The following is a 144,179-nucleotide window of genomic DNA, read 5'->3' as shown; positions in this document are numbered from 1 at the left end:
CTTTTCAAATATTGTAGAGCTAACACATTTGCTGAACATTACTTTGGTCATGCTCAGATTCATGGAGGCCCCCTTCTTACTTGCTTTGGTAAATGCTCTGATTTGTTGCTGGAGGTATTCTGCACAAGTAGTAAAAATAACCATGTCATCTGAAAATTGGTGGGGATTCAATTATTCAATGTTGATTTTGATTCATTTTTCTTCCCAATTCAATGTCATCCACAATTCTTCAAGTGTTGCTGTGAAAAGCTTTGGCGATATAGTGTTTCCCTGCCGCACTCCCTTGCTGATCCTTACCTTGCTTGTATCTTCATTTAATCTAGTGCTTGATGTGGCATTCTTGTAAATGTTCCTTATATTATCAATGCATACTTCTTCCACAGTTTGTTTTTTAATGCTTTTAAAACAGCTAAGGTGTACACAGAATCAAATGTTTTTCTTAATTTAATACTAATATTAAGATAACTGGTAGATTGTATTCAATACATGGAGAAATCACTTCTTGTACAACTTGGATGTAGTCTATAATGTTGTATCCACTAAAAACCTCACTTGTGCTCTGGGCTTGGAAAAGTCAAGCATCTGTTACAGCTCACTAGTCGGCATCTTCGTAAATATCTTGTAAGTGATCGGAAGTAGACTGATTGGTCTAAAGATCTTGAAGTCTTCTGGGTCCCCTTTCTCATGGATGAGGATAACTATGGCATTGCTCCGTTGAATTCACCTTTTCTTCAAGCAGCATAAAAACAGTTTTGGATAGATTTTCTCTACTTCTTCTCCAGCCTCTTCTTACATTGCAGCTGTAATTCCATCTTCTGGTGTCTTTCCTTTCTTCATGAATTGTATTGCCTTTACCAGTTCTTCTGGAATGATGCATGGTACATTATTGGTGGTTTGTCAACTGATGATTATTCTGGCTGATTTTTTTTAGAAATGAAAGGTATACAAGGATATACCAAATACATAAACATGCAAAGGATGTTGATCCAGGGATTAATCTGATTGCTGATATTTGGAATCAGGAAGGAATTTATTTTTCCCTTATGAGATATCATTGGGGATGATATTTCATTTGGGTTTTTTGTTTGCCTTCCTCTGGATCAATATACTGTAAGTACAAATATAGGATAAGTATATGTAATCTAAATTTAGCATAGATTGAACTTGACGGACATACATGTACATGTACAATTGCAGTGGAGTAGCACTCATGTGAATTGGTTAACTGGCCTGAGTGCACCAGTTGAGTATATATGTGTGTGTGATCAGAGAGATATCACCATTTGCTCTCAACAAGTACATCAGATAAATAGTTCCAATTTGGTTAACATGCTTAGGTTACCTGCTGGGTATTATAGGTGAGTTTAAAACCAGAGACATAACATAAAACACAGACAAAGCTCAGTGCACATCCAGAAAACTTATATACGGTACAGTGCCTAAATATACATGTATAAATAACTAATAAATAAAATGGTCTTTTAGTTTAACATTTTGGCCAAATTGTTGTAAGCCCTTGAGCTAACTGCACGGCAGACCATGTTTCAAGGGTCCCTACACTAATATAGATTCTTAATAACCTGTGCATTGCCAGGAAGAATGATTTATAATAAATCTGTCAATATTACTTGCAAATGTTCTAAGTCTTATTAAGCTTTTATTAACCTGTACATTACCAGGAAAAGCACTCTGTAATAGATTTGTCACAATCACACTGTAAGCAGGCAAGTTCCCCTGAGAGTGGGAGATGCCATGGAGTGAGATTTTAACCATTTAAATGTGGGAGGGAGTGAGCTTCAATTAGGTAGGAGGTTGCCACCCTTCAATCAGCTAACACTAGCTGAACAAGAATTATAAAACATACAGAACACTTACAAGCTCATATTGAACCCCCAAAATACCCACAACATATATATAAGCATATAAGTTTCACAGAGGAGTGCTACTGAGCATGGCAATATATATATTTAAAACCAGAGACATAACATAAAACACAGACAAAGATCAGTGCACATCCAGAAAAACTTATATACGGTACAGTGCCTAAATATACATGTATAAATAACTAATAAATAAAATGGTCTTTTAGTTTAACATTTTGGCCAAATTGTTGTAAGCCCTTGAGCCAACTGCACAGCAGACCACGTTTCAAGGGTCCCTACACTAATATAGATTCTTAATAACCTGTGCATTGCCAGGAAGAATGATTTATAATACAGTAAATCTGTCAATATTAGTTGCAAAAGTTCTAAGTCTGATTGAAGCTTTTATTAACTTGTACATTACCAGGAAAAGCACTCTGTAATAGATTTGTCACAATCATATTGTAAGCAGGCAAGTTCCCCTGAGAGTGGGAGATGCCATGGATTGAGCTTTTAACCATTTACATGTGGGAGGGAGTGAGCTTCAATTAGGTAGGAGGTTGCCACCCTCCAATCAGCTAAGACTAGCTGAACAAGAATTATAAAACATACAGAACACCTACAAGCTCATATTGAACCCCCAAAATACCCACAACATATATATAAGTATATAAGTTTCACAGAGGAGTGCTACTGAGCATGGCAATATATATATTTAAAACCAGAGACATAACATAAAACATAGACAAAGCTCAGTGCACATCCAGAAAAACTTATATACGGTACAGTGCCTAAATATACATGTATAAATAACTAATAAATAAAATAGTCTTTTGGTTTAACATTTTGGCCAAATTGTTGTAAGCCCTTGAGCCAACTGTACGGCAGACCATGTTTCAAGGGTCCCTACACTAATATAGATTCTTAATAACCTGTGTATTGCCAGGAAGAATGATTTATAATAAATCTGTCAATATTAGTTGCAAAAGTTCTAAGTCTGATTGAAGCTTTTATTAACCTGTACATTACCAGGAAAAGCACTCTGTAATAGATTTGGGGTTTCAATATGAGCTTGTAGGTGTTCTGTATGTTTTATTATAGTTGAGCAAAGAAATACTACCATGTCATCTGTCTCTGTTCTCTTTAGTAGTATACAGTTTATGTACTTGGAGGAAAAGAGGACTCTCTGGAGCCTTTATACAAATTAGTTATGGTTTAAGTCAGCTGTAGACCCTCCAGTGTCTACTCTGAAAGAATATTTAGTACGGATTAGCAAGACCGGGTGTGTGAGTTCACCAGTACCTTTCACTTTTAAACCAAATACAAACCACAAAACAAAGCTCACATTTTTAAAACCAAAACTACAAAATGATGTATAACCAAAACCGCAACTTAAGGCCAAGGGCTCATCTCTAGTGTAGAGTTACAAGTGTAGTTGAAAAGTTGGTGTGCTTCGTAACATTTTTTAAAATTATTTTTCTAGTTATATTTCAGATTCCTAATTGTTTTTATGATGTCACACTCAATTAAATCTTTGTTTTCGTGCTTTATTTTTCTATTTTAGCATTTTTCTGCTTACTTTGATTTTTGTCCATAATTTGGTTGAAAATGTAAAACAAAAAAATATATTTTTTTTTATCAAAACCAGGATCAAAACCAGCACTTGAAACATTTTTACAACCACAACCACGTCAAAAACAAAGACACAATTTTTTTTAGAACCAAAACACATCAATGTGCCCACTCTTAATATTTAGTAAGGGAGGTACTTTAACTTGTGGTTTGGTTTTGATTCTATAAAAGTTTGCTGACTTCCAGCTGATCTCTCTCCTAGTGAGCGCACATCCCAATCTGGCATTGGGAACCAGTACCATGGCAAAAGGTTTTATTATTAGGGCATATCCTCCCCTCCCTTCCTGTCTGGCCACTGTTTATCCTGATTTCGAGGTTTAGCTACCACTCAGAGCTGCAGTCACTATCAAGCGTGCATAACTCTCCTGCAGGCTGTAATTGCTTCCTCCCAGCAGCTTTTCTGCCTCTCTAGGTCAAGAGTCTTAGCTTATACGTACAGATCCTACGTAGACCTCTATGTATTACCATGTTCATTAATTTCATTGCAGTAGTATTAGTAGCCTCCATACCTATACTCTGTGCCCTTTTCTACTGCATACAGCACTGTAAGTCAGATTAGCATCATGCACTGTGGGGCTTTGTTACTTAACACAGGGGCTTACATTCTGTGTGCACCATCATTTACATGTATGCCATCAATGTTGTCCCTGAGTCCCTTTATTTTAGTTTGAGTCCATTGGAATTCATTAAATTGTTTTTAAATTGACTCTGCCAGAACCTGATTTGGTTTTGAAGTTGCAAGATATGGGGGGGGGGGGCGGAAGGGCAAGTGGGGGGAGTGGGGGGGAAGGGCGAGTGGGGGGGGGATCACAAAAGTGTGCAGTTTTTTTCCTTACAGTGTGATCAATTTATATATCTATTAAAAAAAATGTAAAGCAACAACAACAGCAAAATCTGAGTATGAACCTTTATTGGTTTTGGTTAAAATAAAGCTCAGATTCAATGTTTGGTCCATAGTTCAGCTCAAGCTCAGAACGAGCTTCAAAGTTAGGATTTAAGTAACATGAATCCTTAATAATTATCAATACTTAAGAAGAAAATATGTGCGCGCGGTCCCAAAAATCCTTGTAATGTCCCAAAAGTGTGAATGTAATTCCCTCTGCAGCTCCTCACTCTCCCGTGATCAGCGGGGCAAATAACTGAAGCAATAGAAACATATAGCAGGGCGCAAAATAGAAAGAAACACACTATTAGTATAAACTTAAAAAATCATTAGTATTTATAATATGCATGAGATAAAAATAACGCTTACATAATAAAACGGGATCACAATAAATCCAACCATCTGTAGGTAGGCTCGGGATGAGGAGTGTAGTCAGGCATATACCGAAACAGTGGCAAGATCAAAAACGCCTAAATGTCCAGTGTAATCAGATCTTCCAGCTCAGAAAACAACCCTTTCACCTAGCGCTTTAAACAACCCACAAGAAGGAACATCAGCAGCTGCCCGGAGAAACGCAGTAACGCTTACTCTCTGCTGCGTGTGACGTCACCTCTACGCGTTTCGCGTCATAAGACACGCGTAGAGGTGACATCACACGCAGCAGAGAGTAAGCGTTACTGCGTTGTTTTCTGAGCTGGAAGATCTGATTACACTGGACATTTAGGCGTTTTTGATCTTGCCACTGTTTCGGTATATGCCTGACTACACTCCTCATCCCGAGCCTACCTACAGATGGTTGGATTTATTGTGATCCCGTTTTATTATGTAAGTGTTATTTTTATCTCATGCATATTATAAATACTAATAATTATCAGTACTGGCTGTAATTTTCTATTGGAGGGGGTTACAGGCAAAAATATTGTAATGTTCCGGTATTAATTAACATGAACTACAGAATGTTTGATGAATTCCATCAAATTGAAAGGAACATTTTGCAGTTGATTCTTGTGGATTTAATTTTTATTAGTTCACGTCAGTGCTTAGAGGACCAATCCAAGCAATATCCTACATGTGTGTTTAAAAAAAAAAAAAAAAAAACAGTCATGTAGTAGATAATACTTACTACATTTTTTTATTTTTAAATTGAGCTCTTAATGCCATTTTTAATGAGTTTTAATACACTTAGCATCCTTGATTTCCTTAGCAGGTTTTAGCACACCTCCCCAGAAATGCAAGATGTTTGTAACACTTTCCTGTTTGTGATAATTTGTTGCCTATAATCCCAGCAGTTTGAGTTGAAAACTCTGTCAATAGATAATGTTACCTTAGTAATATAAGAATACATTGTAGCTGCTGAGTTACACTGACTGAAGTATTGATTGAAACAGAAACGTAGCCATTTAGTGAACCCTGGGAAGCAGGATTTTGCTGATCGATCATGGGAGTACCAATCAATCGGCAGTTTAGGTAATTAGTTTTCAATAAAGGTAATCAAAGGCTGCATATATTAAAATAAAAAAGTATTTTTTTAAACTGCTTGAATTGCCTCTTTAAAGTAATGATGGTTAAGGCGACAAAGATGGACCATAATACATAAAACAGGATTGTGCACCTTGTTGCTGATTGGCACTAATTAAAACTCACTGTATTCACTTTTTATTTGTATTATTATTGTTATTCTAATCAGCCAGTTTATTTGTATTCTCATTGTTACCAAATAGATTGTAAATGAAAAATACTTAAATAGGAAGCATAAAACAGTTACAGGTTATTTGACTTAATAATCTTATTAATCATATTCACATTCTCCCCATAATCCAATATCAGAAACAAAATCAAAACCAAGGGGTGTAAAACAAGTAAATATCTCTAGTTAAAATCACGATCTCCTAGAACCATTCAGGGACACTTTGTAATTATGGGACATTCGGTTTTGGTGCTCATATCCCAGTGGATAGTAAAAGTGCATATTATGTTCTTATTTAAGGGTCAGCTACACCTTTTATAAAAGGAGTTAATAAAACATTGTGATATGTACTGTACTGCATAACAGGAGTTTTGCACAGTGAAAAAAGGGTTGTCGGGAAAAGGCATTTTGCTGCGACTCTATGGCAGGTAAAAACTGGGTGCAGCAGCAGCAGCAGCAGCAGCTCAATGTACTGTAGGCGAACCTAGCTTCCAGCCGCTCTTCTCCCCGATTGCAGCATTCCAAGCAGCAGGGAATGTTAATCTGGCTACATCTGTATATAGGTTTATTCCTACAAGCATCCAGCTCAGAAGAAATGCGCTAGTTTGAAAGGCACATTTTAAGCACATTATAAGTTCAAAGGGCAAAACAAAAATTCAGCTTTTTTCTGAAATAGCACAAACCATGTGCTTACATTGCTGCTGCATTATAAAGCTTCCTGCCTTTAAAGACCAGATGAAGAAGAAGATGGGGAAAGGACCAGTTTGTGCTTAAATAAGAGAAGCAGAAGCAATGGGTATTATGAATACATTTCAATGCATTTTAGCCTCCAAGTACCAAAAATGATCCCACAAGTCAAATGACTGAATTTTGATCAGCAGGAACCAATTAGGTATGTGTCAACCATTGCTTTTTAGATGTTCTTTTTGCATATTTCTACTAGTTTAGAAGTACAAGTTTAACATTTCAAGGATACAGATTTAAAAAAAAGAACCTGCCTTTAAATCTAGAATTTAGGACAAGGATGTTAAAAATCCCAGAAGACAGGGAAATGTTAATATATGTTTGTGTATCAATGCGATTTATTTTTTTAAATGGCTGTAAAAACGCTGCAGTGAAAAAAAAGATAATCTCCAATAATCATGTGAAATAGAATTATAATGAAGGAAAAAAGCATACAGAACAGTGCTAAAACTATTCAGTGAAAACGTGATTATACTGGATAATAATCAGTAACAGTATTGGCTAATAATCAGTGGTAATGTGATCAAAGTGAAAACAAGTGAATAAACAGTGAATACAAATAGTTCTCAAAAACGTCTCCAGTGAAAAAAATACTGCTTACGGCCTAAAAAACATACGTTCTCTCAAGGCCCCATTGGTTCTTTTGGGCGTAAAGCTCCAATCCAGGGAATATGCAGAGAAATGAAAGAGAAAAGAAAAACAAAAATAGTGTAGTAGGTTCACAAAAAAATTATGGATTCCCAAATCCATTTTGATTCTCTTGAGTCTTAGGCCTGGGTCCCGCTGCTTCCGACGGCCCGTGCAGCCGCGCGGCAGCAGACCACCAGCCCCTTTCCTGTAGTGTGGAGGTCCCCGCTGACTCCTTACTACTTGGCTGACTGCGTGCTGTGACGCGTCAGCCGGCCGATGCTGCAAGCTCCTAGTGATTTGCAGCTCTGATGCGTCACATGGTGCGGCAGTCAGCCAATGAGGGAAGGAGGGGAGGGAAGGAGCTAGATGGGAGGCGCCTTGGGAGGGTAGCAGGGAAGAAGCTGCGGGGGAAAAGTGTGTGAGTGTATATGTATGTGTGTATGTATGTGTGTGTGTATGTGTGTGTGTATGTGTTGTGTGTATGTGTTGTGTGTATGTGTTGTGTGTGGGGGTGGTGGTGGGGGGGTGGACGGCACCACGGCACCACGATCTTTACGATGTTTTACCACGCCCCCCCACTCCCGCCCCCTCCCGCTCCGGCTCCCGGCAGACCGTATATCGCGGTCAATTACCTGTCAGCGCGCTGCCTGTCTGCAGTGCGGGCGCGCTGGCTGAGGGAGCGGGGCCTTAGCCTTATACTTCTCTCAATTCAATAGACCGTCGTGTTACAGGCTTAGATGAGAGGTCTGTCTGGCTGCGACTTAATCAACGTCTCTCCTCGTGCGACTGCAATCCTTGCTGGTCTCGCTACGATGACATCACACACTCCATCTCATTAGCCATATCCTACTACTGCCCTACTGCTTCTCAACGTCCACCCTACACGTTTCACAACTGATGTGGAAGCAACTCGCATGAGTTGTGAAACGCATAGAGTGGATTTGTGAGACACAGTAAGGCAGTAGTGTGATCTGGCTTGTGAGACTGAGATGGAGCATGTGACAGCATCGTAGCGAGACCGGCGAGGATCGCTGTTGCACAAGGAGAGGAGAGATGCGGGTTCAGTCCCTGCCAGACAGACCCCCCACCTAAGCCTGTAACACTGTGGTCTATTGCATTGGAACATTAGTGAAGCAAAGTGGGCTATCCCTGGTGTTGTTATGCATTTTATTCTTGTTTGAATTAAATAGTTTTTTTTACAATCAGTTTATCCATATCATTTTACCACTCTTCATCTAGCATTTGGGGAACACTCTTATGGACCCATTGAACAATACCCACATTGGGGGGAGTTTAAAGGTCTGCACCAAGAACTCCTTTCTCTTCATCCAGATGCTTCATACCAAAAGACACTGTCCAGGATGTGAGTGTACATTGTTAACAAGGCAAAGAAATACATTAAGAAACAGACAGACTGAGTGATGTGTTTCTTTTGTTGCTTTTCTTCCAAAACATAAAACACACAGAACACCTACAAGCTCATATTGAACCCCCAAAATACCCACAACATATATATAAGCATATAAGTTTCACAGAGGAGTGCTACTGAGCATGGCAATATATATATATATATATATATATATGCAAATATAGCTGTATGCTCATCTGCATGTCTTAGGCAGGTCTGCAACCCCGCCTTTCCCCATTATCACCCAGCATACAGCACTTCCACTGCAGCAAGGGATTCTGGGAAATGACATGCAAATGAGCACACAGTGTCACTTTTTGCCTCAATAACCATTTTTAACATGGTTCCCTATAGGCTTAAGCTTGCTGCATGGTCACAGCTTTGAGCACAGCCAGGGTTAAGGTGCATACCCAGAAAACCACCCACAGACAGCTGTTTCAACCTTGATGGGTCTCATCAGTGTGGGGTTGATTTTACTGGGATGCAAGAGAGGCTTATGGGATAGGCCAAACCATAATACTGAGTTAAGTTATGGTGAGTAAAAAAAGTGACAAAAACCCTCCACAGGAAAGCAAATATGCAAATATAGCTGTATGCTCATCTGCATGTCTTAGGCAGGTCTGCAACCCCGCCTTTCCCCATTATCACCCAGCATACAGCACTTCATATATATATATATATATATATATTTAAAACCAGAGACATTACATAAAACACAGACAAAGCTCAGTGCACATCCAGAAAAACTTATATACGGTACAGTGCCTAAATATACATGTATAAATAACTAATAAATAAAATGGTCTTTTAGTTTAACATTTTGGCCAAATTGTTGTAAACCCCTGAGCCACTACACGGCAGACCACGTTTCAAGGGTCCCTACACTAATATAGATTCTTAATAACCTGTGCATTGCCAGGAAGAATGATTTATAATAAATCTGTCAATATTACTTGCAAAAGTTCTAAGTCTGATTGAAGCTTTAATTAACCTGTACATTACCAGGAAAAGCACTCTGTAATAGATTTGTCACAATCACACTGTAAGCAGGCAAGTGTAGGGACCCTTGAAACATGGTCTGCCGTGCAGTTGGCTTAAGGGCTTACAACAATTTGGCCAAAATGTTAAACTAAAAGACCATTTTATTTATTAGTTATTTATACATGTATATTTAGGCACTGTACCGTATATAAGTCTTCCTAAACATAACTCAGATACTGGGTGAGGAAAGGACCTGTGGAGCAGACATTGGGGATCACACATTATATGTGAGAGATGCATAAAACTCAAGAGAGTCTAATTGTGAGTGCAATCTCTAAAGATCAATTTTGGAAGGCATTCATTATTTGTGAATCTATTACACTATTTTTTTTCCTTTCTTTTCTCTTTCGTTTCTCTGCATATTCACTGGATAGGAGCATTGCAATGAAAAGAACCAACATAGAGTAAAGAAATTGAATTATAATCGCATTAGTTCTTAAAATGTAAATATAAGAAAAATAAAGTCATACCAACATTCATAGCTTCACATCATCTTATAAATTAGAATGGCCTATCCAAAGCAGATATTTTCATTGCGCTGTAATAAAGACTAAATGCTTTTATACTACCATGATCCTTTGTAGAATAGTAGTCATTATTTTAAAGCACTGCCTAAACCTGTAAAGTTTTCTTTTGAGCGGCTGCAAGTTGATTAGATCTATTTCAGCCTAGTCGTGGTAATAGGCTCCACTCTGTGAAACTGCTTAGCCTCTGCTCCCCTGGCAGCTGGAAAAACTGGAATTAATCAGGTCTGCTGGGGACTTCTTCAGCATCTCCGCAGGCCAGAGACTCTGGTATCATTTACTACAGAATCTTACTGTCAACTCTTTGTCACTTAGGCTTTTGATTATGTCTTCTCTCTTCAGTGAAATGGAAATGGTTGAAAGATAATCTTAATGCAGAATTTTACTAGTTACTTTCATGGACAACCATTATTATCCATCGTGCATTTTTCTTTTTTTAGAAGGAACATGAGTGAACATTTTTCCAGGTTTGGGGGTGTGTGATAGGATGGGCAAGGCACAGAATATTGAATACTTAGCAAAACAAATATTTTGGGGTAAGGTACTGTACAGTACTGTATGGGGAAATTAAACAGGACCATAGGTAGGAATACTAGTGATAGAACAATAGACCTAATACTGTATGCTGACAATAAACACGAATGTTGCATATTAAAAGACATTCTAAAGCAATATTTATTATTGTGTTTTTATTAACAGAACAACTGTATCTTACAAAATATTTCCATATTAGAATGTGCTGACCTTCATACAGAAGTAATAAACATTTTGTAGACCAGTTGCCAATGTCCCCCAGTAGAAAAAATGAAGCAAAACAGCACCTGATTTTTCCTTAAAAAAACAAACAAACAAAATGCCATTGCTTTGAATTAGAATTTGTTTCTGTAATACATCTGGTCATGTTTTGCACCAGTTCTGCGCCTCGAGATAAATAATCCCTTATGAATGAACTTCTGAGTTCACTTATATATTTAATAGAGTTTACAGAACTTGTTCCAGATAATTGAATATTGCTGAACGTAACATAGTAGACAACAATGGAAACAAAGGAGTTTGGGCATAGGAATTCAAATGTGCACATTAAACAGTTACTATTGGCTTCTTGATCCTTTCCTAAGGATTCCCTTAAGACTTCAACCTGCTGTATTTCATAACTTTCTGAGACGTACAAAAGACCAGATGCTCTGACTGCGGTACGGTTTATATTTTAGCAATGTTTTCACCTACCACTGTATTCACTTACTGTACCATTCTGGTCACAGATAAGATCCGCAAAATTCTTATATTTAATGACTTGTACAGTAGTTCACAAATAGCATTGTTTTGATTGCATTCTATTCACTGTTCATTCATTGGATTCATACAAGATTACAGAGGTAGGGACAGAAGAGTGAGAACACACATTTTCACAGTTTCTTGTTTGCCATTATTTTCTCTCAAAATGTTCTAGCTATTTCATTGACATGCTACGGGCAGCTGAAAGTCGTGAAATATGTGTTGCTTATTAGCATTTAAAATATTTGACACTATTTCTTGTAGAGTATTATTAAGATAGTGTTTGTAGCGGGTGTACCCCTTGGGTACGGCATTACTGGTACTGCATTCACCTGTGAGGCTAACCTGAGCCCTGAGCCTCCACCACTGGGAGCCTGGGGTGTACTTACACTCGGTGCAGCGCCTCCACTGATAAGGGAGCACTCCCACCACATTGGGATCCCTCATCAGAACCCACATATACAATACCACACGGGATTGGATAAACAGCATTTTCTGATCAGCATAATAATTATTCTCAACACATAACCAACATAGCATTTCTCTGCAAACACAGCATTTATATCATATCACATATAGAGCTGAATATGTGCTTAGAATCAGTCCTGTAACACTTAAGTCTCTGCTGTACCCCGGTGCCAGGGCACTTAAACTCTTAGTGTCCACCAGCTATAGATTAGAGTGTGTGTGAGGGACAGCGCTTTCCTGTGTTGGGGCCCGTTGGTGCACTTTAATATAATACCTTCCTGGTTATGGTCCTAACCATGAGTATCCTTGATGAGTCTGCAATACCGCAACGTGATCCCACGCAGAACTGCACTGCTCTCTGCAGAAATGAATGCACATGCTGACTCCACAGGGGAGGGATTCCCAGCCGGAGTATCCCTTTGCAAACAGTCTCTGTTATGAAGTCAGAGTCTCTTCAAGCTACACACTGTACTGACAGTCAGGCACTGTACTGCAACATCTTTCTCACTAGGAGTACAGTGAAGGAGTCCCTGTCTTAAGGCAGTTCCCTACACCAGGGGAGCGCAAACTTTTTGTGCTGCGCCCCCCTGTCTCTCTGCCCCCGGCTCTCGCGCCCCCCTGCCATCCTTCAGCCGCGTCGGATGACGCTGCGTGGGCGTGTGACGTCAGGTCACATGGTGCCGCGGCGTCTATTGACGCCGTGTTGCCATGGCGACGCAACACAGGCGGCTGAATCCCGGTAAGTAAATAGTTGCAGGGGCCTCACGCGATCCCCTGGCATTTAATTTAAATGCCTGGGGGAAGAGCGCGGGGCCTCTGCAACTGCCCGCGCCCCCCCAGCACAATCTCCCGCCCCCCCTGGGGGTCGCGCCCCCCACTTTGCGCACCGCTGCCCTACACAATACAGTTTCTTCTCTACAGTGACTCAGGGAACTAACTGGGCCCTGGGGATTTACTTCTGGCCTAATCCCTGGAGCACTGCTCCTTGGATCTAACCTGCAGCTTCAGGCTCCTGGTCTTTACTGACTGCTTCCTGTTCCAGCATGCAGTAGTCTTTCCTGTTATTCCTGCAGAATCCTGCAGCCCTACTGGCTCTCTGGTGTCAGGTGGTGTCACTGCCCCTGAGCATCATGGGGCTTGTAGTTCTGTCTGCAGCCTTTTACATAGGGAGCCTCGTGCTTCCCTCTAATGGCTGCCGCTCTGCAGCTTGCACTCGTGCGCCCCCTGAAATGGCCGCCGCGGAGTTGCCCCGCTCATGCGCAACCTCTCAGCACTCGGGTAGCTCCTCGCCACTTCTGCACATGTGCATCTCTCGCCGCGCGTGCGTGCGCATACACCAACATGGCGGCGCCCTGCGGAGGGAACCGCCAGTGACTCCGTCACCCTGCCGCACATCTCTGATGGTAAGGAGAGGGGGGGGGGGGGGAAACCGGGAGCAAGGAGAGACTGGAGGGTACCTGGCTACATCCTCCCCCTGGTGAAAACATCAACGTTCCTGCTTGAACTAACACATGAACAATATTATAATAAAAATACAGTGTTAAAATACAACTTAACGATTACTCTAAACGAGATTGTACATTTCAACAACCATATTTATTACTGAGGCTAGCTTGGCTTTAGCTTGCTGCTGAGACTCATAGGGAGGTGCCCCTAATGAATCATAAGCCACTCTAGTGGGAGGGCGTCTCACTCGCTGGCTCCTGCGAGTCTCAGTCTCCATTTCTTCATCTTGAGAGAGACCATCGTAGGCTTGAGGCCTAGACTTTCTGGCAGAGGGTGAACCAGTTTGGGAAAAGTCTCTTTGCAACTGAACATTGTCTCTTTGAGGCACAAAACTCGGAGTGGTAGGATCTAACGGTTGGTTACTTGGTGAATTTCCTGATGATGGTGCTTGAATAGCAGGCCCATTACCCGTTGCTCTTTCGGGAGGTGCCCACCAATCTCTGTTGGATGTTCCCTCCAAAGGATCTTGAATCGTTTCATCTGTGGACCCTGAATTCTCGGTAGACTCTTCAGGCTCGCTGTCGTTTACTACTCTTTCTGTTTCGGGTTCACTTTCTCCTAGTTGTGGGATAGGTAACAAGTGGTTTCGGTGCTAGACCTTTACCCTGCCATTCACATCACGTATGTGATAGACAGGGAGGCCTGGCATTTGGGACTCTACTTGGAAAGGTCCCTCTCTCCAGCGATCAGCTAATTTGTGCTTGCCGGGAATCCCTAAGTTGCGTAGGAAAACTGCATCTCCCGGTTGGAGCTCTCGATAGCGTACTTTGTGGTCGTACCTCCTTTTGTTATTGGCATTCAGTCTAGCGGTGGCGCTTTCGGCTAACTGATAGGCACGGTGCAGACTGTCCTGGAGTCTCTGCACATATCGATAATGAGCCATATTGGGTACCCCGTCGGTAGATACCCGTAGGCAGATGTCGATCGGCAGTCTGCCTTCTCTCCCGAACATCACGAAGTATGGGGTGTACCCTGTGGACTCGTGCCTAGTGCAATTGTAGGCATGCACCAAGGCCTCCACATGTTTACTCCATTCTCCTTTTTGGAAATCTTTCAGAGTGCCTAGCATGTCCAGCAATGTCCGATTAAATCTTTCAGGGAGCGCATCTCCCTCTGGATGGTAGGGAGTAGTCCTTGACTTCTGAATATTCAACAGTGTTAACAACTCTTTGATCAGCTTGCTCTCGAAATCTCATCCCTGGTCTTAGTGCATCCTGCTAGGTAGACCATAATGCACAAAATTCTTCTCCCACAGCACTTTAGCCACTGTGGTAGCCTTCTGGTCTTTCATGGGAAAGGCTTGAGCGTATAGAGTGTAGTGATCTGTCACTACTAGCACATTTCCTATACCTTTTGAATCCGGCTCTATGTACAAAAAGTCCATACATACTAAATCCATAGGCCCGGAGCTTTTGAGATGGCCCATTGGGGCAGCACGGGTGGGAAGTGTCTTCCTATGAATGCACCGTAGACAATTCCTGCAGTGTTGTTTAATTGAGTCCCGCATTCTAGGTCAGAAGAACCGTCTCGCACTAAACCCAAGGTCTTATCCACCCCCAAATGTCCATGATCATCATGTAGTGATCTTAAAACGAGACCTTGCATACGCCGGGGTAGAAATAGTTGTCGACGGTCAGGATGATTGTGGAATTGAACAATCCTATAGAGTAGGCCGTTATCCATCTCAAACTTATCCCATTCTCTAATGAGGAGGCTCACATCATCGGGAGGAGCCCGTTTCACCAGTGAAGAGTCATTTTTGTGTAGAGCCTCTAGGACAGCCGTAGCCGCAGGATCATGTGTCTGTGCTAGTACCAGTTCTTTCCAAGTGAAGATAACATTTTGGGTTAGACCCATGCCATCGGGGTGGCTGTAAGCTTCTGGAAGGGCTTGAGGTCGACACCCTAAAGAATCCTCTACTCGTAGCTCGGAGAATACCACTCGATCGTTTACAAAAGCAGCAGTGGAACACATAGCTCTCATTCCTGGCCCTGCAATTTCTTCCCAAGGACCATCGTCGGCGGTCTCACCCAGTCCCGATCTCCTAGAAAGGGCATCGGCTCCTATATTGAGAGGTCCAGGCTTATATTTCAAAGAAAACTGGTAATCGGCGAGGGTGGCCAACCATCTATGACCGGTCGCATCTAACTTGCCCGTGGTTTGTACATACTGCTGCGGCACAGTTTATTCGAGCATTTGCCCGTTCTGTGCCGCAGCAGTAGCCTGGCGCGCGCCCGAGTGTGACGGGCGCACGCCGAAGCAGCGGAAGAGCGCCCTCCGATCGGGGCGCTCTCCCTACCGCTGCCGGGTCCGCCGGGTCCCCCGGAACCCCCTGCCGCTGTCCCGCGATCGCGGGACACCAGGGCTCCCTCGGGGAGCCCCTGGACACGCGTGCAGCGGGCGCACGCTCCCGATGACGCGTGACCGCGCGTCTATGACGCGCGGCACGCCGAGGGGCGGCCACTAGCAAGCCGGGAGATTTCCCGGCTTGCGGTACCGACCACACTTCAATAAAGTGTGTCGGTAGTGTAGGTCAGCGGATTGTTGTCTGTTCGGACCTCGAAGGTGACCCCATATAGGTAGTTGTGTAGTTTTTCAGATATAGCCCATTTGAGGGCGAGGAACTCCAATTTGTGAACTGGATAGTTCTTTTCACTGGGAGTCAAACTTCTACTTGCATAAGCCACAGGGCGAAGTCCAGTGGGGTACTTCTGGTGTAGCACAGCTCCAAATCCATCGAGGCTGGCATCCACGTGCAGAATGTAAGGCTTCTCCGGGTCAGCATAGGCTAGAACGGGATCCTCTGTCAGACTATTCTTCAGCCCCTTAAACGCTTCTTCACAAGCGGACGTCCACGATCCCCGAAGGGGGTTCTTGGGGTGGTCTTCTTCTGCTTGGGTTCCTCTGGATAGACCTTCAGCAGATTGTTCAGCACAGTCGCCTTCTTGGAGTATCCATCCACAAACCATCCACCGAATTGAGATTCGGTCACTATACCGGCCGTTTCCATCTCATTCAGGACACCACGCACATCCTCCACGTCTCTGGGAGCTATACGGTGAGACCTTTCCCTAAACGGCGTGTCATCATTCAGACGAATCGTGTGCTGAGCGCTTCTGCTGCATCCCACGTCCATCTCACTAGGAGAGAACACATCTCATCTCTCTCTCTCAACTGAGCACGTAGCCTCTCCTTCCATTCTTCCTCCAGGGGAGACTCTCCAAAGTCGAATTTTAGTGCCTCAGGCTCTTCTCCCACACGGGCAGCGTGGACGGTCACTGTGTCGTCCACAGGATCCACAGGATAAATTCTACCCAGCCTTTGTCCTACTTCAAGCGGCACGGTATGTAGAGACCTGTTCTGGATAGACACTGTAATCTTCCTGGGGACATTAGATGGCCACTCCCATACTTCAGGTATCATTCGGTAGCCCCAATGACTCTCAGACTCGGGAAGAGTCTCTAGTGAAAAGTATCTGTCGTTTTCGTGCCGACTGGGGTACTTGATCAGGGCGGTCACACGCCTCACTCCCCCTGGTGGAATCTCCAATAACCCTCGCTCTTGATTAAAGATTTCACCATACTCTTCTTCATAAGCCACCCTATAGCATTCTTCCCGTAGGCCAGGGGCTATATTCAGGGATGACAATGGTAGCTCGCCGGCTTCTTGCAGGAATGAGCGAATCACCAACCTCACTATATCTGCATTCGTGCCCAATATGATGGGGGCACTGGGATGTTCTCGAGCCTCCGGGCAGACCAAGGCTTCCACCAGCATGGGGTGTGACTTGTTAGTGTTCAACTGCAAGATATCCAGCTTGACCGCCACTATTCCGTCTATGGGGTAATCATCTTTACTCAGTCCCCACAACTTCATCTTTTAGGCTGACTGCAAAGGAAGATGGCGGAGGTGATGGTCGTAGAATGGACGGTAGATGAGGGTCACTTGTGACCCAGTGTCCAGAAGTGCTGAAGAGTAGATCCCCTCCATGATGACTCTTATTATAGCAGTGGGCCCTACTTGGCAGTAAGCATCTGGTTGAGGAGTCTCTTCTGGGGGAGGCCTCTCCGACTCTTCGGCCACCTCCTCGGCATGGCTGGTAAGGACGAGAGTGCTTTCCGCACTTTGACAGTGTAGGTCTGGACTTTAGTGGGCTTCTTGGGGTACAGACAGCTCCTTACAACATGGCCTTTCTTGCCACAGTTGAAGCAACGGAAGTCTGGGCGGGGACCCGAACTGTCAGGTGACCTGGGAGCGGACTCAGGCACCTCCGGGGTGGCCGTATCCTTATCGCTTTTGCGTCCCTTTGCTTTGGGCACTGTTGCTTCCTTGGTCTCGTCCTTGCGAGGGTCTTTAGCCTTCTTGGGCGTATGCAACCTAGTATAGGCCTCATGACTCTTCACCTCGTCCAGTAGGTCTTCTAGAGTAGGGGGGTCCCCCTTCCGTAGCGCGCATATGATCATTACTATGATATGATGAGTGGGTATGGCTCCCTGCAGGAATTGAGTGCGCCTATACTCATTCACTTCTGAGGCCTTGATGACTTGGCGGGAACGTAGATCCCACAAGATCAATTGGATCCGTTGTTTGAAATCTGATAGGTCTTCCCCCTCCTTCTGGCGGAGATTGTAATACTTAGTCCATAACTCACTCACATCACCTTCCTTACCGTATGCCCGGTAAGAGACTCCATCATCTGATGTGCGGTAACCTCAGTATGCTGATCTTTATACATCTTGATGGTAGTGGACGCAGGCGGACGTAGACACTCCATGATTCGTTGTCTTTTCACCGCATCAGGACAGGTCCACTCTTCCAGTACCTGTGAAGCATAGTCCTTCCAAACATCAAAAACCTCTTCACCGGTGGGGGTAGGTTTTACCCCTGAAAAGAGCTTTAACTTGCGGTATGGCTGCGAGGGAGGGGATTCATGCTTGGGCCCACCCAATTGTTGTATGGCCTGGGCTAGTAATTGGATTTCTCCCATTCTACTGGGGCTGATGTTGGGGCTGGAGTCCGCCTACTTGAGCGACAATTAGCACAGGATAATACACTGGCCTCATCCCCGCATATACTTTCGGGTGGAGATAAGGACATGCGCATACTAGACTCTAGCAAGTCTGTAATGGGGCTACAGGGTTCGAGTTTAATCGGCATTTCAGGATATATAACAGGACACCCTGAGCTGAGGCCCCCGGGAACCGCAAGTTGGATGGGCCTTGCTCTGTGGACAATTCACATCCCTCAGTGATTAGTACTGTGCACCATAACCCATCTGGGTCGGAGCGGCGACCCAAGATTCTGGCATCTTCTAAGCCTGGATACTGCATTAGGATTAAACATAGTTCATAGGATGAGGCATCGGTGGGAACTTGTCCTACAGCAAGGGTTTGTGAGGGCGGGACTTGCCTTTTTACCGCCCACGTGTACACCTATTGGCGGGAGGGTAACGTGTAATCTGACGACATTTTTACTGAGTTCGGGCACCCCAGGTCTGACCTCTCAGCAGCGCCTCCAAATGTAGCGGGTATACCCCTGGGGTACGGCACTACTGGTACTGCATTCACCTTTGAGGCTAACCTGAGCCCTGAGCCTCCGCCACTGGGTGCCTGGGGTGTACTTACACTTGGTGCAGTGCCTCCACTGATGAGGGATCCCAATGTGGTGGGAGTGCTCCCTTATCAGAACCACATATACAATACCACACCGGATTGGATAAACAGCATTTACTGATCAGCATAAGAATTATTCTCAACGCATAACCAACATAGCATTTCTCTGCAAACACAGCATTTATATCATATCACAACTTTATATCTTATACCTTCTTTATACCTTTACAACTTGAGTTCTGTCTCGTGCAAACAGTATTGTATCTTATATATATTTATTGGGTAAAGAGAATGTTTTAATAAATAAAAACATGCCTGAATCTGCAATAAAGGAATAACGTGAATGTGTTCTTAGAATCAGTCCTGTAACACTTAAGTCTCTGCTGTACCCCGGTGCCAGGGCACTTAACCTCTTAATGTCCACCAGCTATAGATTAGAGTGTGTGTGAGGGACAGCGCTTCCCTGTGTTGGGGCCCGTTGGTGCAGTTTAATATAATACCTTCTTGGTTATGGTCCTAACCTGGAGAGTCCTTGATGAGTCTGCAATACCGCAACGTGATCCCACGCAGCACTGCACTGTTCTCTGCAGAAATGTATGCACACGCTGGCTCCACAGGGGAGGGATTCCCAGCCAGAGTATCCCTTTGCAAACAGTCTCTGTTATGAAGTCAGAGTCTCTTCCAGCAACACGCTGTACTGACAGTCAGGCACCGTCCTGCAACATCTTTCTCACTAGGAGTACAGTGAAGGAGTCCCTGTCTTAAGGCAGTTCCCTCCACAATACAGTTACTTCTCTACAGTGAATCAGGGAACTAACTGGGCCCTGAGGATTTACTTCTGGCCTAATCCCTGGAGCACTGCTCCTTGGATCTAACCTGCAGCTTCAGGCTCCTGGTCTTTACTGACTGTTTCCTGTTCCAGCATGCAGTAGTCTTTCCTGTTATTCCAGCAGAATCCTGCAGCCCTACTGGCTCTCTGGTGTCAGGTGGTGTCACTGCCCCTGAGCATCATGGGGCTTGTAGTTCTGTCTGCAGCCTTTTACATAGGGAGCCTCGTGCTTCCCTCTAATGGCTGCCGCTCTGCAGCTTGCACTCGTGCACCCCCTGAAATGGCCGCCGCGGAGTTGCCCCGCTCATGCGCAACCTCTCAGCACTCGGGTAGCTCCTCGCCACTTCCGCGCATGCGCATCTCTCGCCGCGCGTGCGTGCGCATACACCAACATGGTGGCGCCCTGCGGAGGGAACCGCCAGCAACTCCGTCACCCTGCCGCACATCTCTGGTGGTAAGGAGAGGTGGGGGGAAACCGGGAGCACGGGGAGACCGGAGGGTGCCTGGCTACATGTGGTTAATATGTTAGGGTACATAAGTAAATATTTATTAAAAAAAACAAGTCAATATAATGACATTAAAGTAAATATAGAAAATATTAATTCTTTAAACTTAATGTAGCCTCAATGCACATAAATAAAAGTGTTGGAAAAGTTACATTTAAAATGATTTTTGAAACATATGATATTTTAAATCTGTTTTTCTAATAAATATATCTCGCTACAGTATACTAATCCCTACTACTTAGATGAAGAAGGATGTGGGTCAAAATTTAGATTAAATGATGTCACACAAATGTAGGGGTTTGGTGTGGTAGTCACAGGACTCATAAACACTGCGCTGTTTCCTGGCAGTCTGGATTACATACAGTATATACACGATGGCTAACAAGCTCCTTTTGACATTGACAAAAGCAACAATTAAAAAAACCAAGCAAACATGACATTTCACTGTAGTAGGAATGGGTAGCGTATGATGTATGAGAACATATATTGTTTAAGAGGGCAAGGAAAATGGCATGGCACAAGTTTACAGAACTGTTTTTAAACAGAAACAAATCGCAATACTGATTGTGTGGCCTTTAATCTCAGGGATCTCAAGGATTTTCAAACGACGTTCTGTGTGTGTGTATGTATGTATATATATATATATATGTAGCCAGGTCTAAGATTGGTGTACATATCTCTTTCTCATGTTGGCAGTAACCCTGGTAAGTGTGCAGGCATGCCAGCAACAGATCAATGAGGTTTGCCCTCACACCCTGGTGAGGTGTCATATGTCCCCAAAGGAAGTGACAGCATGCAGTGTGTTCCCACTTAGGATACAGGGCATGTTTGTTTGCCGGGGGGTGATATAAGACACAGCACTGCCTAAAGTTAGAAGTTCAGTTTCCTGTTGTTGTGCTGCCCTGTTCACTGAGAGGCACGTGAAGGTCTGCAACATTGTTGCAGTGTCTCCGGCTAGCTGTGAGTCAGTGAGCATAAGCAGCAGAGTTAGAGGAGCTGAGAGAGACAAAGCAGCTCAAGAGAGGAGCTTACAGCAGCCAGAGAAGCTGGGGAATCTCTTTAAGAGTAGAGGTGGAAAGCAGATCTATTAGGGTAAGGGACCTTCCTAATGGAGTGCTGCAAGGAGATGAGTGGCTGAGCTGCTAGCTGTGAGGGGCAGCTTGCCCATACCACCATCAATAAAGATGCCCTGTTCGAATATACCTCCACTGTGTGAGTGTGAAGTTACTCAGCAGTGGATGGCACCACCAAGAAGGAGTTCCTCACCAGGACCATCTCCCTGCGGAAGCATAGATCCTGATGAGGTGGAGGCGCTGCACTGGATACAGGTAGGACTCGCACACACTACCTCAGCTGCCTGTCTGGATGACATCCCCTAATACCATCAAGCGGGAGACTCAGGAGCCCTGTTGCCTACAGGTGCACCACCAGACACGAACACGTAATGGGGACTGGTTAGACTACCCGGGCCAATGTGAGATTGGGGGGGGGAAAACCCGTTACATATATATATATATATATATATATTGCAGCCGGCACTCTAAAGGTAAGCATCAGCATGTACAGTAGGTGCATGTCCCATAAATAAATTAATAAAAGATACGATAACGTTTGCACGAGACCACGAGACAGGTATCAAGTTGTAAAGGTATAAAGGATTGTATTATAAGGTAAAATAAGGCACAATATACAGTATACTTATACGTATACAGTATACAGTACTTATAGTATACGTATACTGTGCCTTGTTTTGCCTTATAATACAATCCTTCTTTATACCTTTACAACTTGAGTGCTGTCTCGTGGCCTCGTGCAAACGGTATTGTATCTTATATATATTTACTGGGTAAAGAGAATGTTTTAATAAATAAAAACATGCCTCAATCTGCAATAAACGAATAACGTGAGTTGTACAACTGGTGTACGTTAAAAGGACAGGCAGCAATACAAATTTACCTTCTTGCCTCAAGTGTAGCCCATTGCTAGGAAGAGTGGTTTATTTCTTGACATTACCCAAACGAAAGCTCATCTCGCCTTAGAGTTGCACACTCTTGTCCACTGAAAGATGGATCATTCTAACACAAAGTCTAGAGGAGGTTTTTAATTCCCTACATGTTGAATCTCAATTGGCTCCACACATTTATACTGAGCTACAGAGAAGACTAAGGCCGCGTACATGTTTAGTGCTTGCGGGCGGAGGCGGGCGCTTCCTCTCAGCACTGAGCCCCAACAGGCGCAATGAGAGCGGCTTTAGTAGGGGCTCGCCTACACTTCCGCGCGCTTGCCGAAGCGTAGGTCTTAGGAAAATTAAAAATGTTCCCGCTTGCCGGAAGCGCAGGGCCGGTCACGTGAGCGGTTCGCCCAATGAGGGCGAACCAGCTCTGTGACGTCACTGGCCCGCCGACACGCCCCTGACACGCCCACGGACGGCGCGCTGTCTAAGGCCAGGGAAAGCACCCGCTTTCCCTCAGCCTGAGCGCGCCTCCGCACGCCAGCAAGAACCATGGACAAAGCCTAAGGCACTTACAGTACTCAATATTAGGTGAAGCTACATTCTAATGCTGGAGCAGAGATCAGCACTATCTAAAGCAGAAATCCACGCTGCTCATGATTTACACTTTTTTTTTTACTTACAGTACATGATCCAAGGTTCTACCAAAGTGTATCCCTGGTAACCTAACTTCTAGAGATCCCCAGTTCCGGATCACTGAACTGTTCTATCCACCAGCAGTTACTGGCTTGATGGACACAAAATAGCCGCTTCTCTTGACACTGCGAATTTCTGTTTGTGACCTTTGGCCATGTTTGTAGTTTTTTGGTATCAACAACAGAACAAATGAAAAAAAATATATATATCTTATACTATATTAGTGAAAGCACTGTATGCCTGTCCGGTGTCCCTAGGGGAAATCTCATTTGTCCCTTGGGCCGCCCGACCCCGCACACCTCTCATTGGCCTGAGGTGGAGTGACGGGCCAAACACACACACACACACACACACACACACACACACACACACACACACACACACACACACACACACACACACACACACACACACACACACACACACACACACACACACACACACACACACACACACACACACACACTAGGGGGGGGTGTTACATACATTTTTCAGCGGTGCGCAAACTGTGTGGCGCACGATTATGTAGGGGGTGGAGCGAGCAGCTTGCAGGGAAACCTGGGGGCGGCCAGAGCTGTGCACGGGCGCTCTGTGCTGCTGCTTCTATGTCTGTGTCTTGCAGAGGGGGCGGGGCCAGAAGATCCGTGCTGCTGCTTCTATGTCTGTGTCTTGCAGAGGGGGCGGGGCCAGAAGATCCGTGCTGCTGCTTCTATGTCTGTGTCTTGCAGAGGGGGCGGGGCTTCTCTCTGCACACAGACAAGCCCTCCTTCTCTTCCTGTCTGCTTCCCGTTTTCAGCAGCATGGGGGGTTGGGGGATCGAAGCATGTCGCCCCTCCAGGTGAAATTGTGGACTGATTAAGTGTGTGTGTGTGTGTTGGTGGTGGTGGTGGTGGGGGGGAGGGAGTGATTGAGTGTGTGTGTGGGGGGATTGAGTGTGTGTGTGGGGGGTGGGGGGATTGAGTGTGTGTGTGTGGGGGGGGGATTGTGTGTGGGGGGGGATTGTGTGTGTGTGTGTGGGGGGGATTGTGTGTGGGGATTGTGTGATTGTGTGTGTGTGGGGGGATTGTGTGTGTGTGTGTGGGGGGGGGGATTGTGTGTGTGTGTGTGTGGGGGGGGATTGTGTGTGTATGTGTGCGGGGGGGATTGATTCCCCCACCTCCCTGCCCTTTTCCCTCCCCCTCTCTGCCCTTTGCCCTCCCCCCTCCTTGCCCTTTGCCCCCCCCTCCATTCCCTTTGCCCCCCCCTCCCTTCCCTTTGCCCCCCCCTTCCACTCCATGCCCCCTGCCCTTCCACGCCCGGGCAATGCCGGGTATATCAGCTAGTATATATATATATATATATAGGAAAAAAATTGGAGAGAGCGCACGCCCCATAGTGTAAAATTGTACATTGAATGGTGAAAAAGGAAGGGGAGGGGGAGGGGTGGAGGAAATGCACTCACAAGAGTAAAAACAATTCAGGCAATTTGTGAATAATTCACCACCATCCGGTTTCTCTGTATCAGGAATCAACAGTGAAGCTCCCTCAGGGCTGTATGGACGATGTGGCTGCTACCAGGAAACCAGAGAATGTCCTCAACGGTCAAATCCATCTGTAAGAGTCCCAGAGATTGCCTCCTACACTTGAATGGCCGCAAGGCTATCTCGCGCTCGAGGCGGTCTCCTCGTGCGCATGCGTAACATCATAGTGACGCAATGACGCGATGACGTTCCCTGACGCGTTTCGTCACCAGACGGTGACTTTCTCAAAGGGCTGATAGTGGATACTATGCAATCTGTGTATTTATAGCCAGTAGGTTGCCTAGCAACCCGTATCTTACAAGGGATAGGCTTAGCCACATATATATTAGTTCAACCAAGGTTAGGATAACTCCCAAACTATAATGAATAGTAATAACTGGCACAAATATACAGATATAGGTGGCAAAACATGGGACACATAAATTATTATAGAATGGATATAACTACTGTGATGGGACCATGATGAATAAAGACATAAATTTAAACAACCTAGATATTACAAATAAAGATTATATAGATAATTAAATAAATAACCTACAGATGACACATAAGTAAACTATAGTAATACTAAAGAGGATATATATAAAGACTTCAATAGAATAGCAACAAAAACATATGAAATAATATATATATTAATAAAATCATTAAAAACATATATATAAAGTATAAATAGAAATATTGTGAATATTGCTAATATATATGAAAATCAATGACAATGAACAAATATCTCTGGAACTGGGGGGTACCAAGAAGTTGAGCAGCCAGGGAAAAGCTCCAAGGGACTAGAAATGTGCAACTTATTTTGTCAGATTTGGATCCGCAGCAGATCGGCCATTTCCTTTGCGAATCAATCTCAAAAAGGGTGATTTGCATTTTTGCAGAATTTTTTTATTATAACCAATACACTCCACGGATTCCCCAAGCCGTGGATGGATTTGTAGAATCCAATCCGTGGATTCAGCAATCCATTGACAGATTCTTAAGAATCCAACAACGGATTGCTGAATCCGCGGTTTGGATTCTACAAACCCATCAATGGATTGTGTCCAATGGCAAATTTTGATGAATCCGCGTGGATTAAAACCAACCAAATGCATCTGCGGATTTTGCACTGTGAAACAGATTTTTGTGGGAAAAATCCGAGAAAATCCGGAAAATGGATTTGGGAATATTCGCCCATCTCCACACGGGACCCATCATCCCTGATTCAGGTAAGCTTTAAGAATATGTAATTTGGGGGGAGGATAGGGGGAGGGCAGGAGGGAGGGGTAGATTGCTGCATTAAATAAATTACAGCCTTGAGCATGACATTTTAAACAAATATACCAGTTTAAAATGTTAAACACTCTGGAAGACTTAAAGAGAGTTTATTTATTCACCTAGTAACGACACAATCAGATACAAAATTTAAAAGAAGACCTACAGTATGTAAGTTCCTGTGGGAGATCAACTGACTAGTGATCACATAAGTCTCATATTAGACATCATTCACAATGTTAATGACTTGTTCTCAGAAAGCCATAGGAGATCAGACATCATCGAATACACCATAATTACAGAAGCTGGAATGAAAATACAAACCAGACTCTTTTGGCTTTCAGCCTGTAATGGGTTCTTACACCATAAAATAGAGGAAATGCTCTAATTAGAGGGAATAGAAGAATCAAACAGTGAATGATGTAAACAAGTAGTTTTTGTACATAGACCTAATCGAGACATGTTTCTGCATGGATTTGTGAAAAAATTAATGCAGTGTCAAAAATGTGATGCATACCCTACAGCAGGGGTTCTCAATTCCAGCCTTCAAGTCCCCCCCCCCCCCCCAACATGTTAGGTTTTAAGGATATCCCAGCTTCAGTCAAAGACTGAGCAACTGATTGAGCACCTGTGCTGAAGTTGGGACATCCTTAAAACCTGACCTGTTGGGGAGTCTTGAGGACTGGAGTTGAGCACCTCTGCCCTACAGTATGTCCATAGTTGAAAAACAGGTAAAAAAAGATAGCACTTCTTCCATGCAAGGTGAAAAAAGATCAAAACGAGTGCGTTCCCAAAGTGGAAAAAAATATATAAAGTAATTTATTGAATTATAAAAAACATACACAGGCAGGAGGCCCACACCTACGCGTTTCAAGCCATAGCTCTTTATCAAGGTGACCTTGCATGGAAGTAGTGCTGTGTCTTTATTTACCTGTTTTGTGCCTGATGAATGACGGAAGCACACCTGTACCCGAGGACGTGGGATCATTGCCCAAGGATGCTGCACTACACGTGAATCCTTGATATTCAAGATATTATATTATATCGATGTACAAATGTCTGGACACTTTATTGTGTGAACTCCTTACTACAGTGCCAAGTGGGATGTTTCCAGCTTGATTCGATTATATGAGGATTTGATTCATTATCATACACTTTTGATACTTAAAGGGCACTCCATCAAAGGACTTTACATTCTCCTGTGCTGATTACAGCTACTTGAGCATTCTACAATGTTTTTGTGATATGTCCATAGTTGAAGAACTTTTTGAATGATTAGTAGAGATTGGCAAATATGTAAAAATTCAAGTGAATGTATGCAATACCACCGACTGCCACTATGCACTCAGAAGTTCAAAACTCTCAATGTGAAGAGAGAGAAGGAGACCGATTTTAATAGAGGTCCCAAATGCTATATATATATATATATATATCCCCTCAAACACACCTTTAGACAACACGTGGAGGTACACCTGTACATAAGAAATTGGCACACATGGGATATCTGGGAATTATACTAATAGGAGTCATTACATACAGTATCAGGTTAATTTTATAGCTAATCTGCCATAGCAAAACTATATAGTACATTCATGAGAAATAAACCTGTCCTTTTCTGTTTTATCATTACATCACAAAATCAAATCACATATGAGTTACTCGCATTTTATGATGTGAATAGCTACATAGTTAAAAACAGGTTATGAGAATGCAAGCTGAGGAAAATATCTCTGTGAAGCAGCGATTTAATTACATTTTGAATGTTACCATGTTTTTATCCATTATCCCTTAACGCAAATTATTTAGTAATAAGGGGTTGGCATTGTTTGTTATCTGCCTTGCAGTCTCTTATCATTTTAAGCCTGCCAGCTATGGATTTTAACTTGCTGTTCCTGAGCAGAAATTGGGCAAGGTGCCCAAGATATCTCAAGAGGACTTACCTACAGAACACTGTTCATTAGCTACCCCATAAAACAAATATCGTAGCTTACATTTTTGTACAAGCTACTTCATAAACATCGGTGCCAGAAGCTCCCATTCCCAACTTCACCTTCAGTCCCTCCTCGATTACAACACAAGTACAAAGGCTTCGCCGATAGGGTAGCTTGGCATTGTCCCATTTAACAATACGGTACACAGTTGGCAAAATCAAGGAAACTACAGAGACACTAACTAATTGAGTTGTATTAAAGAACCTGGAAATCACCCAATTGATTATGCAGTTTTCCCCATTTGCTCTTTTGGGATCAAAATAAAATGTTTGATGGTTAAAGCACTCAGTTTTTATAGCACACAGTAGATTCTGCTTCTGTATAAAGTGCATTGCTCCAGATAATGGTTCAAGGAGGAACTTAATACTCAAAATGAGTCTGCAACTTGCAAGCTTGTTCCTTCTGATTCATATACTTGCCAGATTTACTTTCTAGTTGCAGCCAAAAAGATCTGAAATAAAATCCAAATTGGCTGAAAAAAATACACCAGCTAAATAATAATATTTTTTTTATTTTTTGTTAACCAAGAATGTTTTCTTTAGCTAGTGTGCAAAATTGGTTTGTTGTAGCCCTTTGCCAAGTCATTCACAACCACAGGGGTAATGTTGTAATTATAGAAAGCATTTTAAATGGCTCTACTATGCTTCTACACTTGCAATTAAATTGCAACTGTTCAAAATATAAAAGAATGAAAGTACAGTAGTTGGCCAAATCTAAACAGCTTTTAAAGACAGACTATTGTGAATATAAAATTCAAAATCAATATCCAGTATAATAGTTTTTTTGTCTTAATGTGTTGTTTTACAAAGTAATATAAGTGTGTCACACCTACAGTTTCAACGTTTATTGTTCGTCTGGGTCATCATGTTTTAATAGTTTATGAACAAATGGCATTTACCGTATGTGCACAGCTAAATTTCAGCTTTTTTGGAAATTGCAAATAACACCTAAAAGAAAATTGAAGAGTTGTTAAAGTTACATTACGTTCTGTGGGCTGCTTTACATCAAATCATTGCTTCTTTAAACAGTTTGATATAAGATGGAGCTTAAGTTTTAATGTCAAAAACTCTCCATGTAAAGGCGTATATAACCCAGGCATCCTGACCTACCACCATGCTGTGTGTTGCAGGATGTATATGTTATGTCTTATACCACTTTTCCATTGAAAAAAAAGGCAGGGAATGTTAATGTGCTGGAAATTATCAAAAAATGCAGAACCAATAATTACATCCATGTCATGTGTGGCAAATCATAGATAAACACAGAAGATGCAGGTTCAGGGAAGTGTATTTGTCAAATACAGTACACTGAAAGTACTGTACACACTTTCAGAGATCATTTAAGATATCTATCTCTAAGGATTAGTTCTGATGGGTTATTGACCCAGAAGATCACAGTGGACCTCTTCATAAATGGGGTAAGTGTTTTTTTAAATTCCAGTATTAGCTACTTAGACTACTTAGACTACTTAGACTACTTAGACTACTTAGACACTATCTAGACTACGTAGGGTCTAAGTAGTCTCACTTACACTAAAGGAGTAATGACCACTTTATGTATGGTATGCTTAATGTTTCTTTATATTTTGTATTGATACTAGTCCAATGCCTTATAGCCCTATTAGTGAGCTTGGGACAATAAGGCTATAAGCTATTCTTATAGAGCAGTGGTTCCCAAACTTTTTCGGTTCAAGGCTCCCCAAGGTGATCAGGATTTTTCCGCGGCGCCCAAAGTAAAAACAAAGGTGTATATACATACCTAACAGTTGCAGTGCGCAGTTGGTGTCTCTCTCAGACACTCTCACACACTCTCACTTTCTCTCACACACTCTCACTCTCTCTCTCTCAGACCTCACTCTCTCTCAGACCTCACTCTCTCTCTCAGACCTCACTCTCTCTCAGACCTCACTCTCTCTCTCAGACCTCACTCTCTCCCTCAGACCTCACTCTTTCTCTCTCTCTCTCTCTCTCTCTCTCTCTCTCTCTCTCTCTCTCTCTCTCTCTCTCTCTCTCTCTCTCTCTCTCTCTCTCTCCCTCCCTCCCTCCCTCAGACCTCACTCTCTCTCTCCCTCAGACCTCACTCTCACTCTCTCCCTCAGACCTCACTCTCTCTCTCTCTCCCTCAGACCTCACTCTCTCTCTCCCTCTCCCTCAGACCTCTCTCTCTCTCTCTCCCTCTCCCTCAGACCTCTCTCTCTCTCTCTCAGACCTCTCTCTTTCTCAGACAACTCTCTCTCTCTCAGACCTCTCTTTCTCAGACCCCTCTCTCTCAGACCTCTCTCTCTCTCAGACCCCTCTCTCTCTCTCTCTCCTCTCTCTCTCTCAGACCTCTCTCTCTCTCACTCAGACCTCTCTCTCTCTCTCAGACCTCTCTCTCTCTCAGACCTCTCTCTCTCAGACCTCTCTCTCTCTCTCTCTCTCTCTCTCAGACCTCTCTCTCAGACTTCTCTCTCTCTCTCAGACCTCTTTCTCTCTCTCTCTCTCTCTCTCTCTCTCTCTCTCTCTCTCTCTCTCTCTCTCTCAGACCTCTCTCTCTCTCAGACCCCTCTCTCTCTCAGACCTCTCTCTCTCAGACCTCTCTCTCTCTCTCTCTCAGACCTCACTCTCTCTCAGACCTCACTCTCTCTCAGACCTCACTCTCTCTCAGACCTCACTCTCTCTCTCAGACCTCACTCTCTCTCAGACACACACACATTCTCACTCTCTCACAGATAGACACACACTCTCACTCTCTCTCACACACACAGACACTCTCTCTCTCACACACAGACTCTCTCTCACAGACAGACTCTCACAGACAGACACTCTCTCTCTCTCAAACAGACTCTCTCTCTCTCTCAGACAGACACTCTCTCTCTCAGACAGACACTCTCTCTCTCTCTCGCAGACAGACTCTCTCTCTCTCAGACACTCTCTCTCTCTCTCTCTCTCTCTCCCTCTCTCTCTCTCTCAGACAGACACTCTCTCTCTCTCTCTCTCTCTCTCTCTCTCTCAGACAGACACTCTCTCTCGCAGACAGACACTCTCTCTCTCTCGCAGACAGACACTCTCTCTCTCTCACAGACAGACTCTCTCTCTCTCGCAGACAGACACTCTCTCTCGCTGACAGACACTCTCTCGCAGACAGACACTCTCTCTCTCTCGCAGGCAGACACTCTCTCTCTTTCGCAGACAGACACTCTCTCTCTCTCGCAGACAGACACTCTCTCTCTCGCAGACAGACACTCTCTCTCTCGCAGACAGACACTCTCTCTCTCGCAGACAGACACTCTCTCTCGCAGACAGACACTCTCTCTCTCTCGCAGACAGACACACTCTCTTTCGCAGACAGACACTCTCTCTCTCGCAGACAGACACTCTCTCTCTCGCAGAAAACACTCTCTCTCACAGACAGACACCCTCTCTCTCAGACAGAGGGGAGGGGAGGAGGGGGGAGGAAAGGCAGGAAATCCGTGCAGGCAGCACACACACACACAAATAAATACACACACACACAAATAAATAAATAAATACACACACACACACACACAAATACACACACACAAACAAATAAATACACACACAAATAAATACACACACACACACACACAAATAAATACACACACACAAATAAATACACACACACACAAATAAATACACACACACACACAAATAAATACACACACACACACACACACAAATAAATACACACACACAAATAAATACACACACACACAAATAAATACACACACACACACACACAAATAAATACACACACACAAATAAATACACACACACACACACAAATAAATACACACACACACACACAAATAAATACACACACACACACATAAATACACACACACATAAATACATACACACAGACACACACACAAATAAATACACACACACAAATAAATACACACACACGCACACACACAAATAAATACACACACACACACACACACACACACACAAATAAATACACACACACACAAATAAATACACACACACACATAAATACACACACACACACAAATAAATAAATACACACACACACACAAATAAATACACACACACACATAAATACACACACACACACACATAAATACACACACACACACACACACACACACACACACACACACACACACACACACACACACACACACACACACACACACACACACACACACACACACACACACACATAAATACACACACAAATAAGTACACACACACACATACACAAATAAATACACACACACACACAAATAAATACACACACAGATACACATATTGAAGAGCAGTGGAGAGCAGAGGCAGCGACAGATGTGGGGGGGCATTTGGGGGGGAGGAGATCCGTGCAGGCAGCTCCCTGCACACAGTCACTGGGCAGGCAAATGTACATCTCTCCCCCCCCTCTCCCTTCTTTATCACCCCCCTACCTTCTCCTATCACCCCCTACCTTCTCCTATTACCCGGGGCAGAAGGGGACGGGACACCGCGCAGACAGAGGAGCAGGAGCAGGAAGGCAGACACACACACTCACCGTGTGCTCTGCACAAAGCACCACCCCCGGCTTCCTCTCTGCCTGCATCCAATCCCCTGCGGCCCGGCCTGCATGAAGGAGTGATGGTGGGGAGTGATGATCGGAGGGATGGTGGGGAGTGATGATCAGAGGGATGGTGGGGAGGATAATTGCGATGCCCCTCTAGGCAAGCCGTGGCGCACCAGGGCGCCGAGGCGCACAGATTGGGAACCACTGCTATAGAGGGAAGGGATGTTTTTGTGGTGATGGAGTGGTTGTTGGGGTTTGGGAGGTAAGGTCCTCTGTGGAGGACGTTGGTGGTAAAATATTATATGCCATAGTCGTGTTGTATGCAATAGTGACAATGTCTAACTAACCTTTGGGGCATGCAATGGGTAGTTAGACAGATAGTTATGAGTATTAACCCTTTAGGTAATGATTTCTGAGAGGAAGAGATGAAGATGGCTATAGTCTCTTGAAGTTCCCGTTCTGCCTAATAAGAATCCACACATATCGGTGGTTAAAATTGCCAAAGTGGAAATCAAAAGTTATCGCTGTGGAGTTTAGCACTACCCTTCTCTAGTAAGACTGATCTGCATATCACCCTGATTATGGCTTCGAAGAACTTTATATCTGGTAAAGAAACCGGCACTCAAGTACAAATTTAGATTTTATTTTATTAGCTTGAGAATTCGTGGGCAGAATCAGTGTTGCCCAGCTTATTGCTAGGCAGATATTGAAGGAAATTATACCCTCTGTCACACAAGCTTTTTTCCCAAAAATGATCTCTTTGACTTAACAGACTGACATCAGTCACAAATGCTGGAGCAAATAAAACATAATCCAGATACCAAGGCTCAAATTTCCGAGCGCCAATGAAACATTATAGTGCAACAAAAGATTATCCTAAAATACCATATAATCAAATCAACTTTTGTTCTACTAATAACCTTGAATCTCTCTTTAATAGAGATCTGAGAATCTATGCTGTTAAAAAATGATCTAGATAGCCCAGATTTGGAAGTTCTGATATGGAACAATTGTACAAGGCTGGACTTTAAGGAGCAGGGTCAATATTAAAAAAAAAAAAACCTGATGAGAGACTCACTTTTCCAACACTTTAGGCAATATAGAAGACATGAAGACATGCATGATTACTATTGATGGTTTACAAAGGGGTAATAAATTATTTGAATATCAATTATTACATATCAAAATTAACACCTGGCATCTCTGGCACTGAAGTGAGAAAACAGCGAAGGGAAGTACGTAGAAAATGTGAGCCCTTCGGGACTTTGCCTGCATTATTTCTAGGCTTTTCTACTTTTTTTGCCTCTTTCTGAAAATGTCTATATTTAATTAGTCGAAAAATCAAAAAAACATTTCTGGGGAAGACGTCCGATAAATGTTAGTGAAGCAGCATCTGGTTCTTCAGAGTATGTTGAAAGGGTTCCTTAGTGTCAGAAGTGCCTTCTACACCTCCAGTTTCCATATGCTTTTAGTTTGGTTTGCAAAAGTTTTTTCCAAAGTTCAAAAGAAAGCTAATATAGAGAAACACCCCTAGCTCAGCAATTATATGTGATATATATTTAAAGGTAGGTATCTATACTGTAAGTGCACAAAGGAATGAGAACCAATAATATCAAAAAGAAGAGAAGCACTGTATACTGCACTCAAGTAGTATTATGTAATGAATTAAAAAATAACTTTGAATGTAGTATTGAAAGAAATGTTTTTATATACCTAGCTGTATATGATATAATATTATAAACATAAACAACTATTATCATTAAAATAGTTAGTCTTCACTTTAGAAAAAGTGTCACAAGCTATCAAAGAACTCAAAAAATCAAAGGCACCTGGTCCGGATAGTTTCTCGGGGCTTTACTATAAGAAATTCTCAGAATTACTTGCCCCAAGCCTGCTCCACATGTTCAATGCGATTTTAGCGGGAGCTCCAATCCCTAGAGACATGCTGCGAGCGTCAATATCACTAATACATAAGCCTGGTAAGGATCCGCTGAATTGTAAAAGTTATAGGCCTATATCCTTAATTAATACTGATATCAAACTATATGCTAAACTTCTGGCCAATAGATTGAGTCTAATCCTACCCAGACTAATATACCCAGATCAAGTCGGCTTTATCAAGGGGCGGCAGGCAGCGGACAATACCCAACGATTTATTGATCTGCTCGAATTGGCAACCACAAATAACAATCAAAGTATGTTATTAAGTCTGGACGCGGAAAAAGCTTTTGATAGGATTGACTGGCCATATCTTAAAGAAACACTCGCAGTATTTGGATTCGGGTGTCGGGTGAGCGGAGCGATTATGTCTCTATACTCAGGCCCAACAGCCAAGGTTATACATCAGGGTTTCCCCTCACTCCAATTCCAGATTCAGAGCGGCATGAGACAGGGGTGTCCTTTATCCCCTCTCCTGTTTGCCCTATGTATCGAACCTTTGGCAGCGCACATCCGAGACAACTCAGATATCTCAGGGTTAAACGCATACTCGCAATCACACAAGGCGGCCCTGTATGCTGATGATATCTTATTAATTATCTCAAACCCCCTCACCTCCCTACCAAACCTATTTGACCTACTAGACAGATTCTCCAAAGTCTCTGGATTTAAAATAAATCAATCCAAATCGGAAGCTCTAAACATTAATCTCCCTAGCCACACAGAGAAATTGTTAAAGTTGAACTTTCAATTTAACTGGCAAAAGAAATCCATAAAATATTTAGGGATTCCCATAACAAAAAGTGCTGAAAATATCTATACCGCAAATTATCCCAACTTGATTCGGTCATTGAAAAAGGACCTCTCCAGATGGGCCTCCTAAAAAATTTCTTGGATAGGTAGGATACATAGCATTAAAATGAATTTACTCCCCCATATCCTATACCTCTTCCAAACTTTACCAGTGCCACTCAAACTGAAAGATATACTCTCGCTTCAGTCTGAAATATCTAAGTTTATCTGGAAGGGGAAAAAAACGAGAGTCAATAAAACAAATATGAAAAGATCTGTTATAGCGGGAGGCTTAGCGGTACACTGCCTGTTATCGTATTATAAAGCGGCGCAATTAAGTCATATTATACAATGGCACTCCGACCCTAAATTGAAAAGGTGGGTGGAGTTGGAAGGTGCTGCTTGTTCCCCATTGGACCTTAGCAGTTTAATTTGGCTACCCAAAAGTACCAGAGAACACATCGATTTGCCGCTCACCTCAATGACCAACTCACTATCTGTCTGGGAAGCTTCGAAAATTAAGAATTCTCTCACATCAGACAACTCCTTGATGACCCCCCTAAGGAATAACCTGAGGTTCGCACCCTGCCTAATAGGCAGCAATAGTTCAATTTGGAGAACAAAAGGATACAATAGGATCAAAGATCTGGAGGGTTATAATCTAAAAATTAAAACATTCGATCATATCAGATCAGAACAAAATATACCCCATGCAGAATTCTTTAGATACCTCCAGATAAGAGCATTCTATAACAAATTGGCCCCGTACCCCCCTTTGACGAAATTTGAAAAGCTCTGTCGGGCAGAAACCGACACTAAGGGACTTATATCAATGATATACGGAGAGGTAGTCGATTCCTTAGTCTTACACCAACACACCCCAGCATTTAGAAACCAATGGGCGATAGACCTGGAGGATGAAGAATGGAACACCATATTCTTAGCTACGGCAAAAAGCTCTATATGCACCACACTAAGGGAGAACGCATATAAAGTACTTATGAGATGGTACCTCACCCCACTCAAATTATCTAAGTTCGTGCCAGGTTCCTCCCCATTATGCCCCAAGCAGTGCGGGGGAATGGCCGACTTGTTACATATGCTGTGGTCTTGCCCACGAATAGCCCAAATATGGGAAAAGATCAGGAATTGGATACAGAGGATTTTTGACCTTACTATTCCCCCAGATCCATGGCTGTTCCTCCTGAACAGACCTCTAAAAGATCTATCAAAATCACATAAAAAATTAATTGCTCATTTTGCAATTGCAACGAGGTGTGAGATCGCAGCATTATGGAAACGCCCCGACATACCATGCATCCCAAAGATTCAGAATCGCCTGTGGTTTATTTGCCAGATGGAAAAGTTAACGAGTCTAGTTAACGACACTGATAGAGAGAGAGAAAAGTTGCGCCAAAAAAGAGTTATCCTACTGTTCAGTATATGGCTCCTGTCCTTGGCACAATGCAGTTCCGCAGCCTGACGTTTTTTGGCCTTTACAAGCCACCGTAGTGAGGACTTGATTCCCCTGTTTTCTTTGGCACGGCGATCCCGCCGTCTGCGCATGCGCACGCGCACCGGAGCAGGGAGCTGTAATCTGTGTATGCTGAGGGACAGGCCGTTTTGAGGAGGACATAGCCTGTGCACGGGCTTTTGGAAACTCTCAACCCTAGCCACCCGAAGTGAAGACCAACACAGCAACCATCTGCCAACAGGGAAACAGCCAGGACAAACCACCCCAACCCAGGAAGGGATCTGTTGTGGAGTCTGGCAGCATCTCCTCTCTATGCCTGAAATTATCGGCCGCTTGTAAGTGTTCAATCTCTTTTTTTCTATTGTTAATAAATTTTATTGCACTATTTTTTTTCCCTTTATATTTTTTTGCTAAGGAGGATACCAGGAGGTTTTTCCTCACCCTCAACAAAACACAGCTATATAAGGAGAAGAGTAGAAGAATCCAAGATATTAGATATTTTGATGTAAGTGTGTCTCCTTTCATTCAGCATTACCTTTTAATCTCCATTGATCTCCTAACACCCCCACTCCCTCCCCCCCTCCCTAATCAAACGAAGAGCTGTGTATAATCACTGTGTTGGTCCCTTATTGTGGTCCCCTCTCTTCTCTCCCTCACTTATATGCTTTAAACGCCGTGGAGCCACAAGCAGAGCAACGCGCCGGAGGACCCCCCTTTTTTCTACTAGTTAACGACACTGGTGACAATGATCTAAAAGTCTGGTTGCCATGGTTGGCACAGACAGATATACCCGGGGTTGAGCGTAACACAATTTGGCAATGATAGCGATAGATGCGTTCTCCCCTAGGAGTGGGTGACTACAAAGACCCCAAAATATTCCATCTCTCACATCTGTCATGAGTTAGTACCCACGTATTGCTGCTGGCAGTTGGAATAATCTGCTTGACTCGGTGGTACCAAAATCTATTAATAGATATCATCCCTCCCCATCCCCTTTCCCAACCCCTAATCCTCCTTCCGCTACTCCATCCCCCCCCCTTTTTTTCCCCCCATTATCCCCAATCCCAGTTTTACCCCGTTCTCCACGGCTCTGTAGGGCGCGAAAAGTCGTGGAACCCCCGATTTATACAGTACAATATGTCCTAATGATTGTATTTAATTTATTGTGATACACAAAATAACTATGCAATGTATGTCTTATTGTAATTCATGCACAATTATTTCAATAAAATACAAGTTATATAAAAAAAAAAAGTTAGTAAATCTAGGTGCGGTTTGCTGATCTTCTAAGCACAAGTGGTGATCAATATCAAATCAGAAGTACTTATCTAGGGCCCAAATAAATATGCTGATAGATGTGTGTGTATATAACACCCTGGAGTGTATTCAAAAGTGTGTTGCTATATTAGCAGACAACCCAGTGGGAATATTAGGTCACTTTAATAGTAGACTTTTAGTCTGGTACAAGGAAAAGGATAGTTCGGAGTATCTTCACAATCTGTTAATTACATATCAGCTACAGAAATGAACTAGAATCCTAATAGCTCTAATCAAATCATGGGAAGCAGATTAGCGGTCCCTAAAATAATCAGCTATTGTAGACATACAGATAAAGTATGTACTGTAGTCATAGTCATTTGTGACTGAAAGTAAGATGCATTATTAATAGTAAACCTATGACCTTCTGTGATGGAAGGGGTAGCCAGTCTTCATAATAAAGGTGAAGCCTCACTGGTTACCCATGAAAACCATGGGACCCCGCTAGCTTAGAAGCACCATACGACGGGGACACTGTTTGTATAATAACATTTACTGTTATGCCATAAACCTGGGATTTCGGGATTGGGAGCTTAAGGGTGGATATTTGGGTGGATATGTGCTTAAAACATATGTATTCGGTCGGGGGCAAAGTTACCAGTTATCCCCCCATTTTACCCGCAGACTGCATCTGGTCTGCGTGTACGTGTCCACATGTTGTCCCCCTAATATCTCCCCTTTAGAATATTGTATTTTCAGCCCGCAATACTTAGTATAACAGTTGCAGTCCCGAGCCCAGGTTAGAGTAAAAAAAAGTTACGTTTTAAATTGTGTATTCATCTCTATACAGACAGTCCTGGTTATCCAAGAGGTAGACAGAATGTCTGCATAGAGATCGGGGATCAAAGAGGAGAAAGGAAGTCGAGAGGTGTCAGAACGTTTGGTGAGCAGGGAAGGGCGGAGTACCAGGTCTGAGAACAAGGGCTCCCCGCGGGGAAGACAATTTGTTTGCCCAGACTCGGTGGAGCCTACCCAGCGGGAGGTATGGGTCTGGAATTGGGAATCCCTTGCTGGTAGGCATGATTCCCATTGGCCAGTTCGAATTTCCCGCTTGCCGGCATCCTGACACACCCCCTCCTCTGACGCGTACAGCCTGATGAGCCCCCAGCTCTGATTGGCTGATACAGCTACGATCCGTTATCTGATTGGTCACCGGCCCCTTCTTCATGTTGAACGTAGAACAGCGAGGTCTATGTAAAGGGAATGGCCGATCACAGAACCAGACGATCTTGAGCTTTGTCCGGTGAAGCGCTGGCGAGGGTTTTCAAAAGTGCTTTGCTCTGAATAGCAAAGCACTCGACACGTAGTTGCCGGAGAAGCCTAGCTTAGCTGAGGACAAGTTCTCAGATTGAGGTTAGCAGGTATAGCCAGGTAACTTTCCCGAAAAGGAAACTCCCGTGGAGTTCCTGGACGTGGAGCGGACAGGGTAAGCCTTCTGAAGCAGGCGCCCTGCACATAGTTGAGGCTAGAGATTCTCCCCAAACCTCCCAGTTAAGTGGGTATTTCTTGTATTTTGTGTAACATGGTGTGTCTGCTGGTCTCAAAAGAATAAACCTCATTTTATTCCACTATCTTGTTCTGCCTAGTGAATTGATCCCAGTAGGCAATGGTGTTAAAAGTATTGGTCTTCCGTGACACCTACATGAAAGGTAGGCTTGTGGGTAGAGCAGGTTCTTGGAGCGGAGATGGAGAGGTGTTCCCTTGGCTGCAGTACCAACCGGAGATACCGTACTTTCTATTACTAACAAGCTGATGTGATGATGTCAGACATGTGATGGACATACGTTTCGTGTCATAGTGATGCTTTTGCACAAAATATCAGAAAGTTCATGTGAATGTTTCTTTTAAATTTGCAAGGCAAAAAAATGTTGAACATTTTGACAACTTTCGCAAAAGTACTATGACAATATACATAGTACATGTATATATTTATACAATATAAAGCATTTTTTTATTATAATGTAACAAGCATTTTATGTTTCTATAGCAACCATTTACAAAGTCACATACCCTTCCTCTTCTGAAACAGGCGCTGGCACACCCCTTTTTGAGCACTACTATCTCTCTAGCACTGCACCAATTGTAGCAGGTGACTGCCTGGTCACATGATCTTCTCCACAGAACATTGAATCTTTGGTCCTCTTCTGCTGCACTGACAGCCATTTAGTGAACCCCCAAGCCGAATCTTCACCGATCAATCACAGGAGAACGGATCAACCAGCAACTTAGCTAATTACTTACCATTGTGTGTATTATATTGATGCACATACAGTATTACAGGGAGACCTTTTTTTTTTTTTTTTTTTTTTTTTAAACGGCAGCTTTGATTGCTGCTTTAAAAGTATCTTAGTGCTGATACATCGACCCAAATGAACAAAGATAATTTAATCTTCATAAATGTACTGTAAAATGCATTTTCCTTGTCTTCGCTGAATGAGTCAGAGAAGATGAAAAGCATCTTTTGCATGCCTAAACCATCTGGTTTGATATTTTCAGACCAAAAGGAAATTGAAAGAAAACGAAAATCTTATGTTTCCATTTATATTATTTTAGGGCTGAGAACCTGCCAGTCAGAAAATAACATTTGATGATGATAAATAAATGCAGAATACAACATGACAAAAACATATTGTGGTACAAGATATGTTACAGGTTTAATTAACTGGTAACAATGATTTTTAAGGAGGAACTACATTGTCAATTACGTGAGCAGCAATAATATTTAGTAGTGTTTTCTCAATACGTGGTGGTAAAAATTGAACCATTCATTTGAAAGGCCATTTTCAGGCGATCAGCATATAACACTCTTATGAATCTACTTCAAAGAGTGCCTATGAATAAAACCTTATACTTTCATTATGATTTCTGAGGCACAGGAAGAAAGAGGTGCAGATTCATTAAGCAATGAAATTTATTTTTCGGTGTGTTATGGTCAGACCGTACAGTATGTTGTCGTATGGCAGATACTATAATTATGTAATCAGTAAAATTTGTTAGTGCTTCCAAATGGCATGTAGGGAAATTCATACGGGCTGTCATAAAACATGTTGTAGTGTAATGGCATCATGCCCATGTAACGGGTTTCCCCCCCCCCCCCCCCAATCGCAGATTATACTGTGGGTGCGGAGAGACATATAGTGTTACCAGGTGTGTGGTGCATTACCTGCTGGCTCACAGGAGGGCTGAGCTTCCGCCACGGGGAACCTGGGGCAACTATGATATTATGAGTAACCACTTACTCGGTGCAGTGCCTCCACCTGCGATGGCTCCCACCAGAGGGGGAGTAGTTCCTCGCAGGACAAATACAATAATCACATACACTGTACGTATAAACTGTAATAACCAATGTCTTTTACTTAGGAACATAAGAACACATATATTATCACACTGAATATAACAGGTGTCCCTCCCCAGAGGCAACACTGACTGCAGCGTCACGCAGAACCTTTCCCCAACACCAGGTGATCCCACCCAGTGTCCAGTAGTTCCCACCCAATGTCCCGCACTCTTGGAGAGAACGTGGGTGACTGCGCAGTCACTATTAAACTAAGGGCCCGTTGGTGCACTCGATGACTTAATAGTACCTGCCCGAGCACTACCGTGCTCGGATCTCCAACTGGCTTCACAAAGGATCCGGCGACCGAAGAACACCGGAACCACCTCCAGGACGATCCCACCTGGAGGACTGCTGCAGCCGCAACGATGAACTGCGCCCACCTCAATACACGGAGGGCAGCGCCCGCTGAGTCCCTAACTGACTTCACAAACTACATGGACAATACTGTGCTATAGGCCGTACCTACAGCACGGCAACCTTGATGGCTTAGGGGAAACTCCTAGGGGCCTACAGGGGTTAATAACCTGCCTCACTCCCCTAACTCTTCCCAGTCCTGACTATTACTTAACTGATCCCAGCGCCTGCAGCAACAAGCTTTGACCCACTGGATGCGTGCAGCCAACGTGCTGCACAACACTGTGTCTGCCTGTCAGACCTCACGGCACTGACAGCCGTGACCCTGACAAGACAGCACACACTCACTAAGGCAGCGTCCCTATCTTGGGCCGTCCCTATTCAATTACCCACTAACCTGGTGGGGAGTTGAGGCCTATCTGGGGTGTGGGTACCTATCTGGGTGCAGGAGCTGCACTCGCTCCCCGGACCCTTCCTTCCCTCACAGTTCCCCAGCTCCAACTGACTAACGTGGCTCAAACCCGCGAAAATGTATCTTTCTCCCTGCCTGGAGATCCTAAGCCCTATTGGCTCCCTGGTGTCACGTGGGGCGCGCAGAGGCTCCTGGGACTCGTAGTCACTGCCTAGAGCCTCCCCTGGTAGGCTAGGGCTTCGCGGGCTTTTCCTCCACTGTCCTGCGCCTGCGCAAGCTATCTGGGGCTGCCTCAACCTTTCCTGGGCTATCCCTACGCTCGCGCGACTTCTCCCTAGCTCTGGGGTCCTTCCTGCGCATGCGTGATCACTGCGCATGCGCGAGTCCCTCTCTAATGGCGACACCCTCCCCGCTCGGCTCCGAGAGCGCTAGGATCCCTGTCCCTTGGCAACCGGCCGCACGCGTCCCCGGCAACCCCCGAGCCGGGACCTGACCGCCCTCACCTCGGCGATCGCTGAGCGGAGCCGCCATTGGACTCGGCGGCACCCGCGATCGGCAGCTAGGTGAGGGGGGTGCTGACAGGCTGGGGAGACCTGGCTACATCCATAATACCCTTACCCCGTGATGTCTTCTGGAAGTCTTCTTCTATAGTAATATTCATGGCTATACTGTATGTCTGTGCCTGCACAATATGTAGTGAAGAAGCAAATATTATGATCCTGAATTGCAGGTTTTTAAAGGGTAATGTCCAGTTTGACCAATGGTAAGCTATTACTTAATTAAATACGCAAATTAAAGTGTGAATGGGAAGTGAAAATGCATAATTGAAGCAGATATTACACATTTATTTTTCAACCAGGGGTCCTCAGAAGGTTAGTGAGCATGTGCTGTAAATGTCAGCCTCACCCCAAAAATGATCTAGCTAGAAATTGAGCTCATGTCGGTGCACTTGAGTCCTTTCACTTTCAGCGAGACAAACAATACATAGCAAGCCAATGTAATGTTAGCCCCTCTGACAGTAAACATGTCAAAAGCAGGCAAAGAACACTATTTTATTCCAGACTGTATATCATTTTATGTTATTGTAAATATAGTATCCAATTTATAGTATCCTAGTTAATGCTCTAGTGAAGTATAGTAATCAAACATCAATCCAGCATTTATGATTAATTATTAAATGGCACTGCAGGTCTAGGGGGTTATTGCAGTTCTACATTGTACAGTAAGAGGAGGTGCCCTGCAAGTCATATTATGGCTCTGGCGTCATTGCTAAAATTGCTTTGTAAAAACGGCACAAGCTGAAAATGTCCTCACATAATAAGTAATGCTACACTTTAGGCATAATGCATATTCCAGGTGCCAAAGCCCATATTGCCACAAGACAGTGGTAACCATAACCATATACTGTAAACGTACCAGTCTTCTGCCATAAGACACCTTAAGGTGCTGGAAGACACCATTGACTTGAATGGGCTTGAAGATATTTTCCAGTTTTAGAAATTGCCTTATTTAAATATAGCCCTTGATGTCTCATGGAACCATAACACACAGTGTTGTCCATACCATGGTTTAGTAAATTTGTCACAAGGTAAATGAAACAAGCATAAATGTATATGGCTCTGGGTTCAAATTGGTTTATCCTACACCAAGTGAAAGAAGAACATAAAAACATTCAGTTATAGCACAGTTGTCATAGTTTGTATTGTATGGTTTATACTGTTGAACAGACCGTCTGACATTTATGTATAGAAAGTGTAAGGAGCATACTGAACTTGTGCATCTTTTGTCATTGCTTTAAGTGAGTAGAACAAAAGGGGATAATTATGATGAAGGTCACTTTAGTTTAGAGGAGCAAATCTTGAAAAGACATTTAAAAAGCATGTGGCTACGACCTTGGGCCTCATGCAGTAAAGTCCAATAGAAAAAATCGCCACGATTTTTAATTCGCCATTTTTGACAGCGTTGCTATCACGGTATGCAGAAAGGCCCGAATACCAGTGATAGCAACATTTACAAACATGGCGATTAGCCGGCGATGAGATGATGGGCAAGGAAAAACATAAAAAACAAAAATTCCAAAAAAAACCCTGGAAAAATAAAAGTACATACACTGCATTCAATATTTATCTTAACTTTAGAAGCATTGGGCCTCCGAATCCTGGGGGTTGTTGGCTTTTGTAACGTCATGCTAAAGGGAAAGGAAGCACAGCCACACTGATTGGCTGGCTTCAGTCCCTTTACATGACATCACATAAAAAAAAAAAGGGCACATGATTTTCAAAGCCACTCAGATGGTGTTTGAACCATTTGCCGCCCAAATGTGATGTCACAGGCCCTATTTAAGGCTGTGACATCTCATTTGACCTCAAGAAGCCGACGGGTCAACATCGTGGATTTAACATGGGGTTATTGGTTTAACAGATGAAGACAGAAGATAAAGACAGAAGATAAAGAAAATAAAAATAAAGAAAATAAAGAAATAATCACAGATGAAGAAATAAGAAGATGATAGAAGATTAAAGAAAGAAGAATTTTGTTACCTGTTCCGGATCTTCACAATGGATGGCGTTGGATTGAGTTTCATGTCGTCACGCTACGAGAGCTTGCTGATTCCCCAGGATTCAGAGGGCCAACACTTATAAAGGTAAGATAAATATTGAATGTATGAACTTTTATTTTTACAAGTTTTTTGATTGGAATTTTTGTTTTTTTATGTTTTTCAATGCCCATTGACTGCTAATGTATTATGTACAGGTGAATACAGTGGTAGCCAATACATTTTTGGCCAAATGTATTACTTCATTTGACTGTTATATTCCCTGTTTCTGTTTATTGTTTAGATTACATTTGTTTTGATTTGTGATGCGTGTGTATTTTTTTGGGAACAGATTGTTTAGCGTATTTATTACATGATGTATTTTGTTGGCTACTGGTTTTCATTTATGTGTTGCCTAGTGGTTGTATTAATTAATTGTTGTGTTGCTTACTGCTTTTATGTATTAAATCTATTGTTTGGCTAGTGGTGTGATTTATGTAATTGATTGGCTAGTGGTTTTAATGATTTTTTTAAATTCCTAGTGATTTTATTTAGGTAATTGATTGGTTGCATAGTGGTTTTAATTTTTGGTTTTGGGGGTATATGTTGTATATGTTTGATTATTGTGTATTTTGGACATTCATGCTTTTGGATTAGGTTGACCATTGACTGCTATAGTATCTTATCATGCCCATATTATATGGGTATGATGTACTACTATGCCAATCAATGGGTACAGGGTGGGTATAGTGGTTAACCCCTAATTACTAGAGTGGCTATTAACCGCTAAGGTGATTAAGGGGTTAGGGGCCATTAAATTGTATTTTTTATGTATTATTTCTGGCAACGGAGGTCATGGCCCTGCAGTATGCTGACGAGGACGCCCTTTATAATGGCAGGGGTAAGTAGAACGGTTTTATTTACTTTATTTATGCTGTCTGGCTAATGTTTTGTTTAATAATGGGCAAATTATCTATTATCCATATCTGGATAATAGTTAGTTTGCACATTACTGTACAGAATGTGTTTGGGGGGGGAGGGGTATTTATTGAAATGGAGACCATCTTTATTTATTTTTACAACACGAGTGGTACAACAGGCCAGCAGGGATCCACGGGGACCACCCGAGGGCCTCCAGACACCCATAGGGACAACCCAGGGACCCCCGCCGGCCTGTGGTATTAATCCTGTATATAAAAAACTAAATTATGGTTTTATGTGGGGGCACAGGTGTGGGTGGGTTGTGTATTAGTGTTTATTACTATTGTAATGTTTATTGGTGGCCTAGGAGGTGGGCAGTGGGGCTGTTGTGTGTATTTTTGTTTACTGTGGGTAGTGGGGGTGGGTGAAGGGGGTAGTAGCCCCAAGGATTGGTGTTTAGGCCTACCTGGTGGGTAGCGGGAGGGGTTAACACATTCATTACTTTAGTGGTATGAACGGCTAAGGTAATGGAGGGGATAAGTCCACCCGCAACCCTCCCCCGCAAGGCATAAACACTCACCAAGAGCAAAATACCACCGTCACCCATCCCCGCTACCCATAATAAGCATGGCACTGGTGGTTAACCCATTCATTGCCTTAGCGGTTAGCCGCTAAGGTAATGAAGTTGCCTGTAAATGCATTTTTATTGCATGGTATTCATGCCGAGAGTCTCCGCTGTGGGTATTAATGGATATCAGCTCCGGAGTATCCCGGCATCAATCTGATGCAGGAAAAATGCATTATTTTTTCTAAGTGCTGTCTCGCCTCTTATCGGCAGCTTCTCACCACCTTCTTGCCAACTTTTTCTGGCGGGACGATTTGGAGAGGAAATCTCAATTCTAGAGCGGCGATCAGCCTCGATAAGCTGATCGGGGCTACTAGAATTCAGCGAGTTTGAGAAACTGTCAATAAGTGTCAATAAGTGGCTTATCGCCGCATGTTGCTGATTTTTTTTCTCTGCAAAAAACCCCAGCGAGTTTTGCTCTTATCGCCGGCTTATTGGGGTTTACTGAATTGCTGTAGGCTATTTTGGCAATAAGCTGGCTATAAGTGGCTTATCGCTGCTTACTGCATGAGGCCCCTTATCGGCCTTAGAGGTTGCGTAAAAATGAAGTCACTGCCTCCTGGAATATACCTTTGAGGTTACAATCTTTATGTGGCTGTATGTCTTTCCACTCAATCTGCTACAATTTCCCCACCTGCAGAAAATACTAGTAAGTTCATGTTTCAAAGGTATAAACACTTACACTCAGAATTACTATACATACCTTATTCACCAATATTTTATCCTACATTTTGACGCTGGCTAACAATATTTTAATTAAGCGTATAAGTTGCAATCATCCATTCTACATGAACAGATTTACATAGAAGCGTGTGCCGTGCTGTGCCCCTTTTTTTGTTGTAACAGCATCCAAATTGTGAATCAATATTAGATAATGGTAAAGGTTTTATAATTATGTGTTTACTTGATAGGGAATGTGTATATTGATATGTGAGCCTAAAGAAATCTATCTATTTTTGTTTCCAATGTCACTATTGTACTTCTGAAAGTTAGCATGCCCCTTTGTATGTTTATCTACTGCATGCATACATTTTTATTAAAAACTATCACAGCTGTTATAACCTTTACTGAAGTTTGTGTGGTCTTACTCCTTGTTGATTTTGTTGTTCATTCTCTTCTGTTTCTAGCTTTTGTACACCTCTTTAGTTACTGTACAACAGGGTGGCACTTCTTAATGAAGAATATAAAGCATACTAAAACATTTGTTACTCCCCTATCTGTCAGTGCCTGACATTGTGCCGACATTTCTAGCATTGCATGTACAGTAACTATACATTTTCACATCAAAGTTGCTTGAGAGTTTTTGAAACCAAGAGAAGTATAGTATTGAGCAGTTGTATTCAATAAATTCCATCTGTTTTGCTTGTGCGTCTTTTTGCAATTTGCCAATCTACGTGTATTTCTGTTATCTCATCACTTGATCAATTGTATAACTTTGTATCGCCTGAAATAATTAAGTCCATATTTCCCATCATTTATTCATTTAATTTCTGCATAACATACAAAATAATAACACTAAGACCTTGCCAGTAGCTTGGTAACACCATATAATGATAAACATGTGCCAAGAATTATTATTTCACAATTAGCCATTTATACATTTATTCATATCTATATTTTACAGGAAGTCAATAGCTCAGTTTTTTAATACAGAAAATATGTTTGTTTTGACATGATTTCTTTACTAAGTCATGTTGCACCAGGAATCTGTATCTCTGGATGCATTTACAACCTTGTCAGATGTCAGAAAGAAGCTTGACCTCACATCTGCAATAAATTGCAAAGCGGCCCATTCATCATTGACCAAGGGTGTGGCATTTAATATAAAACAACCGACAGTAGACAGTGCAGCAATGACTCTTGCCTAGTGCAGACCTACTGTTGTATCCTGGAAGCAAAGAACAAGATAAAAAAAATAGACAAGCACAACCACAAATCAGTATATGAATATTGAAAGAATAATAGCACACAATGCTCACTTACATATAAGATTAAACGATCTATCCCTTCAATAGATGCAGTGTAGAGGTAGATATACCCCTGACTAAGCTAACACTAGCAAAATGCACGGGGTTCATTAGTGGCAGTGTTTTTCCAAGAGAGTGTGACTTCAGAAGAGACGTCTGGTGGATACCGAATGTGGAAGTGAGTGTGGAAAAGCAGGAAGGGAGCTGTGTACACATGGATGCCAAGGGTCCAAGTCAATGGAACTTTTCCCAATTATATACAAGGACAATGTTAACAGTGTCATCCAAATACTGTACCTACCTCTACACGGCATCTCTTGAAGTGATTGATCATTACATCTTATATGTAAGTGAACATTTTGTGCTATTATTCTTTAAAATATTCATATAATGATATCTGGTTGTGCTTGTCAATTTTTTTCTCTGTCAATCTATATGTGTAGCCAGGTCTACCTCTGCTCAGCGGACCCCCCCCCCCCTCTCCAGGTACTCACCGCCCGGTCGGGAGTAGGGCGGCCGGTCGTGGGTGCAGGCGTGGGTGCGTGTGCGCGCACGGCGCGCATCATCAGTAAGCAGGGGAGAGACTGGGCAGTAGCGGAGTGGCGTTAGGGACTCACGGTGGCTCTCAGTGCAGGGCGCCACCATCTTAGATTGCGCACGCATGCGCAGTAAGGGTTTCATCGCGGTGGCCAGCCAGGAAGCTCACGCATGCGCAGTGGAAGCGCGCGAACTGCCACCAATGAGTAGAAGGCTCTGAGCAGGGACTTCAAGTCCCATGAGCCTTAGGAACCCACGTGATGCCAGGGAACCAATAGGGTGTGAGGATCCTCATAGGCAGGGGTTAGGAAGCTGTCACGGAGCCCACTTTAGTTAGTCGGTGCCAGGAGAGGCTAGGGGAAGGAGGTGAGGGTGAAGGGGTCAGTGCATTAGCCCAGCAGTCCCCTAGGCCCCAGTTAGCCCTGAGTCACTCAGTAGTTTGATGTGCTTCAGGGACAGGCCCCAGGTTAGGGACCCTGCCCCATTAGCATATTACAGTGCTAGATTAGGGACACAGCGGATGCTGCGCTTCCCACCCAGAGGCTTGGAATCAAGCTACTCTGCAGAGAGAGCGGAACTGTACCCAGGGTGGACAGCCCTGACCGATCAACCCGCTGGAGGAACCGGACGTCGCCAGGAGGTCATCGGATCCTTTGTGAAGATCCTTTGAACGCCCAGGTGCCGTCGCACTGGGCTGGTATTGTTATGCACGTGCACCACCTACAGAGTACTCACACATAGTGGCAGCGCTGACCACGTGACAAGGCTTACTGCGGACACGGTGTGGGGGTACACGGTGGTGGGCAAGAGGTATACACTCAGAAGTGGGAGTGAATGACATTGGGACTTTAGAGTATAAGATTATTATATGCATATCAGTAAAGGTTATTCTTGTTTATTCATACCAAGTGTGTGTCATTGGTTTGAGTCCTGTGAGGGACCCCTCCTGCCCCCTCCCGCCCTGTCAAGATCCCTCTCAGGTGGAGGCGTTGCACCATGAGATAGAGTTATATATATATGTACCTCAGGCTGCCCAAGCGGAGGCTTAGGCTCCTGAGAGCCACACAGGTAAAATACAGTATCAGTAGCATCTGTGTTCACAGGGAACACCCGTTACATTTGTAGGCGCTGCTGAGATCAGCCCTGGGGTGCCCTACTCAGTAGTTCATGTAGTATTATATCAGTCAGCATGCCTGCGCTCACGCCACAACAAGTGGGCGACTGGGCCGAGAAACTAGGAGAACTCCTGCGACACGTGGTAACCGTAGGAGGGGTACCTGCCGATGTACCCATGTTCACTGTCTGCAGTGCAGTACGGATATTACCTGGTCTGGCGGGAGCCCGTCTCATCAGTAAGCACTACCACCTTGACAGCAAGAGAACACCCTACTACTGGCCACAGAACAAGCTCTACACCCTGATAGAAGCCCAGTGTAGTATATCTCCCAGAGACCTTACCGCAAGGGTGCCCTCTCATTTACCCTGGAACAGTCTCTAGTTACGCAACTTCCCCTACCAAACATGCGGGATGGGAAGGCAAAGATATGGCCACCAGTACTCCCATCAGATCGGACGTATCCCTACCACGAGTGACTTTCTCTTCTTATGCAAGGCAAGGGGCCACCAGCTGGGCTGGTAGCCCACCAACATCACCGGCCCCTGACAGATTAATGAGCGGCTTCACACCAACCCCTAACATGGGAGCGGGGACCGCAATTCCCTCAGCTAGTGGCGGCTCCATGCTGGGAGTGACATTCCCGCAGCTTGTGGAAGCTATAACTACGTCAGCACAAGCTCAGAATTACCAGAAGCTGAAGGTGTTTTCAGGAACGGTTCCTGTCCCTGCAGGTGAAGAAGGCATCGAGTCTTAGAAGGAATACACCCTCAAGGTGATCAATGAATGGCCCTGCTCTGAAGCGGTAAGACGGCAGAGAATCCTGAAAGCCTCAGGCCCCCGGCATCCACCATGGTCAGTGCACAGCGCGACCAAGACCCTGATCTCTCTGCTCATCAGATGGTAGAGTTGTTAGTCCAGATCTATGGCAAAGATGAAGAGGAAAGTGAGCTGTGGTTCAAATATTATGATCTCAGACAGAAAGAGAAACAAGACCTGTCAGATTTCCTTCAACGAATTCAGCTGGTACTTTGGAAATTGCGAACTTGCGGCCTCATTCCTGCCTCAGATATGGACAAATACCGGCGCAAGCTGTTCCTCCGAGGGGCCATTCCCACACATCACATAGTGATCATGATTAGGTGCTCCCTAATGAAGGGGCCTACCCCTACATTCATGGACATTTTAGGGCTAGTCAAGGGACATGAAGCCTATACCAAGCTACATACGTCCACCAAGGTCAAAGAACAGCTTACAAGTGACATTCAGGGAGCCTCCGCTCGCCGGGTCAAGAAACCTGTCAAAGAAGAAGAGGAGCCACCCAAGTCGCCCTCAATGAAAGGTCGAACTTCGGGGAAATCTTCCACCACTTACCCAAGAGGGTTTGATCCCAAGGATATTGTCTGCTATGGCTGTGGACAGAAGGGCCATTTCTCCAAAGAGTGCCCCGAAGTAGTCAACCAAGACAAAAAAACTCCAAGTAAAGGAAGCTCGGCTAGGTCCATGATCTGCCGGATACAGTACAGACCACAGAAGCCAAGATATCCGAGGCCACCCCTAAGCCTCCCGAAGCTCCTACTGAACTAAGCCCCGACGATGGAACTCCACCAGGGGATGCTTACAGTCAGGTAGGCCCACCTGCCATCATGCGTGTGGTACTAGAAGGGATCTATGCCTCTGCTCTACTGGACACCGGATCCCAAGTGACCATAATATACAGACAATTCTATGACCAACACCTCAAACACTGTCCCCTGAGGTCGGCAGAACATATGAAGGTGAGGGGTTAAGTAACGAAGATTACCCCATCGATGGGATTGTGAGGGTTCAACTGGAGATACTACAACTGAACACCGGCAAGAAACATTCCATGCATGTGGAAGCAATGGTATGTCCTGAGCCTCAAGGACAGTGTCAGTACCTGATCATCTTGGGAACAAATACTGATATAGTGCGAGTTGTAATCAGAGCATACCTGAAAGAGACCAACGAATTACCAATGGCCAATCCACTCCTTGACCCTGTACTATGGGAGGAGTGCAACCGGGTATATGCTTTAGAGCGTCACGGGGACCTCTACAATTGTCAACGCGGACTGACGACCATTTTACCAGAGGGAGTGCAACTTATGGCTGTCTGGTGCTGTTATCCCAATCGAGATGAGACTGACCATCTTTTCTCTCTGGAGAGTACCCCTGAGGAAGAGGTTCAGAGAGGGTATAGGGTAATACCCGAAGTGAGAGAGTGGACGACTAAGATTCCTCTACGAACCTACGTATATGTTCAGAATATCTCCCCATTCCCGATGGACATTGATGCGGGACGACGTTTGGGCCGCATATATCCGGTCAGCCCTGTGGAAACAGTACCACAGGTGATCGCCGCTGCAGTGGATGAGCAGTTAGTCGATCTGGATTTCAACTTCGGAGATTCGACACTGCCAACTGAGTGGAAGGATCGACTGACAGCCAAGTTGAATGAACGAAGGACGGTGTTTTCCACAACTAAGATAGACGTGGGTTGCAGTCGCAGTGCCCAACACACCATTAGATTGAGTGACGCCACTCCACTCTGTGAACGCTCTCGTCGCATCGCTCCTAGGGATGTGGACGATGTAAGGAACGTCCTGAAAGAAATGGAGACCGCTGGGATTTTGACGGAGTCTCAGAGTCCTTATGCGTCACCCATAGTGGTGGTAAGGAAGAAGAACGGATCCGTAAGACTGTGTGTCGATTATCGAAACCTGAATAATCGTACGGTACCCGATCAATACAACCTTCCTCGCATTGAAGAGATTCTGAATGCTCTAACCGGGAGCCAATGGTTCAGTGTTCTCGACTTACGGTCTGGGTACTACCAGGTACCTATGAGTGCAGAGGACCAGGAAAAGACAGCCTTCGTCTGCCCCCTGGGTTTCTACCAATTTACGCATATGCCCCAAGGTATATGTGGGGCACCTGCTACCTTCCAGCAACTGATGGAGAAAACTATCGGAGATATGAACCCTTGGGAGTGTCTAGTCTACCTGGATGACATCATTGTCTTTGGGGAGACCCTGGAGGAGCACGACAAGAGGCTGCTTAAGGTGATAGACCTTCTTGGAAAAGAAGGGTTGAAGTTGTCGCTCGACAAGTGTCGGTTCTGTCGCACCTCGGTGTCTTACGTGGGACACATCGTGTCTGCTCAAGGAATTGCCACCGATCCGGCAAAAGTAGAAGCGGTAGTGAATTGGCCTCGTCCCGAGAAAGTCACAGAACTGCGATCATTCCTGGGCTTCTGTGGGTATTACCGTCGCTTCGTGGAAGGGTACTCCAGTCGACCTAAACCCATGAACAATCTTTTGAAGATATATCCCGAAGATACAGGAAGGAAAGCCATGTCGGCCCGTCAACCGTTTGGCGATAAGTGGACATCCGAGTGTGAACATGCCTTCCTGAATTTGAAGAAAAGCATGACAGGAGCGTCGGTGCTTGCCTACGCTGATCCAGAACAACCCTACGTTCTGCACGTGGATGCCAGTCTCAATGGACTGGGCGCCGTCTTACATCAGAAGCACCCCGAGTGTCTTCGGCTCGTAGCCTACGTCAGCCGCAGTCTGACACCCAGTGAACAGAAATACCCTGTATACAAACTAGAGTTCCTGGCTCTCAAATGGGCGATCACGGAAAAACTCCATGATTATCTTTACGGTGTTACGTTTGAGGTAAGGACGGATAACAATCCCCTCACGTACATTAATACCTCTGCCAAATTGGATGCATCAGGGCACCGATGGCTGGCAACTCTATGTAATTATAGATTCTCTCTGAAGTTTAAGCCGGGGCCTTTGAACATTGGAGCTGACGCTCTATCCCGACGACCAGGACTAAGTGCTACTCTAGATGATGATGAGTGGGAAGAAATCCCGGGGCCAGGGATGCGAGCAATGTGTAGCATGGCTGCCATCGTCAACAATCAAGTGGCCTTCTCAGAACTACGGGTTACAGATTCCTTAGGATGCCAGTTGCAGGCTATCCCAGCCGCCTACTGCGATCCAAAGGGAATGAATATAACACACGACAAGGTAACACGATGGAAAGAACTAGTGTAGTACCAAATGAGAGATCCGGTAATCAGCATCATTCGGCAAGCTGTTCAAAGGAAGAATCCAGCTCTACTGAAACGTGCTCCCAGAGACCTGATCGCGTTGCTAATGTGTGAGGTGGACAAGTTTGAAATTGACAATTGCTTACTCTATAGGGTAGTACAATATCATGACCACCCTGATAGGCGACAACTGGTTCTACCCCAAAACTTAAGATATATGGTATTGAAGTCTCTTCATGATGAACATGGGCATCTCAGTGCAGAGAAGACCTTTTGAGTTGGTCAGAGACCGCTTCTTCTGGCCCAAAATGCGAGAAGCGGTAGAACAACACTGCCGCCGTTGATCCCGGTATATACAATGCAAGACCTTGCCTACAAGAGCAGCGCCCATGGGCCACCTAAAGAGTTCTGGCTCAATGGACCTAGTGTGTATGGACTTTCTGTGCATTGAGCCCGATACCCGAGGAATATGTAACATGCTGGTCATCACGGACCATTACACCCGGTATGCTCAGGCCATCCCCATGAAAGACCAGAAAGCCATCACAGTGGCAGAAATACTATGGGATAAGTACTTTGTTGACTACGGCTTCACTCAGACCAAGGTCGAGATTTTGAGAGCACTCTGATCCGGGAATTGCTCAAAATGCTGAATATTGCTAAATCGCGGACGAAGCCATACCATCCCGAAGGAGATGCTTTGTCAGAACAATTTAATAGGACCCTGTTGGACATGCTCGGAACCCTGAAAGGTGCGCAGAAAACTGAATGGAGTCGACACGTAGAGACTTTGGTACACGCGTACAACTGTACTCGCCATAAGTCAACTGGATTCTCCACATACTTCCTTATGTTTGGGCGAGAGGCGAGACTGCCAGTAGATGTACGTCTTTGAGTGTCAACGGATGGGATACACAATGCTACCCATTTGAAATATGTGCAAAGACTTAAGGACAGTTTGCAACCAGCTTACCAGCTAAGAAGTCTGCAGCTAAACTGAATGCCGGCAACAAAAGACGATACGACCATAAAGTCAAATATCGGGAGCTACATCCTGGGGACGCTGTGTTGCTTAGTAATCTGGGAGTCCCAGGAAAACATAAATTGGCGGACCGATGGAGAGATGGTGTATATGAGGTAGAGTCACAGATGCCTGGCCTCCCGGTCTATCGCATCAAAGACACTGAAGGTCGGGTAAAGGTTTGGCATCGTAATCATCTACTCCCCATTGCACAAGTGGGAGACGAGGCAGCAGAAATATTGGCCACACCGCTGAACGGTAAGTCCAATTCCTCAGAGATTGGTCAAGAGACTGTAAATAATTACACCAACTCTGAAACTCCTGAAGCTCCTATGGAAGGACCCTCTCAAAGGGAATATTCCACTGAAGGGGCATCTCCCGGAGGAGCTACGGGTAAAGGGTCCCGTAGGCCAACGCCTACTAAGGTGGCTCCAACAGGCCAGCCTTTGGATCCACAGAGCCCGTGCTTTGTGCCAAACAGAGACTGTTTAGAGACATTTCTCCCCTCAAGGGAAGAGGCTGAGCCTCAGGACTGTACCTATTACTCCCCAGAGGGAGTTGCTGAAGAACAGCTCCGTAGGAGCCAAAGAGTAAGGTACCCTCCAAACCGGGTAACCTATGACCAAATTGGGGCACCCCATTATGAGGCTCAGCAGTGGGCTTGCAGCAAAGTGCAGTCTGTTATTGTGATGTTCAATGAAATGTACAATCTGATATAGAGCTGACAAGGGTAAGATTGTATTTGATTGCTGCATTTTTATGATATAATGATGTTATACTGTTTTCATTATATAACTGCTTTATATAGTTACATAAGTCATCTGTCACAAGCGATGTTGTTGGGGTTTTTACCAGGGGGAGGATGTAGCCAGGTCCCCCTCTGCTCAGTGGCCCCCCCACCCTCTCCAGGTACTCACCGCCCGGTCGGGAGTAGGGCGGCCGGTCACGGGTGCAGGCGCAGGTGCGGGTGCGGGTGTGCGCACGGCACGCATTATCTGTAAGCAGGGGAGAGACTGGGCAGTAGCGGAGCAGCAGTAGGGACTCCCGGCGGCTCCGGGTGCAGGGCGCCGCCATCTTAGATTGTGCAAGCATGCGCAGTAAGGGTTTCATCGCGGTGGCCAGCCAGGAAGCTTGCGCATGCGCAGTGGAAGCATGCAAACTGCCACCAATGAGGAGAACGCTCTGAGCAGGGACTTCAAGTCCCATGAGCCTTAGGAACCCCATGTGATGCTGGGGAACCAATATGGTGTGAGGATCCTCATAGGCAGGGGATAGGAAGCTGTCACGGAGCTCACGTTAGTTAGTTAGTCGGTGCCTGGAGAGGCTAGGGGAAGGAGGTGATGGTGCAGGGGTCAGTGCATTAGGCCAGCAGCCCCCTCGGCCCCAGTTAGCCCTGAGCCACTCAGTAGTTTGTAGTGCTTCAGGGAGGTAGGAGAGAAGAGGAGCACAGCTCACAGCATTAACGAACGCAGGAAAATAAGGGCAACAAAGATGGCCGGCGACACATGGTACGGTAGCCAATCAGAGCGTGGGAGCGAAATCTCAACTCTGATTGTCTCTGGTAGACCATGTGACAGAGGCTTTGCTTCAGCCAATCAGAGTGTGTCATGTGTCGCCGGCCATCTTTGTTTTGATGACGTCATCTTAAAGGCAATTGAAGCGTCAGCCATTCTGATTGGCTGGCGTCATTGCCTTTAAATGACGTCATAATTTTTTATTTTTTTCCCCAAATCACATGTTTTTCACGGCACAATCAGGGCCGTGGGAAACATTTGACCAAAATGTGACGTCATAGGCACCGGATGGACATGGGCAGGATGAAGATGAGGCTGAAGACGGCCTTTATTATGGGTGCCTGTAAAAGGTAAGTGTAATATGTATTTACTGTATTTATTGTAATTTATATGTATTTAAAATGGACAAATGCATTATTATCCATATGTGGATAATAGTCATTTTGCCCATTACTGTATTGTATGTGTTAGGGGGGTGTATTTAGTTATAAATATTGTTTAGTATTTTTGGAGGCACAACATTGGTACCGTAGGCCTGCGGGGACCCCCGGACTCCCGAGGGTACCCCCGCACTCCCGCACTCCCGCAGGGACCCCCGGACTCCCGAGGGTACCCCCGTTTGGTGAGCCGGGGACCCCCGGACCCCTGTGGGGTCAGCCGGGGACACCCGCGTGACCCCCTGCCTCCCTCAGTGACCCCCGCAGGGTCAGCCGAGGACACCCGCCAGCCTGTTGTATGGGTTTTGCGCATGCAAAAATGTAAACAAAGAAATTTTTCTAAATCCAGCTTTTTTTGCGGCTACCTTGAACTGACGTGTTTTCTTGAACGCAACTTTCGCATTCGCTAAGGTTGCGTAGCTTAGTGCATCCTGCATAAGGGCAGAATTGAACGCAAACAGGTTAACGAACGTGCAAAGTTGGACTTAGAAAAAATTCCTGAAAAAAGTCAGTTTTAGAACGCAAAGTGCCTGTTTGCGTGTCTCTGTGAATCGCGTTCAGCGCAACATCACGTTCTAAGAGCACTTTGCGTTCTTAAAACGACTTATCAGAGCTTAGTGCATGACCCCCACAGTGTCCAGTCTGGTTGAGAGACCCCCCTGTTTTCACTTGGCACTCTGTGGGGATGGGGAGACCCCCCCAGCTTGTACCCAGCACACACAAGGCCAGTCTAGCAGAAAGATCCCCTCATTTCCACTCAGCATTCACAAGGAAAATTTAGGGACAGCTACAATAAGCATTAGAGGTTATCCCATAGTTGTAATACAGGGAAGGGAAAATTAAATCTTAGACTGAAAGGACAAAAATGCAAAAATACAGCAATAGGTTAGAAATTTAAAAAGTACAGCAAGCAGATACACAGCAGGGGAAGAAGAATAGAGTTAAGAGTTAGGCTGGTCAGGAGGCAGTACGCAATCGGAGGGATAATTTTGAAATCAGAACCAGAAGTCTCACGTTCTGAGCCCACTTAGGGTTATGTATGTTAAGACCTAACATACGTTTATGCTGGGACCCTAGGTTGTTTTGGATATCTAGGTTGTTTTGGATAGTATTACCCAAATACCATGGCTAGTAATTGTATTTAAAAAAATAAATAAAAAGAGATTCAAGAACCTATAGAACCTAAAATTGAGGGTACGGAGGATAGGAAAATTGAACTACCCAAGGATGAGACCATGTTGATAGTAGAATTGGTAGTCCAAGATGGCAAGGTAGAGGTAATTCTGGGGCAAGACTCTATAGATTGGAGGCAATACAGTATGTCGGCATTCTGTCTAACGTTTGTTTTGGGTACTTACGACGATGTTTATAATGTTTGCCAGTTATTTTAGAAAGTTATGTTTTGAGTTGGTGAGCTGCATTTGGAGCGGGAGCCCGGTGGGTCTCCATGCCCCATCCAATTGGTGTGGGGGATAGTCACCTCAGCACCAAGAAAGTCCCTTGGGATGCCGGACGCTTTCAGTTTTTGGAACTCTGGGACACACTATGTTGGGGTTCAAGGGAGAGTAATTTCCCAAGGGCATACGGGTCGAGGTCACCTTAGCAGACTCGGTTGGCGAAAGGGGCTCCTGTGCGGTCCTGGTCTGGAAGAAGGTAGGTTAGGTAACCTAACACTCTCACTCACATGGATGTTGTAATCATATCTCACAACATTAAAGGTTTAAATAACCCAGCCAAGAGAAGTCTGGTGCTCTTAGACTATAAAAGGAAACGGGCGGATGTTATTCTCTTACAAGAAACACATTTCAGCTCATCAAGCCACCCAAAATACTTTGACAAGCAATATAGGCAGTGGTACCTCTAATCTGCTAGCGAGAAGAAAAGGGGAGTAACAATATTGCTTAATAATAGGTTTCCATTCATCACAGAGCAGGTCAAAAGAGACAGGGATGGAAGGTTTCTTATCTTAGTGGGTAAACTAAAGGGACATTGCTTAACTCTGGCCACCATTTATGCCCCCTGCGAACAGGACACCCATTTTTACGTCTTTCTCCAACACACTAGACTGTATAGCGTGAGGCTCAATAATCCTTGCAGGAGACTTGAATCTGGTGCTAGACCCTGAACTTGATTGTTCGGCCCAGTCTAAGAGAATAAAAACGAAAAACACAGATAAATTCCTCCGAAGTCTTAAAGACGGTCAATTAACAGATATATGGAGGGAATTGCATCCGAGAGAGAAGAGTTTTTCATTCTACTCACATCCCCACGCTAGCTATAGCAGAATAGACTACTTCTTTGTTTCAAATAGACTGGTCCCGAAGATCTCCGAAACTCGGATCCATGATAATTCATAGAAATATCCCATGAGTTCACCCATAGAACTCAGGTGCTCCCAAATTAATCTACAGTAGAAAGACCAAGAGCAAACTGGAAGCAAAATGATTAAATTATTAAAATCACAGAAGTAGCCCGGAATCTCAATTTTTGTTTCAAACCAATGTAGATAGTGTAGAGTCCCATCTCAGGATGTGGGAAGCCCATAAGACACCACTAAGGGGCACACTCATCATATAGCTGCAGGGCGTAAAAAGGATAGAGAGGCTAAATTGTCTAAGTTGCAGGCCAGACTGCAAGAACACTCTGACCTGCATAAACGAACCATGGTACTCACTAAAATTCCGATACCTAGAGTCATTGGGCTACCGCCAAAAAATATTGCCAATCCTTATCCCCTACTCCATGCTGGCATTAGGCCTATGTTGCCTATGTATTTAAAGGACTACTAAGGATGTAGGAAATGTTGCAAATATTTTGATTTAAGAAAACTGCTAGGTTAGTGATAAAAATATGCAAGAGTAGTGACCAAGTTCTGGAGCATAGCCAGGTTTTTGTATTTATTTTACACTTATGTAAGATAATGCTAGGCAAACATTGGGGAGAAAAGTTTGTGAACCACTTAGGATTTTCACATATTTCAAACCTAAAATTTTATTAGATCTTAATCTAAATTCTACTAATAGATACAGATAACCTGATTGAACAAATGACACAAAGACATGATACTTTCTCAATATTTATTTATCCACAAAGGATTAAACATTCAATATCCATGTGTGAAAATGTATGTGAACCTTTAGATTCAGTACCTGGTGGCAACCCGTGGAGCAGCAATGACTTCAACTAATCGTTTCCTGTAGTTGCTGGTCAGTCACTCACTTCGGTTTTGAGGAATTTTGGCCCATTCCTCCTTACAGAACTGTTTTGAGGGCTTTCTTGCATGGACAGCTCACTTCAGGTTGTGCCACAGCATTTTGATGGGGTTTAAGCCCGGACTTTGACAAGGCAATTCTAAAACGTGAAATTTCTTCTTCTGCTGCAATTCTTTTGTAGATCTGTTTGCATGTTTATGATCATTGTCTTGTTGCATGACTCACTTTCACTTCAGCTTTCAGCTCATGGACAGTTAGTTGTGTTAATGATGGCAAGCCATCCAGGTCCTGAGGAAGCAAAGCAGCCCCAAACCACCACACTCCCACCACCATGCTTGATGGTTGGGATGAGGTTCTTCTGTTTAAATACAGTGTTTGGTTTTCGCCATACACAACGTTTCTCATTGAGGACAAAAAGTTCCACATTGAATTTGTCTGTCATGACAACATTGTTCCAGAAGTCTTGTGTATCATCTATGTGCTCTTTGGCGAGCTTCAGATGGGCAGCAATGTTATTTTTAGAGAGCAGTGGTTTCCTTCTGGGTATCCTTTCATGAACGCCATTCTTGTTCAGTCTTTTTCTGATTGTTTAGTCATGAACACACATTAGCCAAGGCGAAAGTGGTCTGCAGATCCTTGGATGTTACTCTGGGGTTCATTGTGACTTGCTGGATGATTTGGCGGTTTGTTCTTGGAGAGATTTTGGTCGGAATACTGCTCTTGGGTAGAGTGATTGTGGTCTTGAACTTTCTCCATTTGTAGACCTTCTGTCTGACAGGGGATTGGTGGAGCCCCAAATCCTTGGAAATTGTTTTGTAATCCTTTCTAGACTTCTAGAGTATCAATAACTACATTTCTGAGGTTCTCAGAGATTTATTTTGATCGTGGCATGACAGTATATGGTGAATATTTCTAATCTTTATATATGGTGGAGCCTACAAAACCCCCGCCCCCCCTCTGAAGATCTACCTGATTTTTTTTACACCTGATTCTAATTATCCCATTTAATTTAGCTGATACAACCAGGGTTTCTTTTACTTTTGCACATACCCCTAATTCTTACATAATTGTGTTTAAAAAGATGGAATTTGTTACTTTAAACATTAATGGCTATTTAAGAAAGGACTGGTTTTGATTCAAGAAGGTTATCATGGGAAAGCTGTGGAATTTCCAAAGTTATCATTGCGGTTCACAAACTTTTTCTCTTCACTGTAGATCAAAAATACATGATGTTAACATTAGGGTGTTTATGTTGTATGTTAACCCCTTTGGTGCCTAAGAGCATTGCTTTGCAATTTATTGGTGCCGATGACATTACTTGCCAGATCCACAAAGCTCTGTTATTGATTTAAAGAGGCATTAACTTAATGCATCGTTAAGTGCTAATGGCGATTTCCAACGCTCACTAACGCTGTATGAACTGCTGTTTTCAGCTGTAACAAGCCATGTGTTAACAATAAGGGATGTTAGTGCTAATGATATGCAAAAGAGGTGTTTCCTCTAACATTGCCACAGAGCTCTCTCTCTCTCATATTTCAGGCTCTGGAGGGAGCTAATACCACCTGTTGGTAAGACAGGCGTAATGCAAGTCATATAAAACTAATGCAAGGCAGTGCTAACTTAACTTGCTGTTAAGCCTGCAGTATCTCAATGAGATCCCTAACAGCCGTTGTTTCTGCATAAAATTACTTTTGTGGCTTGGCGTTAACCTCAGGGAACATAGCGTTCATTACTGATTTTTGTGGTACGACATTATGAGCAATTAGTTAATGGAGCTTTGCAGAACGGGGCCTAAACGGGTTCAATCATTTTCTACCATTGGGTTTTGTTAGAAGTCGCATTACATAACCCTATTGTAGAAAAGTATGATCTCTCTCATTCCACCACAGTAGCATCACTAGCACTGATTACTGCTGATTTTTGAGTTATCGCTATTTGTTTCGCCACAGCTGAAACTGACAATTTTGACGTGTATGCAAATGAGATGATTATTTGTATAAATAATTATTGGTGAATACGGCAGTAGTTCTAAGAAAATATTTCCGCAGTCCTATTTTTTTTAGTTCCATTTATCTCACATCATAACTATCCCTTTTGTGAATATTTCTTTCAATTATCCTGTTAATGCACCTTTTATTAAATTACTTTACTATACTCGCTGAGCAAGGAGATTCCAGGTACTCAGAGTGGTATTTCAGGATGATAGTTATCAGTGTCTACCGTACATAAAATCTGTTTGAAAATAGTGGATCAATGTTTCAATTGCCAGATAGATAAGTTCACCAAAGCAGTCACTGAAGAACATAAACATTAATTTTCCTATATACTGTATTGTGTACTGCACAATATCTGTGAGCACACGTACTGTACTATGACAGAGAATTGTGTTCTAAACTAAAGTGGACTAGTTGTCCCCAGTCTGAATAATTTGTCACTCACCTTTAATATGGTTTCTCAAGTGGTTATCATAGCACCAGAGAATGCCGCACTTTCTGTCTCTCTGCACAGCATTGTCTTTTAATTGGCAACTAATTGCTTTTAATTGCTTCTCTGAGTTAGACAAAGCAGCACAGTGGCACACAGCTTGTGTTCAACTGAGAACCACTGTATCTTCTTCCTAGAGCAATATAAATCCCTCCTGCATCCAAGCAAAACCAAAACAAATACTCTCAGAAACCACTGTAAAGCTTAGACGTCCTTGGAGACTTTCAATTTTGTGTTTGCCACTATTTGTCATCCTCTGTTCAGTGAGATCAACAGTTTTAGCACACAGATCAATATTCTCTTAACCTACACCTAATCTGAAGAGAGATTCCCTGCGTTACACCTTGGACCATTCCTCTGTGCTCAAGTTGCCCTTTTTCCCAGCAATAATTTTGTCTGTGTAAGACAGCAATTTTTCATCCTTTGGTCAAAACTGGTGACAAAAGAGGGAATAATGGTTCTTGACATATCAAATGATAGATTTGACACGTGGCATGCTGAGCTGGGAGCTTTCACAGGCCAAAGTAGAAAGACAGATAAGCAACCTAATGGCCTCCTGACACTGCTTCTTCTATATTCCCTCCCCCTCCCATTATAGCTAAACAGGCTGCATTTTTTGTGCTTAACTGGAGAAGTTTATTCTCCTTTAACTCGGGGCAGGAAGCTATGAAATGCACTGCTGCTGCTCCCCAGCCCAAAATAAACGTCTCTGTGTCCTGTAAAATGATCAATCTGTGCCCTTTCCCTCAAGCACAGTAAGGGCAATACAACATTCTGCTAGAGGAAATACTAACACACATCACCAGGGAGAGGAGAACAGATGGAACTAAGAAATGAAAGCAACAGATTTCTGGAAATGAGTCAAGGAGTATAGGTTTTATAATGTAGAAACAAAACCACTCTATAATTTTTGTTACATCGATCCCCGTGAAATACCGCGATCTTACTACTACAGGCTACTGAGGAAAAACACAAAAGGGGGTTTCATCACTTCTGTGCAAGTAAATTAGATCCTACAAAAGCCAGTGCCAGTCTGTAGATACAAGGCGTGTTCGTTTCTCTTGCTTTGGTACTTTGGGGCAGACACAGTGGCCTGTGTACCATAGGGCATGGCTCCAGGCATGGGATCATGTTACGTCTTTACACACAAAAGCTTCATTCACAATCTAAACTAACAAAACAGGAACATTTTCTTTTTATTCCTGTACAACTTCCTCTTTAGCATGTGTTCACATTTAAAATCCTGACCTAAGTGTCATTTTCTTGCATTCAAAGTTATTTGTTTGGTATTAAATTTACACATCAATTGTCATAACCTTCTCTTTTGTTTGTCAGTAGCTTATGAACTGTAGAAACTAATATTTACATTATTCCTTACAGCAGGTTTTCATACTCTCTCTCAGTCACTATACGTTTTGTAGTTTGTTGCCTTAAACGCTAATCTCTAAAGCTTTATGAAAATAATAATTATATAAATAGACATGTATACGCACACAAATATTCTTATCAAAATAATAACATCCAAGTCAATCCACTATAGTCTGCTTAACAATTCTGTCTCAGTAGTGAAGATATTCTAGACATACTATACATGCTACTTGGAATTTGCAAATGTAGAGAATTTTGAACACGTTGAATCTTCACAAAAAATGCAAACCTCTAAGATCTTACTTTAGTGTTTCAAAAATGTTTGGTATTTTGGCTAATATTGGCAAATGTAATTGTTTTTTTATTTGATACGCAAAATGGCCAAGTCCAATACGCCTTCGGGTAGATGTTTGTGGTAATTATGATTTTACTACTAGTCACAAGAGGTTTCTATTAAGAATGGGCATGTTCACAGACGCAAAATCTGAACTCCATGAATTTCAACTTTCGATTACACATTAAATACCGTAAGTTAAGGTGGGTAAAAAAAATGTGACTAAAACCCTCCAACGTACAGCATACACCAAATGAAAATATCACCTGTGAGCACATTCACATGGCTCAGGCCAGGTCCCCAGTGGCCGCTGCGGCGTGTGCTGCGGCGTGCGTGTCATACACCAAAGCCCTCTATGGGGCAGGCCCCAGTGGCCGTGTGTGTGTGGTCGGGCAGAGCGCTGTGACGTGTACACTGCAGGGAAAACAAGAAATTTGTCTTCCCGTGCCGCGACTTGGTCACGTGCTCGGCGGGCGGCCAATCGAAGGGCATATATGCCTCACCATGGCCGTGCCCCATGTCATGACCGCACCCCCTCATGCATCCCATAGCTCCCCTACAGACCGCAGATCGCGGCTGTAGTCTGTGCACGCGTGCAGCAGGGAGCACTGGGGCCATAGCCTCAGACAGGTCTGCAACCCTGCTTTTCTCCATTATCTCCTAGCATATAATGCTTCCACTGCAGCAAGGGATTCTGGAAAATGACATGCAAATGAGCACACAGTGTGAGCTTTTGCTTCAAATAAATTTAAACATGGACCCCTTTTAGCTCATGCCTGCCGCATTATACAGCTTTTCAACAGAGCCAGTGTTAAAGAAGTGTATAGTTTGAACTTTCGATTCAAACTCCGACATGAGCAATTCAAGATTATTTTTTTTTAAAGTCAAATTCCGAGTCGAGCAGTTAGAGAATTTAGTTTTCCAGTCTAACTCAGGGTTGAGTTTTGGAAGTGATTTTTTCGAAACCAAGCAACAGACAAGCCAAAACGTGAAGATGGCTCATCGTCGGATTACATTTTTTGTTGTCTTCTAGTAAACTGGTCACATTTTTTGATTCGCTAATGGAAAATTTGAATTCATGAACATAAGTTAAAATAAAATTAGTAAAACTATCCTAAACTATACAGATTAAAAAGGTAAGTGCTCCTTTTTCTTTTGATAAAATACGATTTATATGTATTTATGGCCACTAGGCCAAGTTAAAGTATCAAATCTACAGATGTAGCCAAAGTTATTGCAATCCATTTTTCCCTCCCGCAGGTGAAGTACTGTAGCACATTAGATGCTAGTGTTTGCATGATAAAGTGTGACACACTTTTTTCTTGGTTGGCAAGTGGACATAGTAGCAATTTTTTTTAAACTTTTTGACAAAGTTGTATTTTTACAGAAATGGGAGCATTTTTCATGAAAATTCAAATTCGCAGTGGACTTTTTGCATTTTTGAATATTCAGGAATATGTTTTAATTCAATAAAGCAGGCACTATATAGCACATATTTTTACATTTGTAGAAAATTAAAAAAAAAAATTTTTTCGTTTCTTATTTCATCATTTAAAAAAACCTTAAATAAAATAGAAAATGAGAGAATATGTGAACACTAAACAATGCATAATTTTTCCCCGAAAAATATTCACAAATTTTAGATTCTTTAATCCTCAAACAAACAAAAATAAGATGTGTGTGCTGTGCACGCGCATAGTAAGTGAAACTTCTTTGTGTGTTTTCGTAGCTCTAGTACGAGCACGATACTCACGCACTCTTTCTGTGTTAGTTTTAGCCATTTTTATTTTTGAGATTATTTTGAGATTATTTTTTTGAGATTATTTTGAACGTAACTTTATTTCTGTGCATAACTGTGAATTCCTCATGTGTGTGTGTGTGTGTGTGTGTGAATATGTGTGTGTGTGTGTGTGTATGCATGTTACTGTTGTGACTGTGTGTGACAGTGAGTGTGTGTGTGTGTATGACAGTGTGTGTGTGTGTGTGTGTGTGTGTGTGTGTGTGTGTGTGTGTGTGTGTGTGCGTGACTGTGTGGCTGCGTGACACAGGGGGTGTGGGTGGGTCGTCAACGCTCCGTGTCCTCTTCTCCTCTGGTGCTGCTGCTGCCCATGCGCGACGAGCTGCCAAGCTCCACAGGCCTCTGCTCATGCGTGCCAGAGACCTCTGCTTGTGCACTGGGCTGAGTATTCTTCTGCGCATGAGGATACGGCCGTCTCTGCGCATGTGCAGGGGGAGGGTGATGCCTCTGTGCATGCGCTAGATGTGCCGGGTGTCTCAGCATATGTAGTGGATGCGGCGGGCGACTCTGCGCATGTGCTGCCTCACAGCAACGGCCGATTGTGCGCATGCTCGCACAGATAGCTTCCTGGCTAGTATCGATGGACACATTAGCACATGAGGGACCCGGCGGTCACATCTGCGCATGCGCATCCATCCAACTCCCATGTCTGTGCGTGCACGAGCCAACAGTCTCTACTGGCAACAATTACATCACATCAACGGCCTCTTTTGCCGCCATCACTGCTGCGCATGCGCGGCATGTCAGCGGGCATGTGGGGGGAATGGTGGCCGTTAGGAGCGGCGCTGGCGGCTGTCGCTGCTGCATATGTCAGCGGCCATGTGGGGGGAGCGGCGGCCTTTAGGAGCGGCGCCGGAGGCTATCGCCGCCGCTGCCGCATGTGACAGCGGGCGTGTGGTGGGAGCGGCGGCCATTACGTGACGTTATTTCCGTTTCACATTTTCGTCTCCATGTCTCCAGTTTTGTCCCATCAAAATTGACTAGGTGCCACTAAAGACGTTTCACTTAAATCAATTAATCGAATTTCAACACACTTGCCCATCTCTAATTTTTAACTCAATGATCCGGCTACATCAAGATGCGTTAAAGTGGAGTTAATATTGCACCCGGTAAAAAAAACTAAATGCTGGTGTTATTACCACAATTTTAAGTTTGTATACATCAATATTGTGGTAATAATTTACTGGGTGTGATATTTGAGTCTAACTCGCAATGCAGGAATTAAAGCGTTAATAATGCGTTAATAACGGCATCGCAATAATATTTCTATCATATGCTTCTGTAATATCTATTATTACAGAAGCCTCTGATCGAAATAACATTAACCCCTAGGCCCTCAATGGGGCTTAGTTTGCCAATGTGGCTATCAATGAACAGTAAGTAATGTATTTTAATATTGTACATTTATATATTTTTTAAATTATAGCTTTTCATTGATTGCCAATCTGTCTATGTACAGTAGAGGCAACGTTTATTCTAACATTTGCCGTAAACTAGCCGGGTTACATTCTGGGTATGTGCTGGGTATGTGCTGGGTATGTTCTGGGCTAGTTTGAGGCACGTTTAAGGCATTTCTGCATTGACTAACGACCCATAGGATTAACACAGCAGGGATCCCTGGCAGTCCAATTCAGTTTGAATGGGACTGCCAGGGACCCCCGCTGTTAATCTGATAGGCCATTAATCAATGCAGAAATGCTGGGGCTAGTTTAAGGAAAGTTTAAGGCATGTATTCAGAATGTACCTGGGTGTTTCCTGGGTTTTTTGGGGAATTGCCACTGGTTTTTGTTCGAATAAGAGTTGCCTCTACTGTATGTCCCCATTGACAGGGCTTAGGTAAACACAGTGACAATCGATGGCTTTATGGTTTATACCCCCCCACCTCCTCACACATTAACTCTCCCTGCCCCCTCACATTAATTCCCCCTTTGTCCCCTCCTCACACACATTAAACCCCCCACACCTCCTCATACTTACTAGCTCTGTCTGCCTCCCCACACATATTAACTCCCCCTTCCTTGAACACTCATTAAACCCCCTTCCCCTCCCATAATCATTAACGTTCCCTACCCCTCCCCAAACTGAATAACACCCCTACCACACTTAACAACCCCCTTCACACACTAACTTACCACCCCCTCTGCTCCCCTCACTCAATAATCGCTCATTTACAGACCTCCACAGAGCACAGCACACGCACTTGCCTTTCTCTTACCTTGGGCCCAACTTTGGGCTCATGCAGCTTCCGGCCCACATACACAGGGTTGGGACTTCAGAGAAGGCCTGGCCACATCAGGGGAGTGCTAGGGCCCAGCAGCCAGAAGCGGTTGTTGACCCCAACCTCTGGCCAGATCCAACTTCCAGCAACAAGCAGCCATGCCCCTAGTGGCCACCAGGCCTGGGACAGTTGTATCCTGGCCCTGGAGTCAGTAATGTAATTGTATGCATATATCAACCACATTGTAGTCCTTTTATGGTCAGCTAGTCATGGAAACCCATTACTAGTTGACCTGTGGGCTACTAAGGTTTTAATATGCACTGTAATCTTTTTAAAGTTATGTTTAATCATCTCTTTTAGGTGGGATTAGTTTATCTTGCCTATATATATATATAGGCATTGCTCGACAAACCCGGTCGTCCACTCGCCAGGTGCGAACGGAAATTGGCCGGTGGCCAGTGACTTTTCCCCTGCTCTAAAAAAAAAAATCCCCTGCTCTGCAATTTTTTTTTTAATCCCCCTTGCTGATTGGCCAATAGGGCATGACGCGGAATGGGGCCCTTCCTTCTCTGCAGGGGTAAGTAATGGGAGTGCTGCTGCTGCTGCTCCTCTTCCTCCTCCTCCTGCTCCTACGGTCTGCCATCTCCAGCCCCCGGTCCCCGTGGCTGACAGGTGGTAGCGGGGGGGTCTTCCCCCCTTCTCTCCCCGGTCCCCCCTTCTCTCCCCGGCTGCCCGCACGTGGCGGGAGATGGAAGTGGGGGTGTTCCCCCTTCTCTCCCCGGTCCCCGCTTACCCTGGCTTCCCGCACGGGACGGAGGTGTATCCCCATACTCCCGCTTCCCCCTGGTCCCCGCTTCCCCCCAGATGCCCGCATGTGGCGGAAGATGGAAGCAGGGGTGTTCCCCCTTCTCTCCCTGATCCCGGCTTCCCGTGCAGGGCGGAAGATGAAAGACGGGGTGTTCCCCCCTTGTGTCCCTGTTCCTGGCTTTCGTGCAGGGCGGGAGATTGTAATGGGGGTGTTCCCCCCTTCTTTCCCTGGTCCCGGCTTCCTGTGCAGGGCAGGAGATGGTAACGGGGGTGTTCCCCCCTTCTCTCCCTGGTCCCGGCTTCCCATGCAGGGCGGAAGATGGAAGCGGGGGGGTTCCCCCATTCTCTCCCTGGTCCCGGCTTCCCGTGCGGGGCGGGAGATGGTAACGTGGGTGTTCCCCCCTTATCTCCCTGGTCCCCGCTTCCCCCGGCTTCCCGCGCGGAGGTGTTCCCACTTCCCGCTTCCTCCTGGTCCCCGCTTCCCCCAAATCCCCGCGCGGGGTGGGAGATGGTAGCGGGGGTGTTCCTCCCTTACCCCCTTGGTCTCTGCTTCCCCCCGGTCCCATGGTTGCCCGTGCAGGGCGGGAGATGGTCTCAGGGGGGGCGAGTGGGCAGTGGTGGTGGTGCTCGGTCGCACGGCCTTTCCTCTCTTCTTCCCCTTGTCCCGTGTGTGTGTGCATGGGAGAATGTGTGTGTGTGTGTGTGTATGGGATAATGTGTGTGTGTGTGTGCGTATGGCAGAGTGTGTGCATGGGAGTGTGTGTGTGTGTGTAGGATACCGGAAGTGTCACCCCACCACCCAATCTCGTCACTCCGTCAGTCACACCACCCCCCCACCCAATCACCCCCACCCCACCACCCCACCCAATCACCCCCACCCCACCTAATCACCCCACCCAATCACCCCGTCACCCCACCCAATCACCCAACCACCCTGTCACCCTACCCAATCACCAAATCACCCCGTCACCCCACCCAATCACCCAATCACCCCGTCACCCCACCCAATCACCCCGTCCTCCCACCCAATCACCCCGTCACCCCACCCACCCAATCACTCCCCCCAGTCTCTCACCCTCTGTCTCTCGCCCTCTGTCTCTCACCCTCTGTCTCTCGCCCTCTGTCTCTCGCCCTCTGTCTCTCATCCTCTGTCTCTCACCCTCTGTCTCTCACCCTCTGCCTCTCGCCCTCTGCCTCTCACCTTCTCTCTCTGCCTCTCGCCCTCTCTCTCTGCCTCTCGCCCTGTCTCTCTGCCTCTCGCCCTCTGTCTCTGCCTCTTGCCCTCTGTCTCTCACCCTCTGTCTCTCACCCTCTGTCTCTCACCCTCTGTCTCTCACCCTCTGTCTCTCACCCTCTGTCTCTCACCCTCTGCCTCTCACCTTCTACCTCTGACCTCCTCTCTCTGCCTCCAGCCCTCTCTCTCTGCCTCTCACCCTCTCTCTCTGCCTCTCGCCCTCTCTCTCTGCCTTTCACCCTCTCTCTCTCTGCCTCTCGCTTCTCTCTCTGGCTCTCACCCTCTCTCTCTGTCTCTCGCCCTCTCTCTCTGTTTTTCACCCTCTCTCTCTCAGCCTCTCTCTCTCACCCACTCTCTCTCACCCTCTCTCTGTGTCTTTCTCTGTGTCTATTACCCACACTCTATGTCTGTCTCACACTCTGGATCTGGATCTCCTATTTACCCTATATATTTTAACTGCCCTATACTACACCAAAATAACCTATACTGCTTTCTTCCAGGTCTGACTCAATCTTCACACGGAAGACATCGGAACCCCCCCTAACCCAGAAGACAGGTAGGGAACACCTCCCCTCCAATGTATAACATTGTGGGAATGTGGGTACCTGGACATTGAGGGACTGCGGATCATGTAAGATCCCAGGTGGGATTGATGCTTTAGATATTGTGAAGCGGGGACGTCCTGACACTGGTTAAGGGGAAACTAGTCATTCACATCTGACTTTTATTTTTAGATCCGACATTTACACACACACACGTAACAAGGACTAATTGTAGTATAATGTAATTCAATAAATACATTTATGTCAAAAACGAATGTTGTTCTGACTAGGAATTTATTAAATGTTTTTTATTTATATATTTTATTTTAAAGCGGGGTTGGGGGCGGGACTAGGTGGCGAGTAGATTTTTTGGTTCGGCGAGTAGATTTTTGGGTGATTTGTCAAGCACTGTATATAGGCATGATAAACTAATCCCACCTAAAAGAGATTATATATATTTGCCTTCCAATGACAATTGGAACATAATTACTAACCGTTAAAAGCAAAAAATTAGAAATTTGATCTATTTTTTATTGGATCCGATTAAAAGTGTGTTATTTATGGTGGTGCAACGTTGATGTATTGTACTATAAAAATAACAAACTTTTTTTTGCCGATAACGCATTTTTTGCTTACCGCAGCTATGGGCGTATCCGGGCCAATGTGTCTTTTAGTGATAGTATACTGATTGAATTGGAGAGAGAAATTTTACATCATATGTATGTGCACAGTTTACCTCAAAATAAAACACCATCCCATTCCATTACACTGTTTGGCGTACTACATCAATGTGTCCTAAGAGAGAGTGGGACATTGTACAGCATAAGGAGACAGTATACTGTATGCAGACCTGCCAAGTCACTGTCTCGCATTGTGACCTACTGTACAGTTTCATAGTGTGGTACCCGATATTGAGCTCCTTCTCATGGTTTCACTGTGTGATCAATAAACTATAAGAAGGCTGTGAGGAGGATTTTTAAATTATTATTTAATATATAAAAGCCTGTGGCTTTTAACTTCTAAAGCACTGCTTTCAGGGTCGCCGACAGGGAGGGACAGCCAGGAGTGCTGTTCTGGGCCGGTGAGTCAAGGAGCCCAGGCCCCCTATGTAACATGTAGTACCAGATCTGCAGGAGTGCCTGTCAGAAGCAGTGAAACATTATCCAATGCTGTCTCATAAGGGGAAAATTAAATTGCTTCCTGACTCCAATAATGGCATCAGATTTCTCCCTGGATCAACATCCTTTCCATATTTTTGGTATATCCCTGTATACCTTTCTTTTCTAAAAATATGTCTAACCTGTTTTGAAACATATCTATTGTATCTGCCATCACAGTCTCCATGGGTAATGAATTCAACATTTTATCTGCCCTTACAGTAAAGAACCTTTTCCTTTGTTGCTGGTGAAATCTCCGTACCTCAAACCTTAAGGCAGGGGAGCGTAAACTTTTGGAGCTGCGCCCCTCTGCCTGCTCCCCCTTGCTTTCGCGCCCCCTCACCTTGCTCGACGGGATGTCACGTGACGCCGTTACTATGGAGACGGCCATGTGACGTCACTCCGCACGACACCACGACGTCATCTGACGCCGTGTTGCCATGGCGACGTGTCACAAGAACGCGTTTTAACCCCGGTAAGTTTGTTGCAGAGGCCTCACGCGATCCCCTGGCATTTAATTTTAATGCCTTGAGGAAGAGCCCCCCACTTTGCGCACCGCTGCCTTAAGACCCTGCGTCGTTTGAACTGCCCTTGGAATAAATAGTTACTATTGCTACTGTTTTGTTTACATTAAAGGGATAAATAGAAAATATGTATTAAATAGTATGCATGATCTTTCAAGCCACACATGTACGGAAACATGCTTTAGCGATACCAAATAGGCATAAAATATATATTGTAAAGTTTGCGCCATCTTTCAGGTTACACCTGTACAAGCAAAACTGAATGTACCACCTGTATTATTTACTTATAATACATGCCAAATCCAAACTGTGGCAGGTTCTATGGAGACGATCTGGTAGTCAACTAGAAGCCAACCATCCTTTTAGGCATAATAAAACATACTGTAGATAAGAGTTTCAGGAGTTTGCAGCTGTGATCGGCTGTATGTCACCGCCTCCACACTGGTCTGCGCATTGGCGTCTTGGCCCCTGACGTGACCACTTGGTGTCCCGGATGTGTAGGAGGTCCCGGATGATCCGACGGTGAGGAGAAATTTTTTCCATCTCCCAGATTCAACGCATTTCACCACGAAGGCTTCCTCAAGAGTCAAAGATTTGACTCTTGAGGAAGCCTTCGTGGTGACTACCAGATCATCTCATAGAAGTCGCCACAGTTTGGATTTTGCATTGGATTTTGCATTTATTATGAAGGGAAATGTGAGAATGTGAGTAGTAGTAAGTACTGACCTACAAAATTCCCTTCCAATTGAAGAATGTATTACACTATTTTGTGTTTTTATGTCTTCTTGTTGGCTTGATACCGTGCTCCCGTACGTTGAAGAAAATCTGAAAGTTGAAGAACTCAAGAAACTGTTCTAGGAGGGTTTGAGCAGCAGTATCATTGTATTATTTTATGTACTGTACATTAACTTTTACATTTATTGTATTCATTTATTCACGTGTATTATCACATTATTATATTATGCACTAGTATCATTGTAATAAACATTACTATTTATCATTTACTTAATAGTAATATAAATTTTCGACTTTATCAGTTACATACACATGGGTGTGTTAGCACTTATATTCTATTAAGAGGAGCGACATATGGACTTTTGTATAACTTTAGTTCATGATACGAGTCATTTTAATGTTGCTTTTATTTACCTTAGTGCACAGTATGCAACTTTGCTCCAACTGTTTCAGTGACTGGATTGGATCGTTTCTAAAGGAGCAGTTAAGGAGTTTTAGGGAGCAGCTATACAGTAGGAACAGTTGGGAAGGAGCTATAGGTAGGAGGTGTAGGATTCAATAGGTGAAAAATTGCTTGCACCATTTTTTTCCCGTGTCAGCTAAAGTCGCCAGTTCGGTGGTGGCAGTTTTTGGCCTTGTTTAAGCTATATTTATGCAAACAACATACACTGATGTTGCTTAGTTTACTCAAAAGTAGTAGATACTGTATACTGTATTAAGAATGTTTGAGCAATCTTTTAAAATACAAACAAGGTACTAGTAACATGTTTACTGATATTTTTTTTGGGTGACCACGTTTTACTGGTGTATTAGTTTACCCATAATTGGTAATAATACGACATGCTGCTGCACTATTGTGAGCAACACTGCACCATGGGTGATGCGCAGCACCGTGTTTGCAGTTACAATATTGTTGGTTACATCTGTATATTAACTAAAGAACCATTAGCAATTGCCATAGCCAAAGTTATTAGTATTAATATTAACAAAAGAGAAATGTGAATGACCATAATCCTGAAGCAGACTGAGCGCACTCCTATAACAGTACCCCCTCCTCACTGTGCTCATGAATTTAAATGTGTCCCATTGTCTGAAGAGGAGATGGTACAGGAGCTCCTAACAATAAAGTGAAACATCCAATGTGGGCCTGACCAATTGCAATCTAAGTTCCTACGTCTTAGTGCACCTGTTATTGCTAAACCAATTGCCTCCATAATCAACTGTATTTTGTCTTCTGGTCAAATCTCTAAGGCCAGGGAGTTACTGTATGCCAGTTTCAAAAGTGGTTAGCAAAGTATTCTCTCCAAGTACAGACATCTCTATTCAATTTATCCTATTCAAAATCCTGGAAACATCTGTTAATTCCCAACTAAGCAACGGCTATAAGAAGTCAAATTCCCTTAAGAATTTAAAACTAGCTTTTGGCGATATCATGCCTCAGTAATGTATAATATGAATGAATCCACTATGGAATGGAACATGGACAGTTAATTTGGTGTAATAATCCTTTAATACTGTTTACCACGCTATTACAGTATGTTATGTAGCCAGGTCTCCCCAGCCAGTCAGCACCCCCCTCACCTTGCTGACGATCGCGGGTGCAGCCGAGTCAAATGGTGGCCCAGCGCGGCGATCGCAGGGGTGAGGGCGGTCAGGCCCCGGCTCGGGGGTTGCCGGGGACGCGTGCGGCTGGTTGCCAAGGCCGCGCGCGCGTCACAGGGCTCCCGGCGCTCCCGGAGCCGGGCGGTAAGAGCGCCGCCATGTTGCACCAGTTCGCGCATGCGCAGTAAGCCCCTGGCGGCCCGACAGTCGCGCATGTGCAGAAGGTACCCTAGAGCCAGGGAACAGTTGCGTGAGGGCAGGGAAGGCGCAGGAGAGGTTGCGGTGGCCATTAGGGATGCGCACAGGCGCAGGGAAGGCGTGCACGCGGCCCCAATGTAATTGCAGCCTCCACAGGACTACAACTCCCATGAGGCTTAGGGCCAAGCACACCAGGTGCCTTAGTGTGGCCAATAAGGGCCAAGGATCTCTAGAGGGAGAAAGGAGATACATTGTTTGGGCTGCAGCTACGCAGTCAGTTGGAGTCCGGGAGCTGTGAGGGAAGCAAGGATGCGGGGAGTGAGTGCAGCTCCTGCATCCAGATAGGTACCCACACCCCAGGTAGGCCCCAACTCCCCACCAGTTTAGGGGGTAATTAGAAGGGACAGCCCCAGTTAGGGACTCTGCCCTTAGTGTGAGTGCTGCCTTGTCAGAGTCACGGTTGTTAGTGCTGTGAGGTCTGACAGGCAGGCACCGTGTTGTGAAGCCGGTTGCTGTACGTACCAAGTACTAGGTCCAGTCACCTTGAGGTAGCGCTAGGTGTAGGATGCCTGAAGGGATAGCCTGTTAACGAGGTCAGGGATTCTCGAGAGGATCTGCACTAGGCTAGCCAACAGTAGGTAGACGCCTGGGGGCAGTGCGTTACTGCAAGTACTAGGTACTAGTTAGCTAGAGTCAGGACCGGGAGAGCTAGGGGGACAGGATAGGCTAGTTAACCCCTTAGGTCCCAGGTAGGTCCTCACTCCCCAGTTAGTGGTGCTCCAGGGACAGGCCCTAGGTGAGGGACCGTGTCATGTAAGAGTGCCAGTGTTAGATAGGGATCAGCGGATGCTGCGCTTCCTGCGAGGAGACGTGGGTTTAAGTCTGTGCCCAGAGAGAGACTATCTTCAGGGTGGGATCGCCCCTGGCGGACCCCAAGCAAGGAACTACCGGATCAGACGGGATCCAGGTCGACAGATCCTTTGAGAAGTAGTTGCAGGCCCGAGTGCAGGAGCACTCGGCAGGTAACCCTTTTTTTCAACAAGTGCACCAACAGTTCCATTAGTTAGTGACTGCACAGTCACCCATATTCTCACCTAAAGAGTGCGGGACACATTGTGCGGGGATTGATGGACATGGGGTGGGATCACCCGGTGTAGGGGGAAGCGTCCTGCGAGACGCAACAGTCAGTGTCCCCTAAGGAAAGAGGGACACCCGTTATTATGTTGATGTTATATGGTTCATGTGAGCACAAGTAAAAAGGTATTGGTTATCATACATATGGTGTACTGATTATTTTCATGTGGTTCCTATGTTAGGGTCATTCTACATTTCCATAGAATCCTACATAGGTGGAGGCGCTGAAATCGAGACCGTTCCAGAGGATTCACCCCAGGCTCTCACTAGCGGAGGCTCAGGCCTCCTGTGAGCCTGCAGGTATATGCACCACACCTGGTAACACCGCATGTTCTACGCGCCCACACTATATATGCGATTGGGTGGGGTGGAATACCCGTTACATTATGTTAAATAAGCTCCAGGACTTGTATTGGACCACATGCTCTAATTTATTGGGAAGATCCCAATATGTGTCTTTCTCTGGCTCTAACTCTCACTGGTTGGATGTTATTTGTGAAGTCATCCAATGCTCTGTTCTTTGGCCCTTCATTTTTCTGTCATTCTTTATGACCTGCCCCCAGTTTGTAAGACAAATTATTTGCACGTTTACTGTATTTTTATGTCACTATTGTACATGCAAAAAGCTCCAGCCTCTGTGACCTTGGCAATGTGCTGCAATCCGATTTTCCAAAAATCGAAAACTGGATCGCTCAAATCAAACGGTTTTTAAACATTGACAAAACAGTATCGTACTTGGGACTAAGTCTACCTTCATTAAACTTCCCATGACAGAGCTACTAATCAGAACCAACTAACACTAATCTTGCCTCAGTTACTATCTTTAAATATTTGGATATGTAGCTAGACTTCCATCTAACACGTGGTTTGCATCTTGATAAACGGACATCCAAACTGGGTATACTTTACAGAAATAAATTCTGACTAAGCTCATTGGTAAGAAAAGACATTGCATTGCAGATGCTAATGCCAATTATTGACTATGGGGAAACAATGCATGGAACAGCACCCCAAATTCACCTCAGCAAACTTGACATTCTTTACAACTCAATATGCTGTGTTGTCTTATTATGTAACTACATTGCCTACAATTGCGATATGTTAATAGGAATAGGTTGCCTATCTCCTGAGTCCAGACGCAGTGTACTGTACATCTTTCCTGTCTTACCTTCAAATACTTTCTGGACAAGTTACCCAATTATCAGAGCAGGCTTCTCAACCCTACTGATCCAAAGCAAGTGTGTGCAGCGCACAACAAGAAAGAGAAGCAGGTCTGACAAAAAATAATTGCTGTATTGGGAAACCATAAAATCGAGGGTAGAAGCCCTTCTACGCGTTTCGTGCAGGTTATGCACTTTATCAAGAACTGAACTATGGAAATATAGGACCAGGCATTTGAGCATCACTTCTCCCCTACATGCATGCTTTCTCATCCCTACTGTTCACAGTACTTACAGTATCTCAGATCTGCCTCCAGAAACCTGCTTTTGGTTCCAAGGTTAAAAAAATAATCTGGTTTCTCTTCCTTCTCTTACAGAGTACCTCACTTCTGGAACAGTTTACCGGAGTCTCTCAGAACCGCCTCCTTCTTTCAAGACTTCAGCTGTTTCCTACTTTCAAACATCTTTGTAACTGCAACCTAATGTATAATGTCAACTTATTATTTTGTACCCAAGACATACTTGAAAATGAGAGGTAACTCTAATTGTATTTTTTCTGGTAAAATATGTTATAGATAAATGAATAAATAATGCTGGATTGCTGTGCAATACCTCACGCTGATGCTTAGGGAATCTTCCCCTAAGACCATTATGGCTATGGATAGAGCATGTGGTTCTTGGATACAAAACAAAGGAGAAGAAAGATTTACTTATGGATTAAATCATAGACCAATTTAGTGTATGCAAAACAATGACTACAAAAATCACTGCTGACAGAAAGTAAAGAAAGTAAATGAGCACTTCAGTATTAGGTGATACCTTTTTTATTTGGACTAACAATTGATATTATAAGACACGCTTTTGAAAGGTCTTGTATTTTTTCACGTCAGCAATACTGATTTACAGAGATTCCATAAGATTAAAAGCCAGACCCAATATAAGTTACTGTATGATGAGTAAAAAAGTGACAAAAACCTCCAGTGTACAGCAAATAAGAATTCCACTTGTGAGCACATTTGGATATCTGCAGCCCTGCTTTCGCTATCATCTCTTAGCATAAAATCAAAGACAAAAGAGGAGATAACCGCTCAACCTGAATATATAGCAGGTGCACTAGAGAGAAATTATAGTACACAAAAACAACTGTTGTTACAGACAACAGGAAGGTCCCAAGTAGCGTGCACTCATTGCTATACAAATATACAATAGTAGGACTGCTGATCCAATATCAATAGTGGCACTTCCAACACATTTTTTTTACCCATGTATAGGTCCACAATGGATGAGACAAAATGTCCCCAGTCTAGGATCATTGTATAGCAATGAGTGCACACTACTTGAAACCTTCCTATTGTCTGTAACAACAGTTGTTTATGTGTACTTAGCATACAATGCCTCCACTGCAACCATGAATTCTGGGCAATGACATGAGAATGAACACTCAGAGTGTGACAGCTTCCACTTCTTGTTAATTTTAATATGGACTCCTATACGTTTATAGCTGCCGTATTACACAGGTTTTTCAGTACAGTTTGGGTCAAAATAACAATTGAAGTGATAAAGGCGCTCAACGCTTGATCCCTTGTATAATTGTATTGACAAGTAAATAATAACGGACATGAGGGTATGTGACAAAATTGAAGTAAAGTCCCCAGAAGAGCCAATGATCCATGAAGGGCAAGAAATGGGTCAGAATGAACTAACCTAAGTCAAGCCCTCATTGGGATGGCTCCTGGACTCACAATAAGCATACAATAATGCATAATACTCACAAATCCCCTTTATCAATGTCCTGTAAAGGCGTGCAGCCTGGTAAGGAGATGCTGGTCTCAGAAGGCAAATCAAACAAGGAGAAAAAAACGGCGCACCGCCAAAGTGGGTCCCAAGCCAAGATAATATAAAAAGTCTTCTTTATTGATCCATCTAAAAGTGGAGGTTTAACACCTACCTACGCGTTTCGTTTAAACATACACTTTATCACCTTGATAAAGTGTATGTTTACACGAAACGCATAGGAGGGTGTTAAACCTCCACTTTTAGATGGATCAATAAAGAAGACTTTTTATATTATCTTGGCATGGGACCCACTTTGGCAGTGCGCCAGTTTTTTCTCCTTGTTCAGTTTGGGTCAAAGAAGTACATAGCCACTAAACCACTAACAGCCAGCTATTTAAACCTTTTTGCTGTTTTTAGTGTAAACCTGGTCACTGACTCTGCAATGTGAAGCTATAACAGACCAGCAAATAAGTTATGATGAGTTAAAAGGTGACACAAACCCCCCACCATACAGTGAATAAAAATACCACTGGGAACAACATTTGCTTAACACAGATGTAAAAACCAAGATAATAATCCAAGGCAGATGAGGCAGAGGGAAGAATAGGCAGAGGGGATGGTAAATAAACAGACAGGGCAATACGTGCATGATAAGGATAGTGAGAAATATGCAGAGCATGTAGGACCATACATCCATCAGCGGTGTGAAGGGGGCTGGGAGTTGAGGGGTGTGGGAGAGGGGGGGGGCTAAGGGGTTTTATTGTAAAATTAACAGATAGGTAGGGAGAAACATTACATAAAAATGTGATTGCTTGTAAAACACCCCATATCAGCATTACATCATTTTGAGTTCACATTTTCCGTTCTGACTGCTTTTCAACTTTCCATTGAGGATTTGGATTTTTAAGTAATTTATGGAAGGGTCTAGCTGTGAGAAGTGATGTCCCACTGGAGTGCAGTATCTCCCTTCTTCATGGTGTGTTATTGTGTGTCTGTGTAGGTTCATTCTGGTTTGAAGTTTTTGGCTGGTCTCACCAATGTAGGATTCTTGGTCACATTTGCTGCATTGAATCATATATACCCAATTCCTGAATGTTCAGCAGTATGATCCTTTAACACTGAATGTTCTATGTTTGGGACTAGCTGTGGGATCTTGGCATATATGTTTGCAGTGTGTGTTGTTGTATGGTCTTGTGCCATTAACAGCATCCTTCAGTTCGTTATGAAGTTTTCTAGTGACTACCTTCTCTCTGAGGTTTGGCGGTTGCCGGAATATAGAAAGGAGGGTTGGTTTCTTTGAATGTCTCATTCTCTGTCACCATAGGTTGCAGATCTTTTATTATTTGTCACATTCCCTCTAGGGCAGGGTTGTATGTGGCCACTAATGGTAATCATGTGTTCGTTTCTTTCTTTTTGCATTGGAGCCAGTATTCTCATGGGGCTTTTAGCACAGCTGTGACTGTTTTGACAATAGTTTTTGGCTTGTATCCCTTCTGCCTGAACGAATAAGTCAGGATAAATGCAATGATTAAAATAAAACTAGTTAGTTTGAGGAAGCAGACCACAGTGAATGGCAATCTAACTTCTCTGCTCCTCAACCTGCCATCAAGAAAGATATCTACTGTGACCTGAAATTGTGTAGAACTAGATGCAATGTCTGGTTTGACACACAGGGAATAGAAGTAGAGAAGACTCCACTTCTGGAGCCATGTGGCCATGGTCTGCAGCAGTTCAGCTCTCCAGGTGAGCCACGGCATTGAATTTGATAAGCTACAGTACGACAAATGCATTATTTTGTCGTGGCTCAAAGTAAAATGTGCTACATCTGTATGTAAAGTAGCACACACATTTATCCACACATACACCTTACAAGACATAAAGGTACTGTACATATAAATACAAACATCTTTACATACACTTGAAAACCATGGTCAATTCTTCTCATTTCTTTACAGCTACACACAAGAGTAATTGCATTGACAGTTTCTTAAATACCCAAGTACCTTTCAGTGAGAGAAAGGGAAGAGTTAAGATTATACTTCTTGTTGCAGAATAAATCAGATTCATATTTGCAGTAGTAAATGTCGTGTTGGCACCTTTTCTTTATCGCACATTACAATTTCAAGTCTTTGCTATAAGGAAATAATGAAGTTAAGATATGCAGTGCCATATATCGTGAATCTTTTGGCAGTCTGCATAAGAAATGAATTGTATCTGTTACCAAAGGGGTCACGAGGACATCGAGTTAAGAAGAATGCTTAGCGAAAGGACACGTCAAAGAAAAAGGGAGATATTGAAAATACTTTTGTAAAGAATTATACTTCTAAAACTCAAATGACTTTCCCTCTAAGATAAATTAAACTGATGTCATTTGCTCTGTCAGCTTTGTATAGTGGTCCTGTAAACAAGCTACAGTATATACTGAAAGTCTGGTTAAACATTGTAATCTTTGGGAAATTACTGCATGGTTTGTTTTCAGGTATATTCGCTGAAATGGTTTGAAAATACAGGCCCGCAATGCTGATTGTTGTGGATTGGAAAGAGAAAAGTGATGAAGCCATCAAATGAACAGGACACAAAAAAACAAAAAAACAAAGGCACTAAGTGATACGAGCCATTAGATCAACTGACCATGATATAAAAATACAAAATATATAAATACAAATATATACATACAGATAGATCATCATGAATATATATATATATATATATATATATATATATATATATATATATATATATAACCATACCCCATGCCTATATAAGAGACTGATGCACCCATCCACCAATGGATATGTATTTGTATGTTTATTGTGCATACAAAAACCCAACAAGAAAAAATCTCTTGCAAATGTATGACAATGTAATTTAACAGTGTATATAAGAGAATAGGAAACAACAAAAACAGATAATATCACTAAAGATTAATAAAAAAAAATATATCCCTCGATGTATTACAACTGGTGGATCGATATTATATATGTACAGTACAGATGGGTATCCTACAATATGATTATGCGGAGCAATCAACATAAACCTATACTGTAAGTGCACCAATCGTACACAGTATATAGTAGAAAATAATGTGAATCTGATACGTGTGTAACGGGTTTTCTGGCCTAGCCTGATCCACCCAATCTCACATTGGCACCTGTGGTCTAACCAGTCCCCATTACAGTGTAGTGTCTGGTGGTGCACCTGTTGGCAACATGACTCGTGAGTCTCCCGCATGATGTTGTGTGGGGATTGCCAACCCAGACAGGCAGCTGAGGTAGTGTGCTTGAGTCCTACCTAGATCCAGTGCAGCGCCTCCACCTCATCAGGAACCCTGCTGTCACTTGGGGATGGTCCTGTTGAGGAACTCCTCCGTGGTGCCCCTCTCGGTGTAATGACTCCACACAACACACGAGAGTATCTTTAATCAGGAACATCTTTATTGACGGTTGTGGGCTAACTGCCCCTCACAGTGATCTTCTAGCCACACATAATTAGTCAGCTGCTTCCCTATGAAAGGTATGTCTCTGTCTTTGATTTGGGGATTCCCTATCCCCACAGGGATGTCTTTCCTGTGCCAGGTCCCTGGTCACAGTCTCATCACTTTGCAGTGTCTAACTATACTCTTGGCATAACATTGCAGAACCGAACCTTTCAACAGCTTAGCAACCACTTCTGAACTCCTAACTTTTGGTCAGTGCTGTGCCTTATGTATCCTCTGGGGGCTGACACAACTCTGACATCACTAATTATGGATTCAGAGCATGTGACCACTCCCATCCATACATAAGGCACCTCACCAGGGTGTGAGGGCAAACCTCCATAATTACTGCTGGCATGCCCATAACTTACCAGGCCTTACTGCCAGCAGGAGAGATGACTGCAGCCATTTTACAGCATGGCTACACGTGTATTATACAAGCTGGATTTTTATTAGATGTATACTTATCTAAAAACTTACTGGAGCAGCAGGCCTTCCATTGATTTCTCCTGGGATCGACTGATCTATAAGTTCTGTTGAGACTCATCACATATTTCAAAGGGTGTTAGTTTCTTTTTTTATGGACACCATAAATAGTTTATACATATTTGTATTTTACTGTTAGGAGTACCATGCACATGTTGCATGCACATATATGTAGTAGTTTTTAGCATCTGTATATGTTTGTACATGCATATGTGTGTGTTTCAGACACTTTTGTTTGTTATTATTTTTACACTATTAATGTGATCATTTTTATTCATAACTTTTGCAATTTTGCATTTCAGAACATTTTTCACATCACCGAGCACTTTCAAAAATTATTATTTTTTAGGAATATTGATTGGGGTACTTAGGGAGATTTAATTTGATTCCCTACACACAGTCACACATTTAACACTTTCCAGCTTGGCTTAGTAAATATGACTCTTTCCAGACCATTTAATTGAATAGGCTGCACGGTGTCTCCCTGCATTGAAGGGACCAATTTAAAGTTAGTTAATGACAGTGGAGTCAAAGTGCAAACTCGTTGCAGAGGCACAAATGTCCAGTTTGCGGCTACAAAATATAAGATCTCAATGAGAGTTTGCCACAAATAGGTTTAACATAATGACTCAACAGTTGGAGCGAAGGCACGTCTATTCCTAAATTATTTAAATGAGCTCAACATGGGTGTACACACATTAAATAGCACCTGTATTGTATTAGTGTCCAATTTAGAGTTGGATTAACGGCTGTTCTTAATTTAAAACCCCTTCTTAAATATGCGCCTATAGGGACGAGATGCTAATCAGACTACACTGAAGCCATGGCTGCTGCAATAGCTGCTCTTTCGATGCACAGACGCTACCTGGCAATGCTTGATGTTCTTGAGAATAGACCAACACCCCAGAGAAGAAGGGAATAAGTTATTATTTATTCAAGTTACTTATTTTTTTCTCTCTGACTGCTGGCATCTTGTTTCATCGGTCACTGTGCTGCAGTTTCCGTCTGCTAGGTTCAGTGGTTGCAGACTGAGGTCAGTCCTCCAAAAGTAAAAAATGTTAATGGCGTGTTCTGGTGCAATAAGAGCAAACGCTAAACAGACATAATTACTTCGCACAGACGTATGATTGTGAAAGACGTCAAAATTACACATAGCCATTGGCACAAATCTACAACCTCATTATCATATTTTAAGACCAGCTGTTAATGACTATAGCACCTAGTGGGTTTTATTTTCAGAAATAGCAAAGGCACAGTTGTAGACTTTTAAGACCACTATTGTTATGATTATGTCTAAACTCTAAATCAGGTCCTTAATGTCTTATGGAGTAACACTGCTTAGCAAATATGACCCTTTATGGCCCAGTTATATATTTGTATATACATTGCATAACTTATAAAAGTCCCACAATTAGTAGAACAGATACACTTGAATAGTACTTTAAATTATGTCATTTAGGGAAACCCTAAAGATAACCATGATCAAATATATCTATCCATAACATTGTGGTAATGCCCAATTTAAAACCAAACGCTAGGCAAATGATGCATTTTCACCAGTGATTACATGCAAACTAGAACTTACTAAATGAAACTTTCAGTAATTACTAAATCAAAAGTAACTCAAAACCCCAGCCTGTATAAAGGATTAATACAATTGTGCTGTGCATCATGCTCTGTATTCTGTATTATAAAGTATGTGATCAGGGTTCCCAGACCACTGACAGTGTAATGGGTATAACTTCTACATGCCTATTTTCACTGCTAACATATTTTTTGGGGGACAGGACAAATTTGAAGAATTGGGGCCACTGCACATGTTACGACTTACATGGGGGTCTATTTAATCTCTATGTTTGCCTAAGTATTATCACTAATTATTGTTTGTGTTGCTCATACTGTATGTATATTTTTTGGAGAATTTAGTGAGTGTTTCCAGTTTTGTAAGCAGGATTATTTATTTCTGTTGTATTTATATTATATTGGGTTGGCTTTTTTTGTTGGTCTCAGCTTTATTTTAATCTGTCTTTTTATTTAATTATTTTGTGCAATATTCATTGGTTTACTGATTATTTCTTTTTTTTTTCCAGAGTGCTTATTGTGGGAGTTTCTTCTTTTGTGGATATATATAAATATATATATATATATATATATATATATATATATATATATATATATATATATATATATATATATATATTATATATATATATATATAAATAATAAAAAACAGGCGATGTAACAATTGATTAAGCAAAGAAATTTACTTTCAAACAGGACAGCTAGAAATGTTATCTCTGTGGGTGAAGCCTAACTCTCGCCTCTCTGCAGTATTCGATTTATGACTTAAGGTGTTAAATGGTCCTTGAATGTTTGAGATGTTAGAGTAAGCATCTCTCTGTGTGTATATGTGTATGTATGTGTGTAAATCTTAATTTATAAAGCGCCCACAGTGTATACAGCACTTTACAAAACGTGTATGTAGAGGGGGCGTGTATAACAATGGTGTGGGTAGGTGTTGAAATGTAAGAGGGTGTTGCAGTTCTGTGCATGTGTGGGGTACTATGTGGTCCCTAGTATAAAGGGATAGAATTACATTGTACATTTTTAAGAGGCAAGTGTGTGTGCATTCATACAGCACAGTATTCATAGACATAGGCCTTAGCACTCGTGGGAAGAGAGTTCTCTTGTGTAGTGGCTCATGAAGCTGCGGTCTCGGATAAGGCCACCGGTGAGTGTCCCAAATAGTTTCATAAATTTATATTCATGCAACCGTCTCTCTTTTGGTGTTCTGAGATTACCTTTGAGATGCTTGCAATATAAATTTATGAAACTATTTGGGACACTCACCGGTGGTCTAAACCAAGACCACAGCTTCATGAGCCACTAGACAAGAGAACTCTCTTCCCACGAGTGCTAAGGCCCATGTCTATAAATACAGCACAGGAGGCTACCCGCTTCTTAAGCAGAAGCCTTCTCATCAAATCGGAGGGAGAAGATGGTGGCGCCGCGAATCTCACGCACCACGTGTTTTCGGGCTCGAAACGTCAGGAACATTAAAAAAGCCTCTCCCTGTAGGAGAAACAAGGCCCCACAATTTGGAACTAAAGAGGTGCATTACTCTGGATGGCATAGCTGGTGAGTGGTCTCATCCCCACACCCATGTCACACCCCTGTAGAACATTTCGTCTGTCAGGCTAACCATATTTTAGGTTAGCAAGCTGCTATAGTTATCAACAATTGTGATAGATATCTTACCCTTTGACACACCTAGTTATTACCCTCCATCCCTTCCTTCCACCCCTTCTTTAAGCCATCACCTAACAAACATATCGTTTAGACTCTGAAAGCAGGGAAACAGTCAGGCTTCTAGCCATAAGTCCTCCCAATATTCCTTTTGGGGCATTATATTAATAGAATAATTAATCCATTTTGACTCATCAGACCCCCCAAATATCGTCAAAGGGACGTACCCACAAGCATTCCACTGTTCTTGGCAAAACAAGAAGCGCGGAGTGGCTATACTGTACTAATAAAACATGATGTGCCACTTGCAAATAACAAAGGATGCAGAAGGAAGATTTATAGTAGTACAGGGACGCTTAGCAGGAGTAGAAATCACTCTGGTAAACATTTATGCTCCTAATGACAACCAGGTAGGATTCCTAAAAAATGTTCTGGAGATGGTGGGTGCTGCCACTTCTTGCTCAATGATAATTGCAGGAGATTTTAACATGTTGGAACACCCTGATATATACAGTAGATAAATTCAACACAGACAGTAAAAGCCATTCCGCACAGTCTTATATGTTGGGGAAAACTTTAGAGTTATAATGAAATAATTCTCTCTGGTGGATGCATGGGGGATTCAGCAATTAGGGCCAAAGGGACTATTCATTATACTCTATACCACATAACTCATACTCAAGGATCGACCATATCTTTGTTCCCCGGATGTACTACAGGGGATTTCACAGACACTTATTGGTCCAATCACATGGTCGGATCACACTCCAATAGAGGTTCTCCTAAAAACTAATTTTTGGATCCCAAGGAGAAATCAATGGAGACTTAATGACTCTCTACTAAACTTCCCTGACATTGAGGCTAGGATAAAAGTATCATTAGCGGAATTCTGTCATTTGAATGAGGGCACAGTTGAATCATGCGCAACCCTATATGAAGCGCATAAAGCAACTATTAGAGGAACAATCATTTCCATAGCTTTGCATAAAAAACACACAAAAATGCAATTATATATGGACCTGGAAGGCAAAATACTTACAAGAAAAAGAACATAAAACATTACCCTCAAAACACTATTCAGATGACTCCTAAAAGGTAGAGATGATCTTAAACAACTAAATATGGAAGACACTGAAAAAAAAGCTTATATGGACCAAACTGCTGTTTTATGACAAAGGTAATAAGGCTGACTGTATCCTTACTAGAGAAAGAAACACAAGGGTGTACTCCAAAATAAATCCCTTGTCGTTGCACAACAACCTATTAGTGAGATTAATAATGGTAGTAATAAACCTACAAACTTTATTTAGCACAAAGATAAAAAAATAAAATGATGAAGTGTAGGACAAACATATTGGTAAAAATAGGATGGTGTAAAGGACCTGGTAGGTAGGGCCAGATAGCTAATGTTTCACAGTATAAATGTAATAAGATACACACACGAGAGGACACCCGCTCTACCTAGTATGACCTAAGGTAATTCAACAAGCAGGTGCACTAGGGAAGATAATTAGGACACAACAAAACAGAGATACCAGGGCGGAGGACAGACACTCAGAGCAGACAAGGTCCCTGTAGCATGTACAGTACTCAATGCTTGTTTGGGGAAAACAAATACCCTGTCTATAACTGACACACGAGAAAATTGGTGATAGAAAAATGGTCCTGGTAGTATCGTGAATTGAATAATATGATAATATTAACATCAGTTTTAATGGGAATACATTAAAAAGATTAGGACCCAACAATGAGACTAATAAAAAATGTCTAAAAATATATGTCTATGACAAGTACTACCAATGTGTGCCTGAATAGAGAGCAGTCATGCTAGCCCAGATGGATTTGGGTATGGTAACCCAAGTTAAACCAACAGGCAGCCACAATACCACAAGCAAAAGTCAATATAAGACTACAGGGACTGAAAACATGGTATGCATATTACGCTCCACCCGCTAGACTCACCCTCAAAAATATACCCCTACACACAGAGGAGGGAAGAGGGTAGGTAGTGAAGCAGGTTAGAGGTCTCTGTAGACTAGACTATGCTGTCCCTGCAGGGTTGTCAGTAAACATAGAGCTTTTAAATAGCATAGTGATGCATATTAAATTCCTCCCGCTTGACGTACCCTCAAAAACATAACCCTACATACAGGGGGAGGGAGAGGGTGGGGGGCAGAGCTGGATAGAAGTCCCACTAGGCTAGACTGTGTTAGCCCTTTGGGGGTAAACCAGTCTTGATAATGTGTTACCTGTGTGTACTGACAATCAGTGCAAATAGGATACAAGTAGTGATAGCTTATTTGTATGAGCTGTTCTATGTTAACATGGAAAGGAGAATAGCGACCAATCAGAGAACGGATCGTACTTCAGCCAGCCAATCAGAATGGGGGATCGTTAGCTGCTGATGTCAGAGGAGGGTGTGTGTCGAGCTTGCTCAGAAAGCCGGGTGAGCGGGAAATATGAATTGGCCAATGGGAATCGTGCCTATGAACAGCGGCTTCACCCAGCCAAACCATTGCCCCGCGCTGGGCAGGCTCCCCCAGGTCTGGCAGTCCAAGTATCTTCCCTGCAGGAAGCCCTTGTTCTCCGGACCAAGTACTCTGCCCTTCCCACTCACCAAACTTTTCTGACACCTCCGGACTTCCCTTTTCTCCTTTGATCCACGGTCTTTATACAGATATCCCGGCACCTATGTAGATGCCCGGGCTGACTGTATAGACATTAATACATACAGTATAAAACATACCTTTTTTTTTATTAAACTCCTAACCCCTGGGAGCACTATATATGTTGGGGAAATGGGACTGAGAAGCTTGGGGTTGAAAAACAGGGTTCTGGGGTACACTGTGCAGTCCCAATGTAATTCACCTCACTGACACGTAGATCCTGCCTGCACATCGGGGAGAATTACGGGACTACTGGTAACTTCATCCCCAGAACTCCTACATAAGTTCTGAATGCATTTTCACTCAAATAACACCTTTGAAACTTACACTCCCGAAATCTGACTGTGATTCCATGACGAGAAAAGGTTATCATAAAGGACAGGTTTATAGCATGTTACATACTGTGTCCCTGGCTTATGGTGCTACTTAGCTACCAGGGACCCACGGTTTTCAGGAGTAACCAGTCGGGCTTCACCTTTATTATGAAGACTGGCTACCCCCTACCATCACAACTTTTATCTCCAAATGTTGCCATTAACAGGTTTAGGCACAGTGTTAGTCTCCTGTGTGGAGAGCAGAGTAATAGCAAGTTAATGACTGTCTGTAGCTAGCTCACAGGCTGGGACTAAGACGTCTTAGTAGGGACACATATATGTGGCTTGGCACATAGCAGTAAGGGAGCCATAGTAGTAAGAAAGCCCCTGAGAGTAAAAGTGTGCTGCCTTCCGTGTCAATGCCAGGTGTAAGTATACAGCATTATTGGTGGTGTCTATGTGCTTAGCGTGTTGTTATTGTGCTGACATATATGTGTACAGGAAATGTGTGCTTGGATCAAGAGCTGGAGTTGCGGGTAAATGCCTACAAACTTAAGGACCACTATAGTTTTCAGTGGTGGGACGCGATCTCACTCAAGCTCTGATGCATACTGCTGCGGCCGAGTTTATTCGAGCATTTGCCCGTTCTCGGCCGCAGCAGTATCCTGGCGCGCGCCGGAGGGTGCCGGGCGCGCGCCAAAGCAGCGGAAGAGCGCCCTCCGATCGGGGCGCTCTCCCTACCGCTGCCGGGTCCACCGGGTCCCCCGGAACCCCCTGCCGCCGTCCCCACATCGCGGGACACCAGGGCTCCCTCGGGGAGCCCTGGACGCGCGTGCAGGGGCGCAGGCACCCGATGACGCGTGACCGCGCATCGGAGACGCGCGGCACGCCGAGGGGCTGCCACTTGCAAGCCGGGAAATCTCCCGGCTTGCGGAACTGGCCACACTTCAATAAAGTGTGTCGCCAGTGTAGGTCGAGTGTTTGTCTCGACTATGGAGCTCAGCTAGGTTTATAGCAGGCAGGATAGCTCGTGCGGTGAGAGACCTCAGCTTTTCAAAAAGCCACACTGTAATTCAGATCAATGCCCGGTGTGCGTGCACGGCGTTATTGTGAGAGGTCTACTTGATTGTATCAGCTGGCTATTAATAAAAGATATTAGCTAAACATGCATACTATCCCGAGGTACACACTGTCATATCCTCATTCATAGATTGAATAGGAGATGGCAGCTCGACTCGTGGATCCATGTGTGTATATCGGGAAGGAGCGGAGCACAAATAAGGTCTACAATAAATTGCACTGAGCCCTATATCCGGCCGGATCAGTACCGGCATACAGTAATTATATACAGCTTGACTAAAGACAAGGTTAGCACACATATAGAGGTATAAAGTAAATGCACTGATCCCTACATCTGGCCGGATCAGTACCGGCATACAATAATAGTATACAGCTAGGCTAAAGACAAAGTGAGGACGCAGCCGTCTAAGACTTGACGTACATTTTGCCATTCAAAGAAAATTCTAACATTGCGTCAGAGTAAGAAATAAATTACAAAGCTAATCCAAGTTATATAATTAACAATGAAAAAGAAAAAGCTCAAGAGAATGCCATTAGTGTGTTATCATCTATTTAACATCTTTAAAAAATCAAGAATTATACTCATATCTACTGAAGTATAATATAGCCAAGTTACATCAAATAGATATATCCCACGATATCTGGACCCTCCAACCTTACTTAATGACATATAGTCACACAAGCTCCAGTTATAGAATACACTCATACCTATCAAGCTCTCCCATTGTATAATGCATTAGTGATTTCTCCGCTGTGTACCTACAGTAGTTCTTTTTTTTTTTTTACTTGTTAGCAGCCCGATTTGCTGTTCTGTGCTTCTCCCCAGGAATGTTTTCTTATCTATACTATTATTATACATGATAGTTACGTCCTTGTCTGTGTTTGCATACTTTTGCCATTTTATATAAATTATTTTCAGGAACAAGTATATAAGATTATGAATAACATTAGAGCTGTTAGTGGAAATGATGCGTCTCATTCCTGGAAGTAAAAGAGGATGGTGAATGACATAAAGAAATCCTAAAGAAACCAGGGTATTGTATAACAGACATATATCACATATGAGGTAGGTTGGTGTAAGCCTAAAAAGACTAAGATAAATGAGTGTGTTTTAAGTTCAAATATAAATAGTAAAACTAGTGCATTAAGGGAAATTTCTAAGACCGTGACCCTCAAGTTCAGTTATTGATTTCTCTATATTAACAAACAATTAACCTATTATCTTAGCTATATTTATCTCTATGACAGCTTCTTAAGGATTTGGCCTTATAAACCTGGCCTGTCGGTTGTTTTCAAGGGTTGCATTTGGAGATCAGTGGGGAGAGATACTCAGTGTAGCCATGACGGCAATCTTCACCAACGAGATATATCCATGCCTGAAAGTACATTATTTGTGGCACCTGTGGAATAATAGTATCTGTAAACATGGATGAATGGAGCATTCTATTTAATATCCCAGCTGTGAGTTATAATAAAGCTGAGGTGACACTTGGAGAGATGAATACTTATGTTGAGGAGGTCCCTTTATGTTTTGTATCAATGTATAAAGTAGAGCGATATTTGTAAAGCTATCAGGTTCTGTTGATGCATTCTATGTAGTTGCTGTGAAACAAAGTACAGGTCTTTGTATGCCTTTAGGGAGAAATGTTCCCGAAGTTTATTTTAAAACAACTCTGGTTTATCTCGTCTTCATAGTAGCTTTTCATATACAATGTTAGTATGCCTCTAGCAAATTATTTACATAGCATGTTTTGTAAATTAAACAATTCAACTGGGATTTGAAATTTCATTATCCAAATAACACGTAAAGATAATATTACGTTAGAAAATGTAAGACAGACAAAGTCATTTTAGAAAATAATAAAATATGTTTATCATAAAAATATCAACCACTGAAGTGTTTTCTGCTTTTAGATGTGCAACTAGAAATAGAAATGTAGATGTATGTGAATATTGTGAATGTTAGATATTTTAGCTGGCAAAATGCAGCAAAAATTATTATATTCAGGGGCATGTCCTGACATGTCTGACTCGCTCTGCAAAAACAAGCCCAGAATTCAACAAAAAACACCCAAACTCGCCAAAGAACTACTTAAAACACTCACTAAATCATGCTTTAACGAGTACCTTCCACCCAGGGACCTAAAGAAAGAGAGAGCAGATCAATGGAGTGGAGGCTGAGTCGAGAGAGGTGGGCCCCCGGCCAGCTTCGGGACGAGGCGGCCGCTGCCCAGGCCAAGCGCAGGTGACCAGAGGAGAAGAAAGCCCAGGAGAAGCAGGGACCGCGATCGAGACAAGTGGAGGGACAGGACCCGGGGACTCTGACGGTGCTGCAGCTCTCGAGATGCAAAAGCCTGCGGGAGGTGAGTCTGAGCTCCTCGCGAGGGTTTCCCCCCCCCAACCCGACCAGGCCAACCGGCGCATACCTCGGCCCCAACAACAAATAAATACCTCGGCCCCAACAACAAATAAATACCTTGACTGCTGGCGAGCCTTGCCGGCGGTTGTAGCGGGGAGCTCCAGGTGAGAGGGGTGGTGGCAGTTTCCCCCTCGCAGTCTGACGATATCTGCAGATATAGCGCTGTGTGAGGAGACCTCCGTGGGCTAAGAGGGAAGAGACCCTCTGGGAATACAGGGTCGGGAGGCCCTTAGACCACCCCTCCCCGCGGCCTCTGACAGAGAGAAAAAGGCTGGGAGATAAACAATGAGGTGGGGGGTGGTGGCCATCTTACCAGTGTGGGGTGGCCCTAAGAGGGCCTGAAGCGATGAGAGGTGCCAGGCTAGGATGAAGGGGGAGACCAGAAAGGAGGCAGACTGGATCCAGGCATAAAATGGCTGCCGGAGACCTGTAGGAGGAGAGACAAAGAAAAGAAAGGGCCACGGCAATCGCTGGCTGTACAGACACAACCCTCCCCCCCCCCAACTGCAAACTACTCAATCTCCATATCCGAGTGGTCAAGAATAAGGGCTAAAGCAGAAAGCCCAGGACAAGGGTCACCGAAGCCATCCGAATACACAGACTTGCAGCCCGACAAATGACACGAAGACGCCCAACTCTACAGACCCAGAGAGAAAGGAAGAAAAGATAAAACCCGAAACTATAAAATCAACATAATTAAAGAGTGTCAAAACAACAAAAGAAGAAAAGACAATCTATTCGACATCCGGGGAAGCTAAAAACGCTGGGTGATGAAAATACAGGCAAGAAATGCGCAATACTAGGTAGAATGATAACCTGAGATCCTGGTTCGTCCCTGTCACCTGAGCAAAGAAATTAAGTAATAGACACTCCCCAGAAAATAAGAATGTGGAGGAGGGGGAAAAAAAAGAGAAGAGATATAACCGAGTAAACAAAGTGGAATAAGGGAGTCAGTGGAATATAGCAACAGAATGGCCGCTCCCAAAAAAAACACAAAAACCAGAGGCATACTGTACAGTGGCGGCCGACCAGAGTTTAAATTGGCTAGATCCGCAGCTCTCAGATAATGTCGGTCAGGTGCGTTTTTTTTGTTGTCCGGAGTGAATTGCGTTATTTTAGCGCTCGTGATATTAGCATTTTATTCTCGCTGTCTGCAATACTGCAATGCCGTGTAAAAAACTCAGGGGGGCGTTTGCGAGCTGTTGTCTTGGAAGTCTAATACATTTGCGGTTCAACCTACGTCAGTACACATTTGCATATTTAAAGTATACATGCATTTGCAGTGCTGTACTGTACAGTATGTCTCATTTGAAAATTGTTGAAACGCATAGGCGTGTACAGTACTGTAACAGTGTCACATTTCGGCATATACAGCGCTCTCCCCTCGCTCAGGATAATTAACTGCACTGCAGGGTATATCAACTTCTTATCTTCTCTACAATGCAGTACATCTCTCCCACACCATTCCTTTGAACGTGTGCCTGGTTTCAATCACATTCCTGCTTGACAGCAGGTGATTACTGCGCATGCGCCTGTAACTTTACCCACCACTGCTTGCTTGTGTGAGCTACCAAAAAAAAAACCCATCTTGATACTGTATTACGATATTCAATCTGTGCTGTAGCTTTTGACTGCGACCCTGTGCGTTTGACTGCACATGGTTGATTTGTGTGCTTTTAACGTACTGTATTTAGGGGTGTAGGGATCATATTATTATGATGAACTGCCTTTTGAAATTAAAGTATGTCATTATCTTTGAACTTCATGCAGCTGTACCCTGTAGCCCCCTACCCCACGAACACTCACAAGGCTCGCTCAAGGATTTTAAACTCCACAGATTCATTAATTTTCTGAAGCATGACATTGTGTTCTTAATCCGTCTATAGCCGAGCATCAGTCGCCTCACTGCGCCTGCGTGTAATCCTCTTTGAGATGGGAGATAGCTGATTACTGTGCATGACTCACCCACCCCCCCCCCCAAACCTTTGAGGCATTGTTTACGGTAACGCTTTGGAAAATCCCTTCTCGAATTTGATATGTAAATGTGATTTGCACAGCATTGTGAGAATTGAGACTTAAAAAAAACATTAACTGATTCATGTTGTTTTGTCATTCATTCTTTTTCTTTGGTGTACTGTAGGTGTGTGTGTGTGTGTGGGGGGGGGGGGTGTTAATGATTATGATTAGAAGGAATGTAAATAAATATTTATCAATTTTATCATGTACCAAAAAATACAAATATAAAAATAATCATGAATAATACATAATGCAGTCTTTATTAAGTTCTTCTGGCAGATTGAAATTGGATAAACATTTATAAAACATTTATAAAACATGGATAAACACGAATAATGCACATTTATAATAATATTATTTAATAATATATCATTTATAATATATATATATATAGTAATATATTTTTTTTCCGTCTTTATCTTCTTCCTCATTCTGTACAGTACAGTAGTTCATTGAGAGAGGAGAGGTTTTGTGTACATAATTACTGCTGTTTATATACTGTACACTTGACTGTACAAACAGATTAGACTGCACACAACCCACCCCCCCCCTCCCCCAGGCCATCCTTTTTTCCTGAAAAGACAAGAAAACAAAAAATTAGTGCAGTTATGTGCGTACTGTATTATGGCATTTTGTGATGTGTAGTACTAGATGGCTGGTGCTGCTTTCTCTGGAAAGAAAAAAATTGAGCAGTTAGGTGCATACTGTATTATGGCATTGTGTACTGTATAGCTACTCCATATTGGACTATAGTAGGCAGTTCGTACTGTCAAACTAGTCTATACTGGAACTGCTGTATACTCTGACTACTGTTAAATACTATGTAACCAGATGGCTGGTGCTGCTCTCTCTGGGAAGAAAAAAATTGAGCAGTTACTGTCCTGTAGGTGCATACTGTATTATGGCATTATGGCATTGTGTATGCAGTTAGTACTGTCAAACTAGTCTATACTGGAACTACTGTATACTCTGACTATTAGGAAAGAAAAAATCTGTGCCATACTTACCTGTATCATACTGTACTTACAATACTACAGTACAGTACTACTTTCCTGATACTTGCCCATTACGCGCGATCACAATGGGCAACACAGTTGCAATCTGGTCAATATATTTATTGCATCGTTCCACGGTGAGTACATCGTTCCAAAAACTCAGTAGGCCTTTCGCCAACTTATCCTTTTTGGAGGGTTTCACCACTTTCCGGATATGGTCCTTCAGCTGATGCCAGACCATTTCGATCGGATTGAAGTCTGGCGATCTGTCATTGGAAAAAAAGGACAATTAGTATAAGAGAGACAGTACACAGTAAAAACAGTGGGAAACAAATGACACGGTTACCGCACTTACTCCGCTGGCGTCTTCACCCAGTTGATATCGCGCTCAAGGATATGTGCTGTTGACGCGGTGTGCTTCGGATCGTTGTCCTGGTACAAACGGTGACCATCCGGGAACTCGCGTGTGATGTATTCCACTATCTCAGGCACAATTTTGTCTTGGAAGAAAGCTTTATTCATGATTCCTACAAAAAGAAAAGAAAAGTGCTCAAAAAACTGCACAATAGAACAGTACAGTGCATAAGGCTACACTAGTACAGTGCATAAGGCTACATTATATTTTATATATTTTACCTTCAATGGTGACAATGCATCCTGGTCCACGCCTAGAGATGGCACCCCACACATGCATCTTCACGGGGTGTTTTGGCCGCGGCTTTATAGATATGCGACCTTTTTTGTGGAATGCAAAGGTGGCAAATCTCTCCAGCGATACAGTAGACTCGTCAGTGAATATGCAATCCTGGAAAGTTTCCCCACAGTCGATCCATGCCTGGGCCTGGACCACTCTTTTGGTTTTGTTTACGTCCCTTATCATGGGGTATGCTCTGTAATGACACGGAATAAATAATTTTAGCGGTACAGTACAGTTTCTTAAACAACACTTTTACCTCCTTTACTGTCCAGTAGTAACCTCACACGTCCATATTTCCATCCAATTCTGCGTCTCATCTTCTTTATGCTGGTCTCGGATACAGTGAGATTGTGATTTTGCTGCAGAGTGTATTTGACCCTTAATGCACTCTTCTCATCATTCTCTTCACTTATTTTGTGCACCAGAAGAGTTGTCTCCCTACAATGTAAAGAAAAACAATCCGGTAAGTTACAGTGCAGGAGGCCACAAGCACAGCATTACAGTATTACAGCACAGTTGTACAGTATTAATATGCAGCAATATAAAAAATATATATACTGTTGTAATATAAATATACCGAAATAACAAAAATATTAGATACAGTAGATCTACAGTACACAATATATTGTTCTATTAATATGCAGCAATATAAAAAAATATATATACTGTTGTAATATAAATATACCGAAATAACAAAAATATTAGATACAGTAGATCTACAGTACAATATTTTATATAAAAAAAAAATTAAGTTATATAAATATACTTACACGTTAGTTACCCTTGGTGCCCTTTTGCGTTCTCTGGTTTTGCCGTGTGCATGATAGCTCACGGTGGTTGCTGACACAACGATGCCAGAAGTTGCTAACCAGCGTTGGATAGCAGCAATTCGTTGTCCGCTCGTGTACATCTCCTTAATTCGCATGCTGAGCTCCATGGAAATCTTTTTAACAGGCATTGCTGCGAGTAGAAGAAATACAAACACAAGAATGTATATTCGATGTTTAGTCGATGTGTATTCAATGTGCAGTGAATCCACAAAATTGATGGTGTATTTATACGGTAATGACTCACATTAGAGTACGCCCACTTTCAACACCTGTACCTCGCTGCCATGCATAAAAGGTTACACACTTTGCATAGCCCACCACTCGATGATCTTTATCTGAACTTTCCCTTTTCCAGATACTGCATTATGCCATCTGCTTCCATGGATCAACCCCGATTCTATGGACGCAGGAACCCACTCGCCTCTGCCGTGCCTGTCATGCAGAAAAAGCGAAAGGCGGTTGCAGTTTCCACGCCAAGGCCAAAGCGACAGGCTAAGGCCAATAAAGAAAACCTTCTGCTGACTCCAAAGGCTAATGGTTTTAATAGACGTCAGCCATATTATGTCAAGAAGAAATATGGTGATGTACACTCCACGCAAAACAAATGGCAGCCAACCCATCGAACACGCAGACCAATTCCTCCCATACGCTTCGACGACTCTGCCGCCGCTGTCCCGGAAATCTTCAGCCCGTCTTCTCCACTACTCGTCCTCGACGCTGCCGCCGCCCTCCCGGAAACCCACAAGCCATCTTCGCCAGTTCTATTCGACGCCGCTGCCGCTGGTGCCTCTGAAATCCACGGGTCACTTTCTCCTTTGCGCTTAGACGACTCTGCCGCTTCTCACCCGGAAATCCAGAGGTCACTTTCTCCATCCCTCTTCGATGACGCTGCCGCTTGTCCTCTACCGGATATCCACAGGTCACCTCCTCCACCCTTCTTCGACGATGCTGACGCTTCTCTCCATGGAACCCCCATCTCATCCTCCGTAGCACCCATCCACCCAGATGTCCACACGCCATGCACAAGAAGCAGCTCGTTAGACCGGATGCTGAATGGGATAAGTGTAGATATCCCTGGGGACTCTATTATGCTGACAAAGATAGCTCTGCTTCTGGAGACCATGCTAAATATGGAGCAACGGATGCTACATATGGATCAACGGATGCTAAATATGGATCAACGGATGGATCGACGGATGGAGAAGATAGAGGCTAACATAGCGGGGATACATCATTTGCTCGGTGTTCATGCCCCTGTTTCCCCGACGTCAGACCAGGAAGGTGGCATGAATGTGATGAATGGGAACATCGACCACCTTCCATCACCAAGCGCACCCCCTCCACCAGAAGATTTTGTGTACATGTACGCCGTTGAGGACGACATGACAACCCCGTCAAGACCACGCCAGGAGACAACACGGCGACCAAGACAGGAGGAAAGCTTCCTCCCAGACAACCTACCCTCGCCCGCCACCACAAGCACACCCGCTCACAGAAGACCTACATTCGCTCGCATCGATACGGTGCCTGACATCATCCTGCGCGATATGCCACCGGCACTCAGGGAGAAGTATAGGGTGATGAGTGCTGGTGCACCCCACAAGTATGCTTTGTTCATTTTTAAGCACCATGTGTCCTACTTGTTGTACTGCGACTGGGCCTTCAAAGTGAACTACGAAGGAAATCGCCTAAAAAAGGCGCTTCCTGACAATTTAAGAAAGACCATACTGGATGAATGGCGGCGCTTTTTTTCAATTACAGATCCTGTAATGAAAGGCGTTCGAGACTGCATTAATGGCGTTTTGCGCCATGCAAGGCATCGGCCATGGAAGGACAATCTGGTGGGGTACGCATTTGAGTGAGTGTTCAACTGTTGAAAATGTTTGGTAAATGTTTTGTTCCAGTCCCCGAGGGCCGCAAACAGGCCCGGTTTTCAAGGTTGTCCTGAAACCTTGGCCTGTTTGCTGCCCTCGATGACTGTAGTGGTGCAGGCCTGACTGACTGTTTTGCACACCATCCCACTGTAAATGTTTTGACTTGCCGTTCTTTAATAAAGGAGATGTTGCGTTTTGTATACTTTATTTTATGAATAAAGAATTTTTTTTAATCACAGGTAAGACCATAATGTTGTGCTGAACTGTCCTGTACATGTTTTGACCTGCTGTACTTAAATAAAGGAGATGTTGTTGTGTGTTTTAACTTGTATTTATACAGAAATGTTTTAACTTGCTGTACACACACACAGGACCTGCACAATTCCAGTCCCCGAGGGCCGCAAACAGGCCAGGTTTTCAAGGTTGTCCTGAAAACCGGGCCTGTTTGCTGCCCTCGAGGACTGTAGTAGTGCAGGCCTGACTGACTGTTTTGCACACCATCCCACTGTAAATGTTTTGACTTGCCGTTCTTTAATAAAGGAGATGGTGCGTTTTGTATATTTTATGAATAAATAATTTTTTTTTATAATGTGACTGTAAACCATACTGACTGACATAAATGTTTTCACTAGCAGTAAACCATACACCTGTTGATGTTTTGAATTGCTGTGCACTTAAAATGTTTTTACATTGTACTGTATTTTTAAATAAATGTTTTTGTACTTACTCCACCAATAAAAGAACATGTTGATTTGTTTTAAATTGTTCCATTGGCTTCTTTGATACTGTAACAAAATACAGTGTTTCTAGAATGTACACTACTGTCCAGGCATACTGTACTGTATACTGTAGGAATGCGCAGTACAAGAGTGTTAAAAAAAATAGAAGACACATACTGTACTGTACTGGTACTGTATAGAAGACACATGTACTGTAATACATGTAGAATAAATGCATACTTTTTATTTTTTCGGGTTTATTACACAGTATACTGTATATAAAAAAGTATTGTATACTGTACGGTCGTAAAACATCAGCATACTGTTTCAGGTACAGTATTCTATCCTAATCAATAACAACGGTCACTAAACTGTAGACTCCGGTACGTGGATTTTTAAATCCGATTCAGCAATGTGCAGGCATTGTTACACAAAGCGATATTATCCATCGAAATCCCTCCATTAGCCGGTTTCTTTTCTGAGGAAAAACAAAAAGAAATTTTTTACTGTAATGGTCAGTCCCCTAAAGAAGTTCCCAGCCAATCCCACCAATAATTTTCTCGGGGGGCGTCTCCTGTTCACATGCGCATGCGCCTACCGTCGATGTAATGACGCATATGCGTTTCAAGAAGGTTCCAATGCGCATGTGCCTAGCGTTCCACCAATTGTTCAGTATCTGCAGTACAGTACTGTAGAAGCCGCTCAGCCAATGATATTGCTTACAGGAGAATCGCTTGACTTTTGAATCGCACCGATATTGATATTGTCAAAATAAAAAAAAAACAGAAAATAATACGGCAACAATACTCACCATTGAATTTCCCAATCAGCTGGCGCCGGCACCGGGCCACTGCCAGTCCAGTATTCTTGATCATAAACGTTGACAGTTGGCAGCGTGACTACTACACCTGTAGTCAGCTGATGAGGCTTGAAATCACTTAGGTACATGCAAGCTTGCTCGAGACTGCACGCGAAATCCGGCTCAGGCTGCAGGTATCCGTGCGTGGACAGACAGCAAGGGTTGTCACTGACGGTCGGACCGTTATTGGAAGCTGGTGCTGGTGCTGGCGCATTGCTTGGCAGCGACTGTCATTTCTTAGTTGGTTTTAACACGACTTTTCACCTTTTGCCGTCTGCATGATCATAGATACAGGAAAAAGCCGGTGATACACACTAATACCCTCCAATAAATTCGGGATCAATACGATAAAAACATGGATCACTACATAACCTTTTCCTTATTGCACGCTTCCACACATGAGGAGCTGGCGAAAATTTGTAAAAGTCATAGTTTTCGATAAAATACTGATAAATTTGAACAACTGTTGCCATCTTATCATCTGTTGCATTAATCACGGCCCATATTAAAATACGCGTAAGTTCTGTCGGGTTTTTGGAAAACGGGCTGCACTTGAACACTCATGGTGGCGGATCTCTGGAGAATAACAGAAACTGGTGTTTGTCTTTCTTTAATATGAAAAGCCTAAATTGATACATTATTGTAACCTCTTCTTTCAGTCTCAGGGCCAATTACAATAGCACACTGTGGTATCTTTTTTAAATGAAACACCTGCAATTCGACACATTACTGAAGCGCATGCGCATTCCAATTCATGAATATCTGCCATCTGGCGGATACGCGAAGAATTGCAACCTATTAAATCCGAACCATTCTCAATAAACGCATGAACCGCGCATCAACTGCGCATCAACCGCGCATGACCGCGGCTGAGAACGCAACATGAACGAAGCATGCACCCGGTGAAATGCGTCGCATTCAAGAAAAAATCCAGGAAAAATGCTGTCGTGTTTTAGAATAAAATGGGCCGCAGCAGTAGACAGACTTCAGCAAAAAAACAACGAATCCGAAAACCCCAAGAAAAGAGGCAGAGATCTCACCCAGAGAATGAGAAGAGATAGAATCGGACGCAGAACCAGAGAGAGAGTCAAGCTTCAAAAGAGACATGAGAGCATGGGTCTAGGAAATTAAACAGACATTCCACAAAGAACTACAAGGAGCTATGAGCAGACTCAGATCAGACATTTCGGCAGTGGAAGAGAGAACCATAAGTCTGGAAGAAACAATGGAGAATGTCACAGAAAACCAGATCAATATGGACTCAGATATTAAGATGATCAAAGAAAGAGCTACAAGAAGCGTGGGAATATTCAGAGAACAGATATAGACGGAACAACATCAGAATAAGGAGTGTCCCCGAGACAATAAGACCAGGAGATATTAAATCCTATTTACAGAGACTGTTCCATAGCATACTACCTGAAGCCACTACAGAGCGGCTCGAAATGGACAGAGCACACAGGGCCCTAAGACACAGAGACTATGAGGGTAGAGGTCCCGAGACATTATAACTAGACTACATTACTTCTCAATGAAGGAAGAGGTACTCCACAAAACTCAAAACCTGGATATAATTTGTTTTGAAGAAGCGGATATCTAGATTTTCATAGATATTGCACCTATAACACTGTTAAAAGGAGAGGCTTGAGATAAATTGTGATCCTACTTAGAAGTCAGGGAGTTCCTTATAGATGGGGTTTCCATTTCAGTCTCCAAGCCACACATAACGACAAGCATTCGCATCATTGTGTTTGTTTTAATCTGTTCATTCACCTAGCCTTCCTTGCTTAATTAATAAATGTTCCTGTTTTTTATTGCTATACAGGATTGCACCTTTTTTGTTTCTTGTGTATATGTATATATATATATATATATATATATATATATATATATATATATATATATATATACCTCTGCATCAACAGTACCGTGTTAGCCGAGCATTAATAATCAAAAAAGAATAGACAATACCGTATGACAGACCGCTAAGGCAATGAAGGGGTTAACCACCAGTGCCAGGCTTATTGTGGGTAGTGGGGGTGGGTGAAGGGGGTATTTGGCCCTTGGTGGGTGTTTAGGCCTTGTGGGTGGACTTAACCCCTTAATTACCTTAGCGGTTAATACCACTAAGGTAATGAAGGGATTAACCCCTCCCGCTACCCACCCGGTAGGCTTAAACATATAACCCTCTTCATCCACTCCCAGTACCCACAATAAACAAAAATACACATAACAGCCCTACTACCCAACTCCTAGGCCCACAATAACCATAACAATATTTAACAAACACCAATACATAACACACACAACTGTGCCCATACATAAAACCATAATTTTTTTTTAGACATAGGATTAATACCACAGGCCGTCGGGGATTCCAGAATGGTCCCCACGGGTGTCCGCAGGCCCCACAGTGCACCCTGGGGGGTTCCCACGGGTGTCTGTGGGCCCTCAAGTGGTCCCTGCTATGCTCCGTGAGCCTTCAGGTGGTCCCTGCGGCTGCCATGGGCCTCAACAGAGTCCATTGGAGGTCCTTCCAGGTGTCTGGAGGGCCCTGGTTCATCCCAATGGGTGTCTTGGGGCCCTTAAGTGGTCCCCACGGGTTCCCGGGTCCCCCACAGCTGGGAGGACCCTGGTTCCTCCCCACAGGTGTCCGTGGGTCATCAGGTGGTGCCCGTGGGCAACCGTGGCTCCCCAAGTGGTCCCTGTGGGTCCCCGCTAGCCTGCGGTACCATTCCTGTATTTAAAAAAAATAAACATGGCCTCTATTTCAATAAACACACCTCCCCCTCCACACATGTAAACACATACAGTACAGTAATTGGCAAATTAACTGTTATCCAGATATGGATAATAGATTATTTGCCCATTATTAGGCACAACATTAGCCAGAAAGCATATATAAAGTAAATAAAAAATGTTCTACTTATCCCTTCCAATGTGAAGGGCATCCTCATCACCATTTTGCAAGTCCATGTCCTCCATTGCCAGAAAGCATACATAATGAATACAATCGAATGACCCCTAGCCCCTTAAACACCTTAGCGGTTAATAATCGCTATAGTAATTATGGGGTTAACCCACCCAGACCCACTATGCCCACCCTGTACCCATTGATTGTTATAGTGCAGGCCTGCACAAGTCGTAAAGTGAGAAGGGCCGAACTGTCCCAAGGTAAAAAAAATTGGGCCGCACGGGTAAAATCATCATCATCATCATCATCATCATCATCATCATCATCATCATCATCATCATCATCATCATCATCATCATCATCATCATCATCTCTCCTCCAGCACCTATCATCATCATCATCTCTCTCCCAGCACCCCTCATTATCATCCTCATATCTCCACCAGCACCCTTCATTATCATCCTCATATCTCTCCCAGAACCCCTCTCTATCAACCTTTGCGATACTCCCCATCTATCGCTCATACCCCATCTCTCCCCCTCACCCACACACATAATACTCTCCTCCACATCAAACACACAATAACCCACCACACCACACACATCCCACCCCCCCTGCACCTCACATCATTCTCCCCCCTGCACCTCACATCACTCTCCCCCCTGAACCTCACATCACTCTCCCCCCTGCAATTCACATCACTCTCCTCCCTGCAACTCACATCACTCTCCCCCCCCTGCAACTCACATCACTCTCCCCCCTTGCAACTCACATCACTCTCGTCCCCTGCAACTCACATCACTCTCGCCCCCTGCAACTCACATCACTCTCCCCCCCTGCAACTCACATCACTCTCCCCCCCTGCAACTCACATCACTCTCCCCCCTGCAACTCACATCACTCTCCCCCCTGCAACTCACCCCACTCTCCCACCCCCTCCCCTGCAACTCACACCACTCTCCCCCCTCACAAGGAAAACAGAGTCGGGCCCCACAGCCCATTTCAGCAGCCCCCCACAGCAGCCCCACACAGCCCATATCAGCAGCCCCCACAGCCCATATCAGCAGCCCCCCAGCTCATTTGAGCAGCCCCCCACAGTAGCCCCCCACAGCCCATATCAGCAGCACCCCAGTTCATTTCAGCAGCCCCCCACAGTAGCCCCCCAAAGCCCATATCAGCAGCCCCCAAGCCCATTCCATTTCAGAAGGCCCCCCCAGCCCATTCCATTTCAGCAGCCCCCCCATATGTCAGCAGCCCCCCCATATGTCAGCAGCTCCCCACCCATGTCAGCAGCCCCCCACCCCCATGCTTACCTGGTGATGGTGGCGACAGGGAAGCGTGAGGGAAGCGCGAGGGATGCGCGCTCTAGCAGCAGTTCCAGGTCGCGCTACACTGCTAGAGCGCTTCCCGTGCTGGAGGATGGAGGAGGGAGGTTAGGGGAGAGCGCGCATAGCACGCACAGGCACTGCTGGAGCGTGCTGGGACTCTGGAGGAGAGAGGTTAGGGGAGAGTGCGTATAGCGCGCACAGACACTGCTGGAGCGCGCTCCTACTGGAGCGCGTCCTTCTTTCTCAACCAGGGAAGGAGGGTGAAGAAGAGGGGAGTTGAAGGGGGTCCGTCACGGGCTGCACGGGGTGCCAAAACGCCCCAAGCGTGGTATTTAGATTTGGCCAGTCTATCCTGTCAAATGCTTTTTCAGTATCTAGACTGAGCACCATTGAATGGATATTTTTAGTGTTAGCCAATTCAATGAAATCGATAATTCTTCTCATATTATCGGCTGATTGTCTTCTTTTTATGAAGCCTACCTGGTCAGGTGAATCAGGCAGGATATGGCTTAATCTATTAGCTATCATTTTGGAATAAATGTTGATATCAGTATTTATAAGAGCAATTGGTCTATAGCTTTTACAATTAGTCGGATCTTTACCCTGTTTATATATAAGAGAAATGGATGCCTGGAGCATCTGTTCCGGGAATGAAGAGTCTGCTAGTATTGCATTAAACATGCAAAGAAGGTGGGGGCTAACAATTTATCAATTTTTTTATAATATAAACTAGAGAACCCATTAGGGCCCGGTGCTCTAGATGGCTTGAAAGGGAGAAAAGTAAAAGCCAGAAACTCCATTTTGTCATGATCATCATTTTGGCTGAATTAAATGGTACAATATTTGTAAGCAAAAAATGACCTCCAGACATGCAGGCAGTTTTGACCAGGTTTTCCTAGTTATTTTCAGTGAAAGTAGAATTGTTTTGCTGGTCGTATGCCAGTACTGTGTTTTCTCAGACTCGGATTAACCACAAGTTTTGTTTACAGGAGCCAAGGCTTAAAGAATGACATCATGGCTCTCTCTGTTTTGGCCAGGAAACACAGGATCAGCTGCTTGTCGTGTGACTCTCATGCAAACACCTTATTTTTCTGTCTATATAGTATTGCTTTTGACTGATAAAGTTGAGACGAGGAATCAGAATTACCCTGTGTGTGTCTGTTTCTTTGTGTCTCGAGTACTCGTACATCATCAGATCAGAATCCATTAGTCCCAGGGCATGGTTTGAAGTCTCCCCGGGTAGAGCAGCATTGTTTCCAGTCACGGCCGGCTGAACGAGGTCCCCGGCCCATTTTAATTGGCAAGAACCTTACACGGCTTTAGTTGATTAATCACTTGTATTAATTCTTCTATCGTGAAATCCCTCGTTAAATCTTCGTTGTCCTCCATGCTCAGTCCAGATAAGTCCACGTCTGTCAGAAAATCCCTTATGCAACTCATGTTTGCCTTATGAGTAACCTTTTATCCGTTATAAAGATTCTCATGGTATTTCTTAAATTCCTCTACAGTTAATTTAGGGTTAGATGTTACAATTCCTGATTTGAGTCTAATAGTTTGTATATTGTAACTTAGTTGCCTATTTCTAATTTTTTAGCTAGAAGTGTATCTGGCTTATTTGCTTTTTCAAAAAAAATCCTCTTTGACCAACTCAAGGCATTCTCAGCCTGTGAGGATAGGAGCATATTAAATTATATTCTAAAATCCTTAGTTTTTTTTTATTTTGTCTGTTCCGCCATTACTTTTGTGCAGGTCAGAAAGTTCTGCCAGTTTTGCTTGCAGTTGAACAATTTTTGCTTCATTCGTTTTTTTCCTTCCTGCAGCAATACTAAAAAGGGAACCTCTAAGTGTTGCATTATGGGCTTCCCAAAGTGTGGTTTGGGAATATACACTGCCACGATTAATACTAAAGAATTGCTCTTTCTTTTTGTTAATTCTTTGAATTAATTCCGGGACTTTAATAATTGATTCGTTTAATTTCCAGTTTGCTCCAGGTCTGTCTAGGTTCAAATGAAATATCATGGATCCTCATAGAGGAGATCTTTGGAACCAGTCTGCTTGATATAAAGAAGTAATCTATTCTACTATAGCTTGAGTGGGGATGAGAAAACAAAGTGTAACCTTTTTCATTGGGGTGCAACGCTCTCCAAATGTCTGACATCTGATTGTCTTTTAACCCTTTAAAAAGAGCCGCTGTGCCTTCTTTCTTTGCGGGCGCTTAGCTGTGAGCCAACTTGTCTAACGCAGGGTCTGTTACCGTATTAAAATCCCCAGCAAGAACTATGTGACCCTTAGATACCTTTCAGACAATCCAGGAGGAGCAAAATATGGGGAAATAAGAAACAAAAACAGTGCAAATTTAAGTGCAGACGTTGAGACTATATTCTGATAAGATGATAATATCTTGGCTCTACCGGTCTATCTACTCACAAGATGTTAGTGGTATATGCGCAATTGGCAGATAGGGCTGCCACCCCAGGTGGATGCTGTATGCTGTGGGACTCCCTCCAGGCTCGTCTCATCAGTGTGGCAATGATACATAAAGAGGAAAGAACAAAACTACATAGCGCGATCTGTCTTGAAATAGACTTTATAAAAAGTATATAGGCATATAAAATGTGCACTTACAATGTGCTAAAATTAAAATCGCATTTATCACATTAAAAGTGAATCTAGGGGGTACTCCGCCGTTCTCAACCCCTCCTCTCTGGCTCAGGATCTCCTTCGTCTGCAACCTGGGACTCCAAACTCCGTGTCTCCATGTCTCCTCCGGTGCGTGTGACGTCACTGCTCAGTAGGACGGTGCAGCTACGGCTCCCTCACTAGACCAAAACACCACTCAACGCGTTTCGCCCAGCTCTTGCAAGCTGTCTATGGCTTCGTCAGGAGTGTGCACAGGACACGAAGCCATAGACAGCTTGCAAGAGCTGGGCGAAACGCGTTGAGTGGTGTTTTGGTCTAGTGAGGGAGCCGTAGCTGCACCGTCCTACTGAGCAGTGACGTCACACGCACCGGAGGAGACATGGAGACACGGAGTTTGGAGTCCCAGGTTGCAGACGAAGGAGATCCTGAGCCAGAGACGAGGCGGTGAGAAGGCGGAGTACCCCCTAGATTCACTCTTAATGTGATAAATGCAATTTTAATTTTAGCACATTGTAAGTGCACATTTTATATGCCTATATAATTTTTATAAAGTCTATTTCAAGACAGATCGCGCTATGTAGTTCTGTTCTTTCCTCTTTATGTATCATTGCCACACTGATGAGACGAGCCTGGAGGGAGTCCCACAGCATATAGCATCCACCTGGGGTGGCAGCCCTATCTGCCAATTGCGCATATACCACTAACATCTTGTGAGTAGATAGACCGGTAGAACCAAGATATTATCATCTTATCAGAATATAGTCTCAACGTCTGCACTTAAATTTGCACTGTTTTTGTTTCTTATTTCCCCATATTTTGCTCCTCCTGATTTTTGTCTGAATTATATCATTCTACTTGGAACCCGGGAAACAGGTTCTACCAGAGGGTTTGAGCAGGGATATATTATTTGAGCACATATTTTATTGTATACTGCACTATTAACTTGCACGCAACCACTTTTTTATTTTAAGTTGTTAGCGCCTTATATTCACTATCATTCACAATACCCTTAGATACCTTGCCAAATGTATTGAAGAATGATGAGAAAAACACGGGGTCTTGTTCACATGGATATACGTTTGCGATTGTTAAATATTGACACTGTACTGTATAGTGCCAACAAAGATCAAAAATCTGCCTTCCTTATCTTTCTTAGTCAATTCTACCACAAATTGAAGCCTATTATGAAATAGGATGGCTACCCCCCTTTTTTTTACCTTGGCTTAGGCAAAGAAACATTGGCGAAAATGCTCACCCACATTTTTGGGGAAACTTTTCGTGCTGAAAAACATCTCCTGTAACAGAATAATATCCACATTTTTACGTTTATAATCTGTCATGGCCACCCGCCTCTTGCCCCAACTATTGAAACCTTTAATTTTATGTGATAAAATGGTTACCGACATCTTACAGAGAATAATTTCCTGCATAGAGTATCAAACCACATTGTATGACCGCACAGGGGGCTCTCCTGTTCACTTTGAGAGATACACTTTTTATTTTGGAGGATTCTGACTTTGAGGTAGGTGAGGGGCAGGGAGGGGAGACTAAACCTTGGGGGGAAAAAACTGAAACAGTAACCTGAATTGAGTCAGTAGTGGTCAAATGAGACCCTGACTCAGCTGCCCTTGGGTATGATCCAAACGTCAGATTAGCATAGACGCTAGTTCCGTGTCCCCGGGTCGGTAAACACCCAGGGGCCCAAGGGACTTGTTCAGTGTCATGGGTTCTTCCCATGACACTCATATTTATTTATTTATAAAATGTTTTACCAGGAAGAAATACATTCAGAGTTAGTTCTCATTTTCAAGTAAGTCCTGGGCATAGAATTAAGACAAATAATACATGGTTACAAATACAGTTACATAAGAGAACAGGGTATACATTAGATACAAGACATTGCATGCACAGTTAAAGCAAAGTGACAACCGGGGCAACTACTCCTCTCCTCCGCCCCCAAAACACTTATACTACTTTATATAAACAGTATATTCGAAATAGACTAACCAGCATCATAATGCATCCAGTAATAACCTAAAACGCACACAGTGAAGCAATCTCTCCCAGGTAGTATGTGTGACACTCTCTAGCTGTCAATGCTTTGCTGTTACTTGTTTTTGCCTACCTGCTGATCCTTATATCTTATTATGCCTTTGTTATTCTGTCAGGACAGGTCAATGCTGTCTACCTTATCCCCTACCTTGTTTTCCAAACTATCTGATCCTTCCCTAACCCATTCAAACTCACTATTCGAGCTTGAATAACAGGTCGGTTTTAGGGTCCCTCATATTATCCCTCTCTCTATCTCTTGTTCCTTCTTCTCAATGTGCTCATCAAGACCCTGCTTTTATAAAAACAGAACATGTTTTTGTTAATTTCACCTTTTTATTTATATTTATATATTTTTATGTATGTCTGTTAACTTAATCTAAACACCAACATCTAACCATCTATTCTTGCTAATTAAAACTAAACCTTGGGGTAGGCCCTTCCGTGCTGCTGTCTAAACCCCTCTTTCCCAAAACACATCACAGATTAAGTGCTCTTTAGTGAATTCCCGAGACCCAACACACAGCCGAGATAATAGAACAATGTGCAGAATAGCGAATAATTATCCAATGTACATTTTACATTTTGGGTAATTCAGCAAAAAAACAGAATGATGTTATAATATACTGTTGTTCTCTAATTCCGTTTTACTGTCTATAGTTCCCATTTACATTGCTTTTTAGCATTCTGATTTGGAGCACCCAGTGACCATCACCTGTGCATTAAATGAGTAGTTGGTCAAATAGTGTGGAGGGCTCTCTAAGGCTACTCAGAATGTATTCAACAGAAGTATGGTACAGAAATAATCCTCCCCCCCTCCCGCACTCCTCCCCCGCCCACACTCTCCTGTATATTCCCATCTCTTATGGGTCAAGGTTCTATGGGACCCAAAGCACAGCTCCCATTCAGAGGTAGGAGGAGAGTGACCCATTGCATTTATGGCCTTCGCTACGTGGGCTGCTTCTCTCTGCTGGGCACTGCTCCTCTCCTTCAATCCCCCCCTATCCCCTGCCACCCAAACAGACCGCACCAAACGCTCTATGCAATACTTCCTCCTTTTTGGCCTCTGCAGGTCACCGGATCCCCGGGGCTCCTCTTCTCCGTCCAGTATTCGGTCCCACTCCCCAGCATGGCTCTCTTCTTTCAAGCTGGAATCACCTTGAATCGCAAGACCATGAATAGAGCTGTGGGTGAGTCAATAGTGGTAACATAAAGAACTTCTTGGTTTGCTGTGTCTTTAGGTTTCTTGGTGTTGTGTCCGCATTCAAGATCCTACCCCTTTAAGTTCTTAATTGATTGGTTGTTTTCCCTTAGCTACCCTTGCCTTCTTATCGCGTGCTGAGACTCTCACATCGCTCCAAGACGGCTACAGAGAAGGTTCTTCCTCATCAGCTCTGTGAAAAACATTTGTTTTTAGCCCCAGTTTCTTTAGGAACTGCTTTCCCTCTTCTAGCTCCTTCATGTTGTTAGCATTTCCATCTTTAATCACCAGAAGCCTAAAAGGGAATACCCATCTGTACCATTTTCCCTCAGGCATCTTGTGATAGGCTGCAGTTTGCGTCTTTTAGCTAATGTTAAGGGGGATAAATCCTGGTAAATTTGTAGATTTATTCCCTCATAGGTGATTGTAGCGAAACTTCGGATGATTTGACATCCTTTGTTTTAAAGTAGTGAAACCTTAGGATTATATCACAGGGAGGCTCTCCTGCTGTGGTTTGCACCCTAGGGCAACGATCGAGGCCCAGTTCTGCCTCTGTCTTATCAGGCAGCATGGTATTCAACCATTTTGAGACAAAGGGCCTCATGCAGTAAGCGCCGATAAGGCTTTAATCGGCATTTTCCTGCCAAAATTGCATTTGCGATTCAGTAAGCGCCGATAAGTGGCCAAAATCGGCATTTTGTCTTCCCGATAAAAATTTACCGGCAGGCGCCTGCCGATAACCCACTTATCGGCACTTTTCGCCACTTTTTGAAATCGGCTGTATTCTAGTAGCCCCGATCAGCTTATCGGTGCTGATCGGCACTCTAAAATTGAGATTTCTACGGCAATTTGTCCCGCCAACTAAAGTTGGCAAGTTGGAGGGGAGAAGGATCGGCAAGGTTGCCGGGACGGCACATGGAAAAAATAGCTCATCTCTACATCAATGGAGTCAATGGAGCGGGGACTTATAACTTTATAGGAGTGTTTACGTTCTATTGCTCATAATAAAAATGTGCTTGGCATTAGAGTGTCGATGTGATTCACTTCATCGTGTCACCGCTTACGTTTATTATTGGCAGAACATTGTACTTGTCTATGTTATGATGTTTTGCGTGTCACATTAGTCTTAATGTTATGATGTGTCAAGGGAAACTCCTATAGTAAACTCTTAAAGGAAGAGGTCACATCATATGAAACATGTTACTTAAGAATGCTTCAATTTATTATATGATGTAACAGATTTCACACATCTAACAGATCCAGCGTATAGTAATGTTGGTATACATTATAGAATGCTTTTAATGTGTAACGCATGATCAAATGTAAATGTAGCTGTTTTTTTTCATGTTTACATGTAGTTTGTGACCTCCCTCTTTTTATGATGGCCGCAATTGGACACTCAATAACATTGCATGTTTACATTGTACACGATGCATTATAATCAGTTCATGGTAAGTTATACACAGATCTATAATAGTTACTCATTTTTAGACGATTGAAACATAATCAATAGCAAGTATCCTGATAGCATTAAATTATGCATATGCACTTTATAATTAGCTCATGTGAACATGTGACAATACCATGATAAATTATACATGTTGCAACGTAGTTTTTCAACGTCAATGTCATGTTTGTATCCTAATGAGATGACTGAGTGTTGCGTTCATAAGTGGTACATGCATTACACATTCCATAAATACTTTCGAATAAATTGTTGTACAAAGCTTAACGTAACATCATAGTCAAATATCATGATTGCCTGATAAACACACATAAATAATCCGTATAATTCGTACTGTATACCCATTTGGGGTTCACAACTTGGATATGTTTATTTAACACCTTGCACTTCATCAAGTCACGTGACATCATCACATAGGTATTTAAAGGAGGGCAATTACCTGTGCATTGACAGCTACAGACCTGAAGATGATACGATTGTTCATGAGACGGAGGAAGATTCTATTGGAGGAGAGTCTAGCTGAGGGACAGGATGTCACAGGGCAAGGAAGGGACAGGGACGCGGAGTGGAGAGGGAGAGGGCAAGGAGAAGAGAGGAGAAGAGAGAGGAGAGAAGTTGTGCCTCGTCCACGTTTGTACAGGGAGAGAACCATGTTAGATGGGATGAGTGAGGAGGAGATCATAAGTCGGTATCGTTTGAGTTCAGCAGCAATCTTATCTCTTTATGAAGAGATACAGGTAGATTTAGATTTTGTGACTGCCAGAGGTCGTGCAGTCCCTGGGCTTGTTTAAAATGCTGTACTCATTACATTATCTTGCTTCCGCGTCATTCCAGACAACTGTGGGCATAGTGGGCGGGGTCTCGCAATCTACATTCTCGCAGGCCTTTACCCAGTTTCTATGTGCACTGAATAGACGCGCTAGGAATTATATTCATTTTCCTACAGAGCACACAGAGTGGCTGGATGTGAGGAATGGCTTTTATGCCATAGCCGGGATACCATGTGTGATGGGTGCAATAGATTGCACCCATGTTGCCTTGACCCCGCCTAGTCAGAGTGAGCATGCTTACCGCAATTGTAAGCACTACCATTCCCTGAATGTACAGGTGGTATGCGATGCCACGATGAAGATTATGCATGTGGTAGCCAGATTCCCTGGTTCCAGCCACGATTCCTCTATCCTGAGAAACTCATCAGTTTTCCATGCTTTTGAACAAGGTTATTTTGGACCTGGTTGGCTGGTGGGTGAGTACATATTATGAACTGTTAAGAAACCAGTAATGTGTATGTTGCAAATGTCGTAGTTAATGTTTACACATTCTATAATGTTATTGAATGTTTGTGCATGCTTCATTCTAGGTGACTCAGGATACGGAATTAGGCCGTGGCTTTTGACACCGTTGGCTATCCCTCAATCTGAAGCAGAGGAACGTTATAATGTAGCCCACATATCTACAAGATCGGTCATCGAGCGGACATTTGGCCTGCTTAAAACAAGATTCAGGTGTTTAGATAGAACTGGTGGGGCACTTCAATATAAGCCTGCTAAAGTGGCAGATATTGTAATTGCTTGTTGCATTTTGCACAATCTGGCACTCTGCCATAATTTAGAAACCGACATACGTCAGGGCTTGGAGGCGGAGCATCCTGTACATTTAGCAGCTGACACTGAGCAAACAGCCTGTGGTGTGGAGACACGTCGTAATGTGATTAACACATATTTTTCAAGTAAGCAACTACCTATATGTTCATAATACTACATAGATGTATTAATTCATTGTAATGATAAATACATGTGTCCAAATACCATTCACTTAGGAAACAGATGAATATGGTTCTACCACCTTTCTGTTCCCTGCTGTGTGGACAAATGCATGTGGCACCGATATGTCATTCATCAACAGGTTGTATTCTACTTCTTACCACTAAAAGGTTTTGTGTGTACGTGAGGGAATAATGTGTACAAAATCTATATTTTCTGTACATGCTATTTTTGGTTATGCATAAACAATAAACCTACTATGTTGATAGACAATAGCTAGTGCAATATGGTTACATACAAATGTTCATTTGGAGTGTGACATGTGTGTCACAAGGATGTGTAGCCTATTGTGTATTTCAGATCATATTTGATGTTTTCTATATTTTGTTTAATATCACATAGAAAAGTGTCACTTCTGTGTGTTGCTTACCTCAATTAACATGTCATGACAATGATTTATATTCATTGATGTTTTCTTTTTCAAGGTATATCACTCCAAGGACTGCTCATGGTATGTATTTGAATTCACATCTGTAATAAGATGTGCAAACCTCGATACAGGTATAGTTAGAGGATGTTTAAAGAGAACGTAATGAACAAGTTGTGACAATTGAAATATGTCCTTTCTGTATTGTGTCCGTGCGTTTATCTACATTTTGTAGTTATTGGACAGTGTGTTTAACAATCATTACGTACATTACATAACATGTCATTATTACAACGTAACAACATCCATTCATGCACATGAGCGATGTTAACACTCAATGCATGTTTGTATGAAATTACCCAAATGTGGTAAACATCATTAACATTGCAATGTATGTCATTATTTATTCTCTCACTTCATCTTCATGTTGATTAATACATTGTCACATGTGTATGCATAAGTGAAAGATGTGTGTTGATTTGACGTACATGTTACATTTGTCAAAATGTTAACACCATTCCAAAGTATAGTTCTTTGGATTCACATTTTTTTCAGAATTATTCAACACAATGACAATGTTCCTAAGAAATTTTTTATTTCATTCACGTTACTTATTAATAATGATCATGATCCTTTATAACAACTGTCAACATATGAACATAGATGAAGTATACATTTACATACGCACACATTTCATCAACATAGTGTGTATTTTTGTATTTGTGTGAGGCATGTATTTCTACCAGAAATAATATTAACCTACATAATAATGTTGTTTTTATCATCGGCGTCACTTAGCTATGTATGTGTTTAATGTTTAATAATAACACTAAACTATAGTTAATAGTGTGAGTGAAATGTACACACAAATGTTCATGGTTTTATGATCTGTACATAACATTCATGAGCTCATGCATCTTAGGTTAGCACTACAACCTAGGTGATAATATAACATTCACACGACAAAAAAGTTTCTATCACCTCCCTATTGTTATTGTGTACATTCAGATACAATGTCTACGAGTTGTTATGTAGCATTCACATTCTTTGACAAGTCACACGTGAGATTATAATATATAGTAGATTAATGTGTTTGCTGAGTGATAATGTTGGTTGCATATATCACATGACAATACATATAATGTTAGTAGAAAAGAATAAAATATCAATATAAGTTCTAACTTCAGTGCTTAGCAACATCATTATGATAATTAAGTGCATAGTAAATATTTGCACAATAGGATAACATTATGTAGTGATTGTTAATCTGCGCACCAATCATTGAAAGCATTGTTACATATTTATTATAATTGTTGTTCGCTAGTCGTCACAATCATCTAATATAACGATTGGCCCATCTGAAATCAAACATTGGTCCCATGTATTCATCCTTGACATCTGTGAAATACAGCAAACACATGATGTTCAAAGATTGCACATTTATCTATGTTTCAGCATGACAACGCTTAACACATCTCTATATGATTGTGGATATTCACGCAGATGTAACGTATATGTTTAAACTGCAAGGATCAAACTAAAGATACAGAACTATCTCATGTTTCAAATGCCGGTGTTCGCATTACTACTGATATGTTTGTTCCGGTGCCTGCATACATAATAATGTGCGCGCACAACGTCTGTTGCGCGCGCACGTCACGAATGTGTCGACTAAGTCTTAGCGCATGCGCAAAACGATGTGTACGCTGTGCGTTCAATACATGTCCCTCCATGGTGCTGCTAGCAGTACTCATATCATTGCTGAAATTTATGATATGGAAGCAAAACAAATTCACTTCTACACACGTACATATCTAAACTTTTTCAACGGACGTGTTCCCACGGCCAAAACGGACAATCAGCCAATGAGCGAACAAAATACGTGTGACGTCATGTTAAGGCAACATGAAATGCACGCAAACACCCCTCCCACTGAATGAACAGTGGCCTCCAGCACTGTGCACGCACCGCCCCACTGACGCGCGCGCATTACACACTGCACTGACCGTAACAATAAGCTACGGGCACAGCCAATACTGTTTCACGTGCGCACGTCGGTTGGGGGGGGGGGGCTTGCATTGGTAACCTTTTTAAGGACGCCTTGGGACATGACCACGTTCCCACGTCACATGTGGGCGACACATTGTTTTTATATGTTGAATGCTAAACAATGAGGTGTGTGTTAATGTAACATTTAGAAAAGATAGTTTAAAAGCGATAATAATGAATTATTTAGGACTCCGTCACCAATGTGTACTCATGGTTCGTCATGTAGTCTATTGTTATAGGAAATAATCTATTTGTGAATGCTACATGTAAGGCTGTCTGCAATGTTACGCTGTATCCACTCATTTGGCTAACAAATTGTGTATATTATGCAGATTATGTTCTAATAATGTACACATATATAATTTGAGTAAAGGCATAACGAAATTTGTATTTACCATTCTTGTAGAAGTCAAAACTGATTTGGCTGCAACAACTCGCTCCAGGAAGGCACAACAGTATCATCCATGGTTGAGGCAACCGATGAATCTTGATTCAGACACATTTCCGTGAGGCCGTCATATGGATCTGCAGTGGGTTCTTCAAACAAGACGTCCGGAGGTACGTACAGTTGTTGGTTTTTTTCACCTCCACATTCGTATTGGCCATATAAGTTTGGATACATATCATAGTAGTTATGTCCATCTTGCATCTGGTCTTGATGAATGGACGGTGCAGGTATATCAGCAGACGCGACAGTCTGTGCGGCTTCAATGTAACTGGTATTAGGCAAAAATATGCTATTTAACAGAAGATATGTTCCATGTTCCATGGTAAGTTTAAATGATGAAGCAACATGCCAGCATCCATATCGTTGACAATGACGATGAGGGACACGCTCAAAACATTCATTTGCGGATAAAGTGAAACGTACAGAAGTTTTAAAATGTCTTTGTTTGGCTGTTTCTTTGTAGTATGGATATTTGTTTTTGATCAAGGCATAGATTTCCCCCACGGTAGCCTTTTTCTCTGGCGTTGACTCGATTGCTTCATAAATCATAAATTTGTATGATTTACGTGGATTGCTGTGCAATGTGGAAGCTACTGCCATTTCTTCTTTCTTCCAGTATACAGTGTCTACGTTGAACGCATAAGGATGTCTGATGAATGTATATATACTGCTAAATTCAAGGCCTTGATGTGTGCAAACAGGCCTTGTTGTAATTATATTAAAAGTTCATTAAAGTTTATAACATTACTGGGTCAGTATGCTTGAGGGCCTAATTGAGTCAGCTGTGTAGAAGTTGTATTTAACAGCAAACAAGGCCTCTTTGCAGCCATGAAGGCCTGTAATGTTGTTCCTGATTATATATATATATTATATATAGAGTGCAAAACTAAAGGCATTGATGGGTGTAAGCAGGCCTTGTTGTAATCATATTCAAAGTTCAATATAGCTGAGTGAATTAGGGGCTCACTCATACTGATACAATAATTGTATCAAGTGTCCTAACATTTATATCTCATTAACACAAGGCCTGTTTGCAGACAACACTGGCAGATATATATATATATATATATATATATATATATATATATATCAGTAAATATATACACACACACACACACACACACACACACACACACACACACACACACACACACACACACACACACACACACACACACACACACACACACACACACACACACACACACACACACACACACACACACACACTCACACACTCACACACACAGATAGACAATGTGTGTGTTTGTGTGTGTATACATATATAGATAGAGATACAGAGATAGACTACAGATATATTCATACACACTTACAGATCTGTTATTATAACCAAAAATCATACATGATCACATGCCAACATTATGAACTATGAATGAAGATTAAGGTAAGTAATGTCTTACAGAGTTAAGACACAAGAAAACATAACATTAAAATGTATGCTGTTATATAGGTATTTACATAAAGTTATATGTAAATAATATTAGCATGAAATGACTATCTACATTACAAAAATAACCCAGATACATCGCATACTGAACAAGAGCTAAGTGAATATCATCTTCCATTTACATGCCAAGTGTGTAATAATGTATTAACATTAATCAACTGATGATTAATAGATATTCATATGTTATAAAATATGCCTTCACTCATTCAGTCAATGAGCATTTATAAACATTCAAGTGTACAAGGACATACTTGAATGTTTGCAAGCATCTGTACATGATCATACATACACTATGCATGAAAGAGTCTGCAGTAAACAACACCACTACACAAAATAATTTATTGAATGTGCTTATTTATTTTTGTTTATCCATTTGAGAGCGAGTCACAGTTGGCTATTGTGTTCGCCTTTTCCCTGTGCCAAGTACTCTTGCCTTAACTGTAGCACTTGTACTGGCCTGTGGCAGTTCTGGGGCACTGGTTGTGGGCTGTGGCAATTCAGGGCACTAAGTGTGGGCTGTGGCACTTCAGGGGCACTGGGTGTGGCCTGTGGCACTTCAGGGGCACTGAGTGTGGGCTGTGGCACTTCAGGGGCACTGGGTGTGGGCTGTGGCAGTTGTGAAACACTTGAGAAACATTGCAACAGTGGTGGTGGAGCACTTTCTTATGTATGTGTTTTTGTCTTCTTCCAAAAGCTGGTGATTAGTAATTGTTGCCCAAACTTTCTTTTGCGTGTCTCATTTGTAGGTGTCAGTTCCATATTTTGAACAGATGATGTAAGCGGTTGGATGTTGACAGGGACCTGCACAGAACTTGCACCTACTGTACCGGTATCATCCTGAAGTGGGGAATTAAGAAGTGATGACTCTGGAGAACAATTAGCAGCATGTAAAGATCCATCCTCTGATGGGGTAAAGTGGAATTGTTGTTCTCTTGCTGTTCTCCGAAACTGATTGGCTTGGCTTACATTCAGAACTAGTGCTTGTAATGTCCTGTTTAGATTTTGGATTTCTTTAGGAACTTGGATGATGACTCTTTCAATTTGTGACATTTGTGATATTGACCTTTCATGCATCCTTTCATTCAGTGATATCATCCTTTCATGCATTGACATCATTTCTGAATGGCGACGATTTTATTCACCCAAGATTCGTTCTTCAGAAGCTGCAATAGCTGAGTAGGTGTCACGAGCAGGAGGACTTGAATGCTGTGTTAATCCAGGAGTGTCAACATCTTCATGGTCACTTGAGTGAATTTGTCCTTGAGCGGCAACATCTGGTTCTACAAATAAATAAAGACATTATGAACTGACATGGAACTTTCACTTTTTTTTAACTATAATGATATTTGTTCTCATAGTGGAACACATAACATGTTTCCATAATTTATTATTTGTGTCCAATTAAAAGATGATGCTTGAAGTAACAATGAAGTTTCGACTCAGTGTGAAAGATGAATGAATTAAAGTTTGTTGTAACATCATAACTCCTAGCTGATACTTGAAAACAGACACAATACATGTTGTCATGAAACACTACATCTCCTGTGTCAATAACTGATCTGAAGTTCATTACATGTGAAAGGCATTTATTTTGCATGGCAAATGAAATGCTTCCAATGTACACATTATATGGGCTGCACCTCATACACTTACCTTCCATTCTTGATGATGACCTTGATGAGACAGGTGACGAGACGTGTTCAGTGTTGTGTGCCATAGGTGACACAGCAGCTGCCGGACCAACTATATAGAAGAATAACATCAGAATTTCATTGTCATGTGTACATAATTAATATTAAGTATCTGTAGTGGGAGTACTTATGGCTAAATATCAGCATCCCGTAACGAAATCACAATTCTATGGTTAGGGCAATCTGTATATTATCCATCTTAACATAAATGTACATGTGAAACTAATCGTCAAATTTATTTTAAACACCATACAACATACATACAATGTTCATGCAGGAGTGCGTTATAAAATTAACTGGTCTGTTGTACATACACTGCATATGTTGGGTATTAATATAGCTACAAAAATGTACATCACTACCATGAAAACAAAGTTGACTCTGCTTATAATTCAGCACCTAATTGTGGAAATGTGTATGAATGTTTTTAGAGATCTGTCAGAACATTTAAGAGAAGCAGGTGTAGCGCTCAATGTGGCTGACATTCAGCAACACATGCAGTGTGTCACTCACAGATGGTACTGGTGTGAGAAGGTGACGTATCTATAACGTTACAATAATATATAACTGAACGAATGACTAACGTACGTTTTAATATATCGGGGACTGGTGGTTGAAAGTAGTAAGATAATTACCATTTCTAATGAATGTGATGAACTTCTGTTCACCTTGTCAGCTTCTAACAACTGTAGTCCCTCCCCCAACACTTGACACCACCATGACATCTTAGCTGCTTCTACCACCTGTAAGCCCTCCCACAAGACTTGACCCTACCATGACCCTGTGATCTGGCTCTCTGCCCGACACCACCCCCTCTGTTCACCTCTATGCTATGATTACATATTAATTGCAGCTGGTTTCACACACCGGTACATGAGCGAAATACAAATATGAAGTGAGCTACATATGAACACAATTAAATACCATATGGTACATGTTCCTATTTATGCTCACATTATACTACATGAAGAGAAAAAAGAGCTTTCATAATACATAACAGAATTTGTTTGTGAAAATTATTCATGTTCGTCTTTCAATTGACAATATTCCATGAAAGACTTTATTACGCAGTAAGTGCCTGTTTATAGGTGTAACATAGATTATCACAAATATATATATATATATATATTATATGTATATATGGATCGACATATACATGAAATAGTGAATTATGCATTTGTGTGCACAGACACAGTATAACGAAGAACACAGTGATGTTAAACATTACTGTGACAAAGAATGACTGCGGGTGTGCTTTGTGGTTATGCATGTTAACCCATTGTTTGTAAAAAGATTAGAACATACATTCAGCTTTCAACTATAGGGGAAAGATGTTGAATGCTTTGTAAAGTAGAAGGTTGCAGTGTGTGTTATTTGGAAGATCATTACACAGAATTCCTTCATAAAGGTAAAGTGGTGTATGTTGACTCATAATGATGTAAGCCACGATAGCAGAGCCAATACATGTTTCCAAACACACATAGATATTATATATATATATATATATATATTTTTAGACAACTATATATAAATATAGATATATATATATATATAGATATACATAGAGAGATATATATATATATATATATATATATATATATATATATATATATATATATATATATATATATATATATAGAGAGACATATATACAGATGTATATGTAGGTATGCTTATATTTGGAATAAACTATAAGTTGCAGCGGAAATATAGATAACAACTGTAACATACGACACGCGTAGTACAGTAACATTTGTCACCTGCTGGAAATTGAGATGAATAAATTACGATATCTCTGTCCCCTGGCAAACCCTCCACGACAACAGGAAGACATTTTTCACGCATCTGCTCCTCCAATGGAGTTAACATTAGCGCTTGTGCCTGCGGCCCACCTCCAGTGGCAGAAGCATGCATCCGTTGTGCTTGGATTTTTTTCTTTAAATTCGCCTTGATATCATCAAATCTCTTCCGACAATTCGTGCGGTCCCTGACATGATTCCCACACGCAGACACAGACAATGTTATTTGCTCCCACATTTCTTTTCTTGAGGCTGAACTTGTAATACATACAAAATATATGACCTTACTAATTAATAGAAAGACGAACATTTTACAAAACTGCTACCTGTTCCAAGAGATACCAAACATGCTGGTTTAGGTTGAATATGTGTACCACATGAGCATTTACGTGGAAACATACAAATCTAAGGAAGCTTGCATGAATATTGTATGAACATTGGCAAACTTTTTTGACTGATTGTTATGGTCGTTAAAAAGCATGAAGGATTATGTGTGTAACAATTAACTTTAATTGATAGATATTAGAGATTAATAGTTTGATATTAACACATGTCACATGAGATAGGATAAAATGTCTTTGAACAATCAATGCAAAGATTGACTTACCTACTAAATGCCCATACAGAGAGTCATAGTGCTCCAAAATCCCTGTGACAAGAACTCTGTTTTCCTCATCATTGAAATGAGGATTACGTGGCCGCTCCATACGTTTCTTCTGACCACGTGCAGCCACAGAGCTTGGCTGCTGCTGACTGGACTCTCCTTCTTCCAATGGAAGAGACTCCAAAAGCGGACCACCACCAACCACCCCACCACCAGACACCCCAGCACCACCAGCAACAGACACCCCAGCAGCACCAGCAACAGACACCCCAGCAACATCAGCAACAGACACCCCAACAGCACCAACAACAGAGCCACCACCAGCACTCGCACTCACAGCAACACCACTCGCACTCCCAGCAACACCAGTCGCACTCGCAGCAACAGCACTCCCCCAAATCCTACGTTCACTCAGATGCATACTCACACGACTACCAGTACAACTCACACCAGCATCACTCCTCCCACGCCTTCCGGCCATACCTATAGCACTTACAAAGAACAGAAAAGAAATTTAAACACAATCGCACTGAACACTTACAAACTGAAAACAACACAAAGATGTTAACAAAACAACACAGGACAAACCTTTCACAATACACAGCAACTCTCTCTGTCAATATGAAATATGCAAATCGCCCAGCTCTGTGTGTCTCTCTCTCTCTCCCAACAACACAGAGAATGAATAAAAATACACGCTGCCTTTAAATGGGCCGCTCAATCAAAAACATGCTTGCTTTGGCAGATTCAGAAAGAAGTTTCATTGGCGAACCACCTCGCCATGCACGCCGATACACCTGTGTGTGATCGGCAAATCATCGCCAGAGTGGGAACAAATGTTTTCGGCTTGATTCGGAAGGGATTCGGCACTTATTGCATTCGGCGAGGGAAAATCGGCAAAATCATGCCGATAAGGAACACTTGGCGAGAGGACTTTTTCGGCGCTTGCAGCATAGAGCCCAAAGTCGTCTGGCTCTGTGACTGACTCGGACTCCTCTGATATGAATATTAATTCTCCCGCCCCTTTCTGCCAGCTCTTAGATCTGCTCTTTCAGGTAATTTGTCCGTTTCTCGTTCTTATGTAAGGCCTTGATACTTGTGTCCAGCTTTTTCTAGGGTGTTGGTCCTCTCCCCTATGCTGGTAATGTCCTTTCTGATCTCTTTGATTTCTCACTGAAAGAATGCCTTCATCTCCCCAATAAAACTCTTCATGTCACTTTTAGTGACCATTTGGCTAAGCAGGTCCGAATTTTGGTCCATTCCCGAATCGTTTTTGGAATCTGAACCTCCGCTTTGTGCCAGTTCCTCTGTTCTGTTTTTGCACGCCAAGCCCTTCTGATCAAAATAATTTTTTAGATTCGGGCCGGTCCGCTTCTTCTGTGCTCTTGTTGTCATCTTGATATATTCCGAATGGAGTATCTCCCGTTGTTAGGTTTTTAATGCTTATTTTGCTTATTTATAGTTAGTTTTACTTTAAAGCACCTCGGGGTATAGCGGAGCTCATACCCCAGTCCTCCATACCCTTAGCTGTTGTACATGCGCCTCCCCATTTGGATTTTTGATGATATGAAAGGGGGCAGGAGACAGTGAGATACCCCGTGTAAAAATATAGTCGGGGGGGGGCGGGTGCAGAAATAGATTTTTCACTAATTGTGCAAGTCCCCTTTAATTGTGCGATTCCCCTTTAACTGTAAGCCTCCTTTAAATGTGGAACAGGGGCAAAAAAAAAACTTTTTTTTTTTTAATGGTGCAAGTCCCCTTTAATTTTGGAGGGTGTGATGTGTTTTGACCACCAGTCTTTTCTGCTCTCCTTCTCTCCGGAATATGTTTGTATTGGTATAGAGATGGTAGTGCGCAACTTTTGCAGTTGTTATTGAGGGGAGGGGGGGCATCTTTGATGTGCAGGGAGAAGACCAGGGCTTATGCCAGCGGTCGCACTGCCTCCACACCCACGAGGAGCTGATTTCTCCAGCAGGGAAGGTCCCGCGCTTCTCCGTAGCACAGCGGAGGACCTGGTCACAGAAATGGGAGGCTCACACTCACCCAGCTACCGTCGGCACCTCTCCCGATGAGCACCGACACAAAATAGCCGCCACACCTCCTTGCTCGGCTGCGCAGCCTCCGCTTCCGCTACAAACCCCTGACCGATAGACAGGGAAGGACTCAGGGGGGACTCGAGAGACGGAACCCCAGCTAGATGGGGCCGAAAAAGGTTTTGTATTGGTATAAATTCATATACAGTACCATATTTTCAAATAAATGCATCAACTATGCTTTACAAGTGTAACGGTTCGGGGGGCCTCCCAATCTCATATTGGCCCCTCTCATATTGGCCCCCCAGTTACATCTCAGTGTAGTGTGGTGCACCTGCTGGCTCACAGGACTCCTGAGTCTCCCGCTTGGTGTTGTTGGGGATTCCACAATGACAGGCGTATGAGGTAGTGCCGAGTTCTACTCACAGTTGGTACAGCACCTCCATTCCTTCCAGATCCCCACGACAGCAGAGAGGAGTTTCTGGAAGAGAACTCCTAGGTGCATCTTCTTGCTGAATAACTCCATTCTCAGACAAGAAGTGTCTCGTGAAGAAGGGCATCTTTATTGGCAAGGTACATGGCAGACTGCCCATCATAGCGGCCGACACTTAGCCGCACATCATCATGTTGTACCTCTCAAGGAAGGTCCTTCCTGATTCTTTAGTTTGCCAATTAGGTTTCTTCCACCTCTCCCCTAAGGGAGACTACCAGCTGTGCCAGAGCCCTGGACACAGTGTAGAATCCACTTGTCACTCACTGGCCTGACAGACAAACTTGAATTGCTGCAGACACACTCTTGAACTCTTACTTGACAGAGCAGCAACCACTAATTTTTGGAAGTGCTGTGCAATATATAGGCTCTAGAAAGACCCACCTCTGTGTCACTAACAGTGGACACAGAGCATGCTGTCACTTCCTTTGCTACATATGACACATCACAGGGTTTGAGGGCAAACCTCCATGATGACTACTGGCAACCCTTCTTACCAGGGATTACTGCCAGAAAGAGAGAGATATGTAACACCAATTTTACACATGGCTACACAAAGAAAACAGAACTTAAAATACATGCATTTATTTCCTTTTAAAGACCAATAAAAATGAAGACTGTTTAAATATTATGCATTGTATCATTTATATTAATTGTTTGGCATACCCTTTATAATTCTATCTTGTTTATGTGTTGTGCTTCAATCATGTATTGCTAGAAGTCTTTTGACTTCACAGCTCCTGGTCCCCCTTCAGGACATATATCGCCTCCGGTGCCAGAATTAGCTGGAGCTTCTACTCGATTTGTGTTGGCTTGATCACTTAAACTGGTCTGTCTTTGGCACCCGTGGCACATCTTCTGTAACCGCAGTAATTTGTCTTTAACTTCATTTGAGAACTGATAATCTGTATTTTTTTTATTTACAGTTTTCAACAGTGCATTTAGTCACTCCAACTAGTCATATTGGCTCAGATGTCCTTTCAAGTATGATTGTTGTTGAACATATTTTTTTAGCTGCCAAGTTCTCAAATAGGTTGCTGTAGGAGTCAAGCACCTTCTCCAATAGGACGTCAATTTCTGCAGCAGTGAATCAGACATTCCTTACTGCGACAACATGCCTATGATGTCCTTTAGGCATAACTTCCACTTAAGGCTCTTTGTCAGTTAGGCTATTTCCTCTTCCTCTATGCCTGCACACTCATCCCTGTCCTCTGAGGCTCCTCGTACAAAGCAACCCTTCTTCCTCTCCAGGGCTCATCTTGCTCGGGCATCACCTGAACAGCTGGAACCCTACTCACTTCCTCCTTACCCCTTCTCCTATCATCCACACCACAATCAATCCAGCCAATCATCACACCTTCATCACTTCTCACACCTCCACTACCACCACATCTCACACCTCCACCACAGCTCCCCCACCACACTTCTTATTTCCACAACTCCTTACATCTCCATCGCTCTCCTCATGCCAACTCACACTCTTGTCACAGCAACTCCCAGCATTCCTCTTACCCACACAATCATTCCTACCATTGAACATTACATTCACACACAAAACACAAAAATGACCCTTAGGAGAACTGACACAAAACAATTCACACACTACAACAAGAAACTCACAATGCCAATAAGTCAATAATGGCAAATACATTAGAATTACAAGACTACTCACTCAGAACTCATATAAAATTCTGACCAACTAATTCTCTCCATGTCAAGTATAAAAAAAACATATAGTCACCGTAGCGCAGTTTGTCTGTTTAATCAAGTGGACTAAGATACTGTAAGAGTTTAATAGGTGCAATTTGACAGATGCAAAAAGTCTTACTTGTATATTATGTAGTCTGCAATTTATTGCCTTGTCAAATCACGAGATTTGACATGGGCAATCTCGCAGATACCTTGAATAGGCCCCCTATGGGCTTTACAGACAATTTCTCAGGTAGATTAAATAGTCTGCTAGTTGTGAAGCTGCTCCATTAATGGAGTGGAGAAGTGTCCTTGTTTAAGAATTAGATTGCTGATTCAGCCAGTGAAACTGCAGCCTAGAAACAGTGATCTGCTCAGCTGGCTGTAGTGTGCGAACGGACTGAATAGTTAATATACTGGTAAATCTTTACTTGCGGATAAAAACTGAGCTACTGTAGGAGATCTGGAAAATACAAGTTAAAAACAATTGTACTGTAGTTGTATTGTTGTATATGTAATTGAGTGGATATTGTAAAGCGCTGTGTACTGCACAGTACCTGGTTTGCGCTGTAAAATACACAAAAATACATAAGGAAACACAATGCAAATCTAACTGTTATTAGTAACAAAAATTACTTTTCCACATCTTAAATATGTCACAAACTATGCAAAGTTCTTATAATAAAAAAATAAGCTAGATACTTAATAATGACACACATTCACATATGGTTACTTAAATAAATAACTTTATTTTAATAAAAACATTTTTTTATATTATGACATTTACAGAGAGGTCATGATACAACACTAATTAATATGTTGCCTTGATAGAACTTGACAACTAGTCCATTCACTCATACCCCAAGGCACAGTATGAGCATAGAAGTGTTAAAAGGTCTTTCCTAGATTTCAACAGGTTATGTCTTCATTTTTGGCATAGGGAACACCTCCATTCTACAGAATATTACAGATCAAAATGAAAGCTGTTTTTTTATCATTTTTGTAGCTGACATAGGTGAGTAACCTGGGCCTATTGAATTAAAAAAAAACAGTATCTTCCTTATCACTAATAAAGCACAAAGGAAATTGGAAGTCAGCATGTAGTGTGTGTGTATATATATATATATATATATATATATATATATATATATATATATATATATATATATATATATATATATTATATTTAATGTAAGCTTCATCACAGGGGAAAAAAGAACAAAAATGTATATCATGTGTTTTTAAAATAATTGGTATTCATATCTGTGAATAATATATATCTTTTTTTTTGTCTGGCCTCATTTCTTTCTAGCTGTAGATTAATAAAGAGAAATGAATAAACTGGAAACGCTGAGCTTACCAGCTCCCACTGTTCAGGCCACACAGGGTCATTGAGCCGCAGTTCATTTTCTATTCCACTCTCTGACTCCATTGCTTTGAAGACTGCTCTAGGGATGAATCATTCTTCTTATGCACTGGTGAAAAACCACACAGAAAGATCAGTCATTGGCCTGCTCTATTATTCACTATTTTAATCTCTCTTCACTCCTGACTAATGTCATAGATCATATCACTAGGTGATACAGTACATTTACAACATTGGCACTTCCTCTATGCTGACAATACTGTACAAATTGCAAGCATTGAATCATATTTCTATTGAAAGGAAGTAGACTAAAAACAGCTTTCAATATCATGTAATGTCTCACATTTTAATCTGGTCTGTAACTGTTACAGTGGTGGCCGCCTTTAGTCTCATGCGGCCGCCACCGCGGGAATTTTAAATGTGCGGGCAGACGCGGGCTTTTTTTTTCAGTTTCGGCGCCATGGGCGCTTTCATTGTTCAGCGCCATTAGCGCTGAACGGGAGATGTGGCTGGCGCGCGGCCAAGAGATGCGGCTGGCGCGTGGCCAAGTTCTGCTGTGAAAGCAAACAGCCCCGAATAATTACGGTGATGTTTTAGAATAAAAGGGGCGCGACAGTACATACGCCTATAATATATATTATCTCTAACTGTGCATACAATGTCTTGTATATAATATATATACCCTGTTCACTTATCTAGCTATGTATTTGTAACCATGTATTATTTGTCATCTTAACTCTATGCCCAGGACATACTTGAAAACGAGAGGTAACTCTCAATGTATTACAGCCTGGTAAAACATTTTATAAATAAATAAATGTACTTACCTAGCAAGTTGCTGCGATGTGTCTAGGGTTGCCAGGTGGCTTCTCCAGAAATACTGGACACAATGGTGATCGCTGCGTCGCGCGCGAGAACCGTTGGTGGGGATGAATGTTATTTATAAATGACCTGACTGTTATGTAATTTTTCTAAATTTCACTCCAAGTATTCACCAATTTGCACCAATTTATATTCTATTTCGTAAAAAGTCTGGGGATGAGACTTGGGAGGGAGTGCTCTCCCTAGGATTTGTTTAGGAAATAGAATGGTGCAAATTGATCCAAAATGGTGCATGTTTGGAGTGAAATGTGGTCAGATAATTTATAAATAACACACCTGCATTCATACAGGCCCATGGCGATCAATACTGATCTTAAAGCTCCTCTCCCACAAATTCCAAGATTGTTGCACCCCTCCTCATCTTTTCAGCCCTGCTCATCCTCTCTTGCCCCCCTCCCCTTCTCTCTCATCCCCTCTACTCATTCGCTCACCTCTCTCCCATCATCCTCTCTAACCCAACCTCATCCTCTCACCCCCCTCCCTTCATCCTCTCTCACCCCACTCCTTTAATCTTCTCTCACCCCCCCTCCCTTCATCCTTTCCCATCCCCCTCCCTGTCACTATCACCCCCACAGAAAAGCCACAGAAAACACAGATACACAGACCAGGGCAAAACAGAACAAATACACACACGGGACACAGGACACAGCCTCACCTCTCTCTGCTCCATGATTTTCCTCTGCTCTTTGGCCTAACCCCATGCTCCTGCCACCTCCTCCTGATTGGTTGCTGCTGTGTAATGCAGCCAATCAGGATGGAGGAAGTTGCCAAAGTCCCTAGCAGCAGCAGCTGCTTCTCAGGGGAAATCAAACGATTCCAGCTGCCTCGCCGGCAGGTTACTAAGTTCAAAGAGGTAATACCGTACACATACTGTACATGTCTGGCATTATGGTAACCAGGTATCAAATATAGGGGTTTATGCAGAGAGGATAGATAGTGAAATTGCGCCATCTTCTGGCCAAAAATCTCGCCACATAAGCTTTTCCTGGCGAGAACATGGCGAGATTTTGAAAATCCGCCGGAACAATTTGAGTAAGTGTCAAATTCGCCAAAGACGTGGCGAGAACTTGAAATTCGCCATCTTCACATATGGTGCGATGCAAGTAGCATCGATGCGGTTAAACGTGCCATTCTGGCCCGAAATATGGCCAGTTCCAGCTCGCCAGAAAAAGTTTGAAATTTGCTGCTGTTCGCTGCCGTGAAAATAAATCTCTGTAAGTACTTATACATTGTTATGCGTGGCGTCGCTGGAGGGGGGGGGGGGAGATCTGTGAAGGTGTTAAATGTGGCCTGTAAGCTCAATCACAAAAGATACGAGATTCGGAATAAATGTACAAATGCTGTAAATTGTGACAGGTACTTTGTAATGTGTTTAAAAGTGTGTTAAGCGACAGTGCTGATTGTATGTGTGCTGAAAGTGTGTTGAGCAAGGATGCGTATGTGGTTGTTGTGTGGTGTGCTACTGTACCACGTTATGAAGTGTACATGGGCATGTGAATGTCTGCATGAACATAACCGGTTTTTGCAATAATAGTTATGTCTACAATATGCGTAGTGTTGTAAGGAGTAGATGTTGTGCAATATGTATGTCACAGTGCTATAATTATGATGTATATTTTGATGCCAACAGTACATGTCAACCTCTCATGTACAATTGTATTTTTTGCTCATCCTCGTAATTACTACTGCCTGACGTTGTTTTTACATCCATTTCAGTTGTGTACACAGTACCTGGCCTGTTTGTCGTTACACCTACATCAAATACTTCAATAACACATATCGATGTCAAAGGAGCAGTGTGTACATGTATGTAGCTGTGTTAAAGTATACATATGTGAACAAATATATATAGCACAATATATCGATATAGAAATAGCCTTAGAGGGTGGAAATGTCGGTAGAATTTAATTTTTATTTTCAATGTGATACTTGTTGACATGTACCGTTAATGCTGTCTGTGCCGCAGCAAGTGTAAAATTAACACGAGTATTAGTTAGGCGACAGTTGTGTGTGAAAGGAAAGAAAAGGTAGTATGTGTGTATAGTGGAGCGATTATGTAGCCAGAAAAAGCGGGTCTGTTTTTGGGAAAGGTTAACAGACAACGATAGCAGTATTTATATGGCTTGCAGGCGTGTTGGTGCGTGGGTGGCAAGGGTCCTCTGTGGATGCAACCGGCCATTTATGTGTTACCGGGTATACTTCTGTGTGTTGTAACATTATGTACTGCCCTTACATAATACACATCCTGCTCTCGGAGTGACACAGGCAGAGTATACAATGCATCATGTTGTCAGATATGAACGTGTGTTTTTTTTCACAAAAAAACTGTTTGTCAGTTGTGTTGTCAAAACAACTGGGTGATGCTGCCAATAGGAATGTTTACAAGTTCTGTTGTTGGCAAGGTAACATGGAAAGCACACGCTCTACGTGCCAACACGTGACGTTCTGTCGTCCCACGTTCAACGATGCTTTGTTTACGATGTTTGAATGTCGGGTGGAAACTGGAACTTAGATTTCGTAAAGGTACATATTTATTCACAACGTACAAACCTCTCACATCATATGCAATTGTACCGTCTGGTGACTAGTTACGCCATGTGGAGCGCAATTTTGATGCATGAAAAGGGAACCTGTGCACGCTATGCGCATGCCTGTGTAACTCGAAACAGGATACGTCTTATTTCATATATTATGAGTTACGAAAGACAGTAACGCCGGTACATGTGAAGTGCGTAAAAATATGTTAGCGCTATGGTGTTTTCTATGGCTGGTTCTTATTGTGCATAGCAAACCGATACTGTCATATACTTCAGCAACAGGCTGACACATAGCTTTATAGTTCAATAGGTTGTAACCAGTCGAATGGCGTAGCGTTTGCGGCAGCGACCATAGCAGTTTACACTGGTAAAGGCATGGATTGATACCCGTTGTTGCACATGTCATCTGCGTGTTTGTAGCTGCATGCGTCAATCAAAATTGCAAACAACTGCGTATATGGACACCCATTGATGGTTGAGACATGAATTACTGGCTGTGTTAGCAGGTCATATAACACATCGCCCTCATGGCCGGACACATCCTGCCCGTTTATATGCATTGACATGCATAAGTTTTGTATACGCGCACTGTTAGGCAAAACACGTGTACACAAGCGACGTAGACCTCAATGACGTCCTGGCCTCTTGCTATGAAACTTCAATACAGCGATTTACCTGCATGCACATTTACACAGGGGCAATTATGGTAGTGTAATAAAGATGTGGATGTGCAACCAAGGGCGTAAACACAGCACCCTCAATCAATGTCACAGCGCTGATGTGTTGTACATGTGCCATGCAGAAGGCTTTAACAATGGATGGGGAAATAAAATCCCCATAATGAAAACAGTCATATGCATCCCCTTGTACATAATATTTTGCTGTGCGGTTCAAGGTTTACCAACATAAAATTCGGTGTGTAAATACACCATGGTTGGGCAGCTGGAGGATTGTTTACGTTGTCTTCCTGCAGCTACAGTAGTTACACATCACATACAATAACAGAAATGTTGTTTAACTTGCCCTGTATGCATTGCTCATTAGCTATGCGTTCTAACATGTGCAGTGTTATACAACAGGATGAGTACAAGGAATTTTTTTTTTTTGTAATCTTGCGTTCACTAAGTGCTACACGCAGTGGGCCAGAAGGAAAGTTAGTGTGACATAGCATGCAAGTAGTAATACACGCGACTTACACGTTTATAACACTACATGCATTGCTTTCCCTTGTTATCACTTGTTACTGCAAAGTTGATTCGGCATAGACAAAATGAGCGAAGCATTATTGGTACATAATTTTTTTTATTATTTCACAACATCACACTATCTACCATAAACCAGGCTCAATATACCAGCCAATTTAATGCCATTGGTAAATCATTGAAAACACAAACTAAATTAACATGTTTATAGGTAACACAGGAACAGCTGAGTTGGGGGACGGAGAACACATACAGTAAGTGTGCTCACGATTGACATTATTTCCACATATATATGTTTGTGATTATTTCAGACACATCCTGTAAATGCTGCCATGAATAAGGGCTTAAACTTGCAGAAAAATTAGGAAGACACATCACTCCAGAAAAAGCCATGTACTATTGCTGTTGTGACCGTGTTTGGGGCCTATCGATGTTGCGCGTAACATGTTCACGTCGCTTTGTAATTTTCTTCACATGTATTTTATCTACTGTTTCATCCATTACCTGTGTGTGTTGTGCAGATGGTATTGTGTAAGCCACATTGGTTTCCTTTGGTGGTGGAACGAAAGGCGTCATGTAACCCGGACCAGAAATGGATGTTGATGTTTTAACATTTCTTCCCTGTCCTCTGTTGTAACTTCCTTTTCTACACCTTTTCCACAGACCACGTGCACGCATATGAACGGGGGTACCTTCCCGCGCCACTGGTACATCGTTGGGAGCATGAAAAATATCTACTGTACAAGTCTTTCCTGTTGAAAGTCATCGTTAAACAGTTGTTGTGGACACTCAACTATCGCTTCTGTTGCTGTTTGCCACGGATCAAATTTCGGTATATTTGTACGGTCTGTGCCGTTATCTGCATCTTTCTGCACACCTGCAGATGGGTTTACTTCAATAGGAAGTTTTGTATGTACGGGGTGGGGGGTGATATCTGTTATGTCTTCAACTTGTCCAACCAATACCGATTGGGAAGGCAATGGTATTTGCCGTGTACCTAATAGTGGAGGGCTACTTGTCGACACAGGCGTTTGCACATTGTCTCGGTCAACTATTTTTTTCAGTGACTGGGCAATTGATCCCATAAAGGCATTATGATTCAAAAGCACTTCATTTGTGTGTTTCATTATGTCTTTGATCTGAATCATTTCAGACAACAGTTTCTCATGCACTCCCATTATTTGTTCATGTCTGTCCTGATGGAGGAGCATCATTTTTTCCTCACATCTTTCAAACGATATCAGGTGCTTTTCAATCCCTGCATCTGCATCATTGCTTGTTACATTCGTTGCTTGTGAAGTTGTGATGACTTCAGGAACACTGCAGCTTGGAACGAGGTTTGGAGACACCGTATGTAAAGTTATCGTGTCTGTGAAACGACAGGAAAAGTTACCATTACATTTCAGATACTAAACACACGTACATTGCAACTACCCTTTATGCCACATCGTTATAGGTTTTGTGATGTGACACACCATTATGACATACAAACAACTTGAACGTCCATTTCAATGCTGTAACTGCCGACATAAACATGAGGCCTTGATGTATGCACCGCATACTTTCTATCTTTGTCCCTTTGGAAACAGTCGTACAAAACATACCAAGGTACATGCAAGTTAAAAAAAAATTTTGTAAAGCCTCCTAGGTGTACAGTCATGCAAAAACAATGCAACAAACCAGTTAAGGGAAACCATTATGGCAACATACCCAGATCCTCAATAATCTCATATAAAGGTAACTTTAGAGGAACATAAATGCTCGTTAAATAGTTAATGTCATGCGTAACACAGTAACTGTGCGAGAGCAAGCAGAATGCGTACATGAACAATGCATAGGAAAGTAAAGCCTGTGCATATATACCCAATGTGTATTTAACGACTGCCCTATAGCATGAAACATACCTGTTCTATTACTTCAATCACCCATCACAGAATCTGACAGTGTCATAAAATTTAAATCTGTGAGGGTAATTTATCGCCAGTAGCGCTGGCGTCGTCACAGTCGTACAACACCTAACCAATGCAGTTTCTGCATGTTTACCATTGGCCAGACATATGTTTCTCCATTCACACCCACATACATTCTGTTTCATAGTTAAGATCTCACCTTCTTCTGCATCCATTGAGGTTGGAGAGACACATCCTGCCATTTCATTACTACATTCCTGTTCCATGCCCATTGTTTCTTCATTTGTAGGTGACGCCGGACACACTGTGAAGAAAAAGATATACTGCTGCGGCACAGTTTATTCGAGCATTTGCCCGTTCTGTGCCGCAGCAGTAGCCTGGCGCGCGCCCGAGTGTGACGGGCGCACGCCGAAGCAGCGGAAGAGCGCCCTCCGATCGGGGCGCTCTCCCTACCGCTGCCGGGTCCGCCGGGTCCCCCGGAACCCCCTGCCGCTGTCCCGCGATCGCGGGACACCAGGGCTCCCTCGGGGAGCCCCTGGACACGCGTGCAGCGGGCGCACGCTCCCGATGACGCGTGACCGCGCGTCTATGACGCGCGGCACGCCGAGGGGCGGCCACTAGCAAGCCGGGAGATTTCCCGGCTTGCGGTACCGACCACACTTCAATAAAGTGTGTCGGTAGTGTACCATTGGCGATCACACATGCGATGCAACAGCACACAACATTTACAACAACACTTACATGCACATAGCATGATAACCATGTGTGAAAAGTAATCAATAGTTGTCTAAAACTGAACCATCCTCCTAGACAATCTCACTAATAACAGCAAATTGAAATACGTTTGCATGTTGGGATTTTTAACTGAGGACCTTGCAGTTCTGTGCTTGTGTTCCAGAACCTGGATAGTTATTGAATAGTTTAATGATAGTCTAATGTTATTGTAGTGTTCACCAACTTTTTCAACATGTTGGTCAACACTGTTGAGACATCGAATGACATTGACACACATTGCAATGAATACACAAAAGACACATATTTGATACACACTAGGTACGTGACACTTTCACCAACCTTGTGGAAAAGGCTGCTGGTAAACGCCTATGTCATAATCTCCCTCCACCTGATATTTGTACAGCTGGAAACCTTGCCGCAAGCTGCTCCTCCAATGGAGACAATATAAATTGCTCCGCAGCAGGACCTCCGCCTGTTCCAGACGCATGTACTATCCCTTGCTGAATTTTTTTTTTCAGTTTTTGCTTGATGTCATCAAACCGCTTTCTGCAGTTGTCGTGGGTTCTCTGCTGCCGTCCACATGCAGAGACTGCAACACGTATTTCCTCCCAACAGATCCTCTTGGTAACGGCGGATGTTTTCCCTTGAGTTGTGCAGGAGACAATAAATCGTTGACATTATAGCACGTGTACTTGTATTGACATCTATTACATGGCATGTAACTGTGCATGTGATAGTTTAACTTTCCCACATGTTTCCTTTTTTTGGTATCCATCACCTGTGTACACATAACACTCATACACATTATGACACACGTTGTGACCAAGAATAGATGTCTGTGATGTGAACATCTGCGGCACTTCACATACATTACTACAGTAGTGGTGTAGGCCGCAAGCCTAGTTGTATACATAACATTCTAGGTACTGAACTATTGCAGAGGCTTATGTTTTTTGTGCTAGCTGCAATTGTTTACTTGCGTTATATGCGCTACAGTAGATACAATGTTTCAACTGCTATGTTTAATGTTAGCGGTTAAACAGTATGCACACCATGCAATATGACCACTGGCACATGTGATCATTTTCGCACACATATGTCATAGGATTACATTGAATGTAATTTTGTACCTGATAGGTTGCCAAAAATACGATCATAGTGCTCGAGCACAGCGGTCACAAGTACACGATTCTCCTCATCATTAAATTTTAAATTTCTATTTTTAATTTCTGAGCTATGGTCCCCTGTACTGCACTCTCCTTCCTCAACAGGAAGGGAATGCATGTAATGCTCACTTGACACCCAAGAACTATTCACACTCTCGGACGGACACACAATCGACTCTACTTCGTACATGCCACCCACTGTCCCCAAAGACGAGCGATTGACTCCTATGCACGGCGTACCCATCCCTGGATGCCTCACATTCCCACGAGAACCAGACATTAGTGCGCCACTTGACAATACTCCTCCACTTGTCAAGCTTGCAGCACTACCACGCACATCTCCACCACGCACACGGGCACCGCCCCTCACTCGCAGACCAGCACCCCTCACGCACACGCCAGCACCCCTCACACCCACACCTGCACCCCTCACACCCACACCAGCACCCCTCACACCCACACCAGCACCCCTCACACCCACACCAGCACCCCTCACACGCATACCAGCACCCCTCACACGCACACCAGAACCCCTCACACGCACACCAGAACCACTCACACCACTCACAGCACCACACACCGCTATTACGCCACCATCTGCACTCAACAGAGGTGCACCACTCACCATTGCTGTCACACCTGCATTGACACCTACACCACCACTACAAACTACATTTACTCCCGCACCCTGAACAACAGGCAGAATTACAGGACCTGATCGTCCCACTTTTGCCGCCGCATTGCCTGCAAAGGAGGATGACGGTCCGGCAAGTAAAGGAGGCACACCAAAAGTCAGTGCAGCATCTGAAACACCGACAGAGTGAACCCCCTCAGCGTCAGCCATGTTTATAAGGCTCTCTGGGGTAAGCGCGCTGTTGACAATCAAGACAAAAAAATGACACACAAACAAAACAAAATGATACAATGAAACACAATGTAACAACAACAAAATGGGACGGCCAAGGGCAAATACTAATATATGTATCTTATACACTGAGGAAACACACACATCAACCTTGAAGCTGGGTATGTAACGTATTGTAGAGGGAGACGGTGCTACCGGCACTGACAGAAAAACTAACCGCAGATTACCACTGTTTGGAATGCTAGGGGTTAATCCATATGTCTACAGAGAACAACATTCATTGATTTATATTAATTCGACACAGAACACACAACAACACTTCCAGTTGGCGACACGGTTAATCGATTATGTCAAGGGACTATTGTTCACTGTGTGTGTACAGTAACGCAGCGCGCGCAAAATGAGCTTTCCCGCTTGCTGAGGTACTTCAAAAACTGACCGTCAACCGCTCCCGGTCTCGCGAGAGCCGAGTGGCACTGGTGACACGTCAGAGCAGGACCGATACATGTTGTGTATACAGAGCGCCATGGTATGGCGATATTCGCGCAAATCGGAACTCGCCAAAATTACCACCATCAGTAAAACGAGGTAACTCAGTTCTCTGCATGCGCCCATTAAGTTACGGCAAATCAGTGCCTATTTTGTTGCCATTTTTACTTTCTATAGCGATCCTCTCTGCATAAGCCCCATAGTTTTAAACCTGTTTGTCATTGTTTTACTGCACTTGATTGCGCCTATAACTTCATAAAAACATGTTTCTTATCGTAACGAGATATAAGATATAATAGAGACCATCAGATAAGCAGTACTTCATTATGTGTACTTTGTTCTCCAGCTTGAATAATCCCATAATATATCTGCAAGGTATTGTGGTTTTAATAGGCTTTCGTCCTACAGTCAGCTCCACCAAAATACATGGACAGTATCCTTAAATGAACAGCAAAATAGTTTATAACAGGCTGCTAAACCATCCTCTAAACCACCAATTGGATGATAAAAATATCTCACTAATTAAACCATTTGCAAACTTGGGTTCAACAAAACCTACCCAGCTCTTTGAGTTTTTGAAGTTTACTATGTAGACTACCTAAATCCTGCCTCTAACCTAGCAGAATTATTTATATGGGTACTTTTTACTGTAAACTCTAACACTTCCAGACATTTCTTAGAAACAGTTGAAACTGATACCATAACATAAAACAGGTCACACATTTGTGCAACTAAAAGAGCTATTCTTATTTTTATTTTTTTAGCTTTAAGTTAATGTTACTTGCTTTATCCCTCACATACAGGTAACCAACTATTCATAGCAGCACCAGGTAGCTTATATACTAAATATCAGGAAGTATAGAAATGTATTCTAAAACCACAATCCCGACCTTACAAATTAGCTCTGTTACTTCACCACAAATGCAAATGCTTGTCAACACCATTGCACTTACCCTGTCACAAATCCCATATATGTAATATGCCTTAATTAAATAATGTCAGATGTGCACTATGAAAATAGTGTGCATATGATGTATGCCAGACCTTATTCCATTCAGGGACACCCTTGACATGTACCAAAATGACATCCAAGTAAAAAGATTACTGATTTCCCACTGAGCAACAGTGTAACAGAGAAGTCTAATATTACGTCACTTAATGTAGCAATCTGATTATATAAGCACTGTTCTCTGTACATTTCATTGCATTATAGTTCTGAAGAAGGGTCAAAATAAGGACCTGAAACGTCTAATTTTGTGTGAAGGACCTACTGTACACGTTAACTGACTACCATTGACCCACAGATTACTTTACCAATGGTAAGACTGACTTGAGTCTACAGATGCAGTGGCCGTTATCTGACCATTTCTCTAATTAGTATTCGAGATCTCCCCGAAATCCTTTCAACATTTGCCATTGGGTCTACCTGTCTGTAAGAGACGCGCAGTAAGAGATAGGCTGAATCAGTCACTTTACCTATGCGCCCCTAACAGGCGATTGTGGGGGTTTTATTTAAATTTGAATGCTCCAGTATTGTAGCAGGGGGTCTCTGGAGCTGAACAGCATTGATTTCAGGTCCGGGGACCCCCTACATCCGTTTTACAGGCCCCGGGTGCAGGTATCCCCGCCATCTTAAAATTCTGTGGGTCACTTGAACGTGGGTTCTAAACAAAGCAGAGGGATTCGGCACCCCATAACAGGGCCTGTATCTCAGAAAATAGGGGGTCCCCGAGAATGAAATAAACTTTGTTCAGCTCAGAAGACCCCCTGCTCCCGCACACTAGTATCAAACACCCCCCTTCCCTCCAACAAAAAATCATTTCCTTAGCAGAGACCTGCTAAGGTAATGAAGCTGCTTACATTTTATTTTTATTCATAGTGTGTGTGAGCAGGGGTCTCCTGAGCTGAACAAAGTTGATTTCAGCCTCGGGAACCCAATGCTTCCCGAGATTCAGGCCCCGGTATGGGGAGCTGGTATCCCCGCAATGTTAAAGGCCTCTGCATCATGTGACCATAATGGGGCCTGTAACTCGGGAAGTAGGGGGTCCCCAGACCTGAAATCAATGTGATTCAACTCTGGAGACCCCTGCTATAATTCTATAGTATTACAATTTAAATAAAAACCCTGTGATCGCCTGTTAGAGGCGCGCAGGTAGAGTGACTGATTCCGCCTCTCTCTAACTGCACAAATCTTACAGACAGGTAGACCCTGGTAGGATTAACACAGCAGGGACCCCCGCTGTGTTAATCTGATGGGCCATTAGTCTGCCGTAGCAATTGTTGAAAGGATATATGGGAAATATGTCCTGGGTTCAGTGTGAGATGTCTATGGACTCTTGCAATGGATATATTTTATGTGGTTTGTGCAAACTGTGTTGCTACAGTATGTTGGATCAAAATACATTGGATTTTTAGTGCATGTATTCATGTGTATGAATGAGCTTTCCTATAGTCTTTAGTTATTGACTAGACGTTTGATGGACCCTCCGGTTTCATGGCACCCCTTGCTTTTTCATGTTTTTAGCTTTTTTTGTTTTAATATAGCTGTTGGTGTGTAACACACTGCTGCTTTATAGTTTTCTGGTAGACATCTGTAGATATGCACATACAAGCTGACAAACACACCCATACTCCCTTCCTCCCTCTTTCTCTCCTTATTCCTCTGCTTCTCTTCTCACTCATGTGTCCAGCCCATAGAGCGGAGCTCTGTGCCTCTGATCTCAGATATGACTTGAATATCCAGCAGCTCTCCAGGTCTCGCAGTACTGAATGGGAAGACCAGGCTTCAAGGGAGTAACTGATTGGTCCTGTCCACCTCTGTGGACATGACTACAAAATGAGGAGGAGTATAACCAGACTGCAACAAGTTAATAGTCCTGAAAATGTAATCCATTAGAAATGTGGTCTTAAGTGGCTGCATAGTCTTCTTATATGTAAGAGCCACTATCACAGCCCAAACATCAGGCTATAATGTTCACAAACACTGAAAGCATCAGGGTAAATGTTCGTAAATACGTTATTCTCTTCAGTGCAAGAGGAGGGGATAGTTATATATATCCGAGTAAGGCATAGCAGTTCCCTAAGGCAGTGAAGTGGCTTTAAATACTTGTTTCATTTGTCTTTGATCGCCAAGTTTTACCATTTCATTCAAAATTATTGATGTACGAACCTGTCCAAATCCGTTTCCTGGATTTTAGTGCACTTCCACCCCAAAATCTGTTTCGCAGTTTAAAATCCGTAGCTGGATTTGGTCGGTTTTAATTTGCAGGAATATCCTAGGAAGCAGGATCTTGGCCAATCGATCACGAGAAAATGGATCGATCGGCAGTTTAGATAATTGCATTGCTGAAAAGGAAAGGAACTGCTGCGTTTATAAAAACAAAACAAAAATCAGACAAGAGGAAAATGCCCCTGTAAGATGTGTCACTACAGAAGCCATCAGGACTACGTTTTGCAGTTACTACTGTGTTAATTGGAGGAAAACAAATAATGAAACAATGTAATTTACAAAAGTAAACATAAGAATTGCAAATGAGAAATGTTCCTCATTACGCATTTAAAATCTGCAATTAATCAAAAAGAAAAAAAAACAATAGATTAGTTAACTGATTTGAACTTAAGTTGCAGAACATGATTTAGATTTTAGTGGACCAACAAAATAGACCTGTTAGATCTTTGAAGTTCTGTACACTCTAGTTTATTCTTGTTAGTCCACTAAAATGTATAACAACCTGAAATAAATCTAAATTTCTTAATGATCAGTATACAGTCACTGGAACTTTGAACTGCATAATTCAGTAGAAGAAAATATTGATATAAGCAACATGACAAACATATGTAGAGCCCATGGTATAGTTCTTCAATAAAGGATACTACTTCAAAGTTAATATCTAACACCATTGTCAAGCAGGCAACTCAATGTCTCTAACTTTGCAACACACAGGAATTCATTAACAGCACAATTCCAGAAATGAAATAAAATCATTAAATTAGTTAAGATGAATGAATTAGTCATTATTTAAATCACTTTCCACAGCAAAGGGAATATAATTACTAAATTGCTGACCAGTGTAACCTGGAGATAAAACAGTAATGAAATAAAACAAAAAATAATTGTACCCAACTACTGTATACCTCCAATGATGGTACGCCTGGGGAGTTTTGTCTATCCTCTGCACCAACATGTACACACTCTAGCTTTAAAGACATTTTTGAAAATGTAAAGTATACATAACAGAAAAAATACGTTCTGGTTTTTCTTTCTGATAGCCAGTTACAGGAATACAACTGTTCTCCTGTGCTGGATGCAAGAAACAGCCAAAGAAAACATCAGTGTTCCACTAGGATATGGGAAGTCAAACAGAAAGAGCAATGAATCTAAAGCTGATAAATATAAGTTTTTCTCTATGAGGTCCCTAGTGTCAAAAATTATTATAGAAGCCTTTCTGTAGTTTAGGACATTCCCAAGACGGGTTACTCAGTGTTATGTAAATGACAAATGACTAGAAAAAAAAAATACTTGGCTTGTGGAAACTAAGTTTTTGGTCCATAGGAAAAAAAAAGTTTTAATATTATTCTGACCAGCAGATTTGAAGCAAGTTCTTGTTTAAAAAAAAGTAACACCTTGATAACTTAAACTGAAATGTAGGCGTTATTATTTTTACCAAGGTGAAGCGTGAATAGGGCCTTTAAATATCCATAAGGGGTTAAAAAATTATTGGTGTTAGTTTCAGTTCCAGAGAAAGGGTGTTAGATTTGCCAGCCAGGTGAATCAATAGCTGCAAACAAGCGTGTGTGGTTATCGCCTTCATAATATTATTCTTCTGCCACTGTGTGGCCCTAAATTAAAACAAGGCTTGTTTCTAATGCAAGAGAAATCTTCAATATTATGATGGATATTTAGCCATGTTTGTTGAAGGGTAATAGAATGCTACTTGGAAAAAGCAGTAGCTGTAAAGTAGGGCACCCTCCTAGTTCAATAACTGTCAGAGACTTTCAGTGTTGCATGTCATAAAAACACTGTTTATGGAAACACAACAATGAATAGGATTTTCAAAATTATTTGTGGTACTTCCACTTGTAACTGGAAATTATGTTTTGCTATTGGGAACTTGCTCATATTTTCCTAGTGTTGACTTGTGAATGTTAATTTCTCACATTGGAACTTATGTCTTGTGCATGTTCTTTTGTAAACCATGACTAATCCTGAAATGATTAAGGCTGAGATCATTTTTGCAAATCAAAATTAAAATAGTTTGAAATAGTACAAATCAGTCAGTCATTCTCTTGACTACTATTTTTCAAATGCCGGCTACATCTTTGTTGTAAATATAGCTTCAAAACATTAACAAAGTATGCAATCAATGAAAGACACACAGAATAAATATACTGTTACTTGATTTAGATAACTTTGGAATATGGGTGATTATAAGGTAGTAATTTTGGACTCTGGATTTTATTAGTAGAGATGTGCAAAATATTTGCTAACTCTCAAGGGTATTTTGGATATTCACAATTGGCGTACTGTAAGTCACTAAGGTAAAATAAACTTTACCAAAGAGAGAGGCTACATACCTGTATATCTTGTTTAGAGAGCAACTTTGTGTCCAACGTTAATGAAAAAGTAATCAATCATCTGTTTAAATTGACAAATGTAAATTTAAAAAAACTGGCGCGTTTTGCACATATTCACAATAAGAAAATTAAGAATACAGTTTATATTCTATATATATATATAAAGAATATTAAAATATTTACAACTCTATTGTGGTCTTTATTTTACTATATAAATAGATATACAATTAGGTCCATAAATAATTGGACACTGACAAAATTTTCATAATTTTGGCTCTGTACGCCACCACAATGGATTTGAAATGAAACAACTGAGATGCAATAGAAGTGCAGACATTCAGCTTTAATTCAAGGGGTTGAACAAAAATATCGTATGAAACGTTTAGGAATTGCAATCATTTCCATACACAGTCCCCTGTTTCAGGGGCTCAAATGTAATTGGACAAATTAACACAATCAAATAAAATGTTCATTTTTAATACTTTGTCGAGAA

General features: G+C 42.9%; 1 protein-coding gene and 1 long non-coding RNA gene across 2 annotated transcripts; one reads left to right on the top strand and one right to left on the bottom strand.

Moving 5' to 3' along the window:
* Window positions 1–23,948: 23,948 nt before the first annotated feature.
* On the top strand, window positions 23,949–77,982 carry LOC142491038 (uncharacterized). The gene is made up of 3 exons (XR_012800235.1): window positions 23,949–24,092; window positions 24,759–24,847; window positions 77,828–77,982. It is a non-coding gene; the product is annotated as an uncharacterized LOC142491038 (long non-coding RNA).
* A 55,153-nt stretch (window positions 77,983–133,135) lies between these two features.
* On the bottom strand, window positions 133,136–141,446 carry LOC142491037 (uncharacterized). Its single transcript, XM_075593375.1, has 4 exons — window positions 141,282–141,446; window positions 135,932–136,235; window positions 135,057–135,161; window positions 133,136–134,316 (listed from the first exon to the last, which is right to left on the bottom strand). Exons 2-4 carry the CDS (start codon window positions 136,077–136,079, stop codon window positions 133,682–133,684), a joined length of 888 nt encoding a protein of 295 aa, XP_075449490.1. The 5' UTR covers window positions 136,080–136,235; window positions 141,282–141,446; the 3' UTR covers window positions 133,136–133,681.
* Between the last annotated feature and the right edge of the window lie 2,733 nt (window positions 141,447–144,179).

Source organism: Ascaphus truei, chromosome 3, assembly GCF_040206685.1.
Source record: "Ascaphus truei isolate aAscTru1 chromosome 3, aAscTru1.hap1, whole genome shotgun sequence".
In the NCBI taxonomy this organism is placed as follows: domain Eukaryota; kingdom Metazoa; phylum Chordata; class Amphibia; order Anura; family Ascaphidae; genus Ascaphus; species Ascaphus truei.
This window is presented reverse-complemented; position numbering and strand designations above follow the sequence as displayed.

What these genes read in the sequence shown, in the direction of transcription:
- LOC142491037 (XM_075593375.1), bottom strand. Translation starts at nt 136,079, where the DNA reads ATGCGTCTGGAACAGGCGGAGGTCCTGCTGCGGAGCAATTTATATTGT. An exon ending in CCAGCAGCCTTTTCCACAAG is followed by an intron (nt 135,162 to 135,931) that starts GTTGGTGAAAGT and finishes TTTTCTTCACAG; the next exon opens with TGTGTCCGGCGTCACCTACA. An exon ending in CTCAATGGATGCAGAAGAAG is followed by an intron (nt 134,317 to 135,056) that starts GTGAGATCTTAA and finishes GTCGTTTCACAG; the next exon opens with ACACGATAACTTTACATACG.